The 144179-nt window shown below is 40.9% G+C and overlaps 1 protein-coding gene across 1 annotated transcript; it reads right to left on the bottom strand.

Annotated features, from left to right (window-relative positions):
* Positions 1-55256: 55256 nt before the first annotated feature.
* LOC126204213 (trypsin alpha-4-like) lies at positions 55257-137884 on the bottom strand. The gene is made up of 3 exons (XM_049938611.1): positions 137819-137884; positions 73875-74144; positions 55257-55283 (listed from the first exon to the last, which is right to left on the bottom strand). Exons 1-3 carry the CDS (start codon positions 137882-137884, stop codon positions 55257-55259), a joined length of 363 nt encoding a protein of 120 aa, XP_049794568.1.
* Between the last annotated feature and the right edge of the window lie 6295 nt (positions 137885-144179).

The raw sequence follows: 144179 nt of genomic DNA, 5'->3' as shown, positions 1-144179 counted from the left end.
ATGATGATGAGGATGAAATAATGAAGGCAACACAGACACCCAGTCCCCGGGCAGAGAAAAAACCAACCCCGCCGGGAATCGAACCCGGGAGCCCGTGATCCAGAGGCAGGTACGCTAGCTACCAGACCAGGGGGTGGCGGACTGTCATATCTGGTCTCGCAGATTTCTCAATGATCTTCTCTGTATTGAGATAGATCTCTTCTGTCATAATAATGTGCCCGAGATATGTGGCTTGTGATGTACCAAAACATGATGTATTTTTGTTTGTGGCTACATCATGCTCCTTAAAAGCCTGTAGTGACTTGTTTTATTGTGTTCGCCCACTTTGCTCCCGCTATCAAAAGACCTTCCACATAGTTAGTCCCACTGTGTTTCAGAGAGGCGCTCAAAATATCGTCCAGACCAAGTATGCGTATTAATGATGATATGTTCAGTACAAACGACAGACGCTTGAACTGGTAACATCTACCAGATGGCAGAACTGCCAGTACTTCTGATAACCCAGGTGCAGAGCTATCGGCCAGAAATTCGAACACAAGTAGGTCGACGAGAATATTGTGACTCTGAAAATTCTACAGGAGTTCCCCAGTTTCATTGGTCGTTTTCGGCTCAGTCATCATGTAAATCTGATGAGTCGTATAGATCCATCTTATTTCTCGACCACCTTGATTGGCTCACTGTACATCGATGTAGCACGCTCTATTATATCACCCTCAAGCATCTTTCTGATTTCCAAGAACACTTTGTAGCTGTATGCGTGTGGATTCCGATACGACGGTTCAAAGAATTTCTTGTGTTCTTGTACCCTAAAGGCATATTCGAACCTTTTCATTGTATCTGTGTCCAGTAAGGATTGGCTGTCAAACTTGCACATAACTCTTCTCTTTCCTTATCTGTAATGTTCTGGAGTATCTATGTTTTTTTGAAAAAAAAGTGTAACGTCTACAGCCGCCCTTCAAATGGCTCTGAGCACTATGGGACTTAACTTCTAAGGTCATCAGTCCCCTAGAACTTAGAACTACTTAAACCTACCTAACCTAAGGACATCACACACATCCATGCCCGAGGCAGGATTCGAACCTGCGACCGTAGCGGTCGCGCGGTTCCAGACTGTAGCGCCTTTAACCGCTTGGCCACCCCGGCCGGCACAGCCGCCCTTATGATATTATTTACTGTGTAGCTATCTGTTCCGAAGCTTCAAGGCGCCGTCTTCAGGCCATAGTTGATGCTGAAGGGGTCATCACGAACCATTAATAGACTGCATCAGTGGCCTAGGTAACTGTTTTATGCAGACTATCTGTAACTATGGTGACGCTCTCCCACCATCAACTGTCATAAGTTGGCAGTTGATGGTTGGAGTGCTGACACCACAGTTTCAGATAGTTTGCGTAAACGAGTTATGTTGGGCACCGATGCAGCACACACATTGATCGTGATAACTCCTCCAGCACCAACTACGGCTGAGCAACGAAACTGCTTGCTATACAATAAATAAGATCAAAAAGACGGCTGTAGGCTTTTAATTGCTTTTACAATAGTGTACGGCCGTAGCCCCCCAGAACTCCAGTCAAAGGGATGGACATACAAAAAATTTCTATGTTCTATCCTGTGCCGCAATCTGCATCTCTCTCCCCTTCTCTGTCTTGGCAACGTGTTTCTTGGTTATAGCATCGTAGTTTCGCTCCTTCTACGTCTCACGGTAATTGTGATCATAAGGTCCTTTAACGTCAACAAGAGCGGCAACGATAGTTTTTGTCGTTTGAAATGCTGCGGAAATATTGTTTTCCTTTTCTGAATCAGTGTTGACTCCGAGACATGAAATTACTATTTTCAAGCCACAATTACATTCTCCTTTTTCCAAATCCTGCAACATTTTTTCTACTCATGATGACAACGTGGTCGGTTGCTAGTCACCGGCTATATTTTGATATTTCCTACGTTTCAGAAATGGAATTATTGCTTGCGTTTCCCATGGTTTCTGTTTCATCCAATACTCAACAGGAATGATGAAGAGCAAATCTTTCGCTTCCATGGGTAGATTAGCAAGCATAAATTAATAAATCAAATCAGTACCGGCAGAGCTGTCACATAATGATTTAACAGCATCATTTAGTTGTTCTTCGGAGAAGAAACGAAAGAGCATACGATGGTAGTCATCGTCACCAGGAGATGGAATATTTTGGAATTGCACTGTTGGATGAACGCACTTATAAATTCCAGTCCCCAGGTAATGGTAGTAGGAAGAGCAGGTGGTTGTTAGCTGCTTCTAAGTGCGTGTATTTTTTACCAGATGACTCCCATACGGTCGCTCTCTTGAGTGAAGAATAAAATGTAATCCAGTTTTCCTTCTTTGTCTCTTTAGGGGTATTTTTGACAGGCACATTTGTTTTTCTCGCCACCTAGAAGCTAACCAAGTTAGAATATCTGGCGATAGGTTTTCAAAGCCAGCCTGCGTTTTGCAATTTCTCTTTCACATTCGGGATTCCACCAACGAGCGAATGGTGGCATCCCCTGCAGCTCCCATAATGCTGTTCAAAGTCTCGTCTCCGTTTATTTTCTGTGAGCCATGCCTCAAGATTTTGCATTTCCTTCGAACGGTTTTCTTATATTTGCCCAATTGGCTATTGCCAATTTCTACATAGTATTAGCTAAATATATTTGTTTGGAATCAGCGTTTATGTTAATATAGAACTCGACAGGGAAATTATCTGATCCCAATGAATCTGTATTAAAGTGCCAATTAGAAATTCTGGTAAAACACTGCTGCATCTGTTGCAGAACTCTTACTGAATGGTGAATATACCATAGTAAGAGCTCCATCGTTGATTACCACTAAATGTGAGTTATTGTCTTCGATAACATTCATCAAAGCCGATTCGTTCCTGCCTGTCACGTCTCTTCCTCGTGCTACATGATGGGAATTCAAGTGTCCATCTACTGTAAAGGGAAGTCGAACTTGGGAGATTTGACGTCTCCAGTCATCTTCGATGATGCTGTAGTGGGAAACTTTGTACACTGAGTCGACTGTAAAGGTTTTGAGAGCAGATTCTATTGGCACAGCAGGCATTTCCATCTTGTTGTTTGTTACACTGAACGGGTGTTGTTTATGGAGGAGCTTTTTTTTCTTTTTTTACCGATGCCACCGTTCCCACCGAGACGTTCCTCTGTTATTATGAAATAATATTTAAAGATTACTGTCTCCAGATACTTCAACAATGTTTCTTGTAACAGAACCATATCAAGCTGATTAATGTATATTTCTCTTTGCAGTCTTTCTCTACTGGAGTTAGCTGATTTTACATTCCACTGCTGTACTTCTATAGCATTCATAATTCAGGATGAAAGCAAGTTAAATTTGCCTCTTACGACGTGTTTCATGACGTTATCGTCAATGACATCGTTTTTTGGTATATTCCGAATAACACTTAATAACATTCACTCTCTTCGCTGTCAGTTCAGCATGGAGAGGAGGCTATCGTGAACTTCATACTCGGCAAGTTTGCTAACCTGTCTCCACCAGACAAAGAGAGATTCTGACTTATAGGTGTTGTTGTCTGTTGCGTGGAGTACAGTAGGTTTTAGTAGTGAGCCCATTCATATACGTTAGTGTCTTCGCTTACTTCCGCTAGCTGGCGGTAAGATCGTTGAGAGATGTACGTCGACACTATTACATCCATCTATTGAATTCTGTCCTTATTCTCGTGCTGTAGAACTTTCATGCCTGCCGCAGGCAGCGGTGGGAAAAGTTATTTTCTAATCTAGAGTACCAAGGTTTGTTGAAGCGTAAATGATCGACGAGGGTCATAAATGTTGTCTCCCAGCGACGAAAGTGTATGTTGGCATACATCTAATGTTCACCACTTCCCTAAAAATGTTACTACATGTAGCTTATTCTTGAGCTCTTTGCCATCAGTGGAATGCAGGGCAGTTTCGATCCACACATGGTTGTCGTACCCTACAGTGAATATAAATATCAGTAGCTGAGACGCAGGATTCGACAGGATGAGGCCCACGATATTTGATGCATCTCATCCTTAGCTGACACTGTTGGCAGTTGTGCTGTATCGGAGACAACCAAAGCTCTGGCCGATAGGTAGCACATATACATCTACGGGACAACCAGTTCCAAAAAACGAGTTAAATGGCTCTGAGCACTATGGGACTTAACTTCTGAGGTCATCAGTCCCCTAGAACTTACAACTACTTAAGCGTAACTAACCCAAGGACACCACACACATCCATGCCAGAGGCAGGATTCGAACCTGCGACCGTAGCAGTCGCGCTGTTCGCGACTGTAGCGCCTAGAAACGCACGGCCACTCTGGCCGGCAAACAAGTTCCACGAACAGACACACCGTTGGATAAATTTTGAGAGTCGAAGGTTAACAAGCACGTCTGAAGTTTTATAATTTGCGTTTTATCTTCTTGTACATACTGCTTAAAAAACTTTCCAAACATCTATACGGTGAAGACCGACTGCACGACTTCCTATATCTCCGTTTTCTCAAGCTATAAACTTTTGTTATTACTCCCTGTTTGTGGATAACGAGAGGGGGAATGCTAGATTCCTCATTTTTAAATTTAATACTTTGCTGTTTAGCAGGAAATTAGTCTTTTCTGGAGTTTGTAATTCAACTTTCACTTTGGTCTTCCCATAGAAGAGATATTAATTACAGCATGCTTGTGTTCGGGGAAGGAAAGATGCAAAAATTTATCTAGAGCAATAAGGGCAGAGGATCTAAGCTTTTATACAAACGTTCCGTATGAAATGCGTACGTATCACTATCTCTATGTTTATTGAAGAGAAGAAAGCTGAGTAGTTACAGTTTCCACGGGGAGGGGGGCAATATGTAACATTTTGTTGGTCGGAATCGGAACCAGAAGTTACATTTATGCATTTACGAGTGGATCAGTTACGTTTCAGACGTTCATAGCAGATGATATTTGGTGAGATTCTGGAATGAAGGTTTCTGAATTTCTTAGTTCCAGGCTAATCTAGGTAACGCGAGTCTTGCTAAAATCACAGTTCGAGAGAGACGAATGTGGTGGTTCCTTCGTCCGCTCTCAGCATGATCTACTTCTGACTGATCCGTACTGCCAGGACAACAATTTCTCTTGTGGTACTTAACTCTCGTAATACTAAGGATTCGTTTGGAGGGTTGTACTTTACGCCTGCCTGTTGAAAATACTGTAATCTAGGTATATATTTCACGTTTTATAATTCTGAAAAACTTCTTTGTTGTTTTTAATGACTCCTTGTACTGGATTTCGTATTTGTTTTACTTTTGTCAGTAAATCTTAATCCCAATTTTTCAGTCTTAGTAGTGAACAAATATCGTAATCATGTTTCAGGCCCCGGATCAATCTTACACAACTATGTATCTTTAAAAAGTATATTAGGAGTAAAAGTTAACGACAGTGCCTGTAACTTGGACTTTTTCTGAAGTTTTTTGTATTAGTTATAAAGTAACCTTTCTCTGCGCGTTCATATTACCAAAAAAGGATTGGTATTGCTAAGATTGGGCTAAGAGATATTTTGATTTTGTGGTGGTACTTATAGATCAGTACCTACTTGAAAAGTACGATGATAGTTGTAATGGGTTTTTGTTATGTTTAAAGTTGTTGTGGCGGTGTGTACATGTTATTGTAAAACTTAGCAGCAAGAATAACAGTATTATTTGAAAGAAATACTTAATCTCTGATAGTTGTTATTTATTTACTGCTCAGCACGATCGTAATGAATTACTTTGCCATACCTTATCACTACAGATAAATACTGAAATGCTGTTTCATTAATTCAGTAAGTGACATTACAATGTATGCACCAAATAATTAATACATCACACCACATCTTCTTCCCATAATAACACTGGTGCCGTGAATATTGTTATTCAAAGTCGCTGCTAAATCACTCTGAGAAAATTAATCTTACGCACCAGCGACAGAAGTTATTTCATTTACGTAAAGTCAAAGATTGCTCTATTTTCACTGTTTGAATTGAAAAATGGTAAATTCCTGTGGGTTCTTGTACATGGAGTTCAAATATTATAATATCGATTGAAAGGATTAATATCTGATTATATCTGCTGCTTGAAATGGCCGCTCCCTACGCTCACGTAATGGCGGCAGACAAAATACTGTCTGTAGAGGATATTCTTACCAACGTAATTTTTCGTAGAAAATTAATAACATCAACCCTTCCCTATATGCTGCATTAAATGCCAGAATTCTAAACCATTGTGACGGTTCACAATATCAGTATTATTCAGCAGTTGCCAATAACTCTGTATCGCCGTATCAGGCGCTAATGGTCGCTTTCCTATTTGCTGCGGATACAAAACTTAAAATATTCATAGTAGGTTATCTAGTTACAAATGAACGCCCGTAGACTAGAAATCCAATCAGCAAATTGTACGTTGTATTTTTTTGATCACGTACGACTACTTTTTACAATATGTAAAAGATCAGACCTCAGCTTATCTTCGATCTCAGCCGCTTTATACATCATAGAGAACAAGAGAAGAAAGAAAAATTTCACTGACAATACAATGTCAATACATTCTTTTAATGGTATTTTCTTTTGTTATATTATTATTCTTTGTAGAAAACTGGCTATGAAAATAATAAAACATATAGTTGTTGGAAGTTATTTACATTTCACAAACTAATAATAAGTCATTTATTTATCGTTTCACGTATAAGTCGTTTCAGGACAAATATTTGTCACTTCATAAATCTCGAGTACTGTCGCATACGCTGGTGACGTAAAGTATTGGCGTTGACATTACATAGTGAAAGGTAAAAGTAGTTAACGGAAAATAGTTTTTTTATAATTTTGTGTGATGGGCATAAAGGACCTCGTCTGCCTCGGTAGTACACGGTATGAAATATTCCTTGGTATCGGTAGAGTTACGGCGGGTGATAATGCTTCTTTTTGCAGTTCCTATGTGTACTTGACAACTCGTTCAAGGAATTTTTGCATAATCCTGTTGTGGGAAGCGATGGGCGAGCGTCCTTTGCAGTGCTCAAACTTTCGCACAAGTTTCCTGTTGTTTTGAATACTGTATCATTACCATGTTTTCTGATTACTGTGGATGCGATCTTTCTCATTACAAGCTCTAGACCTTGTATGCCGTAGTTATGGGTTTGTCACAGTAGCCGTTTATCCTGAAGGAAGTTCTCAAATGATCGAGCTCGTCCCAGTACTGTCGCTCACAGGTGCTTTGAGCCCGGTCCAGGATGATAACAGGAATTTCTGTGACGATTTAAGTCCGTGTCTATCCGTTTGAGTGCCCTTTCTGTACAACGTGATGCCACAAAGTCCCGTCAAGTTTCTTACCCTTACTGTTAAGTAAAACAAAAAGCGCCAACTCCTCCTCACTACAACATCCAAAACGTACATCGGCTCGTCTCTCCGATCTTACATGGTGGTTTGATGACGTCCGAACCGACCGTTGAGGGGATACAAATAAACAGTTCGGCTACCTGAGTATAACAATCTGTTGATTTTCTATACCAATTACAATATGATGCTCAGCCACATACTGAGAAGAGAATCATGCACTGGAAAAAAGTAAAGCACCAATATTCCAGAAGAAAGATCTTCAGCTGTAATGGATACCGCGACACAAAGTAAAGTAGTTAGTATCACAAAGTACACTGTTACCGTATAGCTCAAATGGAGACAGCGATTGGCATATGTGAAGAAATGTATTTGTCTGGAGTAAATGGTAGCAGTTGTTCCCTAACGAGGGCTTTAAATGTATGTTGTAAAGGAAACGAATCGATCACTTTGGAAGAGATTCTATACGTGCAAAGTGTGAATGAAGGGCAACAGGCAGATTCAGTATTTTCAGATATTGGAAAAGCATTTGACATGGTGCCCCACTTCAGACTGTTAACGAAAGTACGAACAAATGGAATAGGTTCCCAGGTATGTGAGTGGCCCAAAGAGTTCTTAAGTAATATAACCCAGTACGTTGTCGCCGTGGCGAGTGTGCATCAGAGACAAGAGTGTCGTCGTAAGTGCCGCTGCGACGTGTGACGGGAAAGTTATTATTCTCTGCATACAAAAATGATCTGACGTACTGAGTAAGCCGCAATTCGTGCCTGTCTGTTGATGATGCTATGGTGCACGGGAAGGCGTCGTAATTGAGTGACTGTAGAAAGATGCAAGATGACTTAGAAAAAAATTGAAGTTGGTTAATAAATAGAAATTTCGAGCACAGCAGTAGCAATGTGCTGCTTGATCCAGTCACAACGATTAAACGTCTAGGCGTAACGTAGCAAAGCCACATGAAATGTAATGAGCACGTGACGGAGGTCAATTTTCGACTTCGTTTTGTGTGAAGAATTTTGAGAAATTCTGGCTCGTCATCTATATACTACACGGGGTTTAGAGCGGTACTGCGAACACTGCTCGAGTACTGCTCGAGTATTTGGTATCCGCATCAGATCCGATTAAGGGATGATAAGCATCAATTCAAAGTTGAGTTACTAGGTTTGTTAGCGGGAGCTTCAGTAAGGATGCAAGTATTAAGGAAATGCTTCGAGAACTCAAATGGGAATCCCTGGAGTGAGGGCGACGTTAATTTCCACGAACTCTATTGAGAAAATTTAGACAACCGGCATTTGAAGCTGGCTATGGAACGATCCTACTGCCGCCAACGCACATTTCGTGTCAGGACCACGAACACATCGTAAGAGAAACTAGGACATGTACGGAGGCATACAGGTAGACATTTCTCCCTCATCCTTTTTGGGAATGGCACAGGAAGGGAACTGACTGGTAGTTGTACAACCTCACAACCGTTACACACTGTAGAGTGCCTTGCGGAGAATTTATTTAGATGTAGATATCTGCTGTGGAGACGAGGATCTGGATTAAAAAGAACGGAGATAAATTTACTATGAGGAAAAAAAATATTGGCAAATCAATGAAGTACTGGAATTCCCACCGAAACACCACAGAGCAAAAATATAATTTCCACAGAAACCAACTGAAGTATGACAACGATCCGCGCTGTAAAGAAATGAAACTCAAACCACCCATCATGAAATGACGTCACAGCAGCCATTTCCATTACGTCACTGTTCAAATCTCATGACTAGAAACGCAAATTCTTCTGCACACATGTACTGCTCACTACTCTACGTTCGAAATTTAAAAGACTATATATTTATTGCGACTGCAGCCATTTATCATAGTATTCTTCTTGTTAGTCACTGACGTAGATATCGTAATATATAGCTATAAGAGACAAATGACACAGGCGCGATAGACGTCTAAGTTACTGGAAAAGGAAACTCTTTCACAAGAGGACACGAGAAGCTGGATAGCTGCAGCGCTGCAGCTCGGAATCCTCGTGTGGAACTCCTTCGGCGGTGGCTTACAGCCGCGGCGGGAGAGGAGTTTCCCATTTCCGGGCAGCCCCCAGCCGCGCGCCATTGACTTTGAACAGGGCGATGTGTTCTTACCGAGACGCGGCTCCGCTCCTCTGGGGACCCTCTCCGAACTATCGGCCGCTGCAGCTGGGCAAACACCGTGTGGTATAGCTTCCCCACCCCAGCGCCGTGTGGTGCCCGTGGGACAACCGGTACCAAATACCAGTCCCGCACGACTTCCAGGGATTTGTACAAAAATACGGTGCATACGCCTCCGAGGAGATCGACCTACGAATACGGGTAAAGCTGACCAAACTGAACATTGCGTTATAAATATCTACCGTACTTATCTTTTTGCTCCTTATACATTGCTGAAGAGTTCTTTCCATGGTGTCTCTTTCGTAGCAGAACACATTCCTCTTCTTTCTATCCGGATAAAGCAGTTTCGAGGAAAACGCATGAAAGAGATGTCGTTGGTTTTCTTCAGGTCTCCGATTTTACTACAACATGAAAGGCAAAATAGTAGAAATGAATCTTTACAGCAATGTTCTCTTATTTCGTGTACTAGGTTGTCTGATTTAATGAATAGTATCTTGAAATGCCGTAGGCTCTGCTTGTTTTTTAGAAAATCCATTTATTCTCCAAAACCAGAAACAAATGCGACGACCTTGTCAATTTTCATCTGATCGATACGACGGCTAGGTTAGAGGAAAAAGCAATCAACCGTATATCTGCTTCGTGACAGTTAAAAATTAGTCGGCAGTAGAAATAAACTTTGTTGAAGATAGCGTATAATATACAAGAATAATAGACGAAAGACTGTGAACAGTAGTGAAGCTAAACACATTGCGTATTGTCATAACACAGAGGAGGCCGACATTACAGTACATGGTAGTTATTATCATTAATAATAAGCAGGCTGACAGTTCCTGTCGCAGTCCTCTGCACTCTTTTCTAACAACGAAGACGTCACCAATTTACGGAACCAGAAGTAAATGCATGAGCTCGAGTTACTGACTGAGCCAAATGGAAGATGTCTTTGCATGAAGAGTAAATTATAGTTCTCTTTGGGGAAGAATGTACTGTGATGGTACACTTCTCGTAAAGCTACGTTCGTCATTTTATGTAAGATACACGTAAATGAAATGAACTCACCAAAATTTTACCTCGATAGCTCAAAAAGCGATTAACTTTGAATTCCAATGTGAAGACCACACCTGATACAATGCAACCAACATAGCACAGCTGTGTCAAAGGGGCTCTAAACCCTCTGCAGTACCGTCCTTCTATTAGACAGAAAGGGTACGAGAGATTACTAGAGAACACTGTTCATTATGGCAATCAGTAGAGGTGTAAACCAATATCGTCATACACCAAATATTACAGAACATGTTATGGGAGATTAAACAGTCCCTGACGCTTCTAAATTCAACATTATTACTCTAAGTTACACAACAGAAGTCTTATCATACCCATTAAATGACATGACGTGTTTTTGTTCGCGATGAAAATTTGAACCCACCGTTAACCAAACAAAGATTGTGTGCCTGATCGAGACTCATCTAGGCACAAAGAGACGGAATTATCAAAGTGTTCACCAGTATCAGCTCACAAGGCCGCCGTCCGAGCCTGAAAATACAGGACGACACATTTAGCACTGCACCGGGAATCCCATGAAGTTTATACTGCCACTGAGAATTAACGACGAAAGGTATGTAATAAAGTACAACCCACAAGCGATAAACGCCGTGAAGTAAAGTTGTGGTGATGGACGGGGAGTAGAACCCAGTACCTATATGGGATGTTAATCAGATCTCAGGTATTAAATATGTTCACCAACAGCATGATATTGGAACCTGAAAAGACGATAGAAATAATTTTTGCCTGGGAGTGATTCTGCCCTGCCACCTCTCGCTGTTGCCTTATAGCTATGAATAGACGTGAAATATTTATAGTTTCTTCACCAGTAGCGAGATGTCCAAGTGATCGGCCAGAGATAACGCCACGATTCGAATCCCGTCCATAACGGGGTTGTTACCAATTTCCCTTACACTAGCAATCCTGCCGTTTCACATCATTAGTAAACAAAGAAATGATGCCATAGTATCAGCTCGAAGAGATCAAAAATGGAATTGAAGCTCTAATCCCAGTCCAGTGCCATTATTTTCACAATTTCAAGGTCACTTAAGACAAACAATGAAGGTGCTGTGTCCTTACATGACGATTGGTTCGTAAACTAATATAACATTTTTAGTGTAAGAAAGCTTACAAGAAGGAGAGTTTGTACAAGTAGCGACATACACATCTGAGAGCCAAAACTAATCTAACTCTGTTCCAATCAGTAGCGAATGGACATGTTTAATGTTGACTTGGAAACACGGCACAGTTCTATGTTCTTTATTAGCGTTTCTTGAGTGAAACAGGGTATCATGGTGGCGGTTAAAAGCTGTTGACCCCAGTGGGAATAGAACCCATGCCTTAGCCTTTACAAGTCAACCTCAGTCAAACTATCCACCGAATTCCATATGTGTTAGCATTATGTTTTTGTCACAAAGGGGTACACAGTACATGGTACGAGAAATCTGGACTTCCACTTGATCTGTTGTTGTGAATAAACTATTAGTCAACTTCATGCAATGTGAACGTGAAACCATGACATTCAATCCATCTTTTCCATTTTTATTTTAACCTGTCCTTTATCTGTCTGCTAACAGCACCAGTCTTACAGAAGGTCACAGAAGTTTGTGAAAGGGATCATGGCTGTCCGTCATGGTAAGAACATTTTCAGCGCCATCGGCCAGCACCCACTTGATACACACTGGCGCCCGTCGAAGCGATCACAACGCATGGAACATAGAGCCTATGACCACCAGTATTCCTGAGCGGTATGGGATCCTTAAGAGGTAGAACTGACGGAAGACATAGAAAAATTTTAAAAAAAGGCAGCTCGTTTTGTGTTAACATAAAGTGGGAGCGATTGTGACATGGATATGGTAAACGAACTAGGATGGAAATCATTGAACATGGGCGTTTCACATTGCGTCGAGATGTTTTCACAGAATTCCAATTACCAATCTCCTCCGCTGAATGCCACGATATTTCAGTTACCCCGACATGCATGGGACACATGACCATTGTAATAAGAGACATCAATGCCTGCTCGGAAAGGTTTACTTGTTCATTATTTGCACGCGCATTTTGAGAGTGGAACGGTAGCGAGATAATGTGAGAGTGGTTGAAGGAACTCCCTGCGAAGCACTTAATTGTGAATTGCAAAGTATTCATGTAGATGTAGACGTGGACGTCAAGGGAGGTGTAGCAGGAATTAAGGAGAGATTTAGGAATGGACATCTACATCTACATCTACATCTACATCCATACTCCGCAAGCCACCTGACGGTGTGTGGCGGAGGGTGTTGAAGTGAAAAACAAAGGAACGAAATTCTGAAATATGTTCCTTACTTAGACGCATGCCACAGTTTATTTTATCTTAGGGCAGAGAGAAAAAGAAGGAATGTTTTCAGAACGAAGACTGGATTATAGGTAAGGGTTTCACAGGTTTGGAAAGGAATGATAGAGTACAGTAAATAAAGCAGTAATTAAATGATAACCTGTAGTTTCAATCGAAACCACTAGATTTGCTTATGACGTGTACGGAGAATGGAGTAGAAGGACAATTTTAAGGTTTTAATGCAAGAGAGGCAAGAGAGAGCGAGAGAGAGAATGGAGGACAAATTAATAATGAATAAATGTAAGACGAAATAGTTTGCATAATTTTTGGAGAACGGATGGTTTGTTATTGGATGAAGGAGAAGAGAGATATGTATTTGGAATAATACAAAGTACTTTTAAAACGTGAGTGTAAACTGATTACTTTATAAGTATCTAGACAGGAGATAAATCAATTAAAGAAGAATATTTAACAAACTGTAGATTTAAAAGAGATTCAATTCAGTTAAAAGGCAGTTCAAAGGAAAACTAACTCAGATTTTATTTTAAATGTTGCCAAGTGATCTTGCACTAGTTCCCAATGAGGAAAAATTAAGAAAAACACGACATAACAAGACGTTTTAAGAACTTTAATATTTTATCCAGAAAAACACATTATTAAGTGCTTCTGTCATGCTTTTCAGGCATAGAATCTATAAGGCGTCGGCTTAACAGCCTGTAGAAGCGACTACCTCCCAGACTTCAAGAAAACTGTCCCTTATGAAGTTACCACATGGTATTCCAAATCGCCATCAGGCAGCAGTGATTTAGGTCTATGGTGACCTCCTTAAATATGTTACGGCAAACGGCAGGATCAATCCTTTGAAAGAGCACAGAGGACGTACTTCCGAATACTTTCCAGTTCCAGATTCTACTTCGTATCTAATCTCGTTTTCGACGAGACGTTTTACCGTAAAACTACTGTCCATTCGCTACTGACTGGCACAGAGTTGGGTTTCTTTTACCTCTCAGAGGTGGAAGACGCTGATTACAGAAACTCTGTCTCTAGTAATCTTTCTTGCACTATTAATGTTATTTTGGTTGACGGACCAGTCGTCATGTGAGGTCATAGGACCTTCACTGTTTGTTTTAAGTGATCTGGGATGTTGAAAATATTGCCACAGAATTATGATTCGAACTCCGATTCCAATTTTCTCTGGATTTGAATCCTTCGAGTCCCAACATTTCGTTGCATCCTCACGATGCCAAACTCCTCCACGTCTCTACGAACCTTGTGATCCTAATTAGTAGTGAAAGGGAATTTGACAGTTGGCACCACTCCGTGTGGAGTCAAGAATGCCAATATGCGCAGTGTTGGAGTCCCAGGTAGCACAGAACAACTGGTTTCGTTACCTCTACCGAACATGTGCACATCTCACTACTGGTAATGAAACAATATTTAATGTCAATTCATAGCTGTATGACAATAGCAAAACGTGCTTGGTTCGAATCCCTGTAAGGCTAAAATAATTTATCATCGTTTCAGGTTCCAGTGTAAAAATTGGTGAACATTTTTTATATTTGACATCTGAGTGTGCTTAATTAACAATTCATACAGGTTAAGTGGTTCTTCTCCCCGTCCATCACCACCAGTTTACTTCATGGCCTTCCATACTTGTGAGTTGCACTGTATTACATATTTTTGGTGATTACTTCTCAGGGGCAATATAAGCTTCATGGGGTCCCCAGTGCAGTGCTGAACATATGATCATTTATTTCCAGATTCAGATATTCGGTCTTGTAAACTGATACTGGTGAACACTTCGATATTTTACGTCTGTTTATGCCTAGCTGAGTCTCGATCAGACACACAAACTTTGCTTGGCTACCAGTGGGTTGAAATTCAGATTAGAAACGAAAATTAGCCATGTGATTTAATGGGTGTGATAAGACTTCTTAAGTGTCATTTATTGCAATGAAGTATAATTTACAAGCGTTAGGAACTCTCATCTCTAATAACGATTTTTCTAATATTTGTTGTATTGCAGTATTAGTTCACATCTGCTCTGACTGCCATTATGAACAGTGTACCCTAGTGGAGTCTCGTGGTAACCATTGTGTGCAGTGAAACGACTGTACCTCGCAGGGTTTAGGCATTTAGAGGACCTGCAACACAGCTACGTTATTTTGGTTCCATTGAGTACTTCCCCACTTTTTTGCAGTCAAGCGTGTATCACGCAAAATTAATCCACCTCAAACCCTACAGCGTGAGAATTCAGCGTATTACGTACAACTACAGACTTTCGCCTTTGTATTAGATTGCTGTATATATCATTTCACAGATGATGCAGTATTTTGGAAATTGAACTAGAGCTATACATTATATGTTAGTATTCCTGGAAACTACCCCCCGATCAACCAGGGACCTTGCCATTGGTGGGGAGACTTACGTGCCTCAGCGATACAGATAGCTGTACCGTAGGTGCAACCACAACGGAGGGGTATCTGTTGAGAGGCCAGACAAACGTGTGGTTCCTGAAGGGGGGGCAACAGCCTTTTCAGTAGTTGCAGGGGCAACAGTCTGGATGATTGACTGATCTGGACTTGTAACAATAACCGAAAGGGCCTTGCTGTGCTGGTATTCCGAACGACTGATACCAAGGGGAAACTACAGTCGTAATTTTTCCCGACAGCATGCAGCTTAACTATATGGTTAAATGATGATGGCGTCCTCTTGAGTAAAATATACGGGAGGTAAAATAGTTCCTCTTTGTGATCTCTGGTCGGGGACTACTCAGGAGGGCGTCGTTATCAGGAGACAGAAAACGCTTCGATGTATCGGAGAAATGTATGATCCCTTAATCGGGCAGGTTCGTTAGAACATTTAAAAAGGTTAAAGTTAGAAATGTTAAAAAGGTTAGATATAATGGGAATTAGTGAAGTTCTGTGGCAGGAGGAACAAGACGTCTGGTCAGGTGAATACAGGGTTATAAATACAAAATCAAACAGGGGTAATGCAGGAGTAGGTTTACTAACTAACAACAAAATAGGAACGCGGGTAAGCTACTACGAACAGCGTAGTGAACGCATTATTGTAGCCAAGACAGACATGAAGCCCACGACTACCACAGTAGTACAATATTATATGCCAACTAGCTCCGCAGACGATGACGACATTAAAGAAATGTATGATGAGATAAAATAAATTATTCAGATGCTGAAGGAAGACGAAAATATATTAGTCATGCGGCACTGGAATTCGACAGTAGGATAAGGAAGACAAGGAGAAGTTGTTGGTGAATATGGGATGGGGATAAGGAATGAAAGAGGAAGCCGCCCGGTAGAACAATTTAGACTTCATCTTAGCTAACACTTGGTTCAAGAATCATGAAAGGAGGGTGTATACATGGACAAGGTCTGGAGATACTGGAAAGTTTCGGATAGTTTATATATTGGTAAGACAGAAATTTAGAAACCAGGTTCTAAATTGTAAGACATTTACATGGGCTGATGTGGGCCACAATCTGTTGGTTACATGAACTGTAGACGAAAACTGAAGAAACTGCAAAAAGTTGGGAATTTAAGGAGATGGTATCTGGATAAACTGAAAGAACCAGAGGTTGTACAGAGTTTCACGGAGAGCATCAGGGAACGATTAACAAGAACGGTGGAGAGAAACACGGTTGAAGAAGAACGGGTAGCTCTGAGAGATGAAATAGTGAAGGCAGCAGAGGATCATGTAAGAAAAAGACGATGGCTAGCTAAAATCCTTGGGTAACAGAGGAGATATTGAATTTAATTGATGAAAGAAGAAAATATAAAAATGCAGTAAATGAAGCAGGCGCAAAGTAATACAAACACCTCAAAAATGAGATCGCCAGGAAGTGCAAAGCGGCTAAGCAGGATGTCTAGAGGAGAAATGTAAAGATGTAGAGGCACATATAACTAGGCTTAAGATAGCTACTGCCTACAGGATAATTAAAGAGACCTTTGGAGAAAGGAGAACCATTTGTATGAAATCAAGAGCTCAGATAGAAACCCAGTTCTAAGCAAAGAAGGGAAAGTACAAAGATGAAAGGAGTATATAGAGGGTCTATACACGGGCAATGTACTTGAGGATAACATTATGGGAATGGGAGGACGCAGATGAAGATGAAATGGGAGATATGATACAGTGTGAAGAGGGTAACAGACCACTGAAAGGCCTAAGTCGAAACAAGGCCCGGGGAGTAGACGAAATTCCATTAGAACTAATGATAGCGTTGGGACAGCCAGCCCTGACGAAACTCTACCATCTGGTGAGGAAGATGTAGGACACAGGCGAAATACCCTCAGACACTGAATAGATTTGAGGAGAAGAGAAATTATTGGCACAACTTAACTAGAAGAAGTGATCGGTTGGTATGATATGTTCTGAGGCATCAAGGGATCACCAGTTGATATTGGAGGGCAGCGTGGAGGGTAAAAATCGTAGAGGGAGACCAAGAGATGAATACGCTAAGCAGATTCAGAAGGATGTATGTTGCAGTAGGTACTGAGTCATGAAGAAGCTTGCACAAGACAGAGTAGCATGGAGAGCTGCATCAAACCAGTTTCTGAACTGGAAGCGACAACAACATTCTGGAAACAGAAAGGTAAATGTATGTACAGTTTTTCTAGGAAGAACACAGCCGAATTCATCCATTGGGTCTTCTATTCATCTGCAAGAACAATAAAAGAAGAGGTGCTCTCATACAGGAATACTTTTGAACACCTACACTCCGTGTCCCTGTGCCTCTGTTTTTCTTTCTCAAAGGCTCTGAGCACCATGGGACTTAACGTCTGAGGTCATCTTTCCCCTAGAACTTAGAACTACTTAAACCTAACTAACCTACGGACATCACACACATCTATGCCCGAGGCAGGATTCGAACATGCGACTGTAGCTCTGTCTCTATTTCTCTCTCTGTCCCCCTCCCCTCTCTCTCTCTTTCTCTCTCTCACTCTCTCTCTCTCTCTCTCTCTCTCTCTCTCTCTCTCTCTCCCACACACACATACTCCCACACTCACAGACAAAAACACACACACACACATACACACATGAATACAGCTGTGATCAGCGGTGTCGGTTCCCCCTGACGTGCATGCATGTCTCAAGGAACAGTGCATCGAACTGTATAGACACAGTAAAATACAGACACTGCTCTACGGTATTTCATGCCAATGGAATACAATCCGACGAGCAAAAACCATATCTCTCCCTGTGCGGAAATCATGCAGTCTATGTGTGTCCACTATGGTGTGTACACCCTAGGGCATATTGAAGTTTGGGCTTCGCTGTGAGTTATGCACAGATAGCCAAAACAGTTAAGGCAGCCATTCATGTGAAGAGCGAAATCTTTGTTCGAGTTCTGGTCCGCCAAAGACTTTCACTGTCCTCATTCCCTTAGAGAGTTTGGTTCCAATGGCATTGAGCACTATGGGACAACGTCTGAGGTCATCAGTCCCCTAGAACTTAGAACTACTTAAACCTAACTAACCTAAGTACGTCACACACATCCCTGCCCGAGGCAGTACTCGAACCTGCGACCGCAGCAGTCGCGCGGTTCCGGACTGTAGCGCCTAGAACCGCTTGACCACCGCGGCCGCTGTACTCGCAACTCGAATATTTTTCATGTGTTTCCTGACAGCTGTTGACGCTGCAGTGCCTGTTCCTTTGGGCAGGTATGAATGTCTGAATGAACATTACATACTATTTCTTAACAACACAGACTCTACAGTATCATACTTTGTTATTGTTAAATAAATACACAAGTAGATATAAATTATTTATAGAGCAATTCTATCTGAGGATGTAGAAAAATATTTCTGCACGTTTAGTATTACCTGCTTTAGATGGTCGTTCCATTATCCTATAATTCCATATGTTTGTTTATTGAGGTTCTAGAAACTTAATATGTTTAAGATTGTTGTCTAATTAACACAAGACTGTAGCCAAGGTGAACAAACTTCTCAATAAGTGATACATGTTTCCTCATATTCCGTTCTTAGTGTATAAAATTAAATAAAACCAGTTATTTTGCTATGTTTAAATTTGAGTAATGTGTATCAGATGACTAATCAACCAAGATTATTGGCTGTATATCTTCAAAATGTATAAACGTTATAATATCTGTAATCTTACAAGTGGTGGTCGAGTTGTAAGTCGCTGTACTGAGTTAGGCAGTGGGCCACAACACTAAGTTTTGAATAGCAGACAGAGGACTCAGGCTCTTTCGTCTATATGTCTTGCTCGATTACGTTGGTTTTGGTAAGGTTTCGTGCATAACTCACAGAGAAGCCCAAACTTCAATATGCCCTAGTGTCTACATCCCATAGTGGACACACACAGACTGCATGACTCCCGCACAGTGAGAGATATGGTTTTTGCTCGTCGGATTGTATTCCATTGAGATCTGCTGAGGCTAATGTGTTATTTGGGACTTAGAAATTTATCTGTGGAACTTTCAGTGATAGTGGACATAGTCTCTTAGTAACGCTAACAGTGATTGAATATTTCAGCACCAGTGATTTTGTCACTGAATAAGAACTATTCTGCATCACTTGAACTTCAATAATTCGTGGTAGTTCAATTTGTTTGTTCGACCGATTCATGTCTGAAGTTTACATTTCTTTACTGCCAATGAGCGACCAGCATGCACAACAATATGAATTATTTTAGTTTCTTGTGTCTTTATTATGAGGGTATCATTGATTAATTATTGTCTTATGGGAAAATATCTTAATGTCATTATTCTTATAATAATTACAATTCATTAATTGATTTGTTTAACTATTTCACTGTTTTGTCAGTAATAAATTAAGGTACCTGATCAATGATCCATGCTTTTATAAGGGTTTAAAAACAGGGTTTTGTTCAGATGACAACATTCAAACCCTCTGTTGCTCAGGTTCTAACGACTTGATGTAGATGGGTGATTAATATCTCATTATTGTTACCATGCCCCAGTGATGTTGCATCGTGTGTCAACTACTTCGCTTCAGACTAGAGCTTCATTAAACTTCCTCAATTCATTTGTTTGGTAAACTCCAATGTTGTCTTCCCCCTGTCATCTGTACCTTCTACAGTCCTCTCTTGTACCACGCAAGAGGTTTCCTATGTCTTAATACATGCTAGATGATATTACGCCTTCTTCTCTTCAATGTATCCCCACACGCCCTCCCTCGCCGATTCTGAGAAGAACTTCTTCATTTATTGTGGTATATGTCTACTTACTTAACAGCAACCTTTTGTTACATTTCTGTAACTGAATAGTCAGCATGGTTGACTGCCGTGCTGCACACCTGGAATCGGTTCCTGGCACTGCCAGGGTTTTTTTGGGGGTGAAAGGACAGATGCAGAGTGCACTCGACCTATTAGTAACGATTCCACGGTCAATGAATCCCAAAATGACTGTGAGAGTGGTGTGCTTCCCACATGACCCTCTGTTTCACATCTAATGTTACCAATGACAGAGAATAACGTGACGGTCGGACCAGAATGGTCCATCAGGGACAGAATGACGAATTTCAGGTAATTTCTCTTTGTGTTACATTACATGTCGACCAGTTGGGTTTCTTCTTTTGTATTTCCCAGACAGTCCATAAACTCTCAGAAATGTCTTCTTCAAGCTGAAACTAACATTCATATTTTAAACTTATGAAATTGAGAAATTTTTAATTCAATTAATATTAACTTTCTTTCAACTGGATACGTGACCGTATTTCTATATCTGCTGCATCACTGCTACTTCAAAACCTAATACCCGTAATCAATATAGGCTCATATGGCCCACTGTAAATTCAGTGAAAAGCTCTTCATAAGTATTAAACAACGAACTGCTGGTTTATTTGACAGCCCTTCAGAACATAATTTGCTATACAAAACACATACGAACTCACTGAAGAACTTAAAGACATTCCACCGATAGCCATGTTTACATTGATCGACATGGTGAACATTCCCAAGTAGGAAACCATAGATACGCTTAATATAATACAACGTAAGATGCTGATCAGGGAAGAGGCCTGTAAATTTATTATGTTACTTGCTTTGGTGATATCACTAGGTTATTGTAATTTTAATTATAAAAGTACACCCATAGGTATAGCTGTCTTTCTGTTATGTATTTGTTGATGTGCTATGCTTACTTTTGTGCTTGCAGTTTACATTCCTCCAAGCAGTCTAAGCTAGTCTCTTCAGAGAGTAAGCAAACTGATGATGACCAGAACTATGGTCGAAACTGGTCACAAATAAATACAGAAATATCTTCACGTGGCTGGGTCTGTTTTACTATATAAAAAATTACAAGCAGACAGACATGTAGTCAATGAGCAGCTTTGTAGCTGACGAATAAATATATATATTAATATTCACCAGTTACAGCAACCGTTAATCAAAGGTAACATACACATGAACAGCAAAATCGATTACTGTAAAACGTATGTACAAGATGCAATAACTTTTTTGATGACACAAATGGTATCAATATATTAGAAACAAATCTGGTAAACATATTCGTACATAAAACAATAAATTTAGCGTCAGACCAGCCAGATCAATAATACCTTTAATTTCAGTGTGTACTGTAAACTATATTTAGAGGTTTACAAAGAAACGAGAGCCGCTGTTGTTTGGATCACCAACATATCTTAACACACAAATCTACGTAAGGTGACACATTTTAGGTCCACATTGAACTGCGTACATAAATTTCCATTAGTACTAGTTAAAAACAAATGAATCTTAACATCATTAAATCCATAGATTCAAACAATGAATAGAGTCCTTCTGTAGATTGACTACCAGAAATAATCTGAACAACGTCAAATAAGAAAGCTTCACGCGTGACGTGTGTGCTAACACCACTAGAGACCTTAGAAACCTATAGATAATATGTTGTCATTGGTTTATAGGAATCTTATCCCATAAAATAAACATTTAAAGATAAAATATCACACGAACAATACTTTCCAGCTTGTCGTAAATTAAAGAATAATAATACCTTCCCTTACAAAAGTCTATCCATGTACACATTCAGCTATCAAATGGGCTATTCGTGTTACAGACGTTAAGCCGCAAGAAGCTCTTAGTTCTGATTCAAAAATAATACAGAAAAATCCACAATGCCTTTTCACACAGTTCCAAATATTTATTGAATATTGAATAGGAGTTCTTTATTTTCCTCCACGGAGCATAGTTTGAAAGCCAGCCCAATACAGGAATTTAGAAATAATACCTGTTTATATTGCACCTTGCTGAAAATGACGACATGGAGAAACAGCATCATGTGAAAAAATGTACATACATAAAAGTGTAACACAACATCATCTGACCTGTGAACAGACCATAAGCCAGACAAGCCTTGCCCACCTCTTGTTCTGCTTTGAAACATAAAGAAACACTACTCACAGTAAGAGAAAAACATTCAGGTCTTGTCTAACATCAGTTATCACTGTAACATTTAACAGCATGTTAATTAATATAGTTTATTTGTCACAATGCGTTTTATTTTTGTCCACACAATACTCATTTTCATGTATTTAATTGTAATTAATGCTCTTAACCCTGAATTTCGACAACGGAATTGTTTATGTTTTTCGTATATCTTCTCTGGAAGACAAATCGTTTGATAAAGTTCTGTATTTGTAAACAGCCATCTTTTTATATAAACGTCTATGTGACGGAAATATTTAGGCGTCTATGTAGTGCCTTAAATGTCTATACCTTTAACCGTCAGAAAACGTTCTCAACCTCGCCTGCTATTCACCAAAATGTGGATTTCTAAACAAATAGTCAGTTGTGCTATAAAAGTGCTGGGTATTATGCAAGTAACACCAAACTAACTCAGATCTTGTCTGTTAAAGTGATTGACATATGCAGCTAATGTAAGATAATTCTTTTTTTATTTTTATTTTATTTTATTTTTTTATTTTTTTACATCGCTGTTGATGCAGTCCAGCGCCATTGCCACTAATTTTTATCACGACGAAACACACGTGTGATCAGATGCAAAGCATCATCTAGATGTAATTCCCAACGTATACAGACGTCTGACTATAAACATGTCGGTTTGAAACCGGTAACGGTGTTTTTGGCCTTACTTCAAAAAATGGCTCTGAGCACTATGGGACTTAACTGCTGTGGTCATCAGTCCCCTAGAACTTAGAACCACTAGAACCTAACTAAACTAAGGACATCACACACATCCATGCTCTAGGCAGGATTCGAACCTGCGACCGTAGCGGTCACGCGGTTCCAGACTGTAGCGCCTAGAGCTGCTTGGCCACTCCGGCCGGCTTTGGCTTTACTGAAAAGCGTTATTAAGAATGGATGTTCACTGTTTTTAACTGTGTTGTAAGTTCATTTTCGACAAAGCGGCTTCCTCGCTGTTGATTTTCTCAATCTTTTGGTACATTTGTAAATTATATTTCCCGTTTTATTCATACAACCTTGTAATACACTCATTACACGCATTCATAAGCTGCATAGGGCGCACAAGTCTGTTATTGTAACCTGGCAAAATGATGAAATACATTTGTTCACTTTCAACTTCTTCAGCTATTGCTGAAGAAGTTGAAAGTGAACCAGTGTATTTTATCATTTTCCAACAGGCAATTATAAATTATTCGCTGCTTGAAATAGAAGGTGATAAGAATTAATAGTAGGCACCAAAATAGCCTGTGATACTGCAAAACTAACTCAGAATGATCAGATTGCCATAAGCCACAAAGTTAACAATTTTATCACCAAACAAATAGAGAAAGCAAATAATAATAATACACTCCTGGAAATGGAAAAAAGAACACATTGACACCGGTATGTCAGACCCACCATACTTGCTCCGGACACTGCGAGAGGGCTGTACAAGCAATGATCACACGCACGGCACAGCGGAGACACCAGGAACCGCGGTGTTGGCCGTCGAATGGCGCTAGCTGCGCAGCATTTGTGCACCGCCGCCGTCAGTGTCAGCCAGTTTGCCGTGGCATACGGAGCTCCATCGCAGTCTTTAACACTGGTAGCATGCCGCGACAGCGTGGACGTGAACCGTTTTGTGGCGGCTTTCGTAGCGACAACACTTCGCTGTAGAAACGGCCTACGAAGTCACCGCCACACTTTTAATAGCGGGCCGACCGGTCCGCTGGAACAGTGAACAGAAAGATGAAAACCCAAACACTCGGATTAAATGAAAGTCGGTACTTATCTTTATTAACGACGATACAGAACACAGTGGTGAACATGGTCTACAGAAATCTGTCTAGTTCGAGTCGGAGCGGCTTGGTCAGCGTCGGCTGACGACAAACAACAACTCTGCTGCGATGAACACACAACTGACTAGCAGGTACACAATTCGGTGGCGAGTCTACAACTGAGCGGCGAATCCAGAACTGTCCGAGCGCTCGCGACTCCAGCGCTTAAGAAGCCAGAAGCCAGCGGTGGCGCGCGCAGACTTGCGGTGATTTCCTGTATCGCTGGCGCTGCTTATGCGGACGGCGTCCAAACTTTGATGCTGCCAACCTTTTTGGCAGCGGACTCGGTTGGCATTACTGGCTAGGATATAACAAACCGTATGTGCAGTTGGCGGACTTTGAGCGAGGGCGTATAGTGGGCATGCGGGAGGCCGGGTGGACGTACCGCCAAATTGCTCAACACGTGGGGCGTGAGGTCTCCACAGTACATCGATGTTGTCGCTAGTGGTCGGCGGAAGGTGCAGGTGCCCGTCGACCTGGGACCGGACCGCAGCGACGCACGGATGCACGCCAAGACCGTAGGATCCTACGCAGTGCCGTAGGGGACCGCACCGCCACTTCCCAGCAAATTAGGGACACTGTTGCTCCTGGGGTATCGGCGAGGACCATTCGCAACCGTCTCCATGAAGCTGGGCTACGGTCCCGCACACCGTTAGGCCGTCTTCCGCTCACGCTCCAACATCGTGCAGCCCGCCTCCAGTGGTGTCGCGACAGGTGTGAATGGAGGGACGAATGGAGACGTATCGTCTTCAGCGATGAGAGTCGCTTCTGCCTTGGTGCCAATGATGGTCGTATGCGTGTTTGGCGCCGTGCAGGTGAGCGCCACAATCAGGACTGCATACGACCGAGGCACACAGGGCCAACACCCGGCATCATGGTGTGGGGAGCGATCTCCTACACTGGCCGTACACCACTGGTGATCGTCGAGGGGACACTGAATAGTGCACGGTACATCCAAACCGTCATCGAACCCATCGTTCTACCATTCCTAGACCGGCAAGGGAACGTGCTGTTCCAACAGGACAATGCACGTCTGCATGTATCCCGTGCCACCCAACGTGCTCTAGAAGGTGTAAGTCAACTACCCTGGCCAGCAAGATCTCCGGATCTGTCCCCCATTGAGCATGTTTGGGACTGGATGAAGCGTCGTCTCACGCGGTCTGCACGTCCAGCACGAACGCTGGTCCAACTGAGGCGCCAGGTGGAAATGGCATGGCAAGCCGTTCCACAGGACTACATCCAGCATCTCTACGATCGTCTCCATGGGAGAATAGCAGCCTGCATTGCTGCGAAAGGTGGATATACACTGTACTAGTGCCGACATTGTGCATTCTCTGTTGCCTGTATCTATGTGCCTGTGGTTCTGTCAGTGTGATCATGTGATGTATCTGACCCCAGGAATGTGTCAATAAAGTTTCCCCTTCCTGGGACAATGAATTCACGGTGTTCTTATTTCAATTTCCAGGAGTGTAGTATAAAGCACCATGACAGTACAGTACTTAAAAGTGTTAACAAGAAACTAAGTGACAATAAAGCTTTAGTAGTAAAAGAAGATAAAAGCAATGCTATTATTGTAATGTATGAAAGTGAATATGTAAGCAAAACCATTGAATTTTTCAGTAACAATAATATACTAGAAATTCAGTCTGATCCCACTCTTAAGTTACAGAATAAACTTAAAAATATGATGAAAAATGTGATTTCCTCTTAAATGCAAAAGATATACATGAATGCACTGTTATGAACCCTTAAGCACCACATCTATGAGCACAACCTAAGACCCATAAAGTTAACTGTCCCATACGTCCAATTGTTAATTCTCGGAGCAGCCCAACTTATAAAATCAGCAAGAAACTGAATGAGATCCTTAGCAACACATTCAAATTGGAAGAGACATACTCAGTAAAGAACAGTTATGAACTTATTAATTGTCTTAAGGAAATTCAGATTCCTGATACTGCTAGGTTTGCATCACTTGACATCACAAACCTCTACACAAACATACCGGTCAAAGAAACAATAGAAATAATTAAAAGCAATTTACTTAAACATAAAAATTTGGCATTACCAGAAATATATGAATTCATTGATCTATTAACACTAGTAATACCACACAACTATTTTTCTTTTAATAAGAAAATATACCATCAGGAAGAGGGCCTGGCTATGGGTAGCTGCCTTGCCAGTTTGCTTGCAGATATTTTCATCAATAACTTAGAATGTAAATTTTTTAAAGAAAACCCCCAGATAGTAAACAAGATAATTTAATACAAAAGGCATGTTGATGATATAATAATCTTATGTGATGATACAGCAGAAGAAATTGACAACCTTGCAAAAGCAATGAATAATATGCATCAGAACATCATCTTCACTGTAGAACACCAAACAGAAGTAGGTTTAAAATTTCTGGATCTCTGCATAAGTAGCTCTAACAACAAACACAAATTTCAAGTATACAGGAAACCAACATACACAGATAACACAATTAATAAATTATCCTGCCACCTGGATAAACATAGGATGGCTTCATACAGAGCAATGCTAAACAGAATGCACAAAATACTACTAGAACCAGCTGACCAAATAGAAGAACTAAACACCATCAAAGCAATTGTTTACAATAGTAGTTACAATCCAAAATTAATAGATGAACTAAACTCTAAGATAAATCCCCACATAACCAAATACAGTAACAAAACAGCATTAAAGAATACCACAACACAGCCAAAAGAAAAATATGTAAGCTTGCCATTTGTAGGAAAGCTGTCATATAAAATAGCAAACCTGTTCCAAGGAACAGATATCAAAATCAGCTACTATACAAATAACAAAATAAAGGACAAAGCTATCCATAACATTAAAAATAATACGAAACTGCACAATCAATCAGGAATATACTAACTTAACTGCAACTCATGTCCGAAAACATACATAGGCCAAACAGGGAGAAACTTCAACATATGGTTTCGAGAACACATGGATGCTCTTCGTTTAAAAAACTTAAATAAATCCACATTCGCCAAACATGTAGCAGAAGAAGAACATCAAGTAACAGACATATCCCATAACCTACAAGTTCTCCACTTAGCCAGCAAAGGAAAAAGAATGAACCTCCTAGAAGAAATCGAAATTTATTCACATAAACATGCATCCCCTTCTGACATACTTAATGACCAAACAGATCTACCTAACAGAATATTTCTGAAAAACTGCCACACTCTACTAATCAAACCACATACTAAGCACAATCAAGAAATAACATAATCTAATATAAACCCAACAAACGCATGTAATAATATACAACATAAATATCTTAATTCTATCTTTGTTATATTGTAAATGTATGAATTACTGCTTTGTATAAATGTGTAATGTTAGTTTATTATCTTCAATACTGCCCAAAAAAAAAATTGTATACATCGTGCTTAGGATACTTCTATCACCCAAGTCAACGTTTAGAAAACAGTAGCTTATCTTAGACCCTCAAAAGTTTCGTAAAACATAACTCTGTCCATAGATAAACCGCTTGTATGTAAACAAAAACTGTCAGTCGACAACATGGTGGATAACGCAGCGCGCCTCTGTAAAATACGTAGCAGAAAGTGTTTGTGTTGTTGCAGAAAAGAAGAAAAGCCAAGAAAAAACAAGGAGAGGAGAATGTAAGTAAAATGAACAACTGATAGTGCGTAACTTTAAATTCGCTAAATTGAAGTAAATGATTGGAATCGTTGCTTTTGCACAGGCCAGATGCAGCATCAAAACTGCTGTCGAGATTGTACCACTGAAGTTACATGTAATTTCCCAGCTGAAGATGGGTGCAAACCCGAAATGCATATTGGCATAAATAAAACGCATTAAAAAGTGGCTGGTTGCTGTATTTTTATAGTGAAATATCATTATACACGGCCACGGAGCTCAACAGTCCAAATAAAATGGACAAATTGTTAAATAGAAGGTGCATGGAGACCGATACAAGATAATGAAACAATACAGATTTCTGAGTGAACATACTGAATTCACTAAAATCAGTTAGGAGGAGCGTTGGAAAATCGTTTGATGTCTGTGAATACTGAGGCAGCGAGCTGAGTTACGAAAGGAAATGTGTAAATGATTGGCACTACCATGACCGTCTCAAACTCATGTCGTCGAGCGCAGAAGGTACAAGACGTAGACTTGTCTGACTCTAGCTTACCACGTGGTGACGGCCTTTTGTTCACTTATACAAACGTCAGAGATATTGAGCACGTAATGAGATGCGATGAAGCAGTGCAGCAGTCATGGAACACATTTCATAGGGGACGCAGACGCTGTAGTAAACTCTGGAATTTTCCGTTTTCCTGTACATTTGACTAGCAGAGACAGTGCAGAGTCTGGTATGGAAACTGCTCCTCTCGACTCATTAACGAGATTCCAGAGCACTGGAATTCCCTGTACGAGTTTTCCATGGGCGGAAGAGTGCTGTCGTATACTCTCCACTTCGTTTATCCGTTTCGAAATGCCTCTGGAAACCATTCCGTGCTCAAGGCAGAGCTCCGCCCGTCAGCCATTCCTGCTTGCAGCGAATACCTCCGGAAAGACGCGCAGTACCCTGCCGTGTCTTTAGTTCCACCGTGTCCGCGTTTTATTGGCCGTAACGTAGCCATTCACCCTCAAGAGCCTGCTCTTCCGTGTGGAACGCTGCCTCTCTCGCGCGAACATAGCAAGAACCCTTTGAGAGTGCCATGTCAGCTTTACGGTTTACGTATTTCCTTTGCTGTTGTTTGTGTCGCTGGTAGAAGGGCATCGCTGCTATTACGTATCTCAATCAGAATCCTTCACTGAATGCCGCAGGAGAATGGTGTTTACAAAAGGAAATGAACAACGTAATTCTAATCGTATTTACGTATCACGTTGTGCATTTATACTTTACTTGCAGCCGACCTGTACCACATGTGTTTCTTGCAGAAATTTTACGTATCTTACACCACTTCCACCAACTAGTACATATCATCTTCCTTGTATATCACTGTATATTTCTCAGTTGGATCACGTCTGATGTTTAACACTTAACAATATACTGCCATGATTTTAAAGTAAGCCAATAGCTACCTTAGAAAGTTGCACTTTTTTACTTATGCTAATAACCACACTACTAATACTGCGATACATTTTCTACTGTGTGTTTTTGTGTCCTTGTGCTTTAATCCACTCTGTGATTCAAGTTTCTGTATAAAATTTTGTTTTTGGTATAAAGCCTTTTCATTCACTGATGTGTACACTCACACTGTACTTTCATTAAGTTTGTACATTTTACCACGTTAAAGAAGTTATGGTATCTTCTTTAAATATCAGTGTCATTAGGAGTAGGCATTGTATCTATATTAGTTGTTTTTCGTTGAAGAGGACCTGAAGATGACGAAAATGTTCCGTTGAAGCTAGTCATCTGAATAATAAATACTTCGATAATACTGACGTGTTGTTCCACTTCCTTTACATATTTAAGGTATTTCTGTGATTCGGTGTACTTCAAGGCATTCCCGTGTTAAAAGATGTCTCACGTATGTACAAGGTGAGGTATATAAAACTGTTTCTTCAAATATCTGGGAAACTCCAAAGCTGGTTAAATATAAAAGTATTAACAGAAATTAATCATCTAGAAGTGGGACATCCAGTGAAACCAAACTCGGCATCTCTGGCCCAGTCGCAGGGGGGCAGGAGTTTCGGCCAGCTTTGATATTTTAAACAAGAAGCCTCATTTTTTATCTCGGATTCAGATTCTCCGGTAAAAAAAATGGAACCTTTGTATTTACCAGTATGCGTTGCGTGATCAACTGTTCTCTATTCGAGAAAAATCAAAATGCCTTAAAAACCACGGAAAACTGGTAATACCTCAAGAAATATGTCAGATTGTGATCAAAGGAGTTTAAAAAGCCAATTAACAAAACTGTTAATGACAAACCAGTTTTCATAGCAAACGAAATATCGTTCTTCAGTACACAATACATTACTTTGTCCTCATTATTCGTGTAGTTTCAATGACGGAGTTTGTTCAATTTCCCTTAACCAACTGATGTTCTCCACAGACCAACAATGCGTGTTATGCCGACTCAGTTAATAACAATTCCTAAAATTAGATTCATTATAGAGGTATCTGTGAAATGAAACCATCGTAGGCCGCCGCTATTTGTACGAGCACCCAATTGAGAAAGTTTAAGCTGTATTTGAGTCGTACCCAAGTAGCTCTTGATGCAGCGATAAGTGATGGGGATGGAATTTGAGTTAACCTCGTACGATTTGCTGAGAAATGATGTATTTTTTGCTATAAAAAGAAAACAGTTCCTCTTAAAATATTTTAGGGTAACTGTCTTTCTAACTTTCTGGGATCCTAATCTGGTGTGTACTTATTTAGATATTATCAGTTTTCATCGGTTTTTATCCCATTTTTCCCCCAGATTTCGAATCCGCGATAAAAGGTTGTGGGTGCTATTTATGATTTCAAAGTTGACACACCTCCCGTCGCTTCTGGGTAGGAGAGGGGTTCGAGTTTGGTGTCACTGGATGGCCCCCATTGAGATGAACAACTTTTTTATAATCCAGTTTGTAGCTTTCCAGATATTTCCAAAGACATTTGTAAACTCCTCACGCTACATATTCTACTGTTTCTCACTACAGGTATAGAGTTGCAATCATCGTCTTAAGCATAGGCTCTTCTTCTGTTCTAGATCCGCAGCCGCAAATGTCATTTGATGTCTCTTCTGCTCTTTGTTCAATATCACAATGCTATGGCAGATATTCTTCCGGCTGACACTCCTTGTAAGTGCTCCTACCTTTTTCCTCATATTCACTGACGCATGTAGGTAAGCTTTAATTTTCACTTGTTCGAACACATATTCGCTCTGTAGTGTATATATCTATATGGGTGACTTTATATAACCCACGATAGAAATCTGTTAAATTTGCTTAATAATTTCGTTTCTGCGTCGTAATTTCCGTATGGCATGGAGAATCATTTAGTAGATTTTCTGTGTGCGTAATTTCTTCTTTAATATTTCGTAGTTGGTTTATACAGTGTCGCAAACATTCTGACTCCTGTTTAAGTTATAATAAGCGACATTCTTTAAATGTCTTTTAGACCGAGCGCATGAAACGTGAGTATCTTTTGGCGAATAACGTCAATGTCAACGGTTTTTAATCTTGCCTATTATTGTAGTGGATTGGTGTGAACGTAGCAATTTATTAGAATAACAATGAATAAAATAGCCTCAAGCTGCAAGCCTGCTTTGATATCTCTTTCATCCCGTGATCGACTTCGAGAGTCACGTCTGATATTGAGATGTACTTGTCCATATAGTATTATTCTTTCGAAAAATTTCATACGTCAACACGTATACAACGTAACAGTCGACCGGTCATAGGGTTAAGGTCGAGTTCTTGTGTTTATCATAATATACGATAAGTATACATTTTTTGGGTCAACACTCTTCTGACTGGTTTGATGCGAACCGCCATGAATTCCTCTCGTGCGCTAATCTCTGCATCACAGAGAAACACTTGCACCTCACATCCTCAATTATTTGTTGGACATAGTCCAATCTCTGTCTTTACCTACAGGTTGTACCCTGTACTGTTTCCTCCTGAGCCATGGATGTTACTCTCTGATTCTTAACAACAAAGCGGGTCTCATCTTCTTGCCACTCTGTTCCATATGTTCTTTTGTTTGCCGATTCGGCGAAGAATTTCCCCGTTCATTATCTCATCAACCGACTTAATTGTCAATACTGTTTCGTAGCACACATTTCAAACGCATGGATTCTTTTCGGTTCCTCTTTCCCACTGCCCCGCGTCACTGCTATACAACTACATACATTCGCAGAAATTTATTCCTTAAATCAAGGCTTATATTTTATAGCAGTAGACATCTCTTTGGCCCTTTGCCTCTGCTAGTTTGCTTTTTATGTTATCCTTACTTTGTCCGTCATGGATTGTTTTGCTTCCAAGGTTGCAGAAATTCCTTAACATCTTCTACTTCAGCAGTTCTGATGTTAAGTTTATCGCAGTTGTCATTTCTACTACTTCTCATTGGTTCTGTCTTTTTCCGCTTTGCTCTCTTTCCATATACCGTCGCATTAGACTGTTTACCCCACTCAACAGCTCCTATAATTCTTCTTCACTTTCACTGAGGATAGCCATTTTATCCGCGAATCTTATCATGGAAATCCGTTCCTCCTCAATTTCAATGCCACCCCTGAACTTTTATTTAGTGTTCGTAATTACTTCTTCGGGATACAGATTGAACAGCAAGTGTGAAAGTCTGCATTCCTAGCTTACCCCCGTTGTAATCCAAGCACATCGGTCATGGTCTTACAATCTTATAAATCCCTTTCGGTTCTTGTACATATTGTATATTACCCATCTTTCATTAAGGCTTACTTTTACATTCCTCATAATTTTGAACATCTTGCACCAATGTCTAACATTTTTCCACGTAGACAAATATTACGAAATTTTCTTGGTTTTTCATCGATTTATCTTCCAGTATTAACCGCAAAATCAGTCACTCAATGACTTTAAATTATTTAAAGCTAAACTGATTGTCCTCTAAGAGATCCTCAATTTTCTTTCCCATTCTTTTCTATAGTGTACTTGTCAGCAAGTTGGATTCATTAGCTGTTAAGCTGATTGAGCGACAGTGCATTTGCTGTCTTCTGAATAACGACGATTATATTTTTACGAAAATCTGATGGAACCTCGCCAGTCTCCTAGACTCTACACTCCAACTTGAGTTAAAGTTTGGTTGCCACTTCTCCCAGTTGGACATTCCTATAAAATATCATCTGTCTCTATTGCATTATTTGATTTAAAGTCTTCGAGTGCTCCTCTAAATTCTGACTGGAATACTGGATCCTGTTATGTCTTTTATATCGAATTCAATTTCTTCTTCTATCAAGGCATCCAACAACTCCCACCCCTCACCTCCTCCCACCCTCCACCCATCATAGAAATCTTCATTGAACTCTTTTCTCATGTTCGCTCTTTCCTCTGCATTTAACAGCGAAATTCTCACTGCACTGGTACTGTTACCACTCCTAATTTTAATTTCATCGAATCGTAATTAATCATAATAAACACCACTAACTAACTGAGACCCCCCCTCCCCATGAACCATGGACCTTGCCGTTGGTGGGGAGGCTTGCGTGCCTCAACGACACAGATAGCCGTACCGTAGGTGCAACCACAATGGAGGGGTATCTGTTGAGAGGCCAGACAAACGCGTGGTTCCTGAAGGGGGGCAGCAGCCTTATCAGTAGTTGCAGGGGCAACAGTCTGGATGGTTGACAGATCTGGCCTTGTAACATTAACCAAAACGGAATTGCTGTGCTGGTACGGCCAACGGCTGAAAGCAAGGGGAAACTACAACCGTAATTTTTCCCGAGGGCACGCATCTTTACTGTATAGTTAAATGATAATGGCGCCCGCTTGGGTAAAATATTCCGTAGGAAAAATAGTCCCCCATTCGGGTCTTCTGGCGGGGACTACCCAGGGGGACTTCGTTTTCAAGAGAAAGAAAACTTGAGTTCTACGGATCGGAGCGTGGAATGTCAGATCTCTTAATTGGGCAGGTCGGTTAGAAAATTTAAAAAAGGGAAATGGATAGGTTAAAGTTAGATATAGCGGGAATTAGTGAAGTTCGGTGGCAGGAGGAAGAAGACTTCTGGTCAGGTGAATACAGGGTTATAAATACAAAATCAAATAGGGGTAATGCAGGAGTAGGTTTAATAACAATTAAAGAAAGTAAGATTGCGTGTAAGCTACTACAAACAGCATAGTGAACGCATTATTGTGGTCAAGATAAACACGAAGCCCACGCCTACCACAGAAGTACAAGTTTACATGACAACTAGCTCCGCAGATGACGAAGAGATTGCTGAAATGTATGGTGAGATAAAAGAAATTATTCAGATAGTGAATGGAGACGAAATATAAATATTCATGGGTGACTGGAATTCGATAGCAGGAAAAGGAAGAGAAGGAGACGTAGTTGGTGAATATGGAATGGGGGTAAGAAATGAAAGAGGAAGCCGCCTGCTAGAATTTTGCACAGAGCATGACTTGATGATAGCTAACACTTGGTTCAAGAATTATGAAAGAAGGTTGTATACATGGAAGAGGCCTGGAGATACTGGAAGGTTTCAGATAGATTATATAATGGTAAGACAGAGATTGAGGAACCAGATTTTAAGACATTTCCAGGGATGGATGTGGACTCTGACCACAATCTATTGGCTATGAACTGCAGGTTGAAACTGAAGCAACTGCAAAAAGGTGGGAATTTAAGGAGATGGGACATGGATAAACTGAAAGAACCAGAGTTCGCAGAGAATTTCAGGGAGAGCCAGCTCTGACAATACCATCTGGTGAGCAAGATGTATGAGACAGGCGAAATAAGCTCAGACTTCGAAATAACCTCAGACTTCAAGAAGAACGTAATAATTCTAATCCCAAAGAAAGCAGGTGTTGACAGATGCGAAAATTACCGAACTATCAGTTTAATAAGTCACGGCGGCAAAATTCTTACACGAATTCATTACAGACGAATGGAAAGACTAGTAGAAGCCGACGTTGGGGAAGATCAGTTTGGATTCCGTAGAAATGTCGGAACACGTGAGGCAATACTGACCCTACGATTTATCTTAGTAGATAAACGAAAGGCAAACCTACGTTTATAGCATTTGTAGACTCAGAGAAAGCTTTTGACAATGTTGATTGGAATACTCTTCTTCAAATTCTGAAGGTGGCAGGGCTCAAATACAGGGGGCGAAACGCTATTTACAATTTGTACAGAAATCAGATGGCAGTTATAAGTGTCAAGAGCTATGAAAGGGAAGCAGTATTTGGGAAGGTAGTGAGACAGGGTTGAAGCATATCCCCGATGTTCTTCAATCTGTACACTGAACAAGCAGTAAAAGAAACAAAACAAAAATTCGGAGTAGGAACTAAATTCCATGGAGAAGAAACGAAAATTTAGAGGTTTGCCGATGACATTGTAATTCTGTCAGAGACAGCAGAGGACTTGGAAGAGCAGTTGAACGAATTGGACAGTGTCTTGAAAGGAGGATATAAGATGAAGTTCAACAAAAGCTAAGCGAGGATAGTGGAATGTAGTCGAATTAGGTCGGACGATCTTGAGGGAATTAGATTAGGTAATGAGACACTTAAAGTAATAAATGAGTTTTGTTGTTTGGGGAGCAAAATAACTCATGATGGTCGAAGTAGAGAGGATATAAAATGTAGACTGGCAATGGCAAGGAATGCGTTTCTAAAGAGAAATTTCTTAACATAGAGTATAGATTTAAGTGTCAGAAAGCCATTTCTGAAAGTATTTGTACGGTGTGTAGCCATGTATGGAAGTGAAAAATGGACGCTAAATAGTTTGGACAAGAAGGGAAAAGAAGCTTTCGAATTGTGGTGCTACAGAAGAATGCTGATCAGATGGGTAGATCACGTAACTAATGAGGCGGTAGTGAATAGAATTGGGGAGAAGAGAAATTTGTGGCGCAACTTGACTAGAAGAAGGAATCGGTTGGTAGGACATGTTCTGAGGCATCATCAAGGGATCACCAATGTAGTATTGGAGGGCAGCGTGGACTGACGCCCGTATAACAGGGAACTGACATGCATCGAGACTAGAAAATAGTGCATTGATAATGGCTAGGCAATAGCCGAAATCAGGATTTGCCACATAAAACCTGCAAAAAAAAAATGACGACTGATTCTTGCGCTCTATAATTTATAAAACCTATACTCATTGGATCAGAAATCCTTGTCTTCTTTCCATTTCACTTCAGTGACTCCTACTATATCTAAATTGATCCTTTGCATTTCCCTTTTCAGTTTTTCTAGCTTTCGTATCACGTTCAAGCTTCTGACATTCCACGCTTCGACTCGTAGAACGTTATCCTTTCCCTGGTTATCCAATCTTTTTCTCATGGTTACGTCCCCCTTGGCAATCCCCTTGCGGCGTTCTTCCAATACCTCCACCTGCGTGTGAACTCGTTGCAGCTGATCGGCTGTAGGAAAGCCGAACATAACCCTATCGTACTGCAACTCGCACCAGGGTGCATACAACGTAACTGTTCTAAGAATAGGGAAAAGGTCTTAATTTTCAATGAAAGGTGGAAATACTGGCCAAACTTCGGTATATGCTGAACCTTGAGATGTACACGATCACTGCCAAGCCCGTGCTAATCTTAACACAGTCATGCACAAATCCTTTCATTCGCGTTAGCGAGTTTATGGTAACATATTTCCCGAAATATGAACATCTACTAAGCACGGATTTTTCTTAAGTGAATATGCTCACCACGTTATTAAGTTTATCAGTGTCTAGTGCACTCAGGTTTTAGTCACCCATCTGCTCGATTTGCCACACAGAATTACTGTCTTTCCTCGTACACAAAATTACTTAAAAAAATCCGTACACACAGGAATAAATATGCGTTCACTGGAAAACACTTTTGGAACATGTAGCACAACTAAAACCGGCAAATTTCCTACGGAGCTCATACTACGCGCGACCGCACCATTGAAGGGAACGGCTCCGACATTTTTTTTTTTTTTTGTCATCAGTCTACAGACTGGTTTGATGCGGCCCGCCACGAATTCCTTTCCTGTGCTAACCTCTTCATCTCAGAGTAGCAACTGCAACCTACGTCCTCAATTATTTGCTTGACGTATTCCAATCTCTGTCTCCCTCTACAGATTTTGCCCTCTACAGCTTCCTCTAGTACCATGGAAGTCATTCCCTTATGTCTTAGCAGATGTTCTATCATCCTGTCCCTTCTCCTTATCAGTGTTTTCCACATATTCCTCTCCGATTCTGCGTAGAACCTCCTCATTCCTTACCTTATCAGTCCACCTAATTTTCAACATTCGTCTATAGCACCACATCTCAAATGCTTTGATTCTCTTCTGTTCCGGTTTTCCCACAGTCCATGTTTCACTACCATACAATGCTGTACTCCAGATGTACATCCTCAGAAATTTCTTCCTCAAATTAAGGCCGGTATTTGATATTAGTAGACTTCTCTTGGCCAGAAATGCCTTTTTCGCCATAGCGAGTCTGCTTTTGATGTCCTCCTTGCTCCGTCCGTCATTTATACTTCTGTAAACATGCTATATCTCCAAGAGAAATACTCCGTTCTGATTCTTCTGTTTCATTTAAGGCCAATAGAAAAGCATTGTTCTTTCGCGTTAGTCCGCCCGTTTCATTCTTGTCCAATCAACACTTTCAGACTGTACTTTTTTCCGTAATAAATACTTAACATTCTGATATTTTGTTTATACTTTACGTTATTAACTATTTTCATTTGCATTCAAATTAGCATTGCTTTTACCATAAACTTACTTAACATATTGTGATAACGAATTCCCAGTCGTCTGCATTCACACTGTCTTAAAACTTTCTCACACTTGTTCGTACAGCGTTCATCACGGGAAGAATAATCTAAATATTTACTTTAGACCACGTTCACTCATCATTCACACTACTAAAAGCATATACAAAACCGTACAAACACAAATAATCAAAAAAGCCTTCAAAAAATAAGCAGAACTATTCCATAGCATTCTCTTGATCTGATTATTGCTTGCTTCCGGACACTACTGGACTCTGGTGGTCAAAATTCTTAACTACAGTATGGTTCTTCCTGTTTATTCCTGTGCACTACTGTCCTCTAGCAGATGAAAATTAGAACTACTTACTCCATTGAACACACTTCCGACCATCTGTCGCCGTGCACGCATGAGTCTTTCTGCCGATACACAGGCTCTAGACAGGAGCGACATAAGGCTCAACCACCGATCTGAAAGTGAGCTATTCTGGGACCTTTTGCCAATGGAGAGAGCATCGTGACACTTTTTCAAATACATGCCACATGTCCTGTGGATACACGTTACATGTCTTTAATGCAGGGGTTTCCATTGCCTTCTGCATCCTCATGCAGTTGATCATTGCTGATTCTTCCGCCTTTAGGGTCAGTTTCTCACCCCAAGAGAAAGAGAGTACCCTGAATCTCTGTCCGCTCCTCCGTCCCGTTTGAAAATCCCTTTGACAGAACGAGGGTGACTTCTTACGTCGGAAGTCTTCGGCCACCAATGCTGATTATTAAAATTTTAGCGGTGGGGGATTTCGAACCCGGGACCGAAGACGTTTTGATTATGAATCAGAGACGCTACCCCCTCTTTTTGGTTTTTTTTTTTATCTAATTTTTGTTATTGTTCTTTCTCTTTGTTCAGGATGGACGTCCTATGACGCTTGTTCAAGTTCATCATTGATCCATTAACTTAGTTTTTTATTACAGGGAGTAGCTAACCCTCTGACTGAACACGCTGAGCTACCGTGCCGACCCCCCTAGACCGCTCATCAGTCGCTACCGCAGACCATATCAGGAGATGATTAGACGCAGGTTCCGCTAAAGAGTTGGATACGGTTAACTGTTTGGGCATCGTATTTACGAGATATGGCCAGTGTGCGACGTCGCTGAACTATAAACACGTTCCACAAGTTCTGAAGCCGCCTCCTCTGAGCTTGAGATATGCCCCAAAGGGTCGCCTCCATTAATACCCACATAGCATCATGGATACCTCGTTTGGCGCAGATCGTACTAATGTCTCGAGTGATGGCATAACGAATCCAAGCAGCCTTCGGATACGATAGGATACGCTCACTCGACCACTTCACAGTGAAGGAGCGGGACATAACCAACGTTCGTGGGCGGGCGGCGGCTCTTTGCATCAACACCATGTGGATAAAGCGGACTCACCGTCGGAAGTGTCTCACCGGTCTCCACCACCTTCTAGCCTGCCCCGTGTTGTACACCCACACATCGCGCCTACGCTCTTCCACATCAAAACATTCTTCGTCGATTTGGCTATATGCACACGAACGGCGCGTGATGTGTAGGGCCTGTTGATGACGAATCACCCTCTGAATGTGACCGAGAGGCGCCAACCGGAAGTGGCGTGCTATGTGGTGAGGCGAGAGGCGCCAACCGGAAATGGCGTGCTATGTGGTCAGGCGAGCGATTCACCAAAATTATTTCGCGACGGACACCGAACCGCTGGTACCTTGTGGTTAGCAGAAAGCTCCCGACAATACGCAGTCTGAACGACAGTGATCTAACTGAGTCCCCGATGTCTCGTGCGACAGACACGGATGAACATTGCCTGGAATGTCGACCTTCCGTGAATGTGTGGCTTCTAATTCGGAAGATGCTTGCCTTCTACCTGCGACTGCCGCCCCGCAATATTGAGCCCGGTGGGCTCCTTTGCCCAGCTGAGACCAACTTTCCTTAATAAAAGACACGTGCGAAGGACTGTCTATGTACTATGTTTTTTGGTACAGTCTGAAGGATGTGCTTGACTTTTTAGACTTTCCTGTAGGACAGACACGATGAATTGCAGTACCCTTCCAAATATCGTCAGATTGTTAGCGTATTCGAGATCACCCCCCACTCACCTGCAGCTGGGATGTACAGGATAAGAAGCGTTGAATATGGTCGACATTGATTAGCTTCCAGCAACGAACCATTGCACAAGAATGTACTCGAAGAAGACGCATCCTCGTCACCACTGTGGAGAGTTGAGAGCGGAAAGCGTTTATTTTATAATTTTTTGAGTGATCGTCGCTCTGCTGTTGTACTTCCGGAAGGGTATCCTCAGTTTGCTTGTATTCTGTTCTGCACTGTTTCTAACAAGTACAACGCTGTCACGCTGCTTTCTGCTTTTTGTAATCATATGATGCTCATTATTACTAAACCCATGTGAGTCTACAGGCCTCAGAAAAAGGAAGAAAAGCAAACGTCGCAAGAGGAAAAACCGCAGTGAGTTAAGTATTGTACAAATTCAACACTACATTATCCACTTTTTCGTTATTGTTGAACTTTTCAAAAGTAAATTGGATCTCATACTTGTTTTGTGATGCAAGGGTTTCATGAGTTCCTAGTTCTAATCGCGTTGCCGGCCAGTACACTCCAGGTTCTTGTTTTCCGTTTCATTAAACCCTTGTGTTCATACTATACTTTGCTCTATAACGAGATTACTGGGGTAGCGGAATAAATATATTGTCTTACAATCATAGTTGGCAGCACTCACCTCTGGTAATATATGAAATCGTTGCAACAAGGCGTTCTAAGACATTCTAATAGTTTCTGACTACTTTCGCTACTGTTGCACAACATTATGAATTGTTCATTGTTGTATAATTTCTGCTACTGAGAACTCTAAACCTGGATTCTCATGGATGATTAACTGGAACTCTCTAATTCTGAATAAAGCAGATTAAGTTGTGAAGTTAAAGCAGTTGACACAGAAAAGTATGACGCTACAGATTTCCATGACGAAGATTCTACAAACTAATTGATTCCGAGTAAGGAAGATGCTGCTGCTTCAGATATTGAAGATACTGTTGGTATTTGTAATGATATTGGTGTTTAAAGAGAGACAAGTGATAACAGTAGCGATGAAAATGACAGAGCTGGCGAAAACAGTGAAGCGATTGTGTCTTCTGCCGGCATTCCTTGTGATAAAGATGGAACTAAATGGTATAAGGGTCCTTTTAGGACAAGGATATTGCTGAAGCATAATATTTTGCGGGAAAGGGGTGGTCCATCATGCACACCAAAATTTCTTTCTATAAAAGACACCTTGAAGAGTATATTTACAGAAGAAAAGAGTGATATAATACGTGAAACCAACAGGAATAAAAATCATGTATTCACAAACTGTAACATCAATTTAGAAGGAAGCCATTGACCATTGATGAATTTTATGCATATCTTTGTATACTGACTACAGCTGTAGTAAGATTCTCTACCATTCAACCCTTAAAGGAAATGTGGAAAACAATGCATCCCTATTGTATCGTCCATTCTTATCCCTCGACAGGTTTTTGCTGATACGCATGTTTGTTAGGTCTGGCAATGTGAACACTTGGGCTGAGTGTTTGAAAAGCGACAAAGCTGTTGCAGTATCTGACATACTGGAAAACCTAAATTCAAATCTTCGTAAGAGCTACGTGCTTTCTGATTGCTTCATTGTTGGTGAGCAGTTCATTCTTCACAAAGGAAAAACAGTACCTACACACTGCGCGCCCTCAAAGACAGCCAGATATGGCTTGGAGGTTTGGTGGGTTCGTGATTCGCGAAATTCGTATCCAATAACTGGCCAGATTTATACAGGAAAATCTACTTCCGCAAGAGAAATTAATCGGGGGGAGAGGGCAGCTATTGACTAATGTTACCGTTTCAAAGGTATTGTCGGAAATACAGTCACTGCCGTTAGAAAGGCTGTTGATGACTTAGGATTTGTCCAAAGTTGAAGCCCCATATGCCGCCAGAGAAGCAACCTGCCTCTTCACTCCATGAACTGCGGTCTACATTTGGTTTCGGCGAAGATAACGTTCCTCTACGTTCATATGTTCTAAATAAGAAGAAAGCAATTCTATTGTTAGCCGCAATGCAGTGTGATGCATCCACTTATGGCCATCTTTCGAAGCCACATGTCATACACTACTACAAAAGCACAAAAGGGGGCGTTGATAATATGGACAACTTGTGTTCTCATTACAATGGAAAAAGGAGGACACAGAGATGGCCGCTTTCATTTTTTACAAAATTCTGGGTATTAATTGCTTAGTGGCATACATTATTAACACAGAAAACAATCCTCAAGCAAAAAAATGTGACTCATAGACGGTAACAGTTTCTAATTGATCTGGGAAAACATTTGCCAATGCCTTACATTATTTCTAGATCACCAAATCGTAATTGCTTGAGAAAATTTTTAGCGAAATCTGGTACTGAGTGCATGATAGGAGGACCTCTAGTTCTGATTCCTGAAGAAGCGCAGGCTCTGCCGAAATGAGATACTTCTGGATGGGTGAATATCATTGGTGACTGGTTTGTACGTATATATGTCAAACAAAAAGAAGAGGAAAACAAGGAAAAATTTCAGGAAACACAAAAACCCAGTATGTGATGAGTATTGCGTTATACCAACAGCGTGTGGACTTCGTGAATAAATAATAATTCCAAAATTACTTTTCCATTGTAATAAATAGGAAAATTTAGCAGCTATATAATATTATGTGATTTACTCTGTCACAAAATTGATAATTTTGCACATATTTATCACTGTATCTTTTGTATTTTTACTGGGTTGCCTGATAAATAATAAAACTGCATATATGTTATATAAAATAAAGTTTTTCATTTGTGAACTTCACACCTACTCTAATAGAGATACGATTTTAACCTGGACACGTTCCTTCACATTTAAATACCCTTCTTTGAAATTATTTAAATTTTGCTTGTACTATAACATTTATAAAGATGCAAATGAGGAATAATCTGAGGCTTGTGTACACTAGTTTCCACGCACCTGAAAGATTGTCTATTATAGTGATAAAGGTTATCCAGGTAACCCAATGTGGACACAAAGGTTAACGTAGCTGCAGATCGTTGGGATAAATTCTTTAATGAACTCTGAAGAAAATTTTTACAGAATAAGTCTTCTCACAACTTCGACTTCGTAACGCTCCCGTAAAGCGGAAAATGCGGGTTCCAGTCCTACTCCACAATTCCGGTAAAAAGTTTCATATGGCACCAATGAATAGTGCAACTGTAACCTAATAGTTATTCCTTATTGAGTATCTGTGGCACAGAAACGGGCGGTTGAAGCAATATATGGCGTATTTTCGGCAATCTCTTATTCACCCCTGTTCAGGAGTCTGTGAATTCTGACAGCACATTTGTTGTTAACAAAATGAGCTTCTTTCCAAGAATTAGTATCTTTCTCTCAGTTAATACTAGGCGTATTTACAGTCTGCATTTGGATCGCATATCCTTGACTTTTGTATAGAAAGTCGTGCTGTGTTCTGCTACATCCGTTTTCAATAAGCTACGACAGGAATTAAAGATCATAATAATAAACCGGGCACCTTCAAGTCTAAGCCGAAGAGTTTCCTCATGGCTCACTCCTTCTGTACTGTCGCGGCTTTCTACAAAAGGTTAGACTAATTTTTGTGTTTTATTGTTGATTACTCTTATATATACGAAGCTATTGATAGTGTTACTGGATTCATGTAATTTATATTTTACGTATTATTTCTTTTCAGCTCTTAATTCCGAGTAGTGAGTCGTTCCATAACGATGAAGATATACTCGAAAATTTGTTCCTTTGGAACTAGACGTGTAAAATAAAATAAATTAATAAATATTTTCTTTTGTTTCTTAGTGTTCTGTTTGTTGGCAAATAGTGGCGTTTTGGCTAGAGTTAGTTATTACTCTGGCCTGAAAGAAAGTTGGCAACACTGGCTGTGGACTGTAGTAGCAATCTTGCAGTTTATGTACGAACTAGTAGTCCTTACCTCCGTCGGTAGATGTTCACGCTAACATGAGAGAAAACTGACTTAGGTGTCGGCTGGAACTGTAGCGTAGCTCTAAATCCGTGTTAGGTTTGAATTTCACAGTTCGTCTGCGAGTTGTCGGAGCCAACAAATGAGAATTGAAGGAAACTGGCTGTGGTAACAGACGGCTATGTAGCGTAGCTAGATGTCTAGGTTGGTATCTTGGTATTGAGCACGTCGTCTAGCACTGAAGTAGTCAAAACTAGCTTTTGCAGCGAATTTTGATTTCTTGCTGTTATGGACATCATTGTAGTGTATAGGTCGAGTTTTCAATACCAGATTTTGCAGCGAGGTCTGTTATTTTGCGTAGTGATTATTTCGCAATTAATTTTTCAAATATGCTCGTTCGCTGGTATCGTGTACTTCAGTTTATTTGAATGGTTAACCGCAGGTTTATCGTAGCCTTGATGCAATGCTGAAATTGTTGAGTCTAGTGTATTTTTTGTTCACATCGTGCACCAGGTTAGGTGTGTCATTTCTTTTATTTCTCTCCACTCAAAATCCTCTAGTCCTCTTGGGTGTCCTGTTAGACTGATGTTCTTCTTCAAGTTTGAGATTTCATTTGGTTTTGTTAATTTTACTGAAGCAGTAACATTCTAGACACATTTTATAGCGATGATATTTGAGTCGGCCTTCTAGATGACGTCGTTGCGAAAGCCCCTGTGATCGAACTTTTCGGTATTAGGAAGTTTCTCGAACCAATTCTAAAGGTGTGTATCTAGGAATATCCTAAAGTCTCCTGCATATTATTCCCATGCGGATCGAGAAGATAATTATACCGATCGCAGTGCGCTCAGATACTTTTATCAATCATTCTTCCCGCGCTCCATGCGTGAATGGTACAGTAAAAAAGCCACAATAATTGGTACATTTCGAAATCTGGTACACATTTGGCAATTGTTTACAGAGTAGCAATGTAGACGTACATAAACTGCACTAGAATTTGACGTACGAGGTGTGGCTAGAAAAAAACCGGACTAGTACTGGTGAAACAATAAAACGAATGCAATAAGGCTGAAAGTCGCGTGGCCTGTCACGTGACTCTCGCTCCGCCTACTGCTCGAGTTTCATCTGCCTCCTGGACTCAGTCTGCCCGTGGCGTCTGTTTTAAGTAGTTGACGTTTTGTCTGTGCGTCGGAAAATGTTGAGTGTACAGAAAGAACAGCGTGTTAACATCAAATTTTGTTTCAAACTAGGAAAATCTGCAAGTGAAACGTTTGTAATGTTACAACAAGTGTACGGCGATGATTGTTTATCGCGAACACAAGTGTTTGAGTGGTTTAAACGATTTAAAGATGGCCGCGAAGACACCATTGATGACACTCGCACTGGCTGACCATAGTCAGCAAAAACTGATGCAAACATTGAAAAAATCGGTAAACTTGTTCGACACTTTCCTTGTCAACTCCTGTTAACTCAGACACTGCTCTGATTGTTAAACGGCGATCTTGTCGAACAAGTTTACCGATTTTTTCAATGTTTGCATCAGTTTTTGCTGACAATGGTCTGCCAGTGCGAGTGTCATCACTGGTGTCATCGCGGCCATCTTTAAATCGTTTAAACCACTCAAACACTTGTGTTCGCGATAAACAATCATCGCCGTACACTTGTTGTAACATTACAAACGTTTCACTTGCAGATTTTCCTAGTTTGAAACAAAATTTGATGTTAACACGCTGTTCTTTCTGTACACTCAACATTTTCCGACGCACAGACAAAACGCCAACTACTTAAAACAGACGCCAAGGGCAGACTGAGTGCAGGAGGCAGATGAAACTCGAGCAGTAGGCGGAGCGAGAGTCACGTGACAGGCCACGCGACTTTCAGCCTTATTGCATTCGTTTTATTGTTTCACCAGTACTAGTCCGGTTTTTTTCTAGCCACACCTCGGATGACATAGTACACCTCTAGATGGGGGGCCATAGTCTAAGAAAAAATTTAGTACAGTAAATACCAGAAACAGACACATTTAAGCGAAATTACAGTCACATTCCAAACAAAGTACCGACATATCGTATGTGGTTACACGTGCTAAGAAAGAACTTGCACGTGTCGCGAACACTGTCACAGTACAGTGTCAGGCGGGGAAGAAGACGAAGAACGTAACAGTTTCTGAAAGGGAGGAAAACAGAAGAAATTGTAGCGAGCGGGCCAGTATCCCATTTGCAGATAGCTACTCCTAATATTATACCATTGGCACTCGCATTAATAGACGCCGTCCATTAGTACTAGAAAGATGCTTATATGTAAAACAGCGTTACTTTTATAATTGGGATGAAAAGTCCAGCGGAATACCAGAAGTTAATTGGGCGTTTCTGCGGTTCATTACTGGCTACTCAAATCGTTAGGCGGTAATGAGACTATTCTAAAGCAGCTAAATACGGAAAGTAAGATACGTCCCCATTCTACTACAAGGCATAACACTGTAATGAGTCCATAACCTCTACATTCGTTAACAACTTTCCAGAGAAGTAAAACGGATTCAGGAAAGAGAACCTTTTAGCATGATAATGCAGACGTAACAAAAGCGCTCTCATTAACACTCTAATGTTCTTTACATTATACTGCGACCTCATTCTGGAGACGCCTCTTTCTTAGCGCTTTGCATGCTATCTAAAAGTACTCCTCGGACGAGAGCGTTGTAATTATCTTAAGAACCTTATACCACGTTGCGTGTGTCAATGCTTAACTAGGCAGTTAACGAGGCGCACGTTTCAAATACTGGGGAAACATATACATCAGATAAATGAATCTAAATGAATTTCAGACAGACATTACGAAAGAAACGTAATTTTTTTTTTTTTTGCTAGTGCAAATGATTTTGCCTAATGCTAATCAACTGATTATTCGCTATAATTGTCTGTTTAAAGAACGATACAGTTGTCGTGGAATCCATGTCCTACGTTACGAATCTGTTCGATAATAAACACTGAACTCATCACAGAAAGCGATGTGGCACTATGACAAGACATTGGACTCAGAAACGGAAGGAAGGCAGTTATAACCTTCCTCAGGCTATCAAGGTATAGGTTTTCTGTGGTTTCAATAAATTCTTGAATGGTTCCTTTGAAAAGGCACGTTAGATTTTTTTCTCGAACCTTCAGCAATGATTGTGCACCATCTCCGTCGTCAAAGGGGTGTTGAACCTTTCATTTACACTGGTAAATATAAATATCACTTGACTTAATTGCTATTTATTACTTTATTTACCACAGACAATCGATTATGTTGATAGATGTTTCCATAATAGTTTCTCTGCTAATTGTGAATACCACTTGCATATCTCGATGCTGGCAGGCTCGAGATATCAGAAAAAAGGTGCGAAATTGTGTGATTACTTACCGATGGCCATTGAGGAACTCGTCTTCAGCCCTGGTATGACATTCAGGTAGTATTTGTCACCTACGCCTTTACTCTTCTGAGATCTTCTGATACAAACGATGGTAAGTTGAATACACAGAAACTTTCCCTAGATTATAAAGTATAAACTCAACACGGGAGAACAGATAGAGAAAGTACATGAGAATGTTAAAAGGGTAACACAGTACATAAAGGGAGATGAAAATCTAATAGTCATTGGGGACTGGAATGCAGTTGTAGGGGAAGGAGTAGAAGAGAAAGTTACAGGAGAATATGGTCTTGGGACAAGAAATGAGAGAGGGGAAAGACTAATTGACATTTGTAGTTAATGTCAGCTACTAATAGCAAATTCTCTGTTCACGAATCACAAAAGGAGGCAGTAGACTTCGAAAAGAGTGGGTGATATGGGAAGATTTCAGTTAGATTACATCATCGTCATAGAAAGATTCCGAAATCAATACTGGATTGTAAGGCGTACCCCGGAGCAGATATAGACTCAGATTATAACGTGGAGTGATGAAGAGTAGGCTGAAGTTTAGTCAGGAAGAATCGATACGCAAGGAAGTGGGATATGGAAGAATTAAGGAATGACGAGACACGATTGAAGTTCTGTAAGGCTATAGATAGAGCAATCATGAGTAGCTCAGTAGGCAGAACAGTTGCAGAGGAATGGACATCTGTAAAAAGTCCAATTTTATAAATTGGAAGGAAAAACATAGGTTCAATGAAGTTAACTGCGAAGACATGGCCGCGTGGTTTGAGGCGTCATGTCACGGATTGCGCTGCCCTGCTGCAGGAGGTTCGATTCCTCCATCGGGCATGGGTGTGTGTGTTGTTCTTAGTGTAAGTTAATTTAAATAACGTGTAAGTCCTGGGACCGATGACCTCGGCAGTTTAGTCCCTTAGCAGTTCACACACATTTGAACATTTGTTTATTTATTTATTTATTTTGCGAAGAAACCATGGATAAAATAGGAAATACTTCAGTTGATAGATGACATGAGGGAGTACAAAGATGTTTACGGAATTTCAGGAATACAGAAATATAAATCACTGAAGAATGAAATTAATAAGAAGTGCAGGGAAGGCAAGACGAAATGGCTGCATGAAAAATGTAGAGGAATGGAAACAGAAATGATAGGACTCACTCAGCACACAGAAAAGTGGCATTAAAACAAAGGTGGTAGCATGAAGAGTGTTACGGTAATTCCACTATCAAATGCTGGGGAGAGAACGGATAGATGGAAAGAGTACATTGGAAGCCTGTATGAGAAGAAAGATTTCTATGATGTGGTAGAAGAAAAAACAGGAGTCGATTTAGAAGAGATCGCGGATCCAGTATTAGAATCAAAATTAAAAAGAGCTTTGGAGGACTTAAAATCGAATAAGGCCAAAAGGGTAGATCACATTCCTAAAGAGTTTCTAAAATTGTTGGGAGGAGTGACAACAAAACGACTATTCACGTTGGTGTGTAGAATGCATGAGTCTGGCGACATACCATCTGACTTTAGCAAAAATATCGTCCACACAATTTCAAAGACTGCAAGAGAAAACAAGTGCGAGAATTATCGCACAATCAACTTAACAGCTCATGCATCCAAGTTGCAGACAAGAATAATATACAGAAGAATGGGAAAATATTGAGGATGGGTTTGATGATAATAAGTTTGGCTTTAGAAAAGGTGCCCTACTGTTCAGTCTGAGCTCCAGAGAGGCAATTCTGACGTTGCGGTTGATAGTGGAAGCAAGACCATAGGACTTGACCTGGAAAAAGCGTTCGACAATGTAAAATGGTGCAAGATGTCCGAAATTCTGAGAAAAATAGGGGTAAGCTATAAGGGGAACGAGTAAAACACAATATGTACAAGAGCCAAAAGGGAATAATAAGAGCGGACGACAAAGAACGAAGAGCTCGGATTAAAGAGGGTGTGAGACAGGGATATTGTCTTTCGCTCCTACTGTTCAGTCTGATCATCGAAGAAGCAGTGATGGAAAACAAAGAAAGGTTTAGGAATGGAACTAAAATTAAAGCTGAAAGAATATCAATGATAAGAATCGCTGATAACGTTGCTATCCAGAGTGAAAGGAAAGAAGAATTACTTGAGATGTGAAAGGAGTGAACAATTAAATGAGTACAGAATACCGACTGACAGCAAATCGAAGGAAGACGAAAGTAAGGGGAAGAGCAGAAATGAGAACAGCGTGAAACTTAACATCAGGATTAAAGGTCACGAAGTAGAAGAAGTTTACGAATTCTGCTACCTAGGACGGAGCAAGGAGGATATCAAAAGCAGACTAGCACTGGCATGAATGACATTCCTCGCTAGCAGAAGTCTACTAGTATGAAACAATGAAACATAGGCCTTAATTGGGGGAACTGATTTCTGAGAATGTTCGTTCGGAGCACAACATTGTATGGTAGTGAAACGTGGACTGTGGCAAACCGAAACAGAAGAGTATCGAAGCACTTGAGATGTGATGCTACAGAAAAAGTTGACAATTAGACTGATAAGGTAAGGAATGAGGACGTTCTGCGCAGAATCGGAGAGGTTAGGAATATGTGGAAAAGCCGGCCGAAGTGGCCGTGCGGTTCTAAGCGCTGCAATCTGGAACCGCGAGACCGCTACGGTCGCAAGTTCGAATCCTGCCTCGGGCATGGATGTGTGTTATGTCCTTAGGTTAGTTAGGTTTAACTAGTTCTAAGTTCTAGGGGACTAATGACCTCAGAAGTTGAGTCCCATAGTGCTCAGAGCCATTTGAACTATTTTTTATGTGGTAAACACCGACAAGAAAAAGAGATCAGATGATAGTATAGCCGTTAAGAATGCCTTCCAGGGTACTAGAGGGAGTTGTAGAGGGTAAAACTGTAGAGGAAGACAGAGATTGGAATGCATTCAGAAAATAATTGAGGACATAGTTGGCAAGTGCTACTCTGAAATGAAGATGTGGCCTCAGGAGAGGAATTCGGATAGTCGTATGTAAGCATATTTACAGCTACCTTACTTCCGTGCAGTATAAAGAATCAAAGAAATTGTCGTGAAGTCAGTTCCTAGCTACATCCAATTTTAATGTTCAATTATCATATGCTGTGAAATTCTGCCTCTAAAAAGAATGGACATTGCAGATACTACAGTTTCACAAATAAACTTGAAAATCTTAGCTGAAGATGTAAACAATTTACGCCGACTGTGAACATGGAGGTTGCTGAAAATGTTCAACGTAATGAAAATACTTTGTGCATATACGTGAAAATATTATATACTCATCCTTGGTTAGTTTTTATGGTGAGAGAGATCAATCTGAGATTTGGGAAGAATCTGTTATATCTGTAAGAATGACTTCATGAGCGTGGCTTATCCTCATGGCAGGTAAAGTGCTAGTTGGTTATGTAATGAACAGCACTGACAAGATTCAGAATTAGGAAGAGTTTCTTATGCAGATGATGCAACGACTTTCTCTACCGTTCCAAACACGACTACAGTAACTAATGGTGGGAGATGTAAGACAGTGTCAAATAGACTAGTGGGCGAAACGTACAGTACATATGCAGCGAATGGGTTAGATTGTTAGCCCGTGCTTGAGAAACATTTCATGAAAGTTGTGAAAATGACACTGTTATTGAATTAGTTGCGAATGAGGATATATATGCACGGTCTAAAGTTCGCTGTGAACCCTAATCCTTTCGAAAATGCCTTACTCCTGAAGGCATCCGTTTACTAACAGATTTTTGCTGGAGATTTTTCAAAATTTTTCAGCACAGCTTTTTTTCCCTAATTCATTGATTCTAATATTCACCTCCCGATAAATGATATTGGAATTAGAAACTGAGTAGTTTTATTAATTCTTCATCTTCCTGAAACGTTTCTTGTTTGGCAGGTAGCTCACATAGCCTCTTCCAACCTTTTATTTCCCCCACAATCTATTAATTACCATCTCTTGTCATCGCATTCGTCTTCGGTTGGACCTGGTCACTTCATGTCGTTCGACGTCTTCCAATTGGTCTTGGATTCTGCCGATTCTACGGCTCTTCTCGAATGTCTTTCTGTTCCCATTTCATTAACGAGGAAATACAAATTCAGCTTACTTCACTTCTGAGTTTCCCTTAAGAGCCTGATCGGCAGGATTTTCGTATCGTTTCATTCCTTATCTTGTCCATTCCTTATCTTGTCCCTTCTCATCCAGGATCCGTTGTAGAAAGATTGTTTCTGTTGCTTGTACTCTGCTCAGCTCTTTCTTTGCCCAAGTCAAACATTCTGCCCCAAAGGTAAGAATTGGAAGATAACTGTCAGGTAATATGAACTGCACATCATGGTCTTCGCTTTGTTAATTATTTTCCAGTTTCTAATTATCTCCGATAGGCAATAATAAAATTTAGAACTCAGAAATTTTATCCTTCAGCCTTCTTTGTTGATTTGCTTCCCATCTAATTGAAAGCGTCTATTTCTTTAACAGTTTTTCAATTTTAAGTGAAATCCTTCATTTTTTTCATTTTTGCTGTTGATTTTAATTACCTCTTTGTTAGGCTTATTTCCATGGCTGCTTCTTCAGTTACTCTCTGCTAGGAATTTTGCTCTTCTTGCAGTTTCTGTTTATTTTCTTACAAAATCACCTGCATACGCTATGATTTTCATATCACCTGCTGTAGACCATTTGCGAACGTTGTCTATGATGTAGCCCATGACTATATTAAAAAACTGGCGAGAGCGCAATGCGTTGTCGCATCCGTCTGTCTTTTATAAACCATTTTAATTTTTTTGTTGTTCTCATAACACACTTCGGATATTTTTGGTATATGTTTTTGATTCTCAGTTGCATTCTTTTTTACAATTTCACTCTATTTTTTTTACTAATTACTGTTCCCAATGAGTACGTACGTTTGTATCATTGTTGTGATGTCTAGGCCGACAAGTGTGGCCGAGCGGTTCTAGGCGCATCAGTATGGAACCACGCCACCGCTACGGTCGCAGGTTGGAATCCTGCCTCGGGTATAGATGTGTACGATGTCATTAGGTTAGTTAGGTTTAAGTTGTTCTAAGTTCTAGGGGACTGATGACCTCAGTTTACCGACCACGGCTTGAGAACCACTATAACAGAACGTTTCGTTATAGACAATCTTATATTTCCGTAGGCTTCAAACAAATAAGTAAACATTTTGTAACTGCCTTCAGTTTACGGAGACACACGCAGTTCAGTAGCAAGACGTACGTCAAATTCTATCCAGTCTAAGTGTCTTACGTAACGGCTCAGTGCACGGCCATTTATTGAAATCTGTAAGTCGGTTCTTTTCACATTAATACCAGTGATCTGCTAGTGAAACAAAGAACTGAGAGTATTTGCGGCTTGATTTCCAGTTTCAACGTTTCAGTATATCGGAGCTATTTCAAATTTGTATCTTCGACAGTATGCCCCACATGAAAATATGATGGTCTGTGTGAGTGTATGTGCGTAACAATATTAACTATATGTGTAACATAATAAATTCACTACCTGCCCGAGATATGTCCTGCTTTTCTCAGCATCGTATAATCTTAATCAGGGCTGTAATAAAATAAATTCATATATGACATTATGTTAACCTTCTGTGGAGTCTAACGGTCAGCCAAAATATCGCTTCCTCGAGTTTTACTTAGTGTATTCGAGACGTGATACGTGTGGTATACAATTGTATTATCAGTATCTTTTGCACACTCCTAAATGTTCGAGAGAAAATATATTGGATTAAGTTTCGCTAAAGACTATATCTCGGGAAACGGAGCTTTATAATGTTGCAAGTATTAGAAAATCACCGTGCTGCTATAAGTCTTACGGTAACACCAATGGGTACTGTGCTACAAAAACTGTCGCTTTGACGACTGAATTGTATATTGCACAAGTCGTGTTTGCATAATAAGAGCCGATGCAGTCGGTTAAAAACATTTGATATGAAGCAGATCATTTCTGCTGAACCTATTCAATCATGTCGTCCTCCGACCGTACATGGCTCTTCTAGACTGGATACCTGCTTTTGGGATTGCCTCCGAAAAAAATCTAAAGCAATGAAATCCCATGACATTGCCTTCTAAGCAAGTAGTTGTGTCTAGAGGTTCCTAGAGTACTTGGCAGTACATCAACAGACCAATTTTAGGCTAGATTTGGTATCAGTTTAAAGCTAACCATTTCTGTCGACAGAACTGCGGTGCTTGTTTGTAATAATGACACCATAACACAGTGCAACGTAACATGTAAATGAATCTCTTGAGAAAGTTTGTAATACATGGAATGTTGTCTAATAAATCAGCATCACACGAACATTTTTTCCATTGTTCGTAAACAATAATTTAATGTCAGTAATGTATTATCTCGGAGCTTTGAAAACAGAGCACAATCAGACGCGCATAATGATAAATAGTTTCATTATTTTGAAACAAAACATATGCTGGTTAATATTCACCTGAACAACATGGCAGTGCAGTTGAGCAACCCCTGACAAACTGTGCCCCTATTAATTGGTACACGGAGAATCGCCTCAGCTTTGCACACCGGTTATCTGTAGCACCTCGTTGTTCATTTCCCGCACACATAAAAATCTTTATTTATTTGATGGGGGAAGAGAGAGAGAAACGAAATATTATAATACAATGTGATAATCGCTATTTTTGGCTTCATTAAAAGAGCAAATAGTTAACACTTTCAGCCAGAAGGCGAATACTTGTTTATAAAGAATGATTAATGTATAATAAGGCGTCGGATGGCGATGGCGGAATTTCCTAAATAATGTAATTCATTATCATTGAGCGGCAATATAAACTAGGAAGAATACGGATCGATATGCGATCCTTCACTATTTCGTTCGCTGGAGAACAAATGAAGCCTTGAGTGCTAAACACGTGTACTTTTCTTCTTAAGTAAGACGGACGCAGATTTGTGGCGGTCTGATCTAATTTTTACTCCATGTATAAAATCGTGTTAGGTCTAAGTTTGAGTGAAGTGTAAAAAGGAGAACTGTTATTACTTATCGTGAGGTCACACGTGTGACTCAAGAGGACAATAGCTATATAAAAGAGCCCTCAATGGACATGAAACGGACATAAAAATCTACCGCCATTGTTGTACTTAGCATAAGGTACGATATATGTTTTAGTTATAATAAATATTTGTTCTGGAAATATTGAATCATTTAGCAATGCTCACTCCTATCATCTCCTCAGTATTATTTTCATTTTAATTATACATTTTGCTAAGATTACAGTCACCAAGATTAGCAGTCCAATGCAAGTGTTACACGAAAAGAAAGAAAGTGTTTTATTGTCGCCTTGTATGTGCTTTAACATTGAATTCCCTTTTTGTGTGATGTTACAGTTGTTTTTGTGCCCTTAAGAACTTTCTGGTCCCTTCGGAAATTGTTTTAACAATAACTTCGCAACCGGGTATGATCGTATCCACGATCATGAAGTAATTAGAAAGACGATAATGCAATTTCTTAATCAATAGCATGCAGGCGCGATACTGTAAGTAAAGACTATTCACATTGCATGATGCAATATCTTATGACAATGGTCAATCCTTGATTCTTACGCCAATTGTGATTGATAAAACAGTAAACGAAATCTCAAATTCCAACTTTTCCATTGAATAAAAACATCACTTGGCGCCTGTACAGGCACTATTTCTATGTGCTTGTGTTAACAAATGTTCTGTCGTTTCATGTACACATCATCCCTCTGAACGAAAGACGGAAAATATGCTTGTCGATAACGCAGTTTAATTACGGAGAGGAAGGAAGAGAAAAGCGCGAATTAGCTGACACAACATAGCGGTAATCAAGCCATCAAAAAGTAAGTAAGAACTTTGCATACGCAGTGTAATGCTTCAGTAGCGACATTGCTTATCGAAGTCGATCGACATCCTTTCTATCTTCTTCCCGCTATAGAAAATCTGCTTTATTTTATCTTTCAACAGAAAATTCTTCGTCGTCTAATAATAGAAATTTTTTCTCCATTGTTAGGATAGCTGTATTACATTTTCAACATGGCGGATATAGTGTGCAATTTGCAGTGAAGGGCACCATCATTCATTTGTCTGAAACGTTTAGGTTCCATCTTCTCTTCTCGCCAGATAGAATTTCATTTGTTGCTCACGCGTGAGTGGTGCTCTTAGCCGACTCCCAGCAAGCAGTGCACCATGTCACTGACAAATGACGAAAGCCTTGCGTAGTGGATCAGTAGCACGTTACTTACTGACGAAAATGGCAGATAGTAAACAGAGACAGGTGACAACAGGAGACGGGAGTGAAGACGTTAACAGTATTCCATACCTTTTACTATCGCGAACGGTAGGTTCCCGTGTGGAAACTGTACTAACTATGTCTGTAACAGGGGAAAGTTACCCTAAAGTCCAAACCCTTCTTGCTGCAGCTGCAAATGAATTCGGTGCGTTAATGGAACTGCTGAAACAACAGTTTGACGCAGTAAATCAGACTACAAAAGCACAAAATGAGACTGCTTATACCAGATTAGATGCTGTAAGCTAATCAGTAAAAACACAGCTAATCACCATCAAAACAGATCTGCATAAAGAAATTACGGCTGACTTAAATTAAATACCCAGTAGGGTGAGGCCCAAACTAAGATCAGCGGTCAAATTCGAAAAATGCAGAAAGAGGTGAGAGGTGAAATAGCTGAAGTATCTGGAACATTAAACAAAAAAATTCAGGCAGCTACCAAGGAAATAAACTGAGTTATAAATGCGGTGACTGACGCTGAAAGCGTAGTAGTGGATCTGTCGAGGTAGATAGAATCAATGAATATCGAAGAACAGGTTAAAAACACCGTGAAAGCGCACGCGAAGGTATTGTCGGAACACTACTGTGGATGGATAAAGGTTAAACATGTTTTTATCGAAAAGAAGGTCACGGAGAAGCTTAGGGAGACTGTCAAGGATGTAACATATGAAATCTTAGCTGCTCCTGGTAAGTCGGGAGACACAGTAGTGTCTGAATTGGGACAGATTCGGAGGATACTTACACGGGACCTTCCTGAGTGGAAGCAGCAAGTAGTGGACGAAGTCTGAATGCTGAGAAACTGGCTAGAAAATCCGCACACGCATACGCAAAATATAGGGAACAACTCTTTAGACGGTGACGAATGTCAGTCAACTCCTTATGGTTCACCGCCTGATTACATGCAAAACAACAGTCCTCTTGAGCCGCGACTGGGAAAAATAAATTATTCGCCCACAATTTTGAGTTTAATGCAAGAGGAAAGTGTGATCATTCACCGCAGAAGCGAGAAATACACCCGATCGTGTTCCTAAAGAAGTTTTCCGGCATATTTTCCAGGAGCTAGACAGACAAACAGCGTATTCAGTTCGTCACAGGATTTATTTCCAGTGATGTAGCATTATGGGGAACGGAGATGGTAGACACGTGTAGGAATTATAAATAGTTTGAGTACATGTTCTTGGCCAAATTTTGGAGTAATGGGGTACAGCAGAGATTAAGGAAGGAGGTGTATTGTGCGGAAATTTTCAATGAGAAGCATGGAAGTCTCCGGCGATACTTTGAGAAGTATCTAGATAAAATTAAACTCTGGGATTCTCCGATTACTTCCTAGGACGTAATTATGATTCTCAAAAGCACATTCCCAGCGTCTATCAGATAGAAACTAGTAAATGTGTGAAGAAGACACGGATGCATTTCTGGATTCCTTAGATTTAATTAACGAGCATCTGCGTTCCAAGGTTGGCAGCGACAAATTCTTCCCTGGCAGCCAGAAACAATGCGCCGAAGGAGAGAGCGCGCTACCGCGATCGCTGGTACCAATCTTCCAGCCGTTATGAAAACACAAACGTTAATAGCTTTAAATTGAAGTAGAAAACCAGTTACAGTAATCAGCAGAGATACCACCCAATTTATAACCACCAGGTACAACATCAGTATGGAAGCCGGCCATTTAATTCTGCGCCTGAGCAGTATGGAAATTCTCCACAAACGAGTGGTAATTTTTCAAATGGGCGAGTGTACAATCAAAGTTATAGATGGAAGAATAGCAAGTGGCATGGGCAAGGCGGAGGCCACCCAGCACAGCATCAGAACTACTTTTCACAGGATAGAGGACCGCGGAACAATTTTCAAACGGCACCAAATGCGAACTTTCCTTCACAAGGAAATGGTTTTGCCGACAACCAAAAGATGGGGCGACAGCAGCCGTCTCAAGTATTCTATTCACAAGTGAATGCACCCAGTGAAGTTGACCCCTTTACACCAGCATTTGTACCACATAACCAACACCAATATGAAACGAAACAAACACTTAAGGTCATGAATGACAAACAGACTAAACATCCTTCAGAAAATTAGAGGCAGCGCCTTTCGGCCTCCTAGAGGTCGCCGCGGGTTTGAGTGGGGGCACTAACGAATCCTCTGGTTCTGAATATATTAATGCGATTCGGTACGACCGTGAGACCGACTTAAGAGATGACGTTGCACCTGACAAGGAAGCTCAAGACACTAATGACATTTATGATGAACAAGTTAAGGCTTCGATTACGATTTCTATTGCCAACATTCCTGTCACAGCCATTGTTGATACAGGAGCAAACATGAATGTCATGTCATCATATCTCTTCAAACAGGTGTCTTCTGATTCAAAAGTTTTGTCATTGCCGATTCAGGGTTGCTCCATATCGAAAGGGATTGGTCGATTGAAACAGAGAGTTAGTTGACAGACACAGCTTCAACTGCAGATAGACTCTCTTTTGGTTTCTTGCCACTTTCTAATAGTAAAGAACTTGTCAGTTTCATTTCTCTTGGGCATGTAATTTCTTCGACAAACAAAAGCAGTGATAGATATTGAATCTGGAGTGCGTACCTTTATCGTAAATCAACAACCAGTTGTTGTTAACTTGTTAAGGGGTAAAGTTAAGGCGGTGTTGACATTGCATCAGGTTTGGAGACGACAGAGGACAGACAAACCGTGGTTTGATGAGACAAGTGACGTGACTAAATCGGATGACATTAATGACAATGAGTTTGAAGACTTCCTTCCTGACAAAGACGAAATCGATGCTAAATCCAAGGAATTGACTGAACTCAGGAGCCTGAAGCGCTTAAGGAGCACTTACAGAAATTTCATGGCGTTAGATTTTTGAGTACACTTGATTTAAGGAGTAGCTACTGGCCGGTGAAATTAATCAAGCAATCCAGGAAATATACCGCTTTTATATTTGCCGGCCATTCATATCAGTTTAAGGTCATGCCTTTTGGTTTAAATGTAAGCTCGGGAATATTTATTTCTCCTCTCGAATTTGTGTTACGACCTGAGCTTCTGGATGAGGTAACTTCATATAAATGACGTGTTGATTACCACTAAGAACTGGGAAGATCATTTAGTTATTCTACGAAAGGTGGTTCAGAGATTTCAAGAACATGGTGTTACAGCAAATCTGGAAAAGTCAAAATCTGGAAAAGGTGAGGTAAAGCTTTTACGTCATATGATTACACCTGAAGGGATTAAACCTGACCCGGAAAAGTTGTCTGTGATAAAGAATTTCCCTACACAGGTAACTAAGAGGATTTTCCAGTCTTTCGTCTTTCTTTCGACGATTTCTGTCTGGTCAAGTAATGGATAATCGTGCTTTGCATTATTATCTGAAGAAAAGTACGCATTGGAATTGGACACCAGAGTGTCAGAAAGCTTTTCAGCTAATTAAAGACGGTCTTTTAAACAGTAAAATTCTCTGTCATCCACAAATGGATAAATAATATTGCATCATCTCAGACACTTCGTTTGCTGGAATTGGATCTTGTTTGTTTCAGACTGAATTAGTAGACGAAACAGAGCAAATCAGAGTGATTTGTTTTGCGACTAGGATCTGACCAGAGTGTGAAAAATCCTATTCCGTTACTGAGCTGGAGGCACTTGCAGTTATCTGGGCCTTCAAGAGGTTTAATTATTACATTTTTGGTAGAGAGATAAAAGTAATTATGGGCCATCAAGCACTTTCGTATCTTCTGACCTGTAAATTACAACATCTGCACCTGACCAGGTGGTGTTTATTTTTTCAAGAATACGACTTTGATATTGTGTATATAAAGGGCCACGCTAACATTATTGCATACGCACTTTCTCGTTCACCAGAAGATCTGCCAGAGACAAATGAGTTGGTAGAACAGATGTCGAATTACAAAGTTCTTCTTATGCAGGATCCCATTCATAGGAAATATTCCTTGCAACTGTGCAAGCAAATCCAGACACTACAGAGCACAGATCCTAAGTGGGGAAAAGTAATAAGGATTCTCCAAGAAAATCTGAACCATAAGTTGTCTTAATTCTTCAAGATTCATAGTCAGGTATTATTTCATCGCACCTCTGTGTCATCAGACAAGTGGCTAGTTTGTGATTACGTAGGATTTCCCGGCGTAATAAATCTTGAAAGTCTCTTCGGGTTTGCTGCCTGATCCTAAAATCAACTTGACTCGATATTTCGGCGATCCAACTGTTCGCCATCTTCAGGAAATGTTGCTCATCAGCAGAAGCAGCATTTCCTGAAGATGGCGAACAGTTGGATCGCCGAAATATCGAGTCAAGTTGATTTTAGGATCCGGCAGCAAACCCGAAGAGACTTTCAAGTGGCTAGTTTGTATACCTAGCAGTTTTGTCGAACATCTTTTGTTGTATACCCACATTTCTTGGGGCCACTATGGTCCAGAGAATTGTAAAAAGAAGATTGCTACTTACTGTTATGTTCCCAAACTACATCGTCGGATACACAAGTTGCTAAAATTCTGCGTCATCTGCCAAAAGACGAAGGCTCTGAATATTCCCACTTTAATTCCATTGAATCAGATCATCGCAGAAATACGTAATCAACTCATTAGCATTGACCTGGCTGGCCCTGTACCGATGGGTAGGGGAGGTGTCAAATACCTCGTTGCTGTTCTCGACAACTTTACAAAATATGTTCGAATGTATGTTATGAAGACAACTTGTGCTTCGCCTATAATACGCCGCCTTGAAAATGACTATTTCCCTAGATTCGGAGTCACTGAATCTATACTTTCAGATAGTGCATCCAACTTTACTTAGCGCAAGTGGAGTTAATTTTTGGGCCATCACAATGTCAAGCAAATCTTAATATCACGTTTTAGGCCTCAGTGGAACCCGACTAAGCACATCTTCAAGAAGGTTAACAAATCTGTTCGGACGTACATTCCCGACAAGCAAACATGATGGGTTGATTTCGTGACACCTTTTGAGGAGATAGTCAATAATTTGCCACATACTTCCAAAGGTTTTAGTCCACACGAGTTGATATCACGCAGGAAGGAACAGAATGAGTGGGTTGATGCTCTTCCCAAGATACCTAGCCCTGAGGTAGATCTAGATGTCAACATTCGAGTTGCTTTAAGTTCCATTACCACCAATGCTCAATTAAGGAAGAAAGGGTAAGATAAAAAAGTAAAAGTTGTATTGCTATGTCGGTGAAAAGGTATTACTTAAGGCTCATTTCAAGCCATCCTTAGTATGTAAGAAATCGCAAGTGGCAATATATGTAAAATAAGGTACCTACCTTATCTTAAGGAAACCACACATAGGGAGTTATTTATTAACTGACGCAGCTATGGGGAGAGTAAAAGGCTTGTTTCACCACCAAAACGTACAGAATTTTTATAATGGTAATGGTTAAATACTGTTGTGGAATTCTTGCATACTGTACATTTCCTTGTGTGAATTGTTATTGATAAGTATTGTGTTGAACAGCGCCCGGACTATGTGGTAACGGCTGCTAACTGCTACATGGAAACTTTAAGTGTTCAATGTTAAGTATCGAAAAATTGTTTATAGTGATGGACATGAACTGCTATTTCTTCAGCAAGCTGAAGCAGGAAATTAAACTTCCAGAAAGAATTTCAATTTATCTTTACGTTAGTATACGAAAAAATGTGCTTGCAATGTGATTGCCAGGAGCTATATAAATATGTAAGAGTGAGAAATGGAGGAGGGTGCGTAAATAAGCACTTCTCTCAAGGTACAAGAAGATTTATAGATTTATATATACTAATGCAAGTACTTGAAGTTCTGTTGTAAACGCGCAAATTACCTGCTTAAAAAAGACATGTTCAAAACGTCCAGACAGTGAACAAGAGTGGAGGAAATATCTTAGCTTAAAGTGTGCTGTTAAATGAGAAAACAAGTTCGCGCAAGGAGACAATAAGCTGTAGTAAGCTAAGTTTGTTGAAATACAGTACAAAGAGAGATAAACCACGAAGCATGAATAATGTAGCGTAATTACACCCTGAGGCCCTTAACTGCAATGAATGTAAACTGTTTCCCTGTGATCTGAGCCCAATCTAGAGAGTATATGAGGAATCTTAGCTGACAAATTGATTTCAGTAAAATCAAGGTACTAATTAATCATACAGCAAGCCCCCAGTATCATAAATAAGTCCAAGTAAACATCTTCAGATGCTTTGTAATATAATCTAGCGACCATTCATTACCCTAGTTGAAGGCTAATTAATATAAAGAACAAGCAATGCAGTGATATTTAAACTTAATATTGACTGTAACGAGAGTAAGACGTAGAAGTAGCAAAGCATGCTGCAATGAAAGAGGTTAAAATGTATATATGTGGCAGTGTTCATAATGATAATTTTATTTACATGCAGATTTTATTGTAAAAATGTCTGCTAAGACACTGCGCTTATGAAATCCATTTTCCTTGTGCCTGTTCCTTTTGGTCATGGTTCGTTAACCCAGACCAAGTGTCGACTTGTAAAAGACAAGTGTGCTTGTTGGCAAAGCGGTGTTTATGAGAAATGAGATACGTTGCACGATGAACTTCGCTAGCTTTGGTAATGTTTCTTATGGACGGGTTGCGTGAACCCAGTGGAATGTGGGTAATTCCATTGTTGCGAAAAATAGTAGACACGCGCTACCTTATTTTCTTTCTTCCCTTTTTTTCAGAGATTGCTGAGTACGTGAAGCAAAGAGGGAGACCTGTTGTTACCCAGTCTGCCCTCAAACATAAAAAAATTAGGAAACACAAAGGAATACTCAAAGGAAAGGTTCAGTATTAAATGCATACTCGTTAAGTAGTAGATATCATATGTGGCAGTAGAAAATGATCGTGGGTGCACTAAAGAATAAATGCAACGAGTGTTGCGAAATCTGTAGTTTTAATAATGAGGAGATGAGCCTTTTTTTAAGTTCTGAAAGAATATTTTTAGGTTCACTAGTGAAAGTAAACCTTGAGACATAAAGACTCCATTCATAAAGAAGTTGTTCACTGGGCTTAACCAAAGGGAGTGACCATTATTTGTAAATATTAGCTTGTAAGCGATATTTCGTAAATAGTAGAAGATAAGCCTTTCTGTACCAATGGAGGAAACTTGCAAATTTGACTGTTTTGTAAATGAATACAATCGACAAAGGAAGTGAGTACAAATTCTGTGTGAAGATGCACAGTACAGTGCATAATAAGAATAACTCTTCAGTGTGTATTAGTAACGCCGGCCGCGGTGGTCCTGCGGTTCTAGGCGCGCAGTCCGGAACCGCGCGACTGCTACGGTCGCAGGTTCGAATCCTGCCTCGGGCATGGATGTGTGTGATGTCCTTAGGTTAGTTAGGTTTAACTAGTTCTAAGTTCTAGGGGACTGATGACTTAAGATGTTAAGTCCCATAGTGCTCAGAGCCATTTGAACCATTTTTTGTATTAGTAACAGTGTGTAAAGGATGGGCCAGTCAGTAGGAAAATTTTAATTTATTTTACTAGCTTCCAGAGGTAACTTCATTTTTTCATTGCGGCGAAGCCACAGCCAGCAGTGTTGGCTGCCTGTAAATTCTTTCATCCCACAGTCTAGCAACAGGAAGTCAGCACCGAGGAAGGGCATCTTGACCACGCACCTCCCTCGTGTGCTGATGTGGGTCATGCTATGCGGAGACGTCGCTGAGCAGGTGACACGCTGGAAAGTTCCATGCTATCTGCACGGTTTTCTCGATCCCGACCAATCAGGGCAGAGGAAGCCGCTTGGTGCATTGAATTTACCCGGCTGCCCATCGCCGGGCCCGCTCTCTTGTTTTCTTGCTCTCCTACAAGTCTGACGCACGCCCTGTAGGAGTGTAGATCTTCCTGTTTCTCCCGGTCCTGCAGCACTGTGGACTTGGTTTTCACAGACACCAACCTTCGCCATACCTTACTTTCTGGCTCACCTTCACCTCCCTTGGCCCGACAATGTATTTTTTGCCAATAAATGGCCTTACAAAGGAAACTTTGTCCTGGTCTTTCAATAACACCCACCGCCTTGCACTTCCAGCCTCGTGCCGTCCTGAACAAGTGTTATACTGGAAGGTGTAAAAAGAAGTCAAGGCTACAACAATAGGTGCAATGCAAAGTTCAGTGCTGTTTTAAGAGCATCAACAGCTAAAATATTCGTCGTTACTTACCTGTGAGCGTCATTGGAAGCAGTTGACCGGGGAGTGTGGAGGCAAATTCAATGTCCAGCTCCTCCAATGGGAAACAAGTGCAAGGCGTGTGTATCGAAGCACTCGTATGATATCAAGTCCACAGTAAAAAAAATAAAAAATAAAAAAAAGCGCTAGCATGTTACGATGTCCACAGTAAAAAAATAGGCGATCAATCACTGGCAGCTCTGTTACAGCCTGAGCGCCAACAGATACTGAGTACTGGGGCTCATGCAACACTGTGCAGCTGCTGTGAGTGGCTGGCATTTGGGTGACCTAACAATCCAAACTTTAAACTGCTAACCACCATGAGTTCAATTGTACATACTGGAGGAAAGAAATTTGCACACTTGTGTGACTACATTTTCACAAGTAAATTAAGCAATTTTCTTGAGTTGAAGTTGATAAAAGAGAAGTAGATACCGGCACTCCTGAACACTGCTAAAATGAATTATAATCCTGCCTCCTGATGGACAAGGAAAATGACTGAGCATTATAGGAAGACTATTATCTCCAGACCAGTCCCGATACTTACCCAATGTATCCAATAGGTGGTAAGTTATACTAACAATTTTTCACTTCTTCTGTTTCATATTGTAAGTAAAAACCCAGGAAGCCACTCGAATTCCTGGCACCACAATGGAAAGGACAGATGTACTGCATGATGAACGCCGTAGACAACTAACACAGAAAGTGAAAGTATCACCAAGCACAGTGCTACGTTATTAAACTGTAATTGAACCACAATGAATCAACAGAGGCTCAAACATTGTCCTCTCTAGTTTAGTAAAAATAAACACTCTCTGTACTCATGTATTAATTGTTATGCTCAAGAGAATGTAAATTCTGACTTCTACATCCTGACGTGAGAAATGAACAGTCACTTATTGTTATAAGCAAATATGGACCAATCTTAAATATGCACATAAAAGTGAATCTTAGTATCAAGCAATGAAGTGAGTGTGGGTGTACAAAGAATGAAAATCATAAATGATAAATATCTGATATATGTTTATAAATCTAATTTCAATTTACGTACTTCGTACGCCAGTAACATCCGAAGGAATATTATGTAAGTGTCATAAAAAAAATCACGAAAATCTCCTGATGGCATGAGGATCGAGGTAATCCTTCGGCATTCCCTCTCTCCTCATGGGAGGCGGTGTGATATTTGCTATTTTTGGCTTCATTAAAACAGCAAATAGTTAACACTTTCAGCCACAAGGCGAATACTTGTTCATAAAGAATGATTAATGTATAATGAGGCGTCGCATAGCGACGGCGGAGTTTCCTGAATAATGTAATTCGTCGTCTTTCAGCGGCAATATAAACTGAGAAGTATACGAATCGATATCCGATCCTTCACTATTTTATTCTCTGGAGAACAAATGAAGCCTCGAGCGCTAAACACTTTTACTGTTTTTCTTAAGTAACATGGACGCAGATTTCTGGCGATCTAATTTTTACGAAATGTATAAAAACGTGTTCCGTCTAAGTTTCAGTGAAGTGTAAATAGAAGAACTGTTATAACTTATCGTGACGACGTACGGGCGACTCAAGGGGACAATGGCTATATAAAAGAGCGCTCAGTGGACATGAAACGGACATAAAAATCTACCGCGATTGTTGTACTAAGTATAAAGTATGATATATGTTTTAGTTATAATAAATATATGTTCTGGAAATATTGAATATCTAGGATTGTTCATTCCTATCATCTCCTCAGTATTATATTCATTTTAAGTATGCATCTTGCTAAGATTACAGACACCAAGATCAGCAGTCCAATGCGCGTGTTACATTAAAAAAAAATTGTTTTATCGTCTTCTCGCATCAGCTTTAATTATGAATTCCGCTTTTATGTGATGTTAAAGTTGTTTTTGCGCCCTTAAGAACTTTCTGGTCGCTTATGAAATTGTTTTCTCATAACAGTAGCTTCACAACCGGGTATGATCGTATCCACGATCATGAAGTAATTAGAAAGACGATAACGCAATTTCTTAATCAGTAGCACGCTAGCTGTGACTGCCTCAAGCCACGCGATACTGCAAGTAAATACTATTCACATTTCATAATGCAATATATTATGGCAATTGTCAATCCATGATTCTTTCGCCAATTGTGATTGATAAAACAGTAAACTAAATATCAAGTTCCAATTTTTTCATTGAATAACAATATCACTTTTATTTTATTACATCACAACAAGTAGATCATTGGAATCGCGTCGTAACTTAAATTGTATGAAAATTTGACCATTCTGCCCTAATATGAAACATTTTACTCATGAACAATCTTTCTAACTCCTACTTTTCTAACCACTTCACTGGAGCAGTTTGGACGTAAATACTAAATCTCTCATCAATACCTGTATGCCTGAAGGACAGTGATATTCCCATTAATCAAATATGAACATGAAAGACGTATCGCCGATGACCGCTGTTTAACCTAGATAATTTTTTTTTCAGGATACTGATGTGTCGAAGAGATCTCTTTGTCATATGTGTCAGGCTAGAAGCTCGAGTTACGATACAGTTTAACAAATGTAATAAGGAAAATATCGATGAATAATGAAACTAAGAGCTTGGTGTTTTAACATAAATTCAAGGAAAGACGAAAGTTTGATCCGTTACGAATAAATTGTTTTTGCATCAGATAGCTGATGAGATAACTGAAGAGGATGTAGGACCGTCTGAAGTTACACAGTACTTTCTGCGAGAAGTCGATCTATGGGCAAGGTGACCAATAGTTAAAGTTTCCGCCGTTAGGCAGTGCTTCTGTCGCAGTACTGCTGTTACTGGCAGTGGCAGGAAATAAAAATATCGAAGATAGTGGTAACGACGCCCCCTTATCAATCACATTAACTTGCAACACTCGTGCTCAAAGGTATCTGAACAATCTGAAAATCTTTGCTGTCGTCCTATTTGTCAAAAAAGTATGTACAGTGTGTAATTTGCAGTATTTCTACATCAAAAATATATCAGGAGTACACACACACAAACACACACACAGACACACACACACACACAGAGAAAATACTCTTTCCGTGAACTTACATTTTAAGCAGCACTAGTGGACAATCGAAGTTCCATATCAGTACCATACATGGTGTACGGCACAACGGATACTCAGATTAATTATTTTCCACAACTAAACTGTTCTATTACTAACAAGTGTCATAATGTTCTTCCAAACTCTAAAATGCTCGTAAAGCATTTTAAACCCACATATACATATCCGTCAAATTGGTGCATCAGAACGTGATTGTGAACCATGACATTAAGTGTCCTCCTTCTGTTTTCATGAAAAAATTGTTATAAAACTCTTGTGTATAAAAAATAACATCCCAAGAAAACAATTTTTAGGCCTACACTTGGAGTAACACGCAATGGACATTCAAATTAAATTATTCAGTATCTAAATTATTCTGTATTGACTGTAAAGTGTTAGCATGGTATCATTACGTCTACGATATGTAAAGATTCTACTCATTTCTGTCTGATTCTGTTTTATTCAGAGTTAATACTGTACTACGAAGTGTCGTCACGTTACATTTTACTAGTTTTTCTACGAGTTCCACTTAAGCAAACATGAAATTTAGGCTATAAAATGATAATGTATCATGTTTCTCAACATAAAAAACTCAATGACATTGTTTCACAATTGAAGTCATGATTTTCAGAAAAAACACAAGTCTACGAAACTTATATCTGAAAATATCAATTATTTTCAGAACATCTGCAGAACTATTCAGTTTATTGTTACTGTCGACATTTAACAAATATAGCTGTATATTATCTTGTTTTACATTCTTGAAATCCAGTGAATCTCTTAAGTACGAAAAAATACTAAAAGTACTGGTTTATTAGTCTTTTGGTGCTAAGTGAATTGCAGCTTGTGTAACTTCCCAATACGAGAGCCCGAATCACGGTCTCAAGGTAAAAACAGTATTTATTTTATCTTAAATATGTTTAAAACAGTGTAAACAAAACATTCCCAGACTTCACTCTTTGAACCAGCATGTTCTGTCTTTTGTGTTCTGTATTTCAGCAACAGTTTTTCAGTGTCTCGGGCATGACTGGGATCAGTGGATGCTACATACTTCCCACTGCCCTTAGCTTCAGGAGTTTTTGTTGGAATGTCATCTAGTAACATATATCAGCCACCGATGAATAAGCACCCGCATGTGTCGGAAATGAAAGGTGTCCGTCGCCAGATCACTTGCAATATTGCTCATAGCCACAGAGTTCATTTTGTACTCATCGAGTTTGTATCTCATCAGTTCGCACTCGTCTTGATTATTAGCGAGAGAAATAGCTTCTTCAAACTCGAAGAAAAAAGCCTGGTAATATTTCACTAAAGAGCACTCATCATCAACAATGTATGTTACGTGTTCCAGGGTCTATGGCGTGATAAGGCATAACGTAGCATGGTCCTCTTTTGGTCAACAGTCTTCTGATACGATTGATGAGACCCGCCACGCATTCCTTTCCTGTGACCAACTCTTAATCTCAGAGAAGCACTTGCAACCTACGTACTCAATTTCTTACTGTATTGATTCCAATCTTTGTCTTCCTCTACAGCTTTTGCTCTCTACACCTCCCTCTAGCTCTTAGCAGGTGTCCTTTCATCCTGTCCCTTCTGCTTGTCATTATTTTCCACATATTCCTTTCCTCTCCGATTCTGCGTAGAACCTCCACATTCCGCACCTTATCAGTTCACCTAAGTCAACATCCGTCTGTAACGCCACATCCAGAATACTTCGATGCTCTTCTTTTCTGGTTTTCCCACAGTACATGTTTCACTACAATACACAGCTGTACTTCAGATGTCCATTCTCAGAAATTTCTACCTCAAATGAAGGCCTATGATTGACGCTAGTAGACATCTCTTGGCCAGGATTGCCCTTCTTGCCAGTGCTATTTTGCTTTCGATTTCCCCGTTTTTCCCTCCGTCATCGCTTAGCTTGCTGTCTGGGAAGCAGAATTTGTAAACTTCATCTACTTTGTGACTCCTAATCCTGATGTTAAATTTCAAGCTGTTCTCGTTTTTGCTACTTCTCATTACTTTCACCTTTCTTCGATTTACTTTCAATCCACATTCTGTACTCATTAGAATGTACACTCCATTCAGCAGATCATGTAATTCTTCTTCACTGTAATTCACGATAGCAATATCATCAGCGAATCGAAGTTATTGATATCCTTTCACCTTCAATTGTGATGCCACACATTATTTCCATCATTGCTTCTTCGATATACAGATTGAACACTACGGGAGAAAGCCTACATTCCTGTCTTACACCCTTTTTAATCCGAGTATTTCGTTCGTGGTCCTCAACTTTTATTATTCCCTCCTATTCTTGTACAGACTGTATACCAGTGTCTCCCTATAGCTTATCACTATTTCTCAAAGAATTTCGAACATCTTGCACCATTTTACATTGTCGCAAGATTTTTCTAGGTTAACAAATCCTAAGAGAATGTCCAATATCAACCGCAACGACAGACTTGACTCATATGCGTCCTTTCAGAGCTCTATTGGACCCCGATTTCACTTTTATGAATGGAAATGAATAACCGCATCGAATAGGGCAGGTTGAGCAGCTCTTCGAACGGCGATATTCATCGAATGCATTGGCCTGCCCATTCCCCCAACTTAAACCTCATTGAGCAGGTGTGGGATGCGTCAGTCCTGGAGATTGTCAGTCGCACTGGTGGAGTAATGGAGCACCCTGTCACAAGAATTCCGCATCAACCTTGTTGCCAGCATGCAAGCACGTTGCGCAACATGCATTGCTGTCTGTAGGGATCACACATCTTATTAAAACTATGTCTAGCGTTTTTTAATGTGCACGGGACCATCACTAATTATTGTGACTTTAGTGTAAGTATTATCTCCGAGTAAAAGTGTTTTATCTGTTCTTGTCATTGCTTACTTCTTTCGGTTACTTTTTTACTACGTTACAGCAGGTCTTCCTACGCACAGCCCAAATTTCGACGAGCAATATTACTTTTATCTAATATATCTTTGTTAGTTCATTTCGTCTTTACGTTCTGCACACCATTGTAGGAAAAAGCGTGTTACCATACACAATACTGTGGTAAATATCTTCCCATCTACAGCCTGAAGAACAGTATGCTCTCAAATACATGCTCTACAGATCAAACACAACTAGGCAAGCCTATCTACAATGAGTGTCTAGACATAATATACAATATGTTGCACGTTGGAAACGATTTATCCAGAAAAGTATTCTATACTTTGATGCATGGCAGTATGATTTGGTACTGTGAGGGATCAGTCTTCATACTACATAGAAAGGTTTTAGGGAAGCGGCAAAATCTAGCAACAAATATCAGTAACGAAATAGTGGTGGAACAAATGACGTTAAGTATGTGCTTTCCATTTACAACTGCTAGTGGAATGACTGGGCTGAATCAAAATTACTCATTTCACGTTCGGAAATTACGAACGTCTGCAGTCATTACGATAATGCCAAATGGAACAGCTGCAAGCACTCGTACATAAAGGTGAGTGTAAATGTGTTGCCTAAATGTCTGTCGATTATCATAACATATACATCAAAAGTTTCCTTCTCACAGAGTCCATTTGCCATGTATTCTGTAATCGTACAGCTGAGTTTCACTGAGGGACACATTTTAATATACGTTTAAACATCACATTCACAGAATGGGAGGTGGGGGGTTGGAGTCTGCTACGCATTTGGCTGTCAGGAGTATAATACAGGGTGATTCAAAAAGAATACCACAACTTTAGGAATTTAAAACTCTGCAACGACAAAAGGCAGAGCTAAGCACTATCTGTCGGCGAATTAAGTGAGCTATAAAGTTTCATTTAGTTGTACATTTGTTCGCTTGAGGCGCTGTTGACTAGGCGTCAGCGTCAGTTGATGCTAAGATGGCGACCGCTCAACAGAAAGCTTTTTGTGTTATTGAGTACAGCAGAAGTGAATCGACGACAGTTGTTCAGCGTGCATTTCGAACGAAGTATGGTGTTAAACCTCCTGATAGGTGGTGTATTAAACATTGGTATAAACAGTTTACAGAGAATGAGTGTTTGTGCAAAGGGAAAAGTTCTGGACCGCCGCGAACGAGTGACGAAAATGTAGTACGCATCCAGCAAGCATTTGTTCGCAGCCCAGGAAAATCGACTCGCAGAGCTAGCAGAGAGCTGCAAATTCCACAATCAACTGTATGGAGAGTCCTACGAAAAAGGTTAGTTATGAAAACTGAACGTCAACTACCCGAGGCGATGGATCGGCCGCCAGGCAGCCCGTGACAGAGCACTTCATCACTGGCCTCCAAGAAGCCCTGATCTTACCCCCTGCGATTTTTTCTTATGGGGGTATGTTAAGGATATGGTGTTTCGGCCACCTCTCCCAGCAACCATTGATGATTTGAAACGAGAAATAACAGCAGCTATCCAAACTGTTACGCCTGATATGCTACAGAGAGTGTGGAACGAGTTGGAGTATCGGGTTGATATTGCTCGTGTGTCTGGTGGGGCCATATTGAACATCTCTGAACTTGTTTTTGAGTGAAAAAAAACGTTTTTAAATACTCTTTGTAATGATGTACAACAGAAGGTTATATTATGTTTCTTTCATTAAATACACATTTCTAAGTTGTGGTATTCTTTTTGAATCACCCTGTATTTTCGATGGCGTAGTGAACAGATGTTTGAAATTCTAATAAAAGTAACCGTAGGCTATACAGGAAGATGGGTTACAAACGTTTTTCGAAGTAAATTAATTGCATGACAATATTATTGAATTTTGTGTCGAACTCAGTCATTTGTGTGTTGAAATCAGCGGTTTTTTGTATATATCATTGAATTTTGTGTCAAAATCTGTCAATTTTGTGTGGAAAAAACTTCAAATCTTCGTCGGAATTAGAGAATTTTGTGTTTAAATCAGTCAATATTTTGCTGAAAGCGTCTAATTTTGTGTTAAAATCCTAATATAAGGTTCTTATTGTATTTCCGTTGGGGTCGGGAACATATCAAATGGTTCAAATGGCTCTGAGAACTATGGGACTAAACATCTGGGGTCATCAGTCCCCTAGAACTTAGAACTACTTAAATCTAACTAACTGAAGGACATCACACACATCCATGCCCGAGGCAGAATTCGAACCTGCGACCGTAGCAGTCGCGCGGTTCCGGACTGAGCGCCTAGAACCGCGAGACCACCGCGGCCGGCGGGAAAATATCTCTGAAATTCAAAGAAATATAAACATAGCAACTTGCATACAGTAGCGTCGTTAGCTACATCATTCTATCGATCAGATTGAAAAGCTAACACCTGCATCGATTAATGCCGTGTATTCCTGAAAACTTGACCAATTCCAACAGGAAAAATTTTCCAAAATTTGTGGTAAGATCTTATGGCACCAAACTCATGAAGGCGTAGGTCCACTAAGCTTACACACTACTTAATGTAAGCCGGCCGCGGTGGTCTAGCGGTTCTGGCGCTGCAGTCCGGAGCCGCGGGACTGCTACGGTCGCGGGTTCGAATCCCGCCTCGGGCATGGCTGTGTGTGATGTCCTTAGGTTAGTTAGGTTTAAGTAGTTCTAAGTTCTAGGGGACTTATGACCTAAGATGTTGAGTCCCATAGTGCTCAGAGCCATTTGAACTTAATGTAACTTAAAATAACTTACGCTAAGGACAACACACACACACTCATGCCCGCGGGAGGACTCGAAACACCGACGGGAGGATCCGGATTCCAGCGGGACAATGCGACACCACACACGTCCTGAATCGCTAGAGTGTGGCTGCAGGAACACTTTTATGATTAAAACACTTCCGCTGGCCACAAAACTCCCCAGACATGAATATTAATAAGCGTATCTGGGATGCCTTACAAGGTGCTGTTCAGAAGGGATCTCCCCCCCCCCCCCCCCCCCCCGTTGCACTCGTACGGATTCATGGACAGCCTTGCAGGATTCATGGTGTCAGTTCCCTCCAGCACTGCTTCAGACACTATGTGATTCCATTCCATGTCGTATTGTGGAACTTCTGCGTGCTAAGGGTTGTCCTACACGATATTTGGCAGGTGTACCTGTTTCTTTGGTTATTCAGTGTATAAGTCACAGGGTGAAACTTCAGACGATGTAACATTATTTGAATCGATCACTACAGAGTCGCTTCCAGCATTTCATAGGAATCAGTGTAGCTCCAACCAAGGAAATCTGTTACGGGGAAGAGTGTTCCTTACACTATACAAGTGCTCAAATTCAGAACTGAAATCCGATCAAGAAATTAATAAAGGCACGAGTGGTCACCTTTTAAGGCGTTGCCAGACAATGTCGTCAACGCTAACAAGTTGGCAGCGCTTAAACTGTGTTTTGCTAAGCAATGAGTAGAAATGTTAGAGACATAGTTTTTTATTTCATAATACACAGTCACGCTTTAGAAAAAAAATATTTGATGGAGCGAGAGACGCAAATCAACTGTGGACCCGAGGACGTCACACACCAGCTGCAGAGCGGATCCAGGAGCACAGGTTGCCGACGTTGGAGTAGACGCCCGGCACATTCTCGCAAGTTTTCGATCTCCAGGAGACGATGCCGTCTTGCACAAAATATATATATATATATATATATATATATATATATATATATATATATATATGACCTAGTAGATAGTGTCGGAAGTCCCATGCGGCTTTTCGCGGATGATGCTGTAGTATACACAGAAGTTGCAGCATTAGAAAATTGTAGCGAAATGCAGGAAGATCTGCAGCGGATAGGCACTTGGTGCAGGGAGTGGCAACTGACCCTTAACATAGACAAATGTAATGTATTGCGAATACATAGAAAGAAGGATCCTTTATTGTATGATTATATGATAGCGGAACAAACACTGGTAGCAGTTACTTCTGTAAAATATCTGGGAGTAGGCGTGCGGAACGATTTGAAGTGGAACGATCATATAAAATTAATTGTTGGTAAGGCGGGAACCAGGTTGAGATTCATTGGGAGAGTCCTTAGAAAATGTAGTCCATCAACAAAGGAGGTGGCTTACAAAACACTCGTTCGACCTATACTTGAGAATTGCTCATCAGTGTGGGATCCGTACCAGATCGGGTTGACGGAGGAGATAGAGAAGATCCAAAGAAGAGCGGCGCGTTTCGTCACATGGTTATTTGGTAACCGTGATAGCGTTACGGAGATGTTTAACAAACTCAAGTGGCAGACTCTGCAAGAGAGGCGCTCTGCATCGCGGTGTAGCTTGCTCGCCAGGTTTCGAGAGGGTGCGTTTCTGGATGAGGTATCGAATATATTGCTTCCCCCTACTTATACCTCCCGAGGAGATCACGAATGTAAAATTAGAGAGATTAGAGCGCGCACGGAGGCTTTCAGACAGTCGTTCTTCCCGCAAACCATACGCGACTGGAACAGGAAAGGGAGGTAATGACAGTGGCACGTAAAGTGCCCTCCGCCACACACCATTGGGTGGCTTACGGAGTATAAATGTAGATGTAGATGTAGATGTAGATGCATGTTGCCACTGACCAGGGGGCCGCCAGAGTCTCCGTTGCAGACACTCTTGCCGGCCTGACCAGCGCACACCATCCGCGGGGTCACCACGGAAGAGAAAAAGCTCTGGCAGTAGGAGCGGTCCGAGATGCTGATGTCGACCTTCTGCAGGGTGGAGGCTGCAGGCCCGCCGGTCCTCGTCCTTCCCCAGCCGGTCACCGTCACCGCCAGGCCAGCCGCCGGGTCGTAGCCGTCAGAGGGGAGGCTCACCACCTGGGCGTTGCTGCCGAGCAGCGACCCTGACACCTGTCAAACACACAGACACGTCACCAACTCTCAGCTCGACGACAACGTGCACACATGAACGGAACTGGGACCGAGACTTCAACAGTGTCATCCACAGAGCTGCAGGGGCACCACATTCACTGCCAGTTTGCTGCACACTAGGCCTCAACACCCTCGAATGAAACGAATTGGTAATGCTACATTGCAGGAGGGATTAGACAGCGACAACTACTGAGAGTTGCCATATATGAGTGGTGATAAAGGGCAGTCCCTTGTTGAGTAGCCCAGTGGTGTGCGAAGGGTAGTTTACACTATCGCCTACTTTTCCAAATTTTTCTTGTCATAGTGGATGCACGCCGAAACTAAACGTTCGTTTAGAGGAAGGAGAGCCTGTTAGGAAAGATCGACGTTGTGGAAAAACTGACACCGGATACAGAACTACAAGGCCCCACCCAGATGTTGAAAGTTCTGTTAATTCGCAATTAAGGCACATCGTAGTGTTAATCATGTAGAACTATTGGAGGAGATGGTTGGCTCTTGTTCCAACTTTTTTTTCATACTGTTGAGACACATGGAAAAAATTAAAAGAATCTGTTAATGCTATTATTCCCATTTCACAATCGATTTGCAGCATATTTCAGAAAATACTAATAGCCTAAGAGATCTATAATTATGCCGAACATATTCTACAAGTATATAAAGCAGGAGGTATTGTGTATGTCCAGCATATCCTCTGAAACACCTCAGTTGAATTAAAATTTGCTCCATAAACAGTAATCTTCATATCGGCACTAAGGAAGTAATAACCACATAAACCCCATAAGAGTGAAGGTACGGGCTAAAACGTGCCTTTCCAGCCTCTTCCATGTAGGGTGCCCTGCACCAGAGGCATTTTGTGTGGGAGTAGTATCGGCCTGCTTTATCGACAGGCTGTGCAAGGCAGCCTATATGTCAGAGGCTAATTTCGATTTTAAGTCATCTGATGTGGACTTCCCAACAAATTAGATGTGTGATGTGCCTCATGTCAGCTTGCTTTATCGATCTACGTGAGGGTGGTCACAGATGATGCCATGATTCCCAAATCACAGAATGTGAACTGCTGGTGGGAGCATTTCACCGATCATTTGTCGTACGCTAGCCAGTATACACTGATCAGCTAAAACATTATGATCGCCGTAACATAGGACGTTGGCTGGTGGTGTTGCGAGCACCTACCTCCTTAAGAAAAGTGTGCAAGTGGATCAGACAAGGACAGGGAATCACCATAGAGAAGTTATGGGCTGCAGATGGAGAAATGGATTGAGATAAGTCACTTTCACGAAGGGCGGAATACTAACACTCAGAGCCTGTGAACAAGTATTCAGAAAACGGCGAAGCTGGTCGAATGTTCACGTACTGTTCTCCTATAGTCAGCATCTGAGGAAAGAGGTAGAAGGACAGAGAAACTACCAGAAGGCGCTAAATGGTTGGACGTCCACGACTTTTCACAGAACGTGGGAGTCAGGGAGTTGTCTGCTCTGTCAAATAGGATAGACGGAGATCTGTGGCATGTCTGCCGAAAGAGCACAATGCTGGTGCATCCACAAACTATTTCGTAGCTCACTGATCATCGTATATTGTTTAACATGGAGTTCTACAGCAGAACACCCCTAAGTGTTCATATGTTGATCCAACGACGTCGTCAATTACGACTGCAGTAAGCTCGATAGCATCCAGATTCGACCATCGATCACTATAAATATGTGGTCTTTTTCAGTGAATCACTTTTTTGCTACAACAGATTGATGATTGTCCTACAGTGCTACAGTGGTTTGAGGAGCGTTATAGTGAACTCACGTTGATGTCTCGGAGACAAAATTCGCCTGACGTAAATCTTATCGAACCCATATGTGTCACAACCGGGTGCAAACACAGCTTACGCAAATTAGTGGCTCTTTGTTTACGGGAATTACGTGACCTTTGAGTAGACAATTAATGCCCCATAACTGTCATATGAGCTATGTATTTCGTTCCAAATACGGACAAACAAGCTATTAAGCAAGTGGTCATAATCTTTTGGCTCACTGGTGTAAATCGGAGTTTGCTGTAGGTGTTGGGCAATCATGGCTGCAACACATTGACAGCATTGCATTTTGTGGAATTCTATATTGCTTACTCTGTAGCTTGGAAAATGTGTCGCTGTGTGTTAATACTGTTGGTGACCATGCATGGGTGCTACAGATCACAGACATGTATTTCCCTGGAAATTTTTGTGAGATGTCGGCAATGTCTGCGTTGGTCCCCCCAATGATGCGGCCTGAAGCCTTCCTTCCCGCAAAGCCGGTGACGGCAGGGCCAGTGCAGAGCCCAGCATGCACACCAGAAAGAGGACGAGGCGCTGCATTGTGGTGTCGGTGTCGGTGAATGTCCAGAGCCCCGTCCCAACACTTTATATACCATCTGATGTGCACGTGCACAGCACAGTAAGTTTCGTAATCCCACTCGAGCTAAGTCTCCGTGCTTGAAAATATGACAGTCAAGGCACTTCACTTAGAGAGATAAGCCAAGGTTTAGGTACATGATACAGGACAAATTTAATAACGATACAGACCTTCAGCAACTACTTTTTGCGCATGATGAAAGAGTTTCTTCCACAATGGAGATATATAATAAGCTCTCAAAGAATTACGTATGAACTTGACGATGTTGTCTGCTCAGTGTTAGTTCATCTGTCACTGATAGTCGTCTGTGGATGCTGTACATGAATGTTGGTCACATTTACATAAAACTTATAGCATATAGGTTTCCGAGGTAAGAAGATTGTTGGTATGGACGTTTAATTACACTGTTATAATAGCGACTTATGTGAAATGAGAAGCTAAAAGAATTGGCCACGCCTGCAAATATGGGCACGCTAGGCAGTCAGAACCCTGTTTATTACAGTGGTTCATGCTATGAGGTGATTTGACACGGTCGGTGGTGATTCGTTCGTCGGAAAGAGACATCCAGCTTTTCGGCGTCCATAAATAGCAGCGTCAATCGTTTCGCACTGTCAGCTGAGAACTCCATCCCAAGTTGTTCAGTCATCTAACAGGAAAGGCTTCTTTACCTGATGCAAATTCGCACGTTTCCTTCGCAAACTATGAGCATTGTGTCTTAATGTGTCTGAAGTAGGAGACTGTAATCAATGCACTTGAGTTTCCAGTGTCATGTCTGAGGTGTTGATGATTGTGACAGAAAGAGCTACAATATAGCAGGTCAGCAACTGGAAGCAGCTAATTCCATAAATTATCTGGGAGTAGGCATTAGGAGTGATTTAAATGGAATGATCATTTAAAGTTGATCGTCGGTAACGCAGATGCCAGACAGATTCTTTGGAATAATCCTAAGGAAATGCAATTCGAAAACAAAGGAAGTAGTTTACAGTACACTTGTTCGCTCACTGCTTGAATATTGCTCACCAGTGTGGGATCCGTACCAGATAGCGTTGATAGAAGCGATAGAGAAGATCCAACGGAGAGCAGCGCGCTTCGTTACAGGATCATTTAGTAATCTCGAAAGCGTTACCGAGATGATAGACAAACTCCAGTGGAAGACTGCAGAAGAGACGCTCACTAGCTCGGTACGGGCTTTCGTTGAAGTTTCGAGAACATACCTTCACCAAGGAGTCAAGCATTACATTGCTCCCTCCTACGTATATCTCGCGAAGAGACCATGAGGATAAAATCAGAGAGATTAGAGCCCACACAGAGGTATACTGACAGTCTTTCTTTCCACGAACGAGACTGGAATAGAAAGGAGAACCCATAGAGGTACTCAAAGTACCCTCCGCCACATAGGTGGCTTGCGGAGTATGGATGTAGATGTATAAATCCTGAAACCCGATGCCTGAATTTAGCTTGCCTGTTTTGATCAGCGTCAAGGTTCCATCGATGTTAGCTTCTCAATGCAACGGGCGGGTCACTATCAACACTATCATATGTTCTCACTTTGTGAGAGACTGCGAACTACTTTTGGAAGTTAATCCAGAAATTTAGTGGGAATTTTGTGGTGAGCCATTGCGCGAAACAAGCTTTCATCCGAGTTACAGTCAAATGAGATGAAATTTTCTTCCATGTATAGGATTGGAAAAGGGTACCTTCGGCCAATAATAGCAAATACCCAACACTACCTGTACAGCTTCTCATCGCAGTTATGCTATTGTAGTAGTAGTAATAGTAGTTTAATTCATCCATAGATCACTTTCAAGAGGATATTGAACGTTCATGATATTAAAATATAGGGACAACAAAAATAACGTGGCTCACGTATACAGGCATTTACATTCTTGCAGACAGTCCGCCGTGGTCTTTGTAGTAGGAACCATCCTGACGTTTGCTTCGAGAATTTAAGGAAGCAACGGAAACCTAAATTAGACTGGCTTGATGAAGAATGGAATCTCCAACCTAGCGCTTACAAGACTAATCTTTTTAAAACAGTGCTAATTCATTCGGTTTACCTCCATTCTACATTGCGATGAAATTAATGATGTGAAAGGCTAGCGCTACATTGTTCATTCATTTCTCACTCACACTCGCTTTACACAACGTACACACTACACATGCACAATACAATATTGAAAACATTATTAGCTGACGACACGACCCAATTGGCGATGTTCGATTTCCATGTGTGTGTACTGCAACTTCCTTTCTGCTAGCTTGAAAAACTGAGTCAGCATCCAACTATAATGGATGAGATGCTAACTCGGAAATATGTTTAGGTGCTAGTATTATACAGGGCATGGCTTTCGGAGTAAGGTTTTACAATAAGAATCATGCGTGAAAATGTTACGTGGAACGATAGATATTTAGTCATTACTGTCGTTATCATTATTTATTTGTGTTACATTTTTTACCTTATTCTCAGTCTGCGTCATATAAGTAATCCTTCACTCTATAGAATGTACAGCGTAACACATATTTCGTCAATTTTAGAGTTTTCTTCCTTGGTAGAAATTTCTGTTCACTTCTTTTCTTTCTTCTTCCTTGGTTAATATACGTTAAGTTCAGATGCCATTCCATGGTCACAGACAGAGCTGTTCGTGCAGTAACCTTATTTTCAATGCGCACACTGATAGGGAAATTTACTCACATGGTGTAGTTGTAACCCCAGAATTTAGAACAGTGTTTTATAATGATCTCAGCTATTAGTTTTGGTTATTATTCTTATTGCCCTCTCTTGTACTTAGAAATCCATGTTTATAAGGTGTGCGTTAGTTCCTCAGAAAAAATTCCGAAGCTAATAACACATTGAAAGGAGTGTATGTTAGCGTATTTCTTAAAAAAAAGATAGACTAGTATCATAAGTAGTGATAATCGGGCCCAGTTACAATGAAGGTATGGAAAACATGTAATAATTGTGCACACATACACACACACAGACGCACTTTCAGAAATCCAGCGCAATGTAAATAATGGGCCTGGATATCCAATACTGTTTTTTCCACAGTAAGTGTACCAGGATACACCGAACACGTAGCAGCTTTCTCCATACTGGGTGCAGCGAAGCAAACAGGATGACCCCTGATTTCGTATGCAAAAATAGGTAAATCTTGTGAGACAGCCTGCAGATCCTGACTCTTTCAATGGAACACTATAATAGTGAGTGATTTTACTTAGCACTGTGCTTGACACACACCACTCGGCGGAACACCATCTCTCGGCGTACCTCTTTCTGCACAGAAAATTAATAGCATCCAAAGAAACATCGCTTATTATATGCGTGTTAATGGAGCGGATTTCATAATTCATTTCCGATACACCCTTCAGTGACTGTGTGTCTTGAAGTGATCGTTCAAGTTTCCACAAGAGGGTGCTCATTCACCATGACACACTCAAGCGGCTTAATACACTTGTAGAGATAATATTGTAATAATTCAGAAAGACATGGGACGATAAGCACGTATAGTTTAACTGAATATAAGGTAACAACATTATAACCTCGAAGAGCTACACAAACCAACAAGATTTAGATGTACAGTCAACTGTAGGAATACCGCATTTGCATCTCACAATTTTTGAGTAAGTGAGAACTATTTCGTACTTATGGAGAGGCTACTTAGCAACCTACGATCCTCCCATTCTACTACGCGTAAGCACACATTCCGATTTATACGTCCAAGTCTATCGCGTCCTAGCGATACCCATTTAAGCTCGCCAAACAATATCTGACTTCACCACGCCAAATACATTAAAATGACCTGATCAGATTCTTCACTCATTGCAGAATATGTATAGTAGAATGGATCGCCACCAGGCAGAAGAAATCTACTTTCCAAACACGCCTCCGTCTTACACGCATCCAGCTGACTCGAATGTAACTCATAAATTGCGAATTCTCTTTCAAGCAGGGAAGACCACATGAGCAGCAACCTTTGAACGATCCCCATTGATCAGACTGATGCGACAGAGACATAAAACTTCATCACTGATTCAGCGACGAGATCAATATGGTGCTTGTATCGACTAATCGAAGCTCCTTATAGGAGACTCGCGTAAAGTACGGCAAAGATAAACATCGCGATCTACTACGAATAAAATATAATGGGTAAAAATGAATGTGTCGAGCAAACAGTATAGTACGTAACTAAATGACACTGGCTGTCATACTCTGTTGACAGGGCTCCCAGGGCATAACATTCTGATGACACACTGTTTGGCAGTATCTTTGTGTCTTCACACCACTCCAACAGAGAATATTCATTGCAAAAAACTGTGTTTGTTATGCAGTCTGTAGAATTATCATGCACACTCTCTTATGTTAATGTATTTTGGTTAAGATAAATGTTTGGTTAAACATGTAGTGGTCTTCGTTTCTCTGTCTCTTTTTTATGCAGTTGTACATCTACAAGTTGTGTAGGTTAATTGCCATCTTTACAGTTGCTATAGACGGTAATTAAGCTATACAATTTGTTTCATGAAACGTTTAATCTTTTATGCTGTTTACGTTAGCTCTGCTTTTTGCGCCCGGTCTGTTAGGTAGGATCGCAATCACATATTAGCTACACCTGTTTTTTGTTACTGAATCTAGCTTATTTAGCTAAATCTTATCCTCAACGATACCAAAACCCTTTGGAAAACCAAGGACCTGCCTATGACACACTTTTATCAAAAGCATAAATGCTTGTGGTGGCTGTCTCTGTACTTTGAAACCGAAACTGTTGAAACGTCCTCTTAGAAAAATTATACATGACTGTGCTTAAACTGACACACAATATTTTTAGCGAAACGTAATCTGATTTTTAATAATCCATACAAAAGAATGGCCCTGACTAGCAATAACCTATACCTTTCATAACTCACTTACCTCACAAAAATCTTCATTACTCGAACTACTGCAATACAGCGAGCGCCAATACTGCCAGCTAAATAAAAGATTCTAACTACTGAAGGGACTAACTACTGATAGGCGTAGTTTGCAAACGGAAAAAGATCTTGATAAAGAACAAACAATATATTTACCTTAATAGTGTTAAAAGTCATAATATATATAGCAGTTCATGACATCCAGTCTTACAAATTTACTGTCTCTGATAGACACACGTCCAGATCATCCACTCTCAAAACTCTGCCATCTCTCTCCCCACCACTGCTGGCGGCTCACCTGCAACTGTGCAACGAACATCCAGCTGCCCAACACTACAATAGCCAACAACAATGCAAACCAGCCACAGACTGCACTGCTGGCGGCTCACCTGCAACTGTGCAACGAACATCCAGCTGCCCAACACTACAATAGCCAACAACAATGCAAACCAGCCACAGACTGCACACAGCACAGCCAATGATTTTCATACAGAGCGCTACGTGGCGTTACCAAAAAAAAACCTAAACAGCCTACTTACATAGCCCCCATGCTCCCCCCACAAAAAATTTTACAAATTGTTTTGGGCAGTGGACAATACAGATTTGAAAAAAAATTTTCATAATTACAAAAACAAAGAAATCAAATGCACACACTTATTGACACAATGTTGGTCAAAAGCTAAAATTTTCTCACAGTCCATAAAGACAGTCCTGATCATTCATCACAGCAAAATTGTAGTGTTTTTTTTTTCTCAAAGTCTGAGCAGTAAAAGAAAATGAACATGGAAGTAGTGGATTTCCATGCAGTCTTGAAGAAGTAGTGTTGTCCTTCCATTGGAAAGACAATGCTGACTCTTGACATGCAGACAGGTAATGGGCCACAACAGAGCAAACCCACAGCAGAGTTTGTCGAAATTTTGAAGAATATTGGTAGGTAGGTCATCACAGAGTAGACCCACTGTAGTCCTGGTAGAGATGATGGTATTGGTGTGCCATCAAAGATGCAGACCCACTGCAGTCCTTGTAGAAATAATGGTATTGGTGGGTCATCAAAGTTGCAGACCCACTGCAGTCCTTGTAGAGATGCCCAGCAGCCATCTGTTGCGACTGTGCATGTGCACAATCACCATCGAAGAGTCTTACGGACAATATAGCAAGTCCATAACCACCACTTGTGCACTCACAAAGTTTTTTGGAATTGTCCTTAGAGCCAGCAATGCTGTTAACCAGTCCTTTGCTGAATTATTAACACATGGGCAAACAGTAACAATCCCCTTTTTTTCTCGCAAATTCTGCGTGTTATATGACCACCAAAAACGTGTGCAGTGAAATGAAACTTAATTTGAAGAACTGGAGTCTATACAATTATAAATTTACAACATTAGAATACAGTTACAAAGGTACAAAATACATCATTAAAGAACATAATAGTATAGATAACATTTGTAGTAATACAAGATTTACAAAAGAATAGAAATAGACATACACATCAGTGTTACAGGAATTGTGACATAAGTAAAAATATAAAATAATGAGAATAGTTTTCGAAACATTAACTTCAAACATGAGCATTGAAATAGAACGGAAATAATAATGTCGAAACATCTTTATAAAGTAAATAACATAGTATAAATGCAAATTCAGTGTAACATTTGGTACTGCAGTCCAACCCAAAACTTCAACTATCTAACCCTGTTAAATCAATATTTCTCATTGTACAATACTCAATTTTGCCCAAATATTTTTCATATAACTTCTCAATGCCTTCTTTCCCTACTCTTCATAGTTTGTTTCTAATATAGTCTACCCCCTTTTAAGCTAACTTAAATCTACTGAGCTCAGATATATATACTAAGGGACGAGGCAATGCAGCAACACACAAAAAATTAACACAAAGAGGAATGACAAAAAAAATGCAAATTGGCAAAGGAAGCAGCAGTATATCCAAATTAACAAAGCAAACATAACATAACCACTAATATGAGCCAATGTGCAGCAAAAACAAAAATAAATCAGTAGTAAAACTGGCTTAATACAATGTAAAATTCAGTAGAATTGTGCCTGGCAAACAGCAGCAGCTAATGCTATAACTTATACCTAAACATGACAAAGCTCAAGCAGTAAAAATATTACAGTAAAGATAGGAAATGCCTAATAACTATGTCACATCTTAACACTAGAGTGATGCATCACCTTGACTTACTCTACTAAACAAGTTACCCAGTCATTGACAAAAATTATGTATGCAATTCCTGTGAAGCGAAAAGTCTATTTGTGCGCTCTTTTCTAAGGTAGTACATCATAAAATTATTCTTTACTGGGTCTGTAGACAGAAAATAGTGATGGTAATACATCTATTAAATTTTATTTTAACCAATGCTGCAGTTCAAGTAGAAACTAGATATTAACAAAATGAGCAAATAAATACATAAAGCAAGGGGTGAAACGTCATTCACTAGCCATATGGCATTGCATAAGGCAATAAAAAATCTCTCAACTATCAAGACAATAGCCGTGAAATGTTTCTCATCGTTTCATTAGTCATTTCAGTTAATATCAGAAAGTGTCGTATTTGCGATGCTTTCTACAAAGAAATAGCAATAGCGAGGATAATGGCCTCCTTTTTTCTTCACCTGTGCGTCTGAAAGGCACACACTAATGGCTTTTTTCCAGGCGACTGCCGTGCAGCTGTGTGCTTACAGTGCATTACGTCAAGGTGGCCTACCTTCCTTACTGAAATACACTCCTGGAAATGGAAAAAAGAACACATTGACACCGGTGTGTCAGACCCACCATACTTGCTCCGGACACTGCGAGAGGGCTGTACAAGCAATCATCACACGTACGGCACAGCGGACACACCAGGAACCGCGGTGTTGGCCGTCGAATGGCGCTAGCTGCGCAGCATTTGTGCACCGCCGCCGTCAGTGTCAGCCAGTTTGCCGTGGCATACGGAGCTCCATCGCAGTCTTTAACACTGGTAGCATGCCGCGACAGCGTGGACGTGAACCGTATGTGCAGTTGACGGACTTTGAGCGAGGGCGTATAGTGGGCATGCGGGAGGCCGGGTGGACGTACAGCCGAATTGCTCAACACGTGGGGCGTGAGGTCTCCACAGTACATCGATGTTGTCGCCAGTGGTCGGCGGAAGGTGCACGTGCCCGTCGACCTGGGATCGGACCGCAGCGACGCACGGATGCACGCCAAGACCGTAGGATCCTACACAGTGCCGTAGGGGACCGCACCGCCACTTCCCAGCAAATTAGGGACACTGTTGCTCCTGGGGTATCGGCGAGGACCATTCGCAACCGTCTCCATGAAGCTGGGCTACGGTCCCGCACACCGTTAGGCCGTCTTCCGCTCACGCCCCAACATCGTGCAGCCCGCCTCCAGTGGTGTCGCGACAGGCGTGAATGGAGGGACGAATGGAGACGTGTCGTCTTCAGCGATGAGAGTCGCTTCTGCCTTGGTGCCAATGATGGTCGTATGCGTGTTTGGCGCCGTGCAGGTGAGCGCCACAATCAGGACTGCATACGACCGAGGCACACAGGGCCAACACCCGGCATCATGCTGTAGGGAGCGATCTCCTACACTGGCCGTACACCACTGGTGATCGTCGAGGGGACACTGAATAGTGCACGGTACATCCAAACCGTCATCGAACCCATCGTTCTACCATTCCTAGACCGGCAAGGGAACTTCCTGTTCCAACAGGACAATGCACATCCGCATGTATCCCGTGCAACCCAACGTGCTCTAGAAGGTGTAAGTCAACTACCCTGGCCAGCAAGATCTCCGGATCTGTCCCCCATTGAGCATGTTTGGGACTGGATGAAGCGTCGTCTCATGCGGTCTGCACGTCCGGCACGAACGCTCGTCCAACTGAGGCGCCAGGTGGAAATGGCATGGCAAGCCGTTCCACAGGACTACATCCAGCATCTCTACGATCGTCTCCATGGGAGAATAGCAGCCTGCGTTGCTGCGAAAGGTGGATATACACTGTACTAGTGCCGACATTGTGCATGCTCTGTTGCCTGTGTCTATGTGCCTGTGGTTCTGTCAGTGTGATCATGTGATGTATCTGACCCCAGGAATGTGTCAATAAAGTTTCCCCTTCCTGGGACAATGAATTCACGGTGTTCTTATTTCAATTTCCAGGAGTGTATTTACGACTTCAGTTTCCGCTACAGTGACAGTTTGATACAAGTAAAATTTCACATTTCGAAATATTTGCGTTACAAATCTGTAGAAACAAAACCCTATAAATATAACAGTGTCCAAAAAAATTTCGTCGGCATTGTGATACATTCACGCATTTACACACATTTCATAACTCTTAAAGTACGATTCTTAGTTTCCAACATCGTTCTTAACAAATAAGAGTCGCTAACCACTACTCATTATTCCTTACCTTATTACACATATACATATTCGTCGACACTTCTTCAATATTTCATCATAATAAATACGTAGCATAATCAAATTCGTGATATACCAGGGACGGCCACGGCGTGCCAAACTGCACGCGTGTACAGATGTGCTGCACGCGTGCCGTGCAGGGCTCGGTCCGCCTCGCTACTACTCGGCTTTCCTCGGTCTTTCGCGGCACTGCTCGGCACGGCGCGACATTAGACTAGCTGCACGATGCGACATCTTTTCATCCGGCATAGGGTGCATTAGTTGATTCGTAGTGGCAGCCAAGTAATGTACAGTGGTTGTTGCAATGGAACACACTCTCACAAAGAGGCGGGGTAGTGACACAACGTCACGAGCCTTCAGAGCTGAATGGAAATTGCAATAATTTTTTCGAAGAGACGGACGAAAATTCTCAATGTCTATTATGCAGTCGCATACTCGCCGGGCACCGCAAATTTGCAATAGAACGGCATTATAACACCACACACAAAAGACTTAATGATTTAGTTGGGTTGATAGATCAAACAAGTTGGCGGAATTAAGAAGACGTAGTGTTATGCAGCGAGACGGACCGAACGGGAGTAACACTTACAAATCTTTGTGTTTCTGATGTTTGTATTAGTACATATTTGTCGTTAGAATTCGAATTTAGAGTTCACTCAATTTTTGTTTCCTTTTTTTGGCCTGTAATCGAACGTAGCGACCTGTCTTTAAGAGGAAGCTACAAAATAGCGCTCAAAATTGCAAGCGCGAATAAGCCTTTCAGTGATGGTGATTTCATCAAGGAGTGTATTGTTGAGGCGGCGGAATTCTTGACGCCACTGGAAGAAGTTTAGTGAAATTTGTCTTTCCAGGCAGACAATAGCTCGCCGCATAGCTGGTATGGCAGCAGATGTTTACAGGCAGTTAATTGATAGTGCCTGCAAGTTTATTGCATTCTCGATTGCTTTGGACGAGTCGACCGACATTTCGAACACAGCACAACTAGCGATTAATGTTGGTGGAGTCGACACAAATTTGCACGTGACAGAAGAACTGTTAGATTTAGTACCAATGAAACACACAACGAGTGGTATCGACTTGCTACAAGCAGTTGAAGAGGCAGTTGAAGCCGTTGGCCTGAATTGGGAAATGTTAGTTTCAGTCACCACGGATGGAGCGCCAGCAATTCGAGGTGTTTATAATTGGCTTGTATCATTGTTGCGTAAAAAACTAGGACGATCGACAGAAGATTTGCACGGAATCATTGTTTTGTACACCAAGAAGCTCTTTGTGCTAAGTATGTAAATTTGGAGCACCTGATGAAGTTGGTAGTCACCACAGTACACTTCTTGAAGTCGCATGGCTTAGTACACCGTCAGTTTCAACAGTTTCTCATGGAACTGAACGAAGAGTATGGAGATGTTATTTAGCACTGGGAAATACGTTGGTTAAGTCGAGGATCATGCCTCGAAAGATTTTTCAATTTAAGACTCGCTATTGTTGAGTTCCTGAAAGAAAAAGGAAAGGCAGAGCCAAAATTAGAAGATCCAAAATGGATTACAGACCTTGCCTTTTTAGTTGATCTGACTGCACACTTGAACGCCCTCAATAAGACTTTGCAAGGTGAGTAGCAGCTTATTTCTGATCTGATGAAAAAAGTGGATGCATTTAAAAAGAAACTCGCATTGTGGAAGGAACAACTCATGAAAATGAATACCTCCCATTGCCCTACGCTCTCTAAAGTCAGAGAGAACGCAACTTCTGACGAATTCGTTTCTGTGTTGGAGGAACCACAGGCACAATTTTCTAAACGTTTTCAGGACACTGCCAGTCTGACATCTGTTTTTGAACTTGGACTCTTTGCCGTTTCAGTTGAAAGTACATCTACATCTACATTTATACTCCGCACGCCACCCAACGGTGTTTGACGGAGGGCACTTTACGTGCCACTGTCATTACCTCCCTTTCCTGTTCCAGTCGCGTATGGTTCGCGGGAAGAACGACTGTCTGAAAGCATCCGTGCGCGCTCTAATCTCTCTAATTTTACATTCGTGATCTCCTCGGTAGGTATAAGTAGGGGGAAGCAATATATTCGATACCTCATCCAGAAACGCACCCTCTCGAAACCTGGCGAGCAAGCTACACTGCGATGCAGAGCGCCTCTCTTGCAGAGTCTGCCACTTGAGTTTGTTAAACATCTCCGCAATGCTATCACGGTTACCAAATAACCCTGTGACGAAACGCGCCGTTCTTCTTTGGATCTTCTCTATCTCCTCCGTCAACCCGATCTGGTACGGATCCCACACTGATGAGCAATACTCAAGTATAGGTCGAACGAGTGTTTTGTAAGCCACCTCCTTTGTTGATGGACTACATTTTCTAAACACTCTCCCAATGAATCTCAACCTGGTACCCGCCTTACCAACCATTAATTTTATATGATCATTCCACTTCAAATCGTTCCGCACGCATACTCCCAGATATTTTACAGAAGTAACTGCTACCAGTGTTTGTTCCGCTATCATATAATCATACAATAAAGGATCCTTCTTTCCATGTATTCGCAATACATTACATTTGTCTATGTTAAGGGACAGTTGCCACTCCCTGCACCAAGTGCCTATCCGCTGCAGATCTTCCTGCATTTCGCTACAATTTTCTAATGCTGCAACTTCTCTGTATACTACAGCATCATCCGCGAAAAGCCACATGCAACTTCCGACACTATCTACTAGGTCATATATATATATATATATATATATATATATATATATATATATATATATATATATATATATATATATATTGTGAAAAGCAATGGTCCCATAACACTCCCCTGTGGCACGCCAGAGGTTACCTTAACGTCTGTAGACGTCTCTCCATTGATAACAACATGATGTGTTCTCATAGCGTGTAGACTTTCACGGCCGGCGTCTTCAGTAATTAAAACTTCCGGGCTAAGAGGCCGTGGTCCAATAGTAGAAATACTTCTCCCTGACGTTTCGTTGCCAGTCTACGACTCACCTCAGATGATGTTGCCCGCAGCTGGCAACGAAACGTCATGGAGAAGTATTTCTACTATTGGACCACGGCCTCTTAGCCCGGAAGTTTTAATTACTGATGATGTGTTCTGTTTGCTAAAAACTCTTCAATCCAGCCACACAGCTGGTCTGATATTCCGTAGGCTCTTACTTTGTTTATCAGGCGACAGTGCGGAACTGTATCGAACGCCTTCCAGAAGTCAAGAAAAATAGCATCTACCTGGGAGCCTGTATCCAATATTTTCTGGGTCTCATGGACAAATAAAGCGAGTTGGGTCTCACACGATCGCTGTTTCCGGAATCCATGTTGATTCCTTTATAGTAGATTCTGGGTTTCCAAAAACGACATGACACTCGAGCAAAAAACGTGTTCTAAAATTCTACAACAGATCGACGTCAGAGATATAGGTCTATAGTTTTGCGCATCTGCTCGACTACCCTTCTTGAAGGCTGGGACTACCTGTGCTCTTTTCCAATCATTTGGAACCCTCCGTTCCTCTAGAGACTTGCGGTACACGGCTGTTAGAAGGGGGGCAAGTTCTTTCGCGTACTCTGTGTAGAGTCGAATTGGTATCCCGTCAGGTCCAATGGACTTTCCTCTGTTGAGTGATTCCAGTTGCTTTTCTATTCCTTGGACACTTATTTCGATGTCAGCCATTTTTTCGTTTGTGCGAGGATTTAGAGAAGGAACTGCAGTGCGGTCTTCCTCTGTGAAACAGCTTTGGAAAAAGGTGTTAAGTATTTCAGCTTTACGCGTGTCATCCTCTGTTTCAATGCCATCATCATCCCGGAGTGTCTGGATATGCTGTTTCGAGCCACTTACTGATTTAACGTAAGACCAGAACTTCCTAGGATTTTCTGTCAAGTCGGTACATAGAATTTTACTTTCGAATTCACTGAACGGTTCACGCATAGCCCTCCTTACGCTAACTTTGATATCGTTTAGCTTCTGTTTGTCTGAGAGGTTTTGGCTGCGTTTAAACTTGGAGTGAAGCTCTCTTTGCTTTCGCAGTAGTTTCCTAACTTTGTTGTTGTACCACGGTGGGTTTTTCCCGTCCCTCACAGTTTTACTCGGCACGTTCCTGTCTAAAACGCATTTTACGATTGCCTTGAACTCTTTCCATAAACACTCAACATTGTCAGCGTCGGAACAGAAATTTTCGTTTTGATCTGTTAGGTAGTCTGAAATCTGCCTTCTATTACTCTTGCTAAACTGATAAACCTTCCTCCCTTTTTTATATTACTATTAACTTCCATATTCAGGGATGCTGCAACGGCCTTATGATCACTGATTCCCTGTTCTGCACATACAGTCGAAAAGTTCGGGTCTGTTTGTTATCAGTAGGTCCAAGATGTTATCTCCACGACTCGGTTCTCTGTTTAATTGCTCGAGGTAACTTTCGGATAGTGCACTCACTATAATGTCACTCGATGCTCTGTCCCTACCACCCATCCTAAACATCTGAGTGTCCCAGTCAATATGTGGTAAATTGAAATTTCCACCTAAGACTATAACATGCTGAGAAAATTTATGTTAAATGTATTCCAAATTTTCTCTCAGTTGATCTGCCACTAATGCTGCTGAGTCGGGAGGTCGGTAAAAGGAGCCAATTATTAACCTAGCTCGGTTGTTGAGTGTAACCTCCACCCATAATAATTCACAGGAACTATCCACTTCTACTTCACTACAGGATAAACTACTACTAACAGCGACGAACACTCCACCACCGGTTGCATGCAATCTATCCTTTCTAAATACCGTCTGTAACTTTGTAAAAATTTCGGCAGAATTTATCTCTGGCTTCAGCCAGCTTTCTGTACCTATAACCATTTCAGCTTCGGTGCTTTCAATCAGCGCTTGAAGTTCCGGTACTTTACCAACGCAGCTTCGACTGTTGACAATTACAATACCGATTGCTGCTTAGTCCCCGCATGTCCTGACTTTGCCCCGCACCCGTTGAGGCTGTTGCCCTTTCTGTACTTGCCCAAGGCCATCTAACCTAAAAAACCGCCCAGCCCACGCCACACAACCCCTGCTACCCGTGTAGCCGCTTGTTGCGTGTAGTGGACTCCTGACCTATCCAGCGGAACCAGAAACCCCACCACCCTATGGGGCAAGTCGAGGAATCTGCAGCCCACACGGTCGCAGAACCGTCTCAGCCTCTGATTCAGATCCTCCACTTGGCTCTGTACCAAAGGTCCACAGTCAGTCCTGTCGACGATGCTGCAGATAGTGAGCTCTGCTTTCATCCCGCTAGCGAAACTGGCAATCTTCACCAAATCAGATAGCCGCCGGAAGCCAGAGAGGATTTCCTCCGATCCATAGCGACACACATCATTGGTGCCGACATGAGCGACCACCTGCAGATGGGTGCACCCTGTACCGTTCATGGCATCCGGAAGAACCCTTTCCACATCTGGAATGACTCCCCCCGCTATGCACACGGAGTGCACATTGGTTTTCTTCCCCTCTCTTGCTGCCATTTCCCTAAGGGGCCCCATTACGCGCCTGACGTTGGAGCTCCCAACTACCAGTAAGCCCACCCTCTGCGACCGCCCGGATCTTGCAGACTGAGGGGCAACCTCTGGAACAGGACAAGCAGCCATGTCAGGCCGAAGATCAGTATCAGCCTGAGACAGAGCCTGAAACCGGTTCGTCAGACAAACTGGAGAGGCCTTCCGTTCAGCCCTCTGGAATGTCTTTCGCCCCCTGCCACACCTTGAGACGACCTCCCACTCTACCACAGGTGAGGGATCAGCCTCAATGCGGGCAGTATCCCAGGCAACCACAGTCGTAGTCCGATCAGGGGATGCGTAGGACGAGCTGGCCGTCCCCGACAAACCCCCATCCGGACCCCACAGTGATGCCAATTGGCAACAGCCTCAAGCTGTGTGAACGAAGCCAACACTGCCTGAAACTGGGAGCGAAGGGATGCCAACTCAGCCTGCATCCGAACACAGCAGTTGCAGTCCCTATCCGTGCTAAAAACTGCTGTGCAAAGAACGGCTGAACTAATCAACAGAGAGCGCAAACAAATCGACACAAAATTTAAACGGTTATTAAAATACAAGATTGCCTAGTAAATGCAGTAATGCTGCTACTTGCGCACTGCTGACACACTGCTCGGCGGCGGAAGGAGACTACGCGATTTTACACTATTCAGGTACTAAAACGCGATGCTACAACTCTCAAATACTATAATACGCCCGAAATTTATGAATTAAACAATGCAAGTACCAAAAACACGCAAAGAAATTAAGAATTAAACTATGTAACAAATGAGTGAGCTGGGAGTATACGACTTGCTGCTGCAGCTGCTTATCCAACGGCGGCAGGGAGCACACTGACTGTGACCAACCGACACTGACCGCTCAAAACAAAAACAGAAGACAAACGACTACGCGAATTTACACTATTCAGGTACTAAAACGCGATGCTACAACTCTCAAATACTATAATACGCCCGAAATTTATGAATTAAACAATGCAAGTACCAAAAGCACGCAAAGAAATTAAGAATTAAACTATGTAACAAATGATTGAGCTAGGAGTATACGACTTGCTGCTGCAGCTGCTTATCCAACGGCGGCAGGGAGCATGTACTTCAGTACATTTGCAAATGGAATTTATCGATCTGCAGTATAATTCCCGTTTAAAGGACAAATTTTTTTACGTAAAAACTGTCCTGAATTTTACGAAGGTTTTCCTCGGGAAGAGTTTCCCCGTCTCCACAATGAGGCTGCAAAAGTTATATCAGTGTTTGGATCGACATACGTGTGCGAAAGGTTTATTACGATTATGAAACTAAATAAGGATTACGTGGCAATCTGAGTGACGAAAATATGAGAAACTGCCTGCGTTTGTCCGTGTACCGTCAGTTTGTGCCGGATATGTACTTTATAATGTCTACAGTGAACCAAAAATAATTAAATTAATGGTGATAATTTTGTTTCATTTGTCATACGTTTTGTTGAGAATCGTAGTAATTGCAAATTTTGAACAGTAGTTCCAGAATATAAAATTTGCTTGTATCACATGTAGTTGGAATCACTTATTCCGCATCATACTGCATGCTGTAGACTACTTTCAAGTGTGTTTCTATATCTCAGCCTAAATGTTGTAAGAATTTTGCGAGTGACGATGTGAGAAGCACGATATTGTTGGTGTAATGCAGTTTCAAACCCAGCGTATTGTTATTTTTCTGTAGGTGTACGAACAGCCAACAAAGATTCAGTATTGCTCAACATGATGTGTTGTACAGAGCTTAATGTTATCAAATGTCGTAATATGAAACTAATCCACATGCTAGCAGGGCGGTGTTCCTTACGCGAATGCACTGTCGCGTGCGGCGTGTTCATAGTTCCCGGCATGCGCGCACAGTCAGCTGGTGTGGTAGTGGGGGACGTGTGACGTCAGAAGAGAGCTATTCGCACGCGTGTGAATGCTCGGCACGTGTGCATGCAAACGTGCCGCGTTCTTTGCCGTCCCTGTGATATACGGTAGCATCAGCTTATTGATCATAAACATACCTCAACAGCATAATACACATCGTCGTCGTAATAATATCATAACACCTCACTGAAATCTCAAAAACGCCGTAGCTTTCTGCAATAATTTCAAAAAGTAAAAAAAATTCTCTGCTCATTTCAATAGTGTCATCTACCTCAAACGTACTTTAAAAATCATGATCCCATACCAAATACATCATACAAAGCTCACATAGTATTACAATGGTTCCGAAAAAATATGAAGAGTTCACGAAGTAAAGACAAAATACAATTTCATAAGTGTGAAGTTATCCAACTGTGTAATTGCGTAAACATGTGTCACTGACGTAGTAAAAAATGTTTGTCTCTCTCAGTTAAATGATCAGATAGCTGTGTATTTTATGTGTTGGAGAAATATGGTACCGATGTGTAAAGTTGTATAAGCAAATACCATGTGCTTGCCAAACACATGGTACACAAAGTAGGCGTGTACCCCCTGAGGGTTAAAGTAATTATACCCTTAGGTGTTACAGATTACAGAAATGGAATGAAACGTATCACGGAAAACTTTCTTTGTAATTCAAAAATCTTCAAAAATAAATGTTTTAAGTACAAAATTAATCACTCACATAGTGTACTCCCGCGCTAAATTGTGCGTCTTGTTGTGACAAAATCTCTGTCATTACTTGAGGGTAAAAAATGTGCCAAGTGTCGTAATTATCGTCGTCGGTAAGCAAAGTTCTGTGGAAGTCAATGTGCTTACCTCGTATTAAACAAAAGCGACATGCTATGCGTATAGATATCATAGTTATTACGTACAGTACCGTGATCAAGAAAGTACTACACTGTAACGTATTGTTGTGCTACGAAAAAGGCTGTCACATTGTAGCTATAACACAAAAGTTACGACTAAAACATGTTTTACTTTCCAGAAGAATTCAGAAAAACTGTGCAGATATAAAGCAGATACAGCACAAAAGCAACAGTGTAAATTGTGTCACACATTAGTAGCGTCGTGATATAATCGTCTAGCTGTCAAAGAAACCCAATAATAAGTCATCTTTAATCTCACAGAAAGTACTTCAAATAAAGAATGTATTTTCAAGTAAACCAAAATGTTGGATTAAAATCTCAGTAGCAGTATATGTTGTAAGTTGGGGGGGGGGGGGGTTAACGGCGCTCAACTACTGAGGTCATTAGCTGTTGTAAGTATGTAAGCCTTTTACTCGTTACGTAATCAAGCAACTAACAAGCAAGAATGTACACACACAATAACACTGTGTCCTCTGTTCACTATAACAATGCATTTGTAATTACTTGTCTAAATAAGTTCCCTAGATTCTTGACTGGATAGTTAACTTTAAAACACAGTTGTATGTTAAAAGTTGCATGTTAAATGTGTGACAAAGAGTACTACTAACGTGAAGTGAAAAATGTTATAGGAAAGACTAAGTTAAAAAAACAGATTATCTCTCAATAAACGGTTTTACATGTGAAATGTGGCACAAGCCATTACTCTTCCTACTGTGCAGAGCTCCAGCTTCAACGGAATTATCATGTGGTATATGGTACATCGGTAAAGAATGCTGAAATTTTTCTCAAGGTTAGTGTCTATGTTATTTTTCTCTGAGCCAGCCGGCGCACGTGGCTGCCTGTGGTGCGAGTCATTGTCTGTCTCTTTGTTGGCGCGCGTCGTTATTAGGATTAGGAAACCTAACTTCTACAAATTCACCTTGTCGAGCTGGCCCTGCCCTGTTTGAATCCCGCCAGTTCTGATGAAATTCAGGTCTGTCGTTATGTCGGTAGTTTACATAGTTTCTTTTTTGTCGGTCATGTGGTGTAGAATTTCTCCCGGAATCGTAACTGCGCGGTGGACCGTTGCGTCTGAAGTTGTTCTGTCTCCCTTGATAATAATTGTTTTGGTTCCCATATAGTCTGTTTCTATTGTTGTCTCTGTCACATTCATTACTATGGAAATGCGCTCTTTCTCTGTAATTATTACTACTCTGCCAACGGTTGTAATACGGGTGGTGTCTGCTTTGGTCATGATTTGCGTTGTAAGAATAGCCTTGTTGTGTCCAGCTATAATTTCTTTCATCACGGAACTGTGACGGATGTGACCTGTAATTGTTGTGTTCCTGTTTTCACGTCTCGCAATTGTCAATATCAATTTCAAATTCTTGTAACAATCCCTGAAAAGCTTCAATGTCGTCTTTGCAACGTCCTGCCAAAGTAATATGTCGTAAATGTTCAGCAAATGATTAAGCAAATGCGGACGAGTTCTGAGGGGCTGTATGGGTTTGAAAGATACTGATTCTTATGTAACATGTCTTCAAAATATTTCACAAGACTGGAAAATATAGATAGTTCGAAATGTTTCATCTTGTGTAGCTTGAGACCAATAAGATGAGAGGAAGGCATGATAAAATTCTCCTTCACTGTGACAATCGTGAATGACCCATCGCATTCTTACAGCTTGTTGGTTCTCTAAGTAGTCACACATAAATTCTAACCTGTGCTCCAGTGACCAGTTGGGAGGAAAACAACGAGAGAATTGATGGAGCCATGCTTGTGGATGAATGTCGTTTCCAGAATTCTTTTGAATTTACGTGTAGTAATGAACAGCTTATAGTCAAAATCATCATGTCAGCGAGTTGCATATCGGTCATTGTTACTTCGTTTCGGCGGTTCCATCTCAAAATTCGGTGCACCTTGCCAATTTCTTTCATAATTTCCGAAGTGCCCCGCGTTACTATTTTGTGGCTGTTCCGTATTTCTATGTCCCTCTTCCCGTATTGGAGCGCGAGTGTCCTCTGAAATATGTAAGTCTTGCGTTACCTGCGTCAACTGATCTTGTACTTCCCGGATTTCTATTTTGTACTGTGTATTGAATTGATTTTGATTCTGTTTGAATTTTCTAATTTGTTCATACTCTTCTGTGTCATTGAAGGCTACGGGTCTTGTGTCATTCAGATCATCATCTACCTTTGTAGGTAAGTTAGTGAACTGATCCGAACGTTCGGCTACTTTCTCCGATAGTGAACAGATTTCCTCAGTGTGTTTTTCTGAACCAAGTTTCAGAGTGTCCCTTTGTGTTGAAATCGTATCTACTGTGTCCTTTAAGTTTTCCTGAGTTTTTGCAAGTTACATAACCGAATCGGTAGATGCAAATTAGTCAATTTTAGCTTGCAAGGTGTTGTGATTTGCATGAACAATAGTTTGCAGTTCTTTTATGGCTGCTTCGTGATTCTGTAATGCATTTTCACGACGCGAAAACATAGGTTGAAAATGGTCAAAAATTAAAGTTTTTACGTCATAACAGACTTCTTTATATTTCGATTCGATTTTAAGTTAACTCAACAGTTAAACCTTCACGTGTTTGTTCAAGCGTTTGTTCCATTGTGTCTAACTTTTGAAGATTTGGTCCCATTTGTTGCATTAATAGTAATAACAATGCACTGGTGTCTAAAACATGTTCCTCAGTGCTATTCGGCAGTGCATTTGAACCGGCAATATTCGCATTTTGAAAAGCAGAAAATGAGTCTTGACTTATTTGAGAAAACGATGAGGACGCAAAACCTGAATCTACAGTATTAGCAAGATTGTGTCCTGCCATTTCGGATTCCTGAGGCGAGCTCTTGCCGACCGATCGATCGATAATGCTTCCCTGTTCACTAATTGTTTCACTGTCTACACCATTATTTGCAGCCTGCTCCATTTCCCTATGCACAATTACCAAATTACTACTTTGAACATTAGTTAATTCACTAAACGGTGGCGCTAACACACTGCTTTCGTCTTCACTGTCATTTCTTAGTTTCCTTTGGAGCCTAGTATTACGTTTTTCACACGCCATTATTGTCACAATATTTCACACGATAACACAGAAAAGCACAATTTGAAGAGCAAAATAAGAAAACACATTAGCACAGCACTGAAAGTAATATCTAGTTAATTGCAAGCGCAGTTGCGAAATACTTGGTGCAAATCTGCATGCATGCCACAACTGTTTTACTGTAAAACGATGAAAAACTACAACTTCAAAGAAGATTCTCTCTACAATTAGGCGCTAGCAATAAACAATAGCCACACTAATTACACAAACTACAAGAAAAAATCAGAAGATTCCAGTGAGGTGTCCTCGACTAAGGGTCGACTTATGAAACGTCCCGTTAGAAAAATTAATGAATTACTGTGCTGGTAAGCCCCTTACAATATTTGATTTTCAAACAGCTGAGCAAAACTGAACGTACTCAGACATTTCTCTCTTTACTTATTCTGATCATCACCAAACTGACACACAATATATTTAGCGCAACGCATTTTGACTTTTAATAATCCCTACAAAAGAATGGCCCTGACTAGCAATAACCTATACCTTTCATGACTCACTTATCTCACAAAAATCTTCATTACTCGAACTACTGCAATACAGCGAGCGCCAATACTACCAGCTATATAATAGATTATAACTACTGAAGGGACTAACTACTGATAGGCGTAGTTAGCAAAATGAAAGATTTTGATAAAGAACAAACAATGTATTTACCTTAATAGTGTTCAAAAGTCATAATATATATAGCAGTTCATGACATCCAGTCTTACAAATTTACTGTCTCTGATGGACACACGTCCAGATCCGCTCTCAAAACTCCGCCATCTCTCTCCCCACATCCACCACTACTGGCGGCTCACCTCCAACTGCGCAACGCTACGCGCTGTTAACATCCAGCTGCCCAACACTACAATAGCCAACAACAATGCAAACCAGCCACAGACTGCAGACAGCATAGCTAGTGATTTTCATACAGAGCGCTACGTGGGGTTACTAATAAAAAAACCTAAACAGCCGACTTACACTGTGATTTACACAGAAGGTTGTCTTTATTCAAGGAATTCATTCATCAGTCTCTCACGATTGATTCTGCTATTGTTTGAAATGATGACAGCAGAAAACTGGACAGATCGTTTGCTACGTCTTCTGCATTACCTATCTTTAGCTGAAAAACAATTCAGATATGTTTTAGATACTTTGTAAATTTCTCTTACGTGAATGACTCATTTATTACGTTTGTTAAGAGGGCTTGTATACACTCTATCCATTCTATGTGCACATATAGTGGTACATCATCTAAGCCTAATGACCGTGTGTTTTTAAGGTTTTGCGCTGTTTTACTGAGTTCATACTCTGTGAACGGTACTAACAAGTAGTAATACAGGGTGATTCAAAAAGAATACCACAACTTTAGGAATTTAAAACTCTGCAACGACAAAAGGCAGAGCTAAGCACTATCTGTCGGCGAATTAAGGGAGCTATAAAGTTTCATTTAGTTGTACATTTGTTCGCTTGAGGCGCTGTTGACTAGGCGTCAGCGTCAGTTGATGCTAAGATGGCCTCCAAGAAGCCCTGATCTTACCCCCTGCGATTTTTTCTTATGGGGGTATGTTAAGGATATGGTGTTCCGCCCACCTCTCCCAGCCACCATTGATGATTTGAAACGAGAAATAACAGCAGCTATCCAAACTGTTACGCCTGATATGCTACAGAGAGTGTGGAACGAGTTGGAGTATCGGGTTGATATTGCTCGAGTGTCTGGAGGGGGCCATATTGAACATCTCTGAACTTGTTTTTGAGTGAAAAAAAAAACCTTTTTAAATACTCTTTCTAATGATGTATAACAGAAGGTTATATTATGTTTCTTTCATTAAATACACATTTTTAAAGTTGTGGTATTCTTTTTGAATCACCCTGTATTATTACACTAAACACACAATTATTTACCAATATTACATTAGTTTTTGGGAAACTTTTTTGGTTTATCTGTTATATCTGAAAAATACTCTTTCACCTAATTTCCTAGATGGTGTGGAAAATTTGTCACTATCTTTTATCATTATGTTATATTTCTTTATGTTTGTCTCTTGAATGCATGTATTCATTGTATATCCACATATATTGGTAATTCATCTAAGGCTATTGATTTCGTAATTTTTAGGTTATGTGCTGTTTTATTGGCATTGTGATTGATAATAAAAGCATCACACTTAATGCTTATGCATTATTTATTTACGAGTGTTATATTTGTTTTTTGGGAAACAGTTTGTAATTTATCTGCTATGTCTGAAAAGAGCTTCTCACCTAATTTCTTACGTGGCGTGGAAAACGTGTTAGTATTCCCTTATCACTACGTTATTTTTTTATTTGTTTCTTACTGTTTCCTGCTTAATGACATCCCAGACTGCTTTTTTATTATTCTGCATTGTATGTTTTTTGCCATTAAATAACTTTTTACAGCATTAGGCGCCCTCCTATAAAAATCTATATACCTGCGGATAAAATATAAGGAATCTGTATCATTATAATTATTTTTCATAGAACTAAGATGCAGAGGGGTTTGGAAATACGTCCTAATACCTGCTGCCATCCATTTGTCTTTGTGAGACATTGCTATGTTGTTTGTAATTTTGGAAGTGTCGGACAAAAATACAGCTTGAATATTATTGAAACATGATTTTATTACTATTACTTGGCAGAAATGGTTTGAGCATCCAAGATCTTTTCAGCTACATCAGACTTTTCAATTACGTTGCAATCATTGTAGTTATCCTCGTTGCACCATTTACCAAGAGATATATGCCAGAACTCAAAACTATATTTGAGACTATTTTCGTAATTTCATTTGTGAAATTTGTGGTTATGTTTATGTATCCAGACAGAATTAGGCTGAATTTTGTAGTTCGGACTATATCTGTTAATTGATTTTAAACAGCGTGTACGCTATCACTGTGTGACGACATACACACACAGCGGTTAATTTTCTGCTCATGTCAAACATTCGTAACTGATATATTGCAGTGTTTGTCTTCATTTACTGCACTATATTACTCTGCTAATTTAACCTCTGCTCCTTTTATGATATCAGTATATGATCATCCGCTCTTTCAAGTATTCCTTCAGCAACAGTCAGTCCATTCATACTCTGATAAAATTATGTGTAGGTTTCCCACGTCGATGCATCAGTGCACAGTGGCAGAAACTGATGTGCAGTTCAAAAATTGGAACTCTTCTTCAAACTACTGTATTTGATCTTGTTATTGATTGTATGTTTTGATGTAAGATTATTTAGTTTATGAAATGCCCCATATCATTTTTTCCCGTGGTTTCTTTTTCTTCAAGTAATGTAGTATTGTGGTCATTCGGTATGTCAGAATCTACCTTCTGAGTGATTATTCGAGATCTCTTTAAACTGATATAGATATTCTTTAGGCTGAGGATTCTTATATCTGAATTTATCATAGAAAAGAATAACATTTCCTACGGCGACAAAAAGTATTTGACCACGAGTACACCATCATAAGTATACGTGAAACTAAAACATCTGACGTGTCATAGCATGACAAACCATTTCCGCTAGGCCTGTGGTCTGGACAACGAAACAGACACATTGTTCGTTTTGGCCATCGCGTGAGTACGGATTGACTTGCAGCATCAATATTCAACGTGTCAACATGCCAACGGAGATCATGATCTAACAGTCATGTGAACGCGATGGAAATAGCTAGAGCAAAAGACCGTCCGGGGTGACGACTGGCCCGGTAGTAGGAAATAGGGTGGTCAAAGACTAAGTTTAGCAATAAATTTCAGTTAGTATTAGAGCATACTTTGTTTAAAAATAGTAAGAGGACGACGTATACTTGTAAAAGGCCCAAAACCACGGGGAGACTCCAGTTGGATTTCATCACGATCATGCAGAGATCTGAAATCAAATACTGAATAATAATTTAATATGGAGAGTAGACTGAAGCTTAAGAGAATCGCCCGAAAGAAGTGGAAGATCGAAGTTCTTAGGAATGACGAGCTGCGATTGAAGTTCTTTGAGGCTGTAGGGATCGCGATAATGAATATCACGGTAAGCGATTCAGTTGAAGAGGAATGAACAATAATGACAGTCAAACATAGGTACATGGAAGGTATCTGCGAAGAATCCTTAGGTAATAAAATTAATATTTCATTTATTTGACTAAAGAAGGACGTACAGAAATCTAAAATAAATAATGCTGCAGCGAAGTCAAGCTAAATGTCGGCAGAAAAAAAGGGAAGAAATTCGAAAGACAGTGTTCACCTAAGGTCTGATCCAGCTTGTAGAAAAGTCCAAAAGAGCGTTCGTTGAAATTAAGAGCTAGAGCTTCAACAGAAAGACTGTAAAGCGAATTCCAGTATTAAATGCGACGGTGACAGCGCGTAGGTGAAAAGGGCACAATGAAGGCCTTTATGCTGTGAACAACTAGTCTGTGAACGAGAGAGAAAAAGAAATATGAATAGATGTGGTAGACATAGGACATCCTGTATTAGACGCAGACATTGTTTTGTTCGTACATAGGTTCGTTGCGTTTTTGTTTTTCATGCAGGTATTCCGGTTTGCTGTGGGTTTATTTATCGATTATCACTTTGTATTTGTGGATTACTATTTCTATTTGTTTTAATGTCTGCGTTTCGTCGTTTGGATGTAGCGAGTGGAGCCGTAGACGCTAGAAAATGGAGTGCCAAGTGGAGAAATCGGAACATTTTCGACATATTCCTCTGTTTGAATTCAGCAGAGGGGTGACAGCAGCGGACGCAGCCCGAAACATTTTCGCCGTGTTTGAGGGCAATGTCATTGGACAGATAACGGCACGGAAATGATTTGCTCGTTATAAGGAGGACCGTTTTCACAACGGTTACTCTTCTGTTCACGAAGATCTTTAGAGTTGGATGAAGATCGTTTAAACTCATTAATCCACAATTATCCACATCATTGTACTCTATACCTGGAAAATATGATAAACTGTGATCATCCAGCATCGTGTAGCATTTTGATCTAATTGAGGAGGTTCAGAATTAGGGTGTATGGATATCGCATGATCTAATCCAAGCCGGCCGCGGTGGCCGAGCGGTTCTAGACGCTTCAGTCCGGAACCGCGCTGCTGCTACTGTGGCAGTTTCGAATCCTGCCTCGGGCATGGATGTGTGTGATGTCCTTAGGTTAGTTAGGATGCAATCGTAGAATAAAGACCGGGAAGATTGTGAGAAATTATACTACAACACGGTAACGCCAGCCCGCATTCTGCTAGACTGACAAAAAACATTACACAGGAGTTGGTTCGGGAAGTCATTCCATATCCACCTGTTTCACCTGATCTTGCCTCTCCTCCCCCCACCCCCCAGTGCAAGACGACTAAAAAAAAGTATCTGCTATGTGTTTCTGTTGTGTTTATTAAACTTATGGGAAAACACTACCAGGTTATGCACCAACACAGGAATAGGGTCAGTCAAATAAGGCTGAAGGAACAGAGAAAATTCCATCAGACTCTAAAAGCATAGGAAAAACTGACAACAAAACGACTATTGTCGTGTACAATCTATGAAGCTAGCGATATACCATCAGACTTTCGAAAAAAAGTCATAGGCAAAGTCTCGAAGATAGCAATTGAGTTTATGTAGTGGAACGGAAAATAAAACCGGAGGCCTGTTAGATGGCGGTTAATTACGATTTAAAAATTTAAATGCACAACATTCGCAGTTCTGACGTTGCGCTTGGTAACGAAAGCAAAACAACAGCAAATTTTTCTGAAGTCTTAATTTAAGGCTAGCTCATATTATTTGTCGACCTATAAAAATCTTTCGTCCATGTAAAGTGGTACAACATGTACGAGATTCTCACGCTAGTAGAAGTAAGCTATAGGAAATGGCGGGTAATATTGAGTATGTGCATGAAGGAACTGCGGAAAATATAAATGGAAATCATTTGAATGGAAAACTAAGAAAGAAATTCTCAAATTAAAAATAGAGGAACACAGGGATACAATCTTTCGCTACACTGCTCAATCTATACATCGAAGGAACAGTGACTGAAATATAGGAAAATTACTTGGATTGATAAAGTAGGGAATGATGTGATTCTATGAAGAACCGCCTGAGAAAATGTAAAATACTGATAAGGAGGTAGCACAGAATGGTAGGAAATGTCTTAAAATATAGGAGAATAACCAGAAGAAGCTGTAATTTGTAAATACTATAAGGAAGATAGAGGTTAGACTACATCTAATGAGTGGTTTAGGACGTGAGGGGCAAGTGCTGCTCAGAGATATTGGCACAGGAGAAAAATTTGTGTCGGGCCTCATCAGACAAGACAGCATGGCGGAGACTAAATAAGAAAGAAAAGATAACCAGCTGAATGAGACTTGTCGGTCATAAAAACAATATAACGATAATCATCTCATTTCAGTATTAAAGTGTGTACAAGTCTGCTACGTTTATTGTTGATAATTAACTATTGGAATAACTGCACAAGCACTCACGCGTTAATGGTGTGTAGATTTAGCTCGTAAGTGACGTGACTCTACACTGCAGATGAAAATTGTTGTTTAATTGGGAGGAATGGAATCATCTCGCTTTTGCACTTTTTATGACGTAGATTGTCAGAGTGTTTGGATCTGCACTCTCTGTCTTCTCTGTTGCGGGGTCAGAGCGTTTCTCACAAGCTCCTATAAATTTCAAATAATTGCATCTGTAACATACTGATCAAGACTCTTAATCAATATTTACCCCACTTACTTGTATCTAGGTAAATTGTAAGTTTGCGTTCTTGAGTGGTAGTTTTGGCGGTATGATAACATTTCAGTTCCAAATACAATTAAAACGGATCCTCCCCAATATGCTGATTCCAATTATTTCAGTCAAATTTACCGCACATCTGTCCAGAAAAGTAGACATTAGAGTATTTTACATAAAAACTTGATTTTCTTTACAGGAAGGTACCTAGAAACGAAGTTTCGAAGAGCGCTACCTCACATTTTCCTCGCCGCCTTCAGTTGGAATCGTGTACGAACATTCCTATAAGTCAGCGTGCTAGTACAAACAAAAATAAAAATATTTTATCAAGAGTACAGACTTAGCACACGTTCAGACTGAACTAAACTAGATTAAGTAAGAAATCGACGGCACATTCATAATGGAACCAATTTATTCTTATTCTTGAATTGTTTATAGAAACCTTTGTCGCCATGGCTAAGCTAGGATCTGAAGCCCACTGCTCCACAACGTGAATCTAATACGTTAACGACTGTGCCAGAATTAATAACTTCTACTTGTTCCTTTTTTCGCAACCTGTCCGCTTTAAGCATGTGTATTCAAGAATCTAGATCCTGGTCACTGTACCAGCAACAAGTTTTCAATTCATTGGAGCGAAATTCAGGATTTCGCAATCAGATAAAGAGTTACCGACGAATATTTATCTCTACAGGAAATGAGGCAGTTCGTTTAATCATGGCTAAGATCAAGATTTGATAGTGTCGCAGTTGGAAGGGCATTTCAGTTATATTCGTTGCTCAATCAGGCATCCACTGATGGACAAGGTCACCATTGCCAGTGGCGCAGGATTTAGCTGTAAAACGACTGTAAATTTCTCCTTCACAGCAATTGTGGTATCCGCTCCAGTGTTCATCAGACGCGTTTATCAGTAAGGTCAAAGGTGTGATTCTAATGTAGCAAAAATAATTAATACTGTAAAATTCGAGAGGGAATATCTTTATGAGAATACATTTATCATGAAATACGTCAAAACACTTTCCTTTCAAGTAATAAATAAACTTTTTGTTAAACGTAACTTCTTGATGAGCGCATGCTCATTCAGCTGATCCAGTAACACTTTATGTGTCGTTCGTCACGTTTGAACACGACGATCAGAAAATCTAAGAGCCTCCGCACTGCACTGCTGAAGATTTCCGCCGTTGACTTATGTTCGCCTCTGACGGCAAGTACAAGGAATGGATGTCTTGGAAGGCACTCCTGTGAAAAAAGAAAATTCTGCGACGTAAGCCACTTTAATCTCTATTTTCCACGTTTGCTGGTAGCTGCAAGGCACTGAAAAATCAGTCGAAGGAGATGAATTATAAATCTATGAACATTCTGATTGAAATCACCGCAAACTAACAAAATCCACTTAGAGCTGACGCGATTACCTCATATAGGTTTTTTTTCCACTTTAGTGCGTCGTGTATGTTTGTGTGTAGTCTCTGCCGTCAAGGTGAGGCGGTTTAAGTTTTAAATTTTTTTGTAGGTCAGTTATGCTTCGACTGTCCGCAGGGCTTTCAGTTTCTAATTATCTTTATTTTCACTGCCAAATTCATACAGAATAATCGGCAGCCTTCAGTTTCTGTAAGTGTTGCATATTATAAGGAATCATGCTGGAGATATCATTACAGAATTTGCAGATATTCTCGTACAATCAAATATTTCATCATAAAATTTCAGATTCTTTTCACTCTAGTGGTGGAGAAGATGCAGCATGCGCATAGGTGTTTATTTGTAGTTAGGAATACCCCAAATCTTGAAATTCTTTCATCGTAGACCCTCTGGCCGCACATATTACATTGTATTTGTACAAAAGCTATATATTCATCCAAAAATGTAGACATACTTGTCATAATTTTAGTCACCTCCAAATCCGACCGGGGAACATCAATCCAACAACGTGTAGCTTCGCCTCTAACCTTGACAGCCGATCTCAATTTGGTGAGGAAAAAAGTCTACTATTTTTACCGGATTTGTCATATCCATCTGAAGTCACTAATGATTAGATCCCAAGGAACTATCAAAATGCGGTCTTATTTATCCCCATGTCTCAGCCGAATAGTGGTACACATTTTCCGAAGGTATAATCTGAGATGTTTCCGGGAGAAAAGTCCATAAAAAACTTATTCTTGAAGCCCTTTTGATCTCACAGGATCTTCCGTGCGTTACCAACGACTTCCACTGGTTTATACATTTACAGTTTATTTCTTGAACATTTACAAACCTACATGCAGTGTGTCTATCAGGATAAGACTCAAACAAACTAATAGCTTCTCATTTGATCTGTACATTTCTGAATAGGCCTATGTATTATTCTTCAATGACGATTCTCGATGCCACCTGTTGCGGGTGACCATTCAGCGTCTGTGCGGTGTCGGAAACTCCAAGAAAAACTTGTTACGACCTGAAGGCCAGTTCTGGTGTGCTGCAGTTACTGCGCTGCTCATAGAAACAAATATTAGCGGTAACTCATAATACCATTATGTGAAATTGCGGATCTGCGCATTATTTTAAACGTAACACTTAACGTAATATTAATTAACCATATCACCCCTCTGGCATGTAAGGGAAAAATCCACAATTTAACTACGCAAAAATACTGTACGCTTCCAGGTTAGTAATGAAGTGGTGGTTTATGTACTTGACTTTTTGCCAGACAAAGACAAACGTGTGTAGGCCTGTTAACATGGATGCCGTCATCGTGGAAGAAGTGCAACCTTACGTGCCGCAGTGAGCAAAGGTCACTTTAGGAAATTCCCGTAGTGAAATATCTATTGTAAGCCGTTTTAAGTATTAGTACGAAAGCTGATGAAAATGTGCCTACAATCACTAACAGTGTAAGTAGGCTGTTTATGTTTTCTTATCGGCTACGTTACGTAGCGCTCTGTATGAAAAGCACTGGCTGTGCTGCGTGCAGTCTGTGGCTAGATTGCATTGTTGTCTGCCATTATAGTGTTGGGCAGCTGGATGTTAACAGCGCGTTGCGTTGGGCAGTTGGAGGTGAGCCGCAAGCAGTGGTGGATGTGGGGAGAGAGATGGCGGAGTTTTGAAATTTGTAAGACTGGATGTCATGAACTGCTATATACATTATGACTTTTGAACACTATTGAGGTAAACACACTGTTTGTTCTCTATCAAAATCTTTCATTTGCTAACTATGCCTATTAGTAGTTAAGTGCCTTCCGTAGTTTGAATCTTTTACTTAGCTGGCAGTAGTGGCGCTCGCTGTATTGCAGTAGTTCGAGTAACCAAGATTTTTGTGAGGTAAGTGATTTGTGAAACGTATAGGTTAATGTTAGTCAGGGCCATTCTTTTGTAGGGACTTTTGAAAGTCTGATTGCGTTGCGCTAAAAATATTGTGTGTCAGTTTAAGCACAGTCATGTATAAATTGTTCAAAGGGAACGTTTCATACGTCGACCCTTAGCCGAGGATACCTCACTGGAATCTTCTGATTTTTTTTCTTGTAGTTTGTGTAATTAGTGTAGCTTTTGTTTATTGCTAGCGCGTAATTGTAGAGAGAATCTCCTTTGTAGTTGCTTTTTGTTGTGGCATGCATGTAGATTTGCACCAAGTATTTCGCAGCTGCGCTTGCAATTAACTGGATATTATTTTCAGTGCTATATTAATGTGTTCTCTTATTTTTGCTCTTCAAATTGTGTTTTTCTGTGTTATCGTGTTAAATATTGTGTCAATAATGGCGTGTGAAAAACGTAATACTAGGCTCCAAAGTAAACTGAGACATGACAGTGAAGACGAAAGCAGTGTGTTAGCGCCACCGTGTAATGAATTAACTAATGTTCAAAGTGGTAATTTGATAATTGTGCATAGGGAAATGGAGCGGGCTGCAAACAATGGTGTAGGCAGTGAAACAATTAGTGAACAGGGAAGCATTATCGATCGATCGGTCAGCAACAGTTCGCCTCAGGAATCTCAAATGACAGGACACAATCTCGCAAATACTGTAGATTCAGGTTTTGGGTCCTCACCGTTTTCTAAAATAAGTCAAGACACCTTTTCTGCTTGTCAAAATGTGAATGTTGCCGGTGCAAATTCACTGCCGAAAAGCACTGAGGAACCTGTTTCAGACACCAGAGCATTGTTATTACAATTAATACAACAAATGGGACAAACACAGCAAAAGCTTCAAACGTTAGACACAATGGAACAAAATCTTCAAAAGTTAGACACAATGGAACATCACCAGAGACAAACACAGCAACAGTTAGACGCAATGGAACAAAATCTTCACACCACGCTTGAACAAACACGCGAAGATTTAACTACTGAGTTACATAAAATAGAATCGAAACGTCAAAAAGTCTGTAATGACGTAAAAACACAAATTTGTGAGCATTTCCAACCTATTTTTTCGCGTCATGAAAATACATTACAGAATCACGAAGCAGCCATGAAAGAACTGCAAACTATTGTTCATGAAAATCATGAGACCTTGCAAGCTAAAATTGACTCAGTTGCATCTACCGATTCGGTTACGCAACTTGCAAAAACACAGGAAAACTTAAAGGACACAGTAGAAAGACACATGGAGGAAATTAGTTCATTATCAGAGAAAGTAGTTGAACTTTCGGATCAGCTAAATAATTTATCTACGAAGGTAGATGATAATTTGAATGTTACAAAACTGGAAGTCTTCAATGACACAGAAGAGTGCGAACAAATTAGGAAATTCAAAAAAAAAACCCAGAATCAAATTAATACGCAACACCAAAGAGAAATCCGGGAAGTACAAGATCAGCTGACACAGGTAATACAAGAATTACGTATTTCAGAGGCCACTCGCGCCCCAATACGGGAAAAGGGACACAGAAATTGGCAAGGTACACCGAATTCTGAGGTGGAACCGCCGAAACGACGTAACAATGACCGACATGCGACTCGCCGACATGATGATTTTGACTATAAGCTGCTCATTACTACACGTAAATTTAAAACATTTAAGAATTCTGGCAACGACATTCATCCACAAGCATGGCTCCATCAATTCTCTCATTGTTTTCCTCCCAACTGGTCATTAGAGCACAGATTAGAATTTATGTGTGGCTATTTAGAGAATGAACCAGCTGTAAGAATGCGATCGGTCATTCACGATTGCCACAGTGAAGGAGAATTTTACCATGCCTTCCTCTCAGCATATTGGTCTCAAGCTACACAAGACCGAGTAAAACATAGCATCATAATGATGAAACATTTCCAACAATCTGAATTTTCCAGTCTTGTGAAATATTTTGAAGACATGTTGCACAAGAATCAGTACCTGTCAAACCCATACAGCCCCTCAGAACTCATCCGCATTTGCTTAATCAAATTACCTGAACATTTACGGCATATTATTTTGGCAGGACGCTGCAAAGACGACATTGAAGCTTTTCAGGGACTCTTACAAGAATTAGAAATTGACACTGACAATCGCGGAACGCGAAAACAGGAGCACAAGAATTACAGGTCACATCCGTCGCAATTCAGTGACGACAGAAATAATAACTGGACACGACAAGGCTATTCTTACAACGCAAATCGTGAAAAAAAACGGACACCGCCCATATGACAACCACTGGCAGAGTAGTAGTTACAGAAAAAATCGCATTTCCGTAGTAATGAATATGACAGAGAAAATCATAGAAACAGACAATATGACAACCAGACCTATTATTATCACGGGAGACAGAATAACTTCAGACGCAACGGACCACCGTTCAGCGATAATTCAGGGAGAAATTCTCCACCACTTAACCGACAAGAAAGAAACTACAGGAACTACCGACATGACGACAGACGATGTAATCATAACGACAGACCGGAATTTCATCAGAACTGGCGAGATTCAAACAGAGCAGGGCACTCTCGACAAGGTGAATTTGTAGAAGTTAGGTCTCCTAATCCCAATAACGACGCGCGCCAACAAAGAGACAGACGATGACTCGCACCGCAGGCAGCCACGTTCGCCCGCTGGCTCCGAGAAAAATTAAATAAGACGCTAGCATTGAGAAAAATTTTAGCATTCCTTACCGACGTATACAACATGACAATTGCTTTGAAGTTGAAACTCTGCGCGCTAGAGAGTAAAGGATTGCACCCCATTTCAGATGTAAAACCGTTTATTGAAAGATAATCTGCTTTTTAACTTAGTCTTTGCCATAAAACTTTTCACTTCATGCTACTAGTACAATTTGTCACACTGAGAAACTGTTAACATGGAACAATGTTTTAGAGTTAACTATCCAGTCAAGAACCTAGGGAACTTAGACAAGTATTTACGAATGCATTGTTATTGTGAACAGACGACACAGTGTTATTGTGTGTGTACATTCTTGCTTGTTAGTTGCACGATTACGTAACGACTATAAGGCTCACATACTTAGAACATTTACCAGTAATGCTAATGAGATTTTAATGCAACATTTTGGTTTACTTGAAAATACATTCTGGATTCAAAGTACTTTCTGTGAGATAGCAGATGACACAGTGGTTATTTTATGTGACAGCTACGCGATTTTATCACAACACTACTAATGAGTGACAATTTACAATGTTGCTTTTGCGGTGTATCTGTTTTATATCTGCACAGTTTTTCTGAAGTCTTCTGTAAAGTAAAACATGTTCTAGTAGTAACTTTTGTGGTATAGCTACAAGGAGACAGCCTTTTCCGTAGGACAACAATACGCTACAGCACAGTATTTTCATCATCACGGCAATAAGCGTAATAACTAAGATACCTATACGTAAAGCATTTCACTTTTGTGTATCATGAGGTAAGTACATTGACCTCTGCAGAACTTAGCTTTCGGAGGACGATAACTACGACACTTCCACAGAGATTATCTTACAACAAGACGCACAGTTTAGTGCTACAGTACACGTATTTGAGTGATTAATTTTGTACTTAAAATATTTATTTTTAAAGATATTTGAAGTACAATGATACAAAGATTTTCCGTGATACATTTCATTCCATTGCTGTAATCTGTAACACCTGAGGGTATAATTACATTAATCCTCAGGGGGGTACACTCTTACTTTGTGTACCATGTGTGTGGCAAGCACAAGGAGCCCTAGCTAATATGGTATTTGCTTATACAACTTTACACATCAGTACCATATTTCTGTAACACAGAATTACATAGCTATCTGATCATTTAACTGGGAGAGACAAACAGTTATTTTACTACATCAGTGACAGATGTTTACGTAATTACACAGTTGAATAACTTCTCACTTATGAAACTGTATTATGTCTGTACTTTGTGAACTGTTCATATTTTTTCAGAACCATAGTGATACTATGAGAGCTTTGAATGATGTATTTGGTATGGGGTCATGATTTTTAAAGTACGTTGGAGGTAGATGACACTATTGAAATGAGCAGACAATTTTTTTTTATTTTTTTACATTATTGCAGAAAGCTACGCCTTTTTTGAGATTGGCTGAGGTTTTATGATGTTATGATGACGATGTGTATTACGCTGTTGCGGTATGCTTATGATCAATAAGCTGATGCTATATGAGGAATTTGATTATGCTATATATTTATTATGATGAAATATTTAAGTGTCGATGAATATTTATGTGTAATAAGGTAAGGAATAATGGGTAGTGGTTAGGGACTCTGACTTGTGAAAAAAGATGTTGGAAACCAAGAATCATACTTTAAGAGTTATGAAATGTGTGTAAATGTCTGAATGTATCACAATGCTGGCGAAAATTTTTTGGACACTGTTATATTCATAAGATTTTGTTTCTACACATTTGCAACGCAAATTCTCGACCCGTGAAATTTTGTATATGAGACTGCCACTGTAGTGCAAGCTGGTGGTGTAAATATTTCGGTAAGAAAGTTAAGTGACCTTCACGTAATGCGTCGTGGGCACGACGCATTATGTGGGCAGCTGCGCGACAGTCACCTGGAAAAAAGCCATTAGTGTGTGCCTTTCAGAGGCACAGGTGGAGGGAAAAAAAAGAGGCCATTATCCTCGCTATTGACATTCCTTTGTAGAAAGCAAGGTAATTACGACACCCTCAAACTTGAAAACATGATTACACTGTAGAGTTCTTAATTTATGATATTTACTGAAATGAAATCATGAGAAACATTTCATGTCTTGCTAGTTGAAAGGTTATTTACTGCATTATGAAATGCCATATGGCTAGTGAATGACGTTTCACGCCTTGCTTTGCCTATTTTGTTTAATATCTAGTTTCTAGCTGCACTGCAGCATTGGTTAAAATAAAATTTAATAGATGTACTAATATAGATATTTTATTCCTACAGATCCAGTAAATACCCATTTTGTAATCTAATTCAAAAAAAAGAGGGAGCACAAAAAGACATTTCCCTTCACAGGAATTGCATACATAATTTTTGTCAATGACTGGGTAACTTATTTAGTACTGTAATTTAAGGTGATGCATCACCCTAGTGTTAAGATGTGACATAGGTATTAGACATGGCCATCTTTAGTGTAATATTTTTTCTGATTGAGCTTTGTCATGTTTAGATATAAGCTATTGCATTTGCTGCTGCTGCTTGCCAGGCATAGTGCTATTAAATTTCACTTTGTATTACTCTGTTAATATAGTTTTACTACTGATTTATTTTTCTTGTTGCTGCACATTGTCTCATATTAGTTGTAATGTTGCATTGCTTGGTAATTTAGATTTACTGTAGCTTGCTTTGACAATTTCCATTTCTTTTTTATTGCTGTTTGTATTAATTGTTTTGCGCTGCTGCTTTGCCTCGTCCTTTAGTTTAGCATCTGAACTCAGTAGATTTAAGATAGCTTAAGAGGGGGTAGACTATATAAGAGAATGAGTTGCGATGAATTGGAAGAAATGCATTGAGAAGTTTTATGAAAAAAGTACAGAAAGCAGGTATAGATAGCACTTTTTGAAATAATGAAGAACGAAGGGAGATCTCCAAGAAGTAAAGAAAGTTTTGTTTGCAAGATACTGCAGTAAAACAAACCCTGTCCTTTCCCTTTCTGTTATTGCGATATGTGTTTGTGTACTCTTGTATATTTGTGTTCTTTCTGTCTTTATGTGTTTATCTGATGAGAGTTACATTGTAGCATTTTTCTGATAATATGTTATTTACTTTGAAAAGATGTTTAGACATTATTTATTCTGTTTTGTTGCTCATATGTGAAGGTGATGTTTAAAAAGTTATTCTGATCTTTATGTATGTACTTACGTCATAATTCCTGTAACACTGATGTATCTGTTTATTTCTATTCTTTTGTAAAGCCTGTACTACTACAGAGTTATCTGTATTGTTATGTTCTTTAATGACGTATTTTGTACTTTTGTAATTGTATTCTTATGTTATAAAATTGTAATTGACGCCAGTTCATCATATTAGTAACTTGTAAGTTCCATTTCACTGTACACGTTTCTGTTGGTCATAGTATATGGACAATAAGTAAGAAGTAGGGACTGTTAGTGTTTGCACGTGTGTTAATAATTCAGCAAGGGACTGGATAACAGCATTGCTGGTTCTAAGGACAATTCCAAAAAACCTTGTGAGTGCACAAGTGGTGGTTATGGACTTGCTATATTATCCGCAAGACCTTTCAATGGTGATTGTGCACCTGCACAGTAACAACAGATGGCTGCTGGCCATCTCTACAAGGACTACAGTGGGTCTGCATCTTTGATGACTCACCAATACCATTATTTCTATAAGGACTACAGTGGGTCTACACCTTTGCTGACTCACCAGTACCATTATTTCTACAAGGACTGCAGTGGGTCTGCACCTCTGGTGGCCCACCAATACCGTAATCTCTACCAGGACTACAGTGGGTCTGCTCTGTGATGACCTACCTATCAATATTCTTCAAAACGTCGAATGACTCTGCTGTGGGTTTGCTCTGTTGTGGCCCATTACCTGTCAGCATGTCGAGAGTCAGCACTGTCCTTCCGTTGGAAGGACAACACTACTTCTTCAAGACTGCATGGAAATCCACTACTTCCATGTGCCTTCTCTTTTATTGCTCAGACTTTGAGAAAAAAAAACACTGCAATTTTACTGTGATGAATGATCAGGACTGTCTTTATGGACTGTGAGAAAATTTTAGCTTTTGACCAACATTGTATCAATAAGCGTGTGCATTTGATTTCTTTGTTATTGTAATTATGAAAATTTTTTTCAAATCTGTATTGGCCAGTGTCCAAAACAATTTGTAAAATTTTTTGTGGGGAGCGTGGGGGCTATGTAAGTAGGCTGTTTATGTTTTCTTATTGGCAACGTTACGTAGCGCTCTGTATGAAAATCACTGGCTATGCTGTGTGCAGTCTGTGGCTAGATTGCATTGTTGTCTGCCATTGTAGTGTTGGGCAGCTGGATCTTAACAGCACGTAGCGTTGGGCAGTTGGAGGTGAGCCGCCAGCAGTGGTGGATGTGGGGAGAGAGATGGCGGAGTTTTGAAATTTGTAAGACTGGATGTCATGAACTGCTATATACATTATGACTTTTGAACACTATTGAGGTAAACACATTGTTTGTTCTCTATCAAAATCTTTCATTTGCTAACTATGCCTATTAGTAGTTAAGTGCCTTCCGTAGTTTGAATCTTTTATTTAGCTGGCAGTAGTGGCGCTCGCTGTATTGCAGTAGTTCGAGTAACCAAGATTTTTGTGAGGTAAGTGATTTGTGAAACTTATAGGTTAATGTTAGTCAGGGCCATTCTTTTGTAGGGATTTTTGAAAGTCAGATTGCGTTGCGCTAAAAATATTGTGTGTCAGTTTAAGCACAGTCATGTATAAATTGTTCAAAGGGGACGTTTCAACAAGGCACGAGATGTATCTCTGGCCACTTTCGGTTGCGGTCCTATTACGATCCATGTTATTACGCTTGTTACAAGTCTGTAAGTGGTACATCATTCCTAGTAAACGCGTTTCGCAGTCAGCGTTAATACACCAATAAATTGGGTAACTTTATCCATGGCGTGGCCACAGGTACAAACATACACGATAGCTACTTTATGCCACGTTTCCCTGTCGATGCTTCCTACTGTACTGATTGCATACAGGCGACTCAGGCACACACAGATTTTCACTGCTGTCGTTTACGTCAGAGTTGGAACCACATCTGCACCATCTGCTCCATCTGCTTAATATACTTACATACAGTGGTTTATTTACTTACACATACATAACTAAAACTCACATTTCATGTTTGCATACGGTAATGTTTGTCTCTTATACTTTTTATTGATGACGAATGCAATGGATGTTCTAACGGCAAAAAGATACTTTTGTATGATTTAATTACGATTAAACAGTTTTGAGATTTTTTCCTTTAGTTGTACTGTGAGTCTTTGCCTCTTGCCAAGTTTCATAATTATAGGTCAATGGGAAGTACACTATAGGTTTTGACGAATGAGTTTTCGAGTATCAAAATATGTGCCATAAATGACCTTAGGCTGAACTGACGTACAAGATAAAAATTTTACAGCGCCATGGGACCAAAGCCATTCTGACATTAATTTAAACTTGATACATCAATCCATTCGCGTGAAAAAGGTTTCATAACAGGCAGACGGGCGAACAACAAAATGATCCTGTAAGGGTTAAGGTTTTACACACTCGGACACGGAACCATAATGGAAGGTAATGCTGTTCATAGGTTGAAGTTAGCATTTGCCACCGTACGAGGCTTCGTCTAGCTACATGTAATACGTTCTGTACGTCCTCATAAGCGAGATAGATGTGAGAACATATTTAACGGTCTGGTATTGGGAATCTCCAAAGTCTGGGTTGCGAAACGAAATACTAAGTGCAGAAGTTTGCATCTAATAACGATACAAATGAGTAGCAGTTGATTTATGTTACCAACATATATTCATTTGGGATAATAATAAGTTAAGTGTTTTGTATAGGGAAAGTGCTGTACCTAGAGGATAGTGTACTTCAGTCTAGTGACTGATTTTAGGATTACTCGATGGAATGAGCACTAGAAGTGACACTGTGTTTTGCGCAGCGTTTGCAAATTATTACGCGTTCTACACATTTAAGTACTGTATGATTTATAATACGTGTTTGGAATACGTTGTTAATTCTTCAGGTCCAGAATTTCGTAATGAGTAAAATGCTATTTTTGAAGGACTACTTATGTAACGTGTAGATATTTAAGCCATACTTCGTCACCGTTCACCATCTTGTACCTTGAAACAGAACAAGTCTTTTACTATGAAATACATTGTACTTTAAATCAACGAACCTAACTTAATATCTTAACAATTTTAGTTCTCTTCAAAATGGAAATTTATGGTTGTTTCCAATAACTTCTATTTCAAAATTTATGTTATTTATCTGGTAATTGGTTTTCGATAATATTATTTCTTAATTTTATTTCATTTACTGATTATTGGTCTGTAGTAGCGTAATAACTTAACAGCCAGGTTATTAATTACGTTATTGAATAGATTTTCTCGACCGCAGCGCTTTTAAATTCCAGTCAAATGTTTGTTCCTAGATACATGACTACGTTGTACATTGGAACATGTTTTTACGTTTGGAGAAACCTCAATTTTCCGAAGCAGTTTTGCAAGTTCAGGAAAATACCGCATCACATAAGAAGTGAATGCTATTATTTAAAAATGGAGTATTGGAAAATATAACTTCTGTCATAGGGCAGACTAGAGGCGAGTCATTATAGCACTCTAACCTAATATCTGAACATCAGCTAGAAGAAACTGTTAGCTCAGTTGTACTCGTAATAGGGTGGAAGCAGCGGGAAGAAAGTGTTTTTCAACATTTACAAGGGAAAATGTAAGTCATATACTTTTCTCGTAGACTTTGCCTTTAGAATTAATGAACTTACAAGGGAACCTCCCCATCGCACCCCCGTCAGATTCAGTTATAAGTTGGCACAGTGGATAGGCCTTGAAAAACTGAACACAGATCAATCGAGAAAACAGGAAGAAGTTGTGTGGAACTATGAAAAAAATAAGCAAAATATCCAAACTGAGTAGTCCATGCCTAAGATAAGCAACATCAAGGATAACGTGAGCATAGAAGCGCCGTGGTCCCGTGGTTAACGTGAGCAGCTGCGGAACGAGAGGTCCTTTGTTCAAGTCTTCCCTCGAGTGAAAAGTTTACTTTCTTTATTTTCGCAAAGTTATGATCTGTCCGTTCGTACATTGACGTCTCTGTTCACTGTAATAAGTTTAGTGTCTGTGTTCTGCGACTGCACCGCAAAACCGTGCGATTAGTAGACGAAAGGACGTGCTTCTCCAATGGGAATCGAAAACATTTGATCGCAAGTTCATAGGTTAACCGATTCCTCCACAGGAAAACACGTCTGATATATTCTATACGACACTGGTGACGGCATGTGCGTCACATGACAGGAATATATTGTCGACCCACCTAACTTGTACACTTGGCGAATGGGTAAAAAGATTCTTCTACGTTGCCCGATTTAGGTTTTCTTGAGGATGTGATAATTACTCCCAACAAAGTGATGAAAACATAAGAGTTTGTCACATAAACTAAAAATAAAAAAATTAAACTTTTCACTCGAGGGAAGACTTTAACCAAGAACCTCTCGTTCCTCAGCTGCTCACGCTAACCACGGAACCACGCCACTCCTGAGCTCACCCTTTCCTTGATGTTGCTTATCTTGGGCATGGAGTACTCAGTTAGCATATTTTGCTTATTGTTTTTTTCATAGTTCCACACAACTTCTTCCTGTTTTCTCGATTGCTCTGTGTTCAGTTTTTCAAGGTCTATCCACTGTGCCAACTTATAACCAAATCTGAGTGGGGTGCGATGGGGAGGTTCCCCTGTTAGAAACATCGCATCCCATCGTGAATAGGCGAGTGTTCGTATGCATGAAGCAACTTGCACAGCGGATATGCGAAAATAGACTGCCGACGCTGGGGCAGACGACTGCTACAGACTATAATCATTGTCCGCCAGAGAACGAGGCGTTCTGGCATGGTGCCGATGGACTGAAGACATCTGGAGTGTCCATTTCAGATGCTCCTGCTGTCCTGTCCAGCGCAAAAAATCCAACTTGTTATGGAATTTGAGAGGAGGCTCTATTTGAAAGAACGGGTTGTGATCCTTGTGTGCGTCCTTGGGAGGGTGCTGGCATATTTGCAGTGGGGCAGACTGTCACTGCAAAAAAACAGTCCTGTTCGCCAGAGATCATGCGCATGACCTCAGCGTCGACGCCAAGGAAACATGGGCACACATGTGGACGAAAATAAAGGAAACCTAGCTGCTGTCGAAGCAGTTCTGCCGCTTCTAACTACCACATTAAGGAAGTTGATTACTGTACAAACTATATACAGAAGAAACTCCACAGCAGTGAAATAGAGGAAAATTGTTAGGTTTCCAATAAAAGACTGCCTTTTACACACTACCAACTGGTTTTAGAGGAGTGCTGTGAAAATATTGAGAAGCTCGCCAAAAATTAACACAATAATAAAAGAGTATAAATGAAATCATCAGTAATACGAATTGGTGGAATAAATCGAGATTTAGTATTGAAAGAAGCAGCTACCGTCGAATAATAATATCATGAGATGAAAATTTCAATTGATGGGAAACAAGACAAAGAAATTAGATCATTTATAAACTTGAGAAAATGATTACTTCTTATGCATATCGAAGTCTCCTAGATATGTTGATGAGAACTAATACGAAGATTGTTTAAAACTATAGTTAGAAACATTAATACATGTGTCTGAGGGGTTTCGGCAACTAAATTCGAAATAACTAGCTACAGTGACTGATACATGGCTAGGAAATAATAAGAAAAGAGGTGGTTTTAAGGAAAGATTTAAAATTAGGAAGTGAAGTAATCAGAGATAGAAAGACGGTTTAAAATTCAATTACCGATTTTCTCCAATCACAAAAAGTTATATGTACAATGGATGCACTGACATTTTCAAAGTGTATAAAAGACTGGATATCAATTCGAAGAACGGGCAATATAGTGAGGGCAATAGATGTTGCTCAAGAGTTACTAATAAGACGACTGTAGAGAAAAAATTATGGACTCCTTATAATCGTTATTGCTCGTAAATTGTGTAAATGTCATCGAGCCAGAAATAATGATGATGTTATTTAAATAAGCAAAGAATTAACTGAATAAAAAGTTAAAAATCTTCAGAACACCATACCAGCAAGATTGTAGAGAGAGCACGTGCACATACTTAATGGTGTGCCCTCTTATCTGGTGCGAAGGATCAGTGTTAGGACATGTGCTGTGAGCTGCCTCGAGTCACTGTCCAGAGCTGCTCTCCTCTTCAGAGACGAAAACTTACACAAACCCGCCCTGACTGTTTTTCGTATACATATCGCTCTCTATCTTTCCGTCTAATACTTCCCCTCTTCTGTCACCTCTAGTAATATGGAAGCTATTCCTTAATGCGTTAACACATCTTCTGTCATCCTAATCACAATATCATTCGTTGTCAACTGTGTAGAGAATAATATGATTGTTCATCATTCCTCTCAATTTGAAGCACCCTTGTGTAACATACCATATGAAAAACATATTTCCTGCTTTTCCAACTGCCCGTGATTAACTTACATTCAGTGCTGAGCTCCAGAAGTAAATTCTCAACTCTGTATCATTAACACCGATGCCTGTGTTTGATACTGTCAGTTTCGTTCCAGATAGTGCAATTCTTATTTTATATTTTCCGTGTCTTGCACTTCATACAATATTCTGCACATTAGGTGATATAATTCTTCCACTACTTTTGCTAAGCTGTCCCATATCTTATCAGATTTTCAGTTTTTCCTCAATGTTTTTATTACTCTGAATCACTACTCTCTGCTTGGTAAATGATTTATTCGATATACAAGTTTGACAGTAGAGAAGAAATGCTGCGTTATCGCCTCATGCCATTTCTAGCCTGGGCACTTCGCTCTTTCTCATTCTTATTTTTCCTGTGTAAATACTGTGTACTATGTGTAGTGTCTATTAATTGCCAGCATGATCGACTCTAACGAAAGATGGCGTGCGCAGAAGATGGGTTGCATAATACCGGGATTATGGTAAGCATGGATCAGCAAAGATCTGTTAGCGAATAGATTCTTTATACAGTAAGTTGTTCGTACTTTGACTGAAGGTGGTAGATCGATGGCGTTCATTAACCCCCAAGCAGCACTGGGTGCCTAATCATAGGACGGACGGCCTTTTGGCCTCGTGGCACGTGCTCTTCAAGCAGGAAAACGGTCCCAGCGAAGTTCTAGGGACTGGTTGTGGTCTTGTAAACAGCCTGACGTCAGGGGTCGGCAAGCAGCATGCGTCCATAATTTTATGCTGGACAGTTCACGCTCCGGCAGTGAGTCAAAAGCGTGGGATGTTGGTGCGCAGCCCCGACCCCAAGACCCCTGGCATACTCCCAGATGCCGGATGACGTCACCCTGCAGATGGTGCCCTCATGGTGGCTCCGGCTCGAGCCCGAGAATCACCTGGTGTAGCAGTGAAGCGTAGACCAGCTGCTAGCGGATGATGTGGCTAGACATAAGCGATGCAGATTGGTTGGATTGGGGTTGGGTTGTTTGGGGAGGAGACCCGACAGCGATGTCATCGGTCTCAGCAGATTAGGGAAGGATGGGTAAGGTAGTCGGCTGTGCCTTGTCAATGGAACCATCCCAGCATTTGCCTGGAGCGATTTAGGGCTCAAATAGTTCAAATGGCTCTAAGCACTAAGGGACTTAACATCCGAGGTCATCAGTCGCCTAGACGTAGAACTGCTTAAACTGAACTAACCTAAGAACATCACACACACATGCCAGAGGCAGGATTCAAACCTGCGACTGTAGCAGCAGCGCGGCTCCGGACTGAACCGCCTAGAACCGCTCGGTCACAGCGGCCGGCGCGCTTTAGGAAAATCACGGACAGCCTATATCAGGATGGCCGGACGCGGGATTGAACCGTCGTCCTCCCGAATGCGGGTTCAGAGTGCTAGCCACTTCGCCACCTCGCTCGGTAAGGAGATTGATCCACAGGCGACTGTCTACAGGTGTGGAGTACTCGGCAGCCGTAGTAACAAGAGGCAAGATACTGACAGCATCTGAGTGGTAAGTATTTATAGAGACTCTGCCCAACCTCTCAGTTACAGGACCCCACCCATCGGTCACATAGTTAGCACACTGGACTCGCATTCGGGAGGACGACGGTTCAATCCCGTCTCCGGCCATCCTGATTTAGGTTTTCCGTGATTTCCCTAAATCGCTTCAGGCAAATGCCGGGATGGTGCCTTTGAAAGGGCACGGACGATTTCCTTCCCCATCCTTCCCTCACTCGAGCTTGCGCTCCGTCTCTAATGACCTCGTTGTCGACGGGACGTTAAACACTGATCTCCTCCTCCTCCTCGGTCACATAGGGCGCCAAAGCAACATGGCACGAGGAAATGCAGCTCACTGCTGCGTCCAACTGGCAAGTTACACCATGCTGTTGCCACAATACTCTAGTCCTGGCGGTAGGATTTCACAGGTAGCTAGCTTGTCCACCCTCCCTCATACTGTAATTTCTGTAGGGAAACGTATCGTGATAACACTCCTCCCTCCTTAATAATATTAGGTCCACTGCTGATAAATCAGAGAATCACTTGAAATAATTAGGTGCTGTTTACGTCCTGTTACAGTCTTGTTTAGAAATTCAGCACTGACAGTCTTTTCTTCAATGTTTTCTCTGGTACCTGAAATATGGAGACTGGTACTCTACTTCAGTGTTAGGGGTAACACACTTTGTTGGCACGTAATGGAGTGTGAGTGCAGAGAGGGAAGATGGCTCTCACCCGCGAACAGACAAAAGCTGCAAAACCGAGGACACTGTTTGTTTGTTTTACTTTTCCCAAATAGGTTTCGGCAATTTTTTAGATATCGTCAGTGGGATACTTTTTATCTTTCAGTCTGAAAATTATTTTAATACAGTTACAGTTCAATGTATATCGACAGTTACGCATATACGCCCGGCGGGAGCGGCCGCATTCCGCGGGCGCAAGACAGTGTAGTTCAGCGCTCATACGCGACCGTGTGTCGCTAGTATAGCCACTGCAGCGAGAGAGATGGCTGCGGAGCGAGAGAGACCTCACAGCACTGCTCTGCCCTGGACTGTCCCGCAGTCAAATCCATTGTAAACAAAATAACAGAGGAATAGTAGCTCTGTAAAGGTGGTCGATGAGAGGGAAAACAAGCAAATCATTTACTGTATAGTTAACAGTGTTCGTATGACAGAATTACTACTCACAGCTTTAGAAAACAATATTAGGACTGCACACGCACACTCCTCATATGTACAGTAGGCGTCTTCTGAAAGATATATCAATTTCTTAAGTGAACTAGTGTCATAAATATCAACAATGGAAAATCCAGGATGGAATGTAACAATATTTTGAAACGGAAAGTTGCTACTCACCACACAGCGCAAATGATGAGTCGCAGATAGGAACAACAGACTCTCGAAATTAAAGCCTTCGGTCATTAAGGCCTTCGACAATAATAGACGACAGAAACACATACACTCACACACACACATTAACACAAACGAAACTCACATACTGGACTGTAGTCCCCGGCAACCGAGTGTGCTTTCAATTGCCTGAGGCTGCAGTCGTGTGTGTGAGCTGCGTTTCCGTGAGTGTGTGTGAGTGTCTGTCGTCTATTACTGACGAAGTCCTTAATGGCTGAAAGCTTTAATAGTGAGAGTCTTTTTGTTGAGCGTATTTCCGACTCACCATATCCTCTGTATGGTGAGTAGCAACTTTCCTTCTCATAATATTGACAGTGTCATAAATATTCAATTTCAGAAATAATTTTACGTAAGGGATATAGAGTCTCATTCTTACTGTCAGTAGTTTAAAGTACATATTTTTATTGCACTTCGTCCTACAACTTTTTGTATCCCTTTTCAATGTTTAGACGATGGATCCTTAGTTTGCTGTTTTCTATGCAATATTTTTAATTGAACAAGTTTGAAAACCTATTCAAAAAATAGAATTAAGATTATAAAGACCTTCAATCCTTACAGTCAACATTTTTAACGAAGACAATTAACATTTTACCCAATTTTTTTTTCGAGGAAATGACTTTGTCTAGGTATAGTACAATATTCCGGGAGACCACTAACCGCAAAGAATTAATCAAACTTCTATCGCTAAGTAGTGTACGGTTCTTTGTTTTAGCAAGCTTTTAGACGGAGAGAAATTGATCACAAATACATGGGTTAGTTAATAATTAAAGAGACAAATTGGTGTGGGGGAAAAGAACTGTTAGTAGGGCAAATTTGGTATTTTTACAGCTTTACGTTGGCATCACTGGGATGAGCTCTGATCAGCTGATGTATCAACATTGTTTTGTTTATAACCTCAAAAATACATTTCAAGGAGGCGAGTCTGCTTGAAACGTCCATATTAGTTGAAAACGTTCTGATATTCGTTTTTTGTACTTGCTGAAGGCGAGAAACAAGTGAATATATACTATAGGATGTCTGTAGTTTACGGTGAAGGTGGAATTTTTACAAGTGAGTAAAGTAGTTCAGTGACTGACGATCACCGTTCTGGCCGACCAGTTTCAGTTTCAACTCCTTCACTTGAAAGTCAAATTGATGACATTATTCGTGCCGACCGCCGTGTGACTCTGGAAATAATAGTTGATAAGGTTCAAGTTAGTACTGGTACAGTTCATAACATTATCTGTATCAAGATGAAGTACCGAAAAACATGTGCGAGATGGGTCCCAAAGGAGTTGACGCGGCTAGACAAGGAAACAAGATTGAGAGTGTGCACAGAGCTAAAGGAACGTTATGAATCAGAAGGTGAGCACTTCGTCAACAAAATTTTGATGAAACTTCACTATTATGAGCCAGAATCAAAAAGACAAAGCATGGAGTGGAAACACACCAACTCACCCGTCAAGAAAAAATTCAGAACCCAAGCATCAGCAGGAAACGTCATGTTGACAGTGCTTTGGGATGCTGAAGGTCCAGTATTTTGTGATTATCTCGAAGAGCAGCGTACAATGAACAGCCAATACTACTCGGATTTGCTTTTAAACAAGGTGAAGCCAGCCATGAGAGAGACGTCGTGGATCTCAGAGGAGAAGTGAGTTTCTCCAGCGAGAAAACACACGTCCTCATATTGCTCAATTATACCCTGAAACCATGGACAAAATTGGCTAGGAAGTACTGCCTCAATACCCTTACAGTCCTGGTTTAGCACCTAGTGATTTCAATTTTTTTTTTTATTTTTTATTTTATTTTATTTTTTTTTTTTTTTTTTTTTTTTTTGTGCGCTGAAGGAGGGGAAGAAGTTCCAGGACAGCAAGGAAGTGAAATAGTTTGTGTGAAATTGGTTCAAGCATCAAGATGAAGAGTTCTTTGCAGCCGGAATAAAATAGCTTGTAACCTTTGAAACAAGTGCATAAATGTTCAAGGGGATTATGTTGAAAAGTAGAAAAAGTATTTTTTTGGGAAAGTAAAGAATTTTTTCCTCCAGAGAAATTTTCCTCTTTAATTATTGAATGATCTTCGTAAAAGTGGAACCAAACATTGAGAGAACATTGGCCGTGTGCTTGTGCAAAATGGGATACTTGTCACGTGGAAAACAGCTGTAAGAGTCATCCAAAGTTTTACACGTAAGAAAGCGGTCCTTCAGGCAAATATCGCACAGCAGGTCAATCAGCTCTAGTTGAAGCACTTCTGAGACATCCTCTGCCCGAAGGGAAAACGGGCGAACGAATATATTTAAGGCCGATTGAAGCTCATCTATCTTCAAAAGTCTGTTTTCAAACTCTTCTTGTAATTTGCAAATGCTTTGAACATAATCTGAAAAATCCTCATCTCCCTTAATGCTGTCTAATGCAGGGAAGTGCCCACAATTCTTCTAGCGCAATTATTTTTCAAACAAAATAAGTTTTTACGGAAATCATAGAATGAAAGCTTTTGATGGAAATGCTTGAATCGTCTGGACTAAATCAACAGCAGAGTGATTTTCGCCTTGCAATGAAATGTTCAAAGTATTTAAATGACCAGTTAGGTCACTCAAAACAGCCAAATTCGCCAACCACTTAGGATCACGAAGTAATTCTTCTGAACGTCTTTTCATTTCCAAAAAGATATCGATTTCGCCCCTCAAGGAGAAAAGCCGATGAAGCGCCTTCCCTCTGATCAGCGATCTCACTTCGGCGTGGTAGGCGATGTCAGGGTATTCCGCTTCGATATAAGCCAGAATTTTTTTAAACTGGCGCGCAAAGGTAAATAGCTGCTCGAACAATGGTGTCCATAACATCTTTTATGTTGAAAATCTTCACACAAAGTGCCTCCACGTGTATCAGTCAATGGACTGCCGCGAATAAGGAACACCCCACTTTACCCAATTTTGACGTGGCCTAACCCAGGAATCGGTTGGGTACTCCTCCTAGCGCAGGGGCACCATCAGTTGTTACACTGGTCAGAAGTTCCTATTTTAAACTTATTGACTTTAACCCGACGTTGTGTCTTTTAATGGTAAAAGATCGAGAAATTCTGTGGTGACACGCGGATAGTCGTCGACACCCCGAATGAATATGACGAGCTATGTCCGCAACTTCCGTGGACTCTTGAAGAGCGATAGAAAATGAAACGAAGTTTGCGCTCTCTCCATTAACTGCTTCTCCATACCTGAGGCCATATGTTGACTCAGAGAGCAACAGTTTGAGGCGAAAGAGCTATTTTTCTAAATTTTTCCATGAGGTCTGCTGGACAAATACCAGCCACCGAGTCGACCGGGTAATCCTTGATGAGATTCCCAGCCGCAAAGGGTTTCCCTACTTTCACAATTCTCAGTGAGCGTATGTAACTTGCGCGCAAACTCTGCCCATCTGTTTCGTGCTCCCACCATGGCAACCAAACCTTACAATTACTTTTGTACAATGCTATTTTTAAAACACTTTTATCATTTTAACAATTAGTTGTTTCATTCATTGAATAGCAAGTAAACAACTAACAAACAAATATTGTTTTTAGGTGCGTTTTCACCAAGTTCCCCTAAAAAGCGGTCATAGATGCTGTCGAGGACACCGAAATGTGTTCGCAAAAAAAAAAAAAAATGCCTACTGGAATATGTGCGTTTTAATTAATTGAAAACATAGATCAAACTACAACATGTTTTCCCATGCATAAAAACACAAATACTCAGAAACAAAAAAATGACTTAATTAAACTTAGCTGTTCGAGACAGCGTTTATAAAGGCTTTCCAGAAAGTGACAAAAAATAACGCAGTTGAAACTTTTTTTATGTCTGTACGAGTCGATTTAATGCAACCCAAATATAAAAATTAACCAAAAACAAATGTTCCTTGTTGCTGACAGTCTGATATTCGATAACGGGCACATTGCTAAGTGAAATATAAGATTGTAAAATATAGTTGTATTTATCATATTTATAAATGAGAAAGAGTCATACGATAGGAAACACTTATTTAACTGTAATGCTGATTGAAATTTTCTTTTAGTTCTTCAAGCTTGTAGTGGCATTCCTGTTACGACAAATATTCGAACTGATCTTTGTGACAGGGATTAAAGTGCAGTTCAGTCGAGTACTTTTTTAAATACGTGAGGTGCGGATGACAAACTAAACGTTTGTCATGATTTTCGACAGCAGCACAAAAGAAATAAATTTCCCACTCGGATTTAAATAGTGCGGACGCGCCGCTCCTCCTTTTCTTTTGTCTGCTGCTGTTGACCATACTTCTCGATCAACTGTAGCTTCACGTCTATTGACTAACTGCTCTGCGTTGTATTAACGCTTTTGACCGCTGCTGGCGCGGCGGTCTGTCTTCCGTACGAAGCGGCATGGCGAGGCGCGGCGGGCGGACCGCACGGTCAGTTAAGCGACACAGCTCGGCCACTGCAACAACACACGAATTCGCCCGGGGTGCTGGCCTCGGGCGATCGCGGTCGCTAGCGACCCAGGGGCACAGTTTGGACGAGCCTGAGGTAGAACGTCGATATCGCGGCGCAACACCAGTTACTGGTAAAGTGTGCCTGCGGCTATTGTTGTCACTGTCGTCGATGGGTCAGTGTGTCTGGAGCAGAGGTGCGGAATACCTCGCAAACGTATGTGGGAACCTTACCGTCAGTTTGAAAGAGGGTGCATTATTGGCATGTGAGAATGTGATGCCTCCATCCGAAAAATTGCTGTTCGTGTGGGACGAGATATTTCGGCAGCGCAACGGGTGTGTGCAGAATGGGTCACAGAAGGCCGTTAAACACGACGAGGAGGAACAGGTCGCAGCACCCAGACCGCCTCAAGAGAAGATTGATACTTCATTCGAATGCCATTGTAGAACAGATCCGCGTCCTCCCCGTACAATGTTAGGAGTGACAGTCAGTCGCCTTTCATTACGCAATGGGTTACGTGCAAGTTGTCCACTTCTCCACCTACCTTTGCTGCATTTGCAGAAACTTGCTAGACGGCAATGGTGTATGGGGAGGACGCCACTTGGGACAGGAATGGCCTCAGACAATGCTTTCGAAGAAATCCAGGTTCTGTTTGTTTGAAAATGATAGCCGCATTTGGGATCGCAACAGACAGGGGAGCTGCATCATAGTGACGGCATTTGCACAAGACACGCAGTGCACATTCAAGGCCTTGAGGTGTCGGGTGCTACAACCGCAAATAGCAGTTGCTGCGCATCCAGAGCACTGTGACCAATGTGATCTACTTTAATGACATCCTGCGACCCCAGCCACATTCTTTCTGCACAGCAATCCTGACGCCATTTTTCAGTAAGACAATGCATGACCATTTGTTGCTGCCCGAACACATGCTTTCTTGGTGTCACGCGATGTCAGTCTTTGGACCTGGCCCGCCATATCATCAGAAATGTCGCCAATCGAAAATGTGAGGGATACTGTGAAACGACGAATGCAGCGCTGTGACCCAATGCCAACAGCCACAGATGAACTTTGGGCTCAGGTGCATGCAGCATGGATCGCTATACCACAGGACGCCATTTGCGCCTTATACGCGTCGATGCTATCATGCATGGAACAGGATTTCACGGCCCGTGGCTGACCCTCCTTCTACTAGGCAACAGGACGCATACTTAACCGAGATGACTAAAATGCTAATGATTTCTGCAGAACGTACTAATGTACATGTCCTGTGAATTTGAGCATCCTATCTGCAGTCGTTCAAAGTGTTTTTTCTGAACATGAAAGTAAAAATGTAAACCTCTGCAAAACTGATGTCTAATTACCACTTCCTCATACATATATGAATATCTTTGAAAATAAATTCAAATGTAAATGCATTATTATAACTTTTACACTGGAAAGTAAAAAATATCCCACTGATCGTATCTCGAAAATTCCTCAAGCCCGTTTGGGGTGAAACAAACAAACACTGTTTGGTATAAGTCAGAGTATCTCACCTAAGATGCTGCACGAAGACGTGAGTCTTGTGACGATGACCCTGTGCTGGTATCTGCTGTGATGCTGCGAAGTATGTTCGAACATTCATTCCGCCAACACGCTCCCTCTGTGCGTCTCTGGGCTGTCCACAAAACGTAGCAACGTGGGAGCCAAGGCCAACCATAAATATTACCTTTGCCATAATGCGTACAAATATTCTTCAAGTCATCCATTTTATAGAATACAGGTGAATAGCGTAACACTTGTGTCTAGTATAGGTATCTCTCACTGGAAGACACACTAGCACACTGATTATAATCACACACAAAATAGGAAACACCATCTCTTATTAGCCACAGTTCACTGCAAAAATGAAAGAAACCCACAATTCAGTACACTATCAAGAAAACAGAGCCATTCAACTAAACAATAGAGATGATATTCCCAAGATAACCGCCAACAGAACACAGAAATAAGATTCATCTACAAATTATAAGCAAAATACGTACAAATAAAAAGATAACTAATCAAACCCTTCATCAAGGAATGCATCTCATATTATACATAAGTTTTCTATACACTATACATTTCTCACAATACTGGCTCAGCCCTAGACCTTAATGCATAGGGCAACGCTCACGTAAAATGTGTAGGTATAGTAAGGTCTACTTGCATTGTAGTCTCCCCTTTCCTACCTCGTCCAACTCTCTCTGAGAATGATTCTGGTAAAAGGGACATAGTATCTGATGCACCCAGAAAAGGACAGATGTGCACAACATGGATACACATAGTATGGGTAGGAAATTGTCGCTTTTTATTCGCTTCAGTCACTTGGTATCGGTCTTGACACCAAGTAAAGAATTCCTTTGTCTTTCCCTTCGGACTATAAAGACCTGTTGACACCCCCCATTGTCCTATACAGTGTTCAGGTAACTTATCGTTTCGGTACCTTATACGTTCTTGATGTCTGAGGGCCTTTCAGTTGGGTTCTTCTGCTTGCCTCCATAGCTCCTGTAAAGTTCTTGAGAACCTTTATAACGATTATAAATCTTCAATGTTTGAGGCTTGAATATCTCAAGTGATGATGGTATTTTCTGACAGCACAATACCCTATATGTTGACACACCAATATTTTCTAAAACATATAAAAAAATTTCTCTCACCTTTTGTACATCGTTAGTCTACTGTCTGGTGTGGCGTGACCCATCCGAAGTTCCTCTCCTGTGCCAAATGTTTTATCTCAGAGTAGCACTTGCAACTTTCGTCCTCAGATATTTGATGGGTTACTCCAATCTCTGTCTTTCTCTACAGTTTTTAATCTTTATTGCTCCCTCTAATTCCATGCAAGTTATTCCCTGAAATGTTAACAGATGTCCTATAATCCTGTCCAGTCATCTTGTCAGAATTGTATGCAGAATTAACACATGGTAACAGCATATCACAGTCGTTGTTATTATGTTTACATTATGATTTAACGTCTTCACTTTATCCGATGAATTTGCCCTGTTCTCCCAATGTTATGTGGCTACCCTCAACCTACGAATATGCAGTAAGTGACAAAACTGTTTCATTAACTCTGACATAAAACTGATACTCCGATCCATAGTTAACGTCTTCACAACACCGAACTTCAACAACCACACCTGTCGGATTGCCGATTTGCGTCAGCTACAATTCCCATATCAAGCAAAAGTGATTTGTTATCGTCAGCATATAGTGATTCGATACTGGCGTTTGTGTAAAAGATCTTTGGATGTCAATACTAGTCATCTCAAATGCGTTACTCATCTCTGGTAATCTTTGCAGTGGAATAAACGGAAAACTTTTTTCATTCCACTGTGCACACGGTACACAGGTCTTCACATATAGTTTCACGACCTGATATGGGTTTGCCGCCAGTAATGCACATTCCATGGTTCCTTGATCACTGTGACCTGATAATATGTGATCATTTTTCCTGTCTCCATATTTCCTCAGGAATCATGCCTGATTTTTTTTTTTTTTTTTTTTTTTTTGCATGACACCCTGTTGAACATAATGAACTGTAGCTGCATTGCAGATAGCTTGCAGTCTTCATCAGCTTCTCACGCTTTCTGCCATTTCCCAGTGGAGTGACCCGCTCTCCATTACACACAGATCTTCTTACTGAGGCCATTTGCATTTCTGTGATTCATGTCAGGTCGATGGATTGTCCCAAAATCAAACTCTCTAAACATCAGTGCCCATCGCATTAATCTACCTTACGGATCTTTCACCTTCAGTAACGACGTAAAGGATTTGTGGTCTATTGTTACTTTAAAATTTCTACCAATTATATGACACAGGAAGTGTATTACTCCATATACACTACTGGCCATTAGAATTGCTACACCACGAAGATGACGTGCTACAGACGTGAAATTTAACCGACAGGAAGAAGATGCTGTGATATGCAAATGGTTAGCTTTTCAGAGCATTCACACAAGGTTGGCACCGGTGGCGACACCTACGACGTGCTGACATTAGGAAAGTTTCCAACGGATTTCTCATACACGAACAGAAGTTGACCGTCGTTGCCTGGTGAAACGTTGTTGTGATGCCTCGTGTAAGGAGGATAAATGCCTACCATCACGTTTCCAACTTTGAGAAAGTTCGGTTCAAAATGGTTCAAATGGCTCTGAGCACTATGGGACTCAACTGCGGAGGTCATTAGTTCCCTAGAACTTAGAACTAGTTAAACCTAACTAACCTAAGGACATCACAAACATCCATGCCCGATGCAGGATTCGAACCTGCGACCGTAGCGGTATCGCGGTTCCAGACTGCAGCGCCTTTAACCGCACGGCCACTTCGGCCGGCGAGAAAGTTCGGATTGTAGCCTATCGCAATTGCGGTTTATATAATGGCGACATTGCTGCTCGCGTTGGTCGAGGTTCAATGAGTGTTAGCAGAATATGGAATCAGTGGGTTCAGGAGGGTAATACGGAACGCCGTGCTGTATCCCAACGGCCTCGTGTTGCTAGCAGTCGAGATGACAGGCATCTTATCCGCATGGCTGTAACGGATCGTGCAGCCACGTCTCGATCCCTGAGTCAACAGATGGGGACGTTTGCAAGACAACAACCATCTTCACGAACAGTTCGACGACGTTTGCAGCAGCATGGACTATCAGCTCGGAGACCGTGGCTGCAGTTACCCTTGACGCTGGATCACAGACAGGAGCGCCGGCGATGGTGTACTCAACGACGAACCTGGGTGCACGAATGGCAAAACCATTTTTTGGGATGAATGCAGGGTCTGTTTATAGCATCATGATGATCGCATCCATGTTTGGTGACATCGCACATTGCAAGCGTGTATACATCATCGCCATACTGGCGTATCACCCGGCGTGATGGTATGGGGTGCCATTGGTTACACGTCTCGGCCACCTCTTGTTCGCACTGAAGGCACTTTGAACAGTGGACGCTACATTTCAGATGTGTTACGACCCGTGGCTCTACCCTTCGTTCGATCCCTGCGAAACCCTACATTTCAGCAGGATAATGCACGACCGTATGTTGCAGTTCCTGTACGGGCCTTTCTGGATACAGAAAATGTTCCACTGTTGCCCTGGTCAGCACATTCTCCAGATCTCTCACCAATTGAAAACGTCTGGTCAATGGTGGCCGAGTAGATTAATTCATTTCCACTTTCTTTAGCTGACTTGAGGCGTAGGCCAATGGATGATCCACTCTTTCTTCTTAATTTAACACACATCCAAGCACACGATTACTTACATTATAAAACAATACGAGAGGTTCAGCTATGGTCTAGGGGCAGCGTCTTCGACTAGTAATCAAAACATCCTTGGTTTGAAACCAGCCACTACATAAATCCCGAATAAAATAGGTAACCGAAGACTTCTGGCATGAGAAGTCACCGTTGTCGTGCCACCGGCCTTGTCAACGAGGACAGATTAGTGAACAAGCTCAGGGCAATCTCTTGTCCTTGGAGTAGGAATCTGCCCTTAAGAGACTCAGCAATGATTACCGCCATTAGGACAAAAAAGGAAATATAAATCACTGTGTTAGCTGCCCATAAAGTGTATCCCAAATGATCCTTCAGTTCCTGGGTGGTGTGTGGTCGGAAGGGAATATGTTCTGCGGTGCGTTGATATAATTCTGCAAGGTCTGGCATGTATGTGAAGTGGCGTATCTACGATTTTGCTTGATTACAAAGCGTGAAACATAAAAATTGGCCTCATCACTCATGATGAGATTGGCGCATGGGGCTGCATTTTAGTTCATGAGTTCATACATTTCACAACAAGAGCGTAGTCCCTTTGGGAAATCATCCACATTCTGTTTTTTACAATTTCGTATATGGGTGGTATTGTACTTCCTTGTGCAATTTTCACCTTTCACTGCATTCTGATATGTCAAGATGCAGCGCATGCTCGCGTGAAGAATGCCTGGGATTTCGGCTGATGGCTTCTTCCACTCTTGTTACATTATCTGATGCGCGCACGCATTTTGCACTTCTACTCTTCCTTCTTATCATATTACCTCAAGTTTATGTACCCACACTTTCATACCATGTGCGACGGCACTGAGGCCTGACGTGCAAGATTCTAATGAACATGAGATGCACGTTCCGCAACCACGTAGGTGTCGTTTTTGTAAAACGCCTTCGCATTACCTTGTTCACCTGCCCACGACACCATCTCGACTGAAGGCCGGTATCAGGGTCAATGGCAAAGGTTTTTTGTGCATATGGCACCATTCCCGTATTATGATTCCTAACGTAACGTAACAGGGTTGCCGCATTGCCATTTCACTTCTGCACCTGTTAAAAGTGGGGGCCTCCAAAGTCAGGAGTGGACTCTGGTCCGGTGCCCAAAATTTCTAGAATGCGGCATCCTGAACTCCCACTTTTGGAATTCCTTTTTTTTAAAGACAGTTAATGGGTTTTCTTGCTGCCGTACAAGAGAGAAGTCTATACTCCATTTGGTGTGGTGTCAGGACAATGCACTGGACAGTGCACTTCATCACTAATGAAGGGAGAAGAAAATGATTAACAATAAGCGTCTGGCGTGCTTCCCACAAGAAAGCAGGGATAAAATTTTGCTGACCAATCCGAGACCTTCCGTTTACTGCCGAAAAACAACACTCCACCCAGGTGTCTTCATGTGGAGAGACCAACTCGTAAATGTCATTTACTCTGTACTGACCAACATGTGACACAGTGTGTTACACCAGCTCTTTTTGGAGTCCTGTGCAAAGTAGACTGCTCTTGCCTCACCACTCTAGTCCATACAATACATAGTCCCATAACTGCCAACCTGATGACCAGTGTTTGGGACGCTGCCCCCGCTGAAGTATTGGACATGCAAGTAGATACAGATATAGAGAAAAATCGAGAGATTTGTTAGTGGCCTGATCTTTGCAGTCACTGATATCACGGGGACATTATCAGTACCAGATATTCATCAACTGGTAGACACATGATATGGATTTCGATAAAATGAGACGTATGAGTCCCCCAGTTGACTGATGTATTTCAGCAGCATCTGCTTCTCTGTATGACCTTAACCAGTCTAGGTCCATCTGTACTCCATCATAACAAGTGACACTCTACACTGATGTTAGGTGTGCTGCGTGTACCCTCCTGAACACCTCTGTTAGCCATTGCCCAAGTTGGTCCATATCCTTTGCAACGGCAATGATGTCATCCAAATAAACTACATATTGCCTTTGATCTTGCCCTCACAAAACTCTACCAAACAAAGCCTGTAATGTCTCTGGTGTATTCTTTAACCTAGAAAACATAAACGATGTCGGGTGTATTGTGAAGGAATTGTCAATGTCATTTTCGGCTGGTCCAGTACTGCTACTTATAGCTAGTGAAATCCACTCCACAGATCCGTAGTGGAAAAGTAGCTTGCCCCAAACTTTCCAAAGCATGCATTATATTAGGAAATGGATAAGCGTCCATTATCATATGATTGCTATGGTATCTGTAATCACAGTAAAACCCCTAAGCACTGATTGTTTATTAGCATAGAACAGAGCCACAGCATAGAGTCATATCCACTAAATAGCCACGGTCTAGGATCTGTCTGCTCAGCTATCCTAATAGCCGATCATCTGTTAGTCAAAGCCTGCGTCTGGGACACTGAAGCTTCTATGGATTGACCCACTATGGTGTATCAATTTCTGCACGCAGTCAGAAGCCTCGCTTTGAGACGATTTTGCTTGACATACGACTTCTTCCACATCGTCAGCACCTCACAGCTGTATTTTACCCTAGCAATAACAATGGGGTAGTACCTAATGCACATCTTTTCTTAGAGATTGTAATGTTCTTATGTCATTTATATTTTAAAATTAAAATAATATTTAATGTTGTTAATGAATTCAGGCAAGGGCCTTGCCGCAGTGGATACACCGGTTCCCGTGGTTTCAGCGTAGTTGAGCGCTGTCGGGCGTGATCAGGACTTTGATGGGTGACCATCCAGGCTGCCATGCGCTGTTGCCATTTTTAGGGGTGCACTCAGCCTCGTGATGCCAATTGAGGAGCTACTCGACCGAATAGTAGCGGCTTCGGTCAAGAATACCATCGTAACGACTGGGAGAGCGGTGTGCTGACCCCACGCCCCTCCTATCTGCATCCTCCACTGAGAATGACACGGCGGTCGGATGGTCCCGGTAGGCCACTTGTGGCCTGAAGACGGAGTGTTAATGAATTCATCCACCGTGTTTTATTATTGAAATTTTTCGGATAAACTCAATCAAATGATTAGTAGTAGTAGTTGGTGCAATTGTTCACAGTGACTGCCATATCGTATACAGTGACGGAAAAATATCGCAACACTAAAGAATAATTAATGTAGAGTAACGAAATTTTGTGGAATACATTTGTCTAGGTAATGTATTTAACCTATTAACATTTCAGGATCACATGTTAATGTAAGTGCAAGATAAGCCACTGCAAATACAATGCTGGTACATTAATAACCAGCACAACCATCAGAGGGCAGAGTGTTGAATGCAAGCATGCAAACGGGCCTGCAGTGTGTTATATAGATGCCAGATGTCACTTTGTGAAATGGAGTGCGAAGCCTGTTACACTTGCTTAGTCAATACAGGGTAGGTTAATGTTATTCGTGGATGTTGCTGGAGTTTTCGTCCGGTGAATTCCCATATGTAGTTGATTCGAGACAGATGTGGTGATCATGCAGGTCAAGGGAACATGTCGACACTCTGTAGAGCATGTTGGTTTGCAACAGCGGTATGTAGGTGAGCGCCATCCTGTTGGAAGACACCTTCTAGAACGCGGTTTATGCCACAACAGATCGAATCACCAGATTTGTAGCCAGGATGTGTGGGACAACCACAAGAGTGCTCCTGCTGCCATAGAATCTCGCACCCCAGACCATAGCTCCAGGTGCACGGCCAGTGTGTCTAGAAGGCAGACAGTTTGGTAGCAGGCCTTCAAATGGCCCTGTAATAATCAACACACGGGCTTCACTGGCACCCATAGTGAACCAGCTGCCATCAGAATACACAACAGACCTCCATCCTGCCCTCCAGTGAGCTCTCTCTTGACACCATTGATGTTGCAAATGGCTGTTGCTCGGGGTGAGTGGAATGCTCAATACAGGGCATCTGGCTCGGAGCTGTCCTTGAAGTAAACGATTTGTAACTTTTTAATTGTGTCACGTGGTTCCAATTGCTGCAGAAACCGCTGCTACAGATACAGTACGATGCGACAGAGCCATACACCGAAAACTATGGTCTTCCGTCTCAGTAGCGCTGCGTGATCGTCTGCAGTCCGGTCTTTTCGCGATAGTACATTGTCGTGATAAATGCTGCCTCCATTCACGTATAGTGGCTACATTCTTTCCTAGACTTTCTGGAATATCACAGAAGAACATCCAGTTTCTCGTAGACCTACTGCACCACCTCGTTCATACCCAGTGAGACGTTGATAATGGTGATTTGTTACCTTAAAGGCATTCTTGACTAACATCAGCTCACCACACCCAATATCAAAGCTAACTGACGTTCACCGCCGTCACAACGAGTATTTAAAACAAATACGGTTTGCAACCTCGTAGTTGCGCTACTAGTGACACTCTTATACGACTGGCGGGAAGTCTAAGGATACATTCTCTTTCACCTGTAGAAACACACATGCCAGCTTCCTTTTATGTCGCACAACTACTTCTTGATATTGTGGATTTTTGTCTGCGAGTGTATTTTTGGATTCTGGAAGCAGGTAACACATAAGCATCTTTTCGAAAAGTGCATTGTTAATAAAAACCAACAACAGTTAAAGAAGTTAGAATTCTTGTAATCATACGTTCTTGAATATGTGTTGCTGTTGCTAAACTTTAAGACCAGACAATCGTCATTCTGGACAGCTAGCCAATGTTATGTGGTCCAGTCTGAGTCAGGCTAGACGCTGAAAGACTCAGTCGTGCCTTATCACCCAGGATCTGGGTGCCAAAACTCCGCTGCTGTTTCTTTGAAGCCACTCACCGACAAGCCTGTCGTGCACTCACGGCTGTGGCACAGGGGAAAGGTTGATCAGCTCGATGACGCCCATATATGCCATTGCCAAATTCGGCACAGTGTTCGTCAACCTGTGTGGCTATGCCTACTGTTGCGGCACCAGGACATCAATCTACAACAAAGAAGTCACTGTCTGCAGCCGGCTACCATCACTGAGACGGTGGCTGTAACAACCATGTTGAGTGAGAGCCAGCGTGTCATTAACGCCACCGAGTGAGATGGCACAGCGGTTAGCACACTGGACTCGCATTCGGGAGGACGACGGTTCAGTCTCGTGGCCCGCCATCCTGATTTAGGTTTTCCGTGATTTCCCTAAATTGGTTCAGGTAAATGCCGGATGGTTCCTTTGAAAGGGCACGGCCGACTTCCTTCCCTAGTCGGATGAGACCGATGACCTCGCTGTTTGGTGTCTTCCACCAAATCAACCAACCAACCAAACGTCATTAACGCCAAACCACCGAGCCATCACCAGAGCAAGGAAGTACTAAGAGACAACGTCGAGACATGTCTCAAATGTGGGCACACGTGTATATTTGTCCAAATAAGAAAAATAATGAATTATTATTTCTGCAATCATCGTCCCTCTGTAGCTATCCACATTGTCCTCTAGTCTCCTTCGCCATCATGCAAGCACAGTACACAGCAGATGGTAGTCGAGCCCTTCCTGACGAGCACCTAGACGGCTCCCACCACCCAGTAGTGATCACTACCTACCCAGCCTGCTACATTTCCACCCGTAATTTTCTTTTGAACTTTCAGCACTCTTCCTCCACAACGACTGGTATTTCCCTCGATATTTTCACCTTATGTTGATTAATGAGCTCTTCCATCACTGGTAGCCGGTGATACGAAGCGTGAGATAGTTTACGATACTTCGGTGGCTCACTTCCAGTTGTAATCTTGTGTGGTCTTACCAGGGTCACTGGCGAAGACCCACGATTATTAAACAGGTCCTCAGATTCAAAGAACAACTCCTCCATTGGTAATTTTTCCGTTCCTCCCAAGTGTTTTGCTTCCCTCAGAACGCATTTAACATGACGTTTTGCTCATGATTCAGGTCCGAATTTATCCTATCCAACTCATCTTCCTCAAAAATCAACAAACTGGCAACGAATAAACGTTCAGGAAAGCCGTTGTTTTCAGTCCCAATGTTATCTGTTGCTACGAGCACAACCTGCACATCGTCTATCTCCCATGGACATTCACCACTCTTCTGTACAATATACTGTGCTTTCTACAATTCGTTTTTATCCTTCAGTGGCTCAACGACACATAACGGTTTACTAGCAAACCAGTTCCTACACTTACCCACAGAAATTACCTTGTACCATCCGATACGTTATCGCACCAATTAACTCTTAGTGGCTTTGCATGTAGTTTAGTTGGTTCCCCTTTGATGATAGATGACCCTTGCTGCAGTGTGGCACCGACAGCAGTTTACCACAGATGAAACGGTAACTCATAGTACTCTACTATGCACTCTCCAAGATCAGTTTTAGTGTGAAGTTCTTGCACCGTAACTATCGTCTATATGAGGTAAAACTTCCATACATTCCCAGAAATGTTTTTCCCAACCAGGAAACTGAAAACTGCCGAACTCAGCGAACCTGCGTCATTGCGATCCATTCAACCACACTTTTCCCTTGAGTTCTTAACTTTATACATAAACGTGCGTGGCTATATCTAACAAAAGCTTGCATTCTCTTCTATCCATTAAACCAAAGAAGCAAACTTTCGTCCCTGCACATGTTTAGTCGTGCTAAGAATCATTGCCGTTGGCAGTGTACTGAGCTTCATTGTGATTTCGCGCTAAGTTATCAGTCCTAGTACATGCCTATCTGTCATGCCCTCTATGATGACTGCAGTTCGATTCCCGACCTGTTTCTTCATTCCCTCTACCGTGGCTGACCTAAATCTCACGGTTTGTAGCCTGATCGGCCACATCAGTAGCACCTAATCAGTATAGAAAGTCTCCCTTTTATTGTGGACTCGGGCTATCGTGTCAATGGCTGTTGTCCTCCCATGGGTCCAGCTAAGATTTTAGGAAACTCTGCCCACAGTTTCCTTGAAACGTCGGATACCAGCACCTAAAAACTCTCTTTGTTCTGCTCCCTAAAGAAGAACGTTATTTATGTCATCAACTCATGTGTATTGATGCAAAAATTACCAGTTCCATCTACGAAACTTCGAATGACTCTGCCTGTCCTTGTGATACACAGTTTGACCGCTCCAGGTAACAACAACTATTCTTCCTCCCATAACGCTTTTACAACTCTACCTTCAGACCGTCATACGTCCGAGCATTCGTTAACTCTTCGTGATACATCAGTTTTTTTACCACGTCTTCTACCAAGCGTAAATCGCCCATGTGCGATAACTGTCCATGCGACAGACAACCTTGCACTGTGGCTGTCAGCAGGTGCTGTCCTATCCAGATTAAAGTGAGACACCTATGATGGATGCAGCTATACAGGATGAGCATTTATCTGGTCTCTACCTCCTTCTGTGTCAGTGCCATCTGCCTGCAATTCATCAATCTGCTCCACCAAAGTCTACGCGGCATCTATAATGGTAACCCCTCGTTCCCACTTTTTGTTCATAGTAAATCTCGTTCAGTAACAATAGGAAAACATAAAATATGAAAAATAAAATAGGAAAAGACTTAATACTAATTTCACCGTTATACTGTTGGCTTCAGACTCTCCTAGTCCTTACACTTGAGCTTCTGCCGCATGAATTACTTACATTCTTAAGTGTGCTACCCGGATCTTCTATATTTAAAATAGATTGGTGTGACTTGAGCAATTTTCCAATCTTTAGGTACGGATCTTTCTGTGGGCGAGCTGCTGTATATAATTGCTAAATATGGAGCTCTTGTATCAGCATATTCTGAGAGGAACCTGACTGGTATACAATTTGGACCGGAAGCCTTGCCTTTATTAAGTGATTTAAGTTGCTTTGCGACACCGAGGATATCTATTTCTGTATCTCTCATCTTGGCAGTTGTTCTTGATAGTAATTCAGGAGTATTTACTTCGTCTTCTTTGCTGGAAGAGTTTCTGAAAATCGTGGTTAATAACTCTGCTTTACTGGCACTGATATCAGTGACTTCACCGTTACTATCGCGCAGTGAAGGTATTGGTTGCGTCTTACCACTGGTGTTCTTCATGTATGACTACAATCTCTTTGGTTTTTCTGCCATATTTCGTGACAGAGTTCGCGGAAATTAAATAAAACATCTCGCATTAAATTACGCACTATATTTCGAACTTCTGAAAATCTTTGCCAATATTTGTGGTTTTGCGTTCTTTTAAATTTCGCATTTTTTTTCGATTCTTCTGCAACAGCGATCTGACCCGTTTTGTGTATCATGGGGGATCAGTACCATCACATTAATTTATGTGGTATGTGGTATATCTATCTCAATTTCTGTCGATACTATCTCTTTGAAATCATTCCAAAACTTTTCTGCGTTTACATGACCAAATCAGAAGGAGTGCAGACTGAGTTAAGAGCATTTTTATCAGCTTTTTTTTTAATGGTATACTTTGAATTCCTGTTTGACTGTTGTAGGAGTTACTGTGTTCAGCCTAGCAGCTACTACCTTGTGGTCGCTAATCCCTGTGTTCGACACGATACTCACTATTTGTTCAGGATTATTTGTTGCTAAGAGGTCAAGAATGTTTTCGCAACCATTTACGCTTCGAGTGGGCTCATGGACTAATTGTTCAAAATAATTTTCTGAGAAAGCATTCAGTACAATTATGGATGACTTTTTGTTCCTGCCTCCGTCTTTAAACGTATATTTTGACTAAAGTTCAGTCTTGATCACGTCATGTATTTTTTAATGATACAGGTAACCGGTTTCGGTTCTTTCTACAAAACCATCATCAGACCTATGGCTCCTTAGGATGGTAGGCGGAGCTCTCCTCGCTGCTACGCAGTCAACTGATCAGTTGACTGCGTAGCAGCGAGGAGAGCTCCGCCTGCCATCCTAAGGAGCCATAGGTCTGATGATGGTTTTGTAGAAAGAACCGAAACCGGTTACCTGTATCATTAAAAAATACATGACGTGATCAAGACTGAACTTTAGTCAAAATATAACAATTAATTGATCACTGCTTTCCAAAAATGTTTACCAAAATTGTTTAAACGTATAATTTTTGCAGGCTATCGAGGGTAGATTAAAGTCACCACCGACTATAATTGTATGAGTGGGGTACTTATTTGAAAGGAGACTCAAGTTTTCTCTGAAGTGTTCAGCAACTATATATTCTGAGCCCTGGGGTCGGTAAAACGACCCAGTTAATAGTTCAGTCCGATTGTCAAATATAACCTCTACCCATACTATTTCGCAGGAACTATCTACTTCAGTTTCACTACAAGGCAAACTACTTCTGACAGCACCAATTGTATTTTATGTATCCTTTTTGAACACTGTTGGATCATTAGAAAAAATTTCTGCTGAGCTGATTTCCTTCTTTAGCCAGCTTTCTATACCTGTAACTATTTAAGCTTCAGTACTTTCTATTACGGCTTGGAGCTCTGGTTCTTTCCCAACACAGCTATGACAATTTACAACTACAATACCGATCGTTTCTTTAACTAGCTTAATGTGTTTTAACTTCCCCCTTTTAGACGGACGCCATTCCACACAGCCGCTGTCTTTTTTTAGCAATGAAATTCACCAAACAGCGGTACAACTCAGATGATTTTACTTTATTTTCGCTACCACTTTCAGCAATACATCATGCCTTCTTAATACCCATATGCCGCCCTCCGAAGTGGGGCCTCAAAATGGGATAATGAATTGCTGAAACTGGTAGCGAAAATAAAGCAAAGTAACATCTCAGTTGCAAGGCTGTTTGGCGAATTTCATTGTTAAATATTTGAACATCCGCTATCCCATGTCCACAATGCATCAACAGAGACCGTCTTTTGTCGTATCGAAGTGGTAAAGTTTGGTTTCACAAAATCTGACCGATCTGCTTTAGGCATAGCAGATGTGGGTAGAGCAGCAAGCTTCCTCTTCACATTAGCTATGAATTACTGGCATCTCCTCTACACTTTTACCTGAAGCAAACTTCTTTCCTTTACGTCTACCTATATCGTATGACTTCTTGAATCTGTTTAACCAGGTCGAAGAAGACTTGAAATCAGTAGTGCTCGTCTCAGATGCGATCCTGAAAACCCAGTCTCACAGATGTCTACTGGTAACGGTGCACGGCCTTTGACGAGGAAGTCTACATGGTTCATATCTCAGGAAAGCCCCTCTGAAGTACTGTTGTTCGTATTATTTATTCAAGTTTAGGAGCTTATGCCGGTTGTTAACGGAGCCTTGTGGTCACCCTGCACAGCAAGTCATTTGGATAGTTTTTCTTTTCACAGTTTTGCCAGTTTCATTTTGGCATGTGTTCATTACTTAGTGGAAGTTTTCCTACCATTTATACTATTCACTGTCGGATTTCAAGAAGCAAAACCGAATATGCACACTGCTCAACTTTAACCGTTGAACGCAATGAATACTACAAATTCAGGTTTATCTCCTTTGATAACACGTACGCTACTGTCAAAGCAGCTGGTAAATTTTATAGATGTTAAAACGAGTTTCACCGAAACTATCAACGTAAACTGAAGGTCACTTTATAAATTACGATCGTGCATGTCGTTTTATCTGTTTATCGATGCGCCATCATCCAAGGATACGTGCCTGCCGTGTTGCTCATGGGCTGTCAGCTGCGACTCTGGTAGGGGCGTACAATTCCTTAGTCATATGCAGAGCTACGAATCTTGCAATTTTCAACAGTTTTTACGTATTATAGTGTGTCTTAGCCTCTAAAATTTAGAATTGACCTTGCTTTCGGTGTATTCTTCCGGCATAAAAAAAATTTCAGTGCGTGTTTCGACTTGTCCAAATGGAGCACTTCCTTTTCACTAGATTCACCTTACAGTCAACCCTCCAATCCACTTTGTTAGACAGACACTGCCGACACAACCACGTGGAAAAAGGTAATAAACCAATTAGTTTTGACTCAGAACAATGACCAGGGCATGCTCAAATTTGATATGTCAAACGCTACCTTGAAATATTTCACACAGAATGAATACATCGAAAAAAAGACACTTGTAAAATATTAGTACTCCAAGTATTAAAAAAATTTTAAGTTACTCAGTTTTTCCGCATTAGAAACCACTTAAAACAGCAGTCTGTACAACTCTTTCCACTTACTGTAGTTCACTATCCGCGAGTAAGACGTTTCAGCCATGACAAGATGTGGTGTGCGTACTGTAAGACCTTCGGTACACACACCATCAGATTATTTGACTTGTCGCTCTAACGAATTAGGCGAGTGTCAGCAATATGTCTCGTGGTCTTATCGTGGCGTGTTTATCTTCTGCCGTTAGGTCAGACGATACAAATGCCACTTGCACGCTTGGAGTAGCAGATTAATTTTCACACACATTTATTAAAATAATAACAATCGTAAACCTTACTTAACTTGATCCTGGATGCTATTTACAATTGACAATCTGAAGTTCCTTTGGTCTCGGTACGTTACTCTTATTCTCACATATCTCTGATACTTGACAAAGTGTCTACACATTTATCTTCATGGCTATGTACAGCAATATGGTAATCTTGTTTGGCGCAGACTGAAACTTGACTATAGACTGGTACAGACTGGCGCAGACAAATGCAGACTCGTACAGACTAATGCAGACTAACGCAGACAGACCAATCGGAGGTCTGTACACTCGTTATAATACCTCGAGCGTTCAGGTATCACTGCGCGAGTGTGATCCGCGAGGAGAAAAGGTTCTACGTTAGCAACAATCTCATTGGCTGCGAGACATATTAATACGCGGATCGGCGGAAGCAGAATTTGGTCCATCTCTAAGACAGCGCCATCTCGTAGTGCGGAGACGGACGAGCGCTGTGCCTGCGCTGTTGTGCTTAGCGGGGCGCGCTCTAGTGGGAAAGTTGTGTACGCGCTGACTACGCGGAACTATGTACACAACACAAGAGAATATGGCGACATGTAGTGCGAAGTCCAAAGTGCACACAAACGAATTTTAAGCACTTAAATCATAAGAAATGTTTCAGATCTTAAATTTTTAGAATACTTGGCAGTTTATATTGACAACTAAAGTGCTCCAGATCTAGTTGTTACAAAAAGGACCGACAGAGGAAAGAAGACCAATGCAGCTTATTATTTTAAATTACAGACAACTTCCATCAATCAATGTATACTGCATGACGAAAATTTCCATACA

The sequence above is a fragment of the Schistocerca nitens genome, chromosome 9 (assembly GCF_023898315.1).
Source record: "Schistocerca nitens isolate TAMUIC-IGC-003100 chromosome 9, iqSchNite1.1, whole genome shotgun sequence".
Taxonomy (NCBI): Eukaryota; Metazoa; Arthropoda; class Insecta; order Orthoptera; family Acrididae; genus Schistocerca; species Schistocerca nitens.
The sequence above is the reverse complement of the archived record's forward strand: the minus strand, read 5'-3'. Positions and strand labels throughout refer to the sequence as shown.

What these genes read in the sequence shown, in the direction of transcription:
- LOC126204213 (XM_049938611.1), bottom strand. Translation starts at nt 137,884, where the DNA reads ATGGAGGAGTTGTTCTTTGAATCTGAGGACCTGTTTAATAATCGTGGG. An exon ending in GGTCTTCGCCAGTGACCCTG is followed by an intron (nt 74,145 to 137,818) that starts GTAAGACCACAC and finishes TGTGTTTGACAG; the next exon opens with GTGTCAGGGTCGCTGCTCGG. An exon ending in GAGACTCTGGCGGCCCCCTG is followed by an intron (nt 55,284 to 73,874) that starts GTCAGTGGCAAC and finishes ATTCATTTGCAG; the next exon opens with CTGCAGCAAGAAGGGTTTGG.